Source organism: Dendroctonus ponderosae, unplaced genomic scaffold (assembly GCF_020466585.1).
Source record: "Dendroctonus ponderosae isolate FM_Combo_2020 unplaced genomic scaffold, Dpon_F_20191213v2 Dpon_F_20191213_21, whole genome shotgun sequence".
NCBI lineage: Eukaryota > Metazoa > Arthropoda > Insecta > Coleoptera > Curculionidae > Dendroctonus > Dendroctonus ponderosae.
In genome coordinates this window covers 1-144,179 of record NW_026018276.1, presented here as the reverse complement: position 1 = coordinate 144,179, position 144,179 = coordinate 1, and the positions used below count along the sequence as shown (strand labels likewise).

The 144,179-nt window shown below is 33.0% G+C and overlaps 12 protein-coding genes and 1 long non-coding RNA gene across 19 annotated transcripts in view; 7 read left to right on the top strand and 6 right to left on the bottom strand.

The window, feature by feature from the left end:
* The window catches only part of LOC125503641 (nucleoprotein TPR-like), a 15,877-nt gene extending 9,469 nt beyond the window's left edge, over positions 1 to 6,408 (bottom strand). For all 3 annotated transcript variants that reach the window (XM_048664358.1, XM_048664360.1, XM_048664359.1), the window contains exons 1-4: positions 6,068 to 6,408; positions 5,545 to 5,988; positions 119 to 450; positions 1 to 41 (exon numbers count right to left, since the gene is read on the bottom strand). The exon at positions 1 to 41 is cut by the window's left edge and continues 152 nt beyond it. In XM_048664358.1, the coding sequence (XP_048520315.1) occupies positions 1 to 41; positions 119 to 450; positions 5,545 to 5,988; positions 6,068 to 6,221 (971 nt within the window). In that variant the 5' untranslated portion in view covers positions 6,222 to 6,408. The remainder of the gene's footprint in view (positions 42 to 118; positions 451 to 5,544; positions 5,989 to 6,067) is intronic.
* Positions 6,409 to 6,657: 249 nt separating this feature from the next.
* On the top strand, positions 6,658 to 8,425 carry LOC125503643. The gene is made up of 2 exons (XM_048664363.1): positions 6,658 to 7,576; positions 7,631 to 8,425. The coding sequence occupies exons 1-2, from the start codon at positions 6,979 to 6,981 to the stop codon at positions 7,855 to 7,857; spliced, it is 825 nt and encodes a 274-aa protein (XP_048520320.1). The 5' UTR covers positions 6,658 to 6,978; the 3' UTR covers positions 7,858 to 8,425.
* Positions 8,420 to 10,821, bottom strand: LOC125503642 (phosducin-like protein). Its single transcript, XM_048664362.1, has 3 exons — positions 10,441 to 10,821; positions 9,762 to 10,010; positions 8,420 to 9,702 (listed from the first exon to the last, which is right to left on the bottom strand). Exons 1-3 carry the CDS (start codon positions 10,622 to 10,624, stop codon positions 9,290 to 9,292), a joined length of 846 nt encoding a protein of 281 aa, XP_048520319.1. The 5' UTR covers positions 10,625 to 10,821; the 3' UTR covers positions 8,420 to 9,289.
* A 1,057-nt stretch (positions 10,822 to 11,878) lies between these two features.
* LOC109534473 (heparan-alpha-glucosaminide N-acetyltransferase) lies at positions 11,879 to 16,178 on the top strand. Its single transcript, XM_019900159.2, has 9 exons — positions 11,879 to 12,373; positions 12,432 to 12,532; positions 12,589 to 12,710; positions 13,907 to 14,106; positions 14,165 to 14,423; positions 14,480 to 14,606; positions 14,661 to 14,810; positions 14,868 to 14,992; positions 15,166 to 16,178. The coding sequence occupies exons 1-9, from the start codon at positions 12,129 to 12,131 to the stop codon at positions 15,526 to 15,528; spliced, it is 1,692 nt and encodes a 563-aa protein (XP_019755718.2). The 5' UTR covers positions 11,879 to 12,128; the 3' UTR covers positions 15,529 to 16,178.
* A 31-nt stretch (positions 16,179 to 16,209) lies between these two features.
* Positions 16,210 to 20,774, bottom strand: LOC109534476. Of its 2 annotated transcripts, none has more exons than XM_019900161.2 (6): positions 20,695 to 20,774; positions 17,560 to 17,790; positions 17,315 to 17,489; positions 16,995 to 17,252; positions 16,705 to 16,936; positions 16,210 to 16,378 (listed from the first exon to the last, which is right to left on the bottom strand). In XM_019900161.2, the coding sequence occupies exons 1-6, from the start codon at positions 20,742 to 20,744 to the stop codon at positions 16,221 to 16,223; spliced, it is 1,104 nt and encodes a 367-aa protein (XP_019755720.2). In that variant the 5' UTR covers positions 20,745 to 20,774; the 3' UTR covers positions 16,210 to 16,220. The 2 variants fall into 2 exon arrangements, with proteins under 2 accessions (XP_019755720.2, XP_019755721.2); XM_019900162.2 differs by lacking the exon at positions 20,695 to 20,774 and adding an exon at positions 20,105 to 20,190.
* Positions 20,731 to 21,648, top strand: LOC125502308 (phosphopantothenoylcysteine decarboxylase-like). Its single transcript, XM_048664350.1, has 3 exons — positions 20,731 to 20,945; positions 21,078 to 21,278; positions 21,331 to 21,648. The coding sequence occupies exons 1-3, from the start codon at positions 20,838 to 20,840 to the stop codon at positions 21,586 to 21,588; spliced, it is 567 nt and encodes a 188-aa protein (XP_048520307.1). The 5' UTR covers positions 20,731 to 20,837; the 3' UTR covers positions 21,589 to 21,648.
* Positions 21,649 to 24,372: 2,724 nt separating this feature from the next.
* LOC125503640 (craniofacial development protein 2-like) lies at positions 24,373 to 24,849 on the top strand. Its single transcript, XM_048664357.1, has one exon. The coding sequence runs from the start codon at positions 24,373 to 24,375 to the stop codon at positions 24,847 to 24,849; it is 477 nt and encodes a 158-aa protein (XP_048520314.1).
* A 3,833-nt stretch (positions 24,850 to 28,682) lies between these two features.
* Positions 28,683 to 29,382, top strand: LOC109534479. Its single transcript, XR_002171638.2, has 2 exons — positions 28,683 to 28,768; positions 29,064 to 29,382. It is a non-coding gene; the product is annotated as an uncharacterized LOC109534479 (long non-coding RNA).
* A 434-nt stretch (positions 29,383 to 29,816) lies between these two features.
* LOC109534475 (cytoplasmic dynein 2 intermediate chain 2) lies at positions 29,817 to 32,099 on the bottom strand. Its single transcript, XM_019900160.2, has 9 exons — positions 31,932 to 32,099; positions 31,576 to 31,879; positions 31,403 to 31,524; positions 31,229 to 31,338; positions 30,961 to 31,165; positions 30,701 to 30,891; positions 30,485 to 30,639; positions 30,235 to 30,437; positions 29,817 to 30,036 (listed from the first exon to the last, which is right to left on the bottom strand). Exons 1-9 carry the CDS (start codon positions 31,988 to 31,990, stop codon positions 29,946 to 29,948), a joined length of 1,440 nt encoding a protein of 479 aa, XP_019755719.1. The 5' UTR covers positions 31,991 to 32,099; the 3' UTR covers positions 29,817 to 29,945.
* A 3,148-nt stretch (positions 32,100 to 35,247) lies between these two features.
* On the bottom strand, positions 35,248 to 47,425 carry LOC109534472 (lysosomal alpha-mannosidase). 2 transcript variants are annotated; one of them, XM_019900157.2, is made up of 18 exons: positions 47,289 to 47,425; positions 45,685 to 45,895; positions 45,517 to 45,619; positions 42,676 to 42,757; positions 42,408 to 42,593; positions 42,143 to 42,348; positions 41,950 to 42,086; positions 41,758 to 41,891; positions 41,470 to 41,698; positions 41,069 to 41,268; positions 39,171 to 39,388; positions 38,915 to 39,108; positions 38,531 to 38,862; positions 38,200 to 38,476; positions 38,019 to 38,148; positions 35,870 to 35,979; positions 35,664 to 35,813; positions 35,248 to 35,606 (listed from the first exon to the last, which is right to left on the bottom strand). In XM_019900157.2, exons 2-18 carry the CDS (start codon positions 45,871 to 45,873, stop codon positions 35,307 to 35,309), a joined length of 3,177 nt encoding a protein of 1,058 aa, XP_019755716.2. In that variant the 5' UTR covers positions 45,874 to 45,895; positions 47,289 to 47,425; the 3' UTR covers positions 35,248 to 35,306. The 2 variants fall into 2 exon arrangements, with proteins under 2 accessions (XP_019755716.2, XP_019755717.2); XM_019900158.2 differs by lacking the exon at positions 47,289 to 47,425 and adding an exon at positions 46,853 to 46,870.
* A 2,988-nt stretch (positions 47,426 to 50,413) lies between these two features.
* Positions 50,414 to 60,097, bottom strand: LOC125503638. 2 transcript variants are annotated; one of them, XM_048664355.1, is made up of 4 exons: positions 59,751 to 60,097; positions 54,875 to 55,138; positions 53,837 to 54,004; positions 50,414 to 51,149 (listed from the first exon to the last, which is right to left on the bottom strand). In XM_048664355.1, the coding sequence occupies exons 2-4, from the start codon at positions 55,129 to 55,131 to the stop codon at positions 50,981 to 50,983; spliced, it is 594 nt and encodes a 197-aa protein (XP_048520312.1). In that variant the 5' UTR covers positions 55,132 to 55,138; positions 59,751 to 60,097; the 3' UTR covers positions 50,414 to 50,980. The 2 variants fall into 2 exon arrangements, with proteins under 2 accessions (XP_048520312.1, XP_048520311.1); XM_048664354.1 differs by lacking the exon at positions 59,751 to 60,097 and adding an exon at positions 59,542 to 59,723.
* A 3,622-nt stretch (positions 60,098 to 63,719) lies between these two features.
* LOC125503637 (ankyrin-3-like) lies at positions 63,720 to 135,539 on the top strand. 2 transcript variants are annotated; one of them, XM_048664351.1, is made up of 31 exons: positions 63,738 to 63,874; positions 64,691 to 64,989; positions 68,688 to 68,853; positions 68,934 to 69,177; positions 97,494 to 97,595; positions 98,310 to 98,606; positions 98,678 to 98,833; positions 98,893 to 99,058; positions 99,133 to 99,293; positions 100,524 to 100,693; positions 101,028 to 101,134; positions 101,241 to 101,401; positions 101,649 to 101,852; positions 104,782 to 105,025; positions 105,339 to 105,541; positions 105,632 to 105,928; positions 106,748 to 106,934; positions 117,270 to 117,353; positions 120,033 to 120,297; positions 120,586 to 120,603; positions 120,709 to 120,933; positions 121,134 to 121,294; positions 121,353 to 121,564; positions 124,536 to 124,740; positions 131,055 to 131,214; positions 131,374 to 131,722; positions 132,361 to 132,577; positions 132,931 to 133,197; positions 134,629 to 134,873; positions 134,930 to 135,173; positions 135,322 to 135,539. In XM_048664351.1, the coding sequence occupies exons 2-31, from the start codon at positions 64,734 to 64,736 to the stop codon at positions 135,438 to 135,440; spliced, it is 5,892 nt and encodes a 1,963-aa protein (XP_048520308.1). In that variant the 5' UTR covers positions 63,738 to 63,874; positions 64,691 to 64,733; the 3' UTR covers positions 135,441 to 135,539. The 2 variants fall into 2 exon arrangements, with proteins under 2 accessions (XP_048520309.1, XP_048520308.1); XM_048664352.1 differs by lacking the exons at positions 117,270 to 117,353; positions 124,536 to 124,740; positions 131,055 to 131,214; ... (4 more) ...; positions 134,930 to 135,173; positions 135,322 to 135,539 and having other exon boundaries at positions 63,720 to 63,874; positions 121,353 to 124,038.
* Positions 135,540 to 140,234: 4,695 nt separating this feature from the next.
* On the top strand, positions 140,235 to 144,173 carry LOC125503639 (the record flags this gene model as incomplete). The annotated part of the gene is made up of 1 exon (XM_048664356.1): positions 140,235 to 144,173. A coding segment is annotated over exon 1 (3,939 nt), but the record flags the coding sequence as incomplete, so codon positions are not given.
* Positions 144,174 to 144,179: the final 6 nt, after the last annotated feature.

Genomic DNA, 144,179 nt, shown 5'->3' with positions numbered 1-144,179 from the left:
TCGCCGTATTGTTCAGTAGCTTTACGCAATAGTTCTTGAACCTAATAAAGCAAATTAGAATTAATCGATGCAATATATAATAATATATAATAATAAACAAAATGATTAATCAACGTACCTCGCTCAGACCACTCCTTAGTTCTTCTGTATGCTTCTGGCTTTCCTCATGCATTGACTTGTACGTATTTGCCATTTTAGTTTTGCCTTCAATTTCACAAACATACGATTCATTGACTTTTGCATGGGTTTCGTTTAGGTTAAATATTTTCTGAGCTAATTCCTCGTTCCTTGTCGTTAAAGTTTGGTTCATTTCTGTCAAAGATTTTACTTGTTCTGTAAATACGCCCAATTCTTGCGTTCTCTCTGCTAATTTTGCTTCCAATTGAATGCATCGTGAAGAGTTATCCCTCCTCATATTAAGAAGTTCATCAGTTCTCTCCTCGAGTTCCTCTAAAAAGAATGGAGAAAACGCGCTTTCAAAACATTGATTCATTCCGTTTCAAGCTCTGAAAATTTATTTGCACTCCCGTAAGTTTAAAACGATTATTTTACGACACTCTTCATGGTGCTTAAATACACAATAGAGAAAAAATTAAGTTATTGTATTACAAATTATTTCAGAAAAAAATTGAAGTGATGACGTTCTGGTTTTTGCACCAATAAATTGTTTTAAAAAAATCGATAAATAAGGATTTATTATCACCACCGCTTGTAAGTTCTTTACAATAATTGCATTTGTTATGTAACATGATACAACTGATAAGGTAATAAAGCGGAATGCTTACTTTAGGGTTTCGGAAATGGGCAAAATATCCTTATCAGTAATGGAACATGCAAGAGTATAAACTGCACATTTAATAAAAGGAATGATAGTAACAAACAGTGCACTTGTTGCAGTGCATTGGGATTACTAATATTTTTCAGTATACTTCCAATATCCTTGGTATAAGATTCTTCAATATAAGATCAATCCCTTAGCACCCCAACTTGCTGCCCACTTAATGATAAATAGTGGACGATTTCTCGTTGAAATATTTCTAATTCTGCTCTGTATTGTCTTTAAATGACCACAATAAGACAAAAAAAATATTTGGACAAATAAATAAATTATTTAAAATAAAACACAAATTTATACATATGTATAGGTATTCGAATTAAAAAACTGTACACCGCTGCACAAACAGACACGCTTGCAAATACTTGTGAAAAGGGTAAATTAAAAACTGAACGCTCAATAAACCAATCACATAGATTATTAATCCACCTGGTGATATATGACAAGTTTCTACATATTTTATACTGGTATCGACTACGTTTCTGAAGTACCTTTTATATTCATTTAAAATATTTGCTTTGCGCAAAAATGAAGTAGAATAGAATAGAATGAAGACTTCGGTATAAGCTAAAGAGTTGAAAAAAAGTTGACAGAAAATTAAAGCAGAGAATTAGCAGATTGATGTCATCACATATAATTGATACTCTATTCGAATTAGAACAGCTACTAGAATTTAAAACATACACTTATTTGCTCACTTTTAAATAGGCAAATTTAGTCACAAATTTATTTACTTTGATATTCTGCTCAAACAATAGAGTTGTTGAAAGAAAGGAGTTTTCTTACGTTCTTTATTATGATCTTATACTGAGTACTCTTTCTGATAAAGCACGAAATTCTGAAGAAAATGTAAAACATCAAAAAACCAAACCGTAGGATCTCACTAAATTACATAGTCGATATTACGTTTTGATAACTACATTTCGTTCTTTATAAGAAAGAAACACTTGGTACCAATTCATAATAGAAAACGAATGGAAACTCCTTCTTTATAACACGGCCAGGCCAGCGATCCAAATAAAACAAATTTAAACCTTAATTTGTAGAAATATATCCCTGGAAGCATCTGAAGAAATCAGTACTTTCAGAAATTGATTCATAAAGTAAAGAACCAATAGATAAGGTATAAAAAAATACAATCAATTGAAATAAAAAAGACGATGCTTTCCACATAGAAAAATTAATTTAAACTAAACAAAGCACCATAGATCGATGAAAATACGGAATAATTTCAAGGGCATATTTCTGCAATTGTAGAACTTTGTTATAAAAGGTGGTCGGAAAATGCGTTAGAAAAATTTGAAGGGTGATTCTAGATGTTAAAATAATGGTAGAAACTCAAGCAACAACAATTCGAAATTTGAATATTTTCGGTATATATTTATCAGCAAACTAAATATTTCTTTTAATTTTTGACCAATTCTGAACATTTATTTGCGGTTCAAATTGAAAATCGGTATAGGGTAAAGTAATGTGTGATTTGAAAGATTAGATTCACATGCCTCGAAAAACTTCTTCGTTTAGGAGCAAATCGCCAATAAAGCTTTTATTACTTCAACCTAGTGTAATTCAGTTGTTAATTGGAATTGCAACAAATCAAGTCGTCTGGTTTTAAAATGTGCCAAATTTTGCAATTTATAGTAATTATATTATTTATTTTTGTGCTCTAAAACTACTCAATTAGATAGGCAATAATACAATAGAGTGAGTAGAAAGTTATAAATATCTAGGCCTGATTTCTGATTATAGAATTAAATGGGATAATCATGTAAATTATATCTATAGCTAAAAAAAGAAATATTTAATTTTTGTTTTTGCAAAAAATAGGTATAGAATGGACCATAAAACACTACGATGTACTATGCTTTTTTCAAGGTTTGGTTAATTATTGCATAATTGCTTGGGGTGGAGCGTACAATAATTGTTTACACTTAATGCAGGGTATTCAAGGGAAATTATTGAAAATTGTAAACAATAATCAATTTCAGCAACATAACCCTCCACTTACCGTAACCCAATTATTCCAATTAGAGGCCATATCTTATCTTTATACTACGTTAAGAAATAAATAATAATAAAAAAAGCAATACTAGAAATAAGAGTCTTCAGTTGCCAATGATTCATAAATCTATAAGTAAAAAAAACAGCCACTTTGTTGCTATAAATATATACAATATAATGACGGATGATCTGAAAGTACTAGTGATTAGCAAAATCTCGATTAAGAAGAGACTAAGAATATTTATTAGAGAAAAACATGTATCGCTTAAGAAGAAATTTATCTTGTACTGTTTTTGACTTTTGCGGAAATTTCTTTCTAGTCAGTTTCCAAAACAATTGCCAACTTCTTTTTGTAAGTTTTTCTTCAAACTGGAGAAACATTTTTTATTACAAAGTTAAACATTAATATGAGAAAACTATGTACCAATTTTCAATTGGATCCGCGAAGAAATGTTCAGAATGGTTAAAAAAAGAAAAAAAAATCATGAGCTGTAACTAGAAAAATATTCAGATTGTAGAATGACCCTTTAAAATGTCCAAACGCATTTTCCGAACACCCTGTATAATACTTGTTCAACTACAAAAATGATTCAACCAACACTAATTATACTAGTGAAGAATGATAACGCATAAGAATGCAGTGTCCACTAGATTATCAACATTTTCTACCTTGTTGATATTCATATTCTGCTTAACGTATTATTATTATACTATACATATGCTACATGTTTCGTTAAACTTATTGATCAGAAGAAATTCAACAAAATATAGTGAAATACAATTCGGTCATTCGGTCAATACAATAAAATAACAAAATTTAGATACCGAGTATTTCTTGCAATATACAGGGTGTCCGTAAGCACATGACGAAATTGGTTCTGCGACATTCTTTGGCTCAAAAAAATACGATCTGATCTAACTTGTATTAAGAAAAATATCTGCCTTCTGTGCTATTGATGGTCAAAGTTCTTCAAAAGTTCCGTTTTTTAAATATCGGGAGAATTATACGATGCATTTTAATGAAACTGGTTGTCAATTTGTTCTTATAAAGGGTGTTTTTTTAGAGACATATCTTTAAATTGAAATAAAACTCATAAAATTCATTTTAAGGTCATGGTACTGGCTTTATTGAAAATACAATTGTAGGCCCTTATAGTTTAAATATTGTTTGGGGCATAAGGGCGGCGCAGCTGGTTCGAATGAAGAGCAATCCTTCGTGGATTGCCAATTTTCGACCATTTTGATTCCACCAGATCATAAAAAAGCGCACCAAACAGTAAGTTTTTCTGGAGATTACGTCGTCTCAATAATTGCTTTCGGATTTTTGTCCCACCAAATTCGGCAATTTATATCGACAATTGCTGTTCAGTTTGCCAAACTTACTGTGCGCTACTTGCATTTTACTGTGGCCATAATCGTGTTTGGCTCAATGGTTGCGTAAATAAACAAAATTGCCGGATTTGGAGCGACGAGAATCCAGAAGCCATTACTGAGACCCCGTTATATCCAGAAACTCCCTGTTTTTCTGCTTATCGTCTGAAAGAAGTTTGGAAGTGATGGAAAATTGGAGTTCCAGATAGCTCTTCATTCGAGCCAGCCGCGGCGCATTATACCCCAAATCATAGTTAAGCTATAATGGCATACAATTGCCTTTTCAATAAAGCCAGTACCATGACGTTAACAGATTTATCGAGTGTCTTGGTACAAAAACGTCCAGCTTTTCATTTGGCAACTGGAGTCAACTCAATTTTTTGCATTAATCTTTTTTAAACATTTTCGTGCTCTTTGTAAAATCTTATAGCATTCATAGTTTTTGTGCAAAAACGACATTTCTGTCTTCTTACCAACTAACATTTTTTTACCAGCAAAACTTCAAGTATTTGTTTTGTAATGTCGGGTGAGTGTTCAAATTAATTTTAATAAAGTTTCCAGTTGATTTGTGCAGAAGCGGAAAGCTCGCTTCTTTTCGACGGATTTCTGTGGAATGCATTTCGAAAGAACACGCTTCCAAAGAACGGCCCGGCTAAGATTTTGACCATGATGGTCAGCTAATAGTTATAAAACGCACAATTAATTGATTATGAAAGAACATTATCGCTTACTATATTACAAAAACAGAACTCATTGCTGGTCTTTGTATATCAGTAGTCTTACAAGTAAATTTAGGACCGAAGTATAGAAGTAAGACATCCCAATGCAGCGTTCGCATAGTTACAGTTTGTCAGAGTTGTTCACCTATACCCTAAGCGCTCACTACTAGTATTGCATGAGGTGTTCAAGACTTTAATAGTCTGGATGCCACGTGATAAAGTTAAATGACGTCTACCTATACCTTTTCGTGCACATTATAGTAAAGTTTACGCCATCATCGATTGTTTAGAAATTGAAATTCAGAAGCCGGAAGATCCTATTCTTAAATAGCAAGAAAACAGAAATTTCGGAGACGAAATAAAAAGTTCTGGAGACACCCTCTTTGAATTATCTCTTATTATGTCTGCCTTACTCATATTTATTTTTTACATTATTCTCGATCTACCTGATAGTTTAAGCATTGCTTTAAATTATTCAAGTTATTGTATGATTTTAAGTAGTTAATTCTTTGCCATAACACATAAGCGCCCTTTATTAGTTTCAATAGTCACCACAAATATCTTTATTGGTGAAAAATGAAGGTACAGAACTATGAAGAAAGGTGTGAAATAACTTACCTGTAAGACTCTGGATCTGACTATTCATCAAAGATCTTTCCTGCTCCAAGCGCTTCTCTTTATACTCCAAAGTCAATTTCATAGATTCAACTTCTTCAGCTTTAGCCAAAGCTTCACATTTGGTATTGATAGCATCTTCAAGCTGTTTGGTCAACGTTTCAATATCCAACTGAAGCATCTCAGCTTCTCCAGTGCGTCTTTGTAACATTTTGAGTTGTTCATCACGATCATCCACTGCTAGATTTCGCTCATGGCGGTACTGGGCCGCTTCGGATTCCAGTTGATTGGCCTGAGTCTGCAGTCGAATGAGTTCAGCAGAAAGGGTTGAGACTTGGTTCTCTAGTTCGGTAATAGATGACCCAGCCGCCTCCAACCTGGCCTTAAGAGCCTCGTTTTCACTCGAAATGACATCGTTTTGCTCTTTGAGTTCAGTGGAACTCTTGTCTGTTGACAAAACGTTGAACAATCAGTAAAAAGTCCTCACTTGCATGAAATCCAAATCTGTTGCTCTAATATATCATACCTGAATTGGTGCTCTTTGTTTCCAGTAGCGCTTTCGTAGTGATAAACTCATCGAACTTTTCATTGACGAATTTGGAGATTTTTTTCCCGATTTCCTTGGGAACCATCTCCCATTCCTCCAGGCTCACCACAGGCTCAAACGGAAACGACTCCATGGTGCAAACTATTACAAAAACCGACTAGCACACTTAATTAAATAAATAGAACGGGTTTGCAGCTCATTAATCTAAATTTGCGAACATTACAAATGAGAAAGCGTCGAGATATTGACCACCATGCAATTCGACAATGAACGAAACGAAAACATGCCGGCAAATGCTCAACGCCACCCGGGTTGCCACATAGAGTCTAAGTGTGGGATGCATTGTAGTCTTCATTGACTCTTTAATTTAAAAAAATTGAAACTTGTTCCTTTTCATTTTCTGTCTACCGCTAAAACTTCTTTTATAGGCTACTTGCGGAGAAATCTGTAAATATTCTAAAGGACAACTACGGATCTTTTAACAGGAAAGTCATTCAGTTCAGTTATAAAGAAATTTGGCTATTGCTGACAACGTTGAGAAAATGGCGGTTGTATCGCCACAGCACTGCCAACCCTGAGTTTATAATACCAGAGTTTTCACCCTATATACTAGCGTAATTAATAGTGCCTACAGTTTACCTTCAGCAGTGTGCTTTAGGAAAGTGGACGTAAGCCTTTCTACGCTAAAAAAATATTCAAATACTGCTTTTATTATGACATGTTGCCAGTACTCATAATTTTCTGTTATTGGTTATGCTGAATCAACAGTCAAATTCATCAATTTTTATGGCTCACCTACATTGTAGATAAATGTCAAATAACAATATGGCAGTTCCAACCTAAAAATTTAAAAGGTCAGTTATTCAAAAAATCCAATTAAATTTGAAATCATGGGCGATATAATAGGGGAGGAACAGTTGAATAGTAATAAGCTAGATCTGCTGCAGGAAGTGAAAAAGTATAGTGAACTTATAAGAATCTATAGGAAAAAATCAAATAAATACAAAATTCGCTTGGAGTGCATATTGGATTGTTTAGAAAACAAGGATATGGAGCCTCAACTGAAAAATAAAGTGAAGAAAATCATACTATCTGCCCGTGTATCTCAAATTCAGCTGTGTAGTGACCCAAACTCAGTTAAATGCGAAACTCAGAACCTCCTGGGTGTACCAGTAAATAATATCAAACTAACTTATTCAGAGCGCGAAACATTAGCTTTCTTTTTGAAATACCCAATTGACAGTAAATTGGCGAATTTAAAAGATACATATAAATTATCAGCAAGTGCAGATAATTCAAAGCAAGAATTTTTTCTTGAACTGCCTTATAATGATAAAGTTCTATTGGAGTACAGAAGCAAACTAGCCCTGAATCAACAGGAATTTATCAACAACCAAACACAGATGTTTGCGGTGCTTGAAGAAATGATGAAATTCCGACTGAAAACCGTTCCTGAACTATCCAAGATCAAATGCAAGGAATACGAAAGTAACATCCAGTTAAACTATTTGAAAATGCAATTAATAAAAACAAAATCACTAGTAGATATTTTGATGCAAGAAAAAAATTCACTGCCAGCTTTAACAGAACTAATAAAGGATATGAAAGAGCAGAAAATCGAATTTTTACGGAAAATTGATGAACTTAAGGATCTCAAAAAGACGTATGAGGATGCATCTTGTAAAGAATACGACGCTATCCTTCAGTCCTACTTACAGTATAAGGCTGTGCTGAACAGAAAGAAACAAATGGAGGCCCTGCCGATATAGAACCTCGTTAAGAAAATTAATCACACTACTTACCCGAAATTATTATTTATAAATTGCTATCGACTGAGTAGAATCAATTTGTACTTGTATTGGTAGATATTTAAGTTTCCAGTTGGGATACAAATAAAAAAAATAATTTTATAGATCTTCTATTGTACATACAATGTAAAAATAATGTATAGATAGGTATTTGTTTCTACTCCAAATCAAATTCATTCCTGGGTTTCAGTCATTTATTGTCTCTATTTATCAATCAAAATACGTTTCGGTGTATTTTCCCACCAACATCAGTTTTTATGTGTAGCGTTGTTGCTGCTTTAAGCCTTGGCATGCATTTATAAAATAAAAACTGATGATGGGAAAATACACCGAAAAAATTTTGATTGATAAATAGAGACAACAAATGACTGAATGAACTGACTGAAACTGATGAATTTGATTTGGAATTGAAACAGTCAGGAAAGTATATACAATTTGTTTCTACTAGCATATATTTTGCGCATATATATCTTTATATAAATTCCTTGGCATGGTTTAAATTATTTAAAAATAAAATCAATGATAAAAGTGAAATTGTTTTATTATAAATATTGGCACAAATATATATTTGTATAAAGTAATACTAGCTTTGTGATAAAATTAAAATGAAACATAACTATTCATATAAGTTTGAAAGATCCATCACTGACCATAGTAACAATGTTACAAGCAAAAGGATAAAGTATTGGACATATTTAATGGTTCTCAATTTTCAACTTATTTTAGCTTATTACAGAAAATCATATTTAAACGGGTTTAAAAAAAAATACTGCGTCTTGATATTAATTCATTCAAGAATCATTAAAATAAGGTTTACAGTTACATCAAAACGATTGATTTATTTTTACTTGAAAAACGTTTAATACCTTCCAACGGATTTTCTATCAAATAAGTAAAATTATTAAAGTCGAAACGTTAAAAACGATCAAATGAGTTGCAATAGATTATTTACAAACATTCGAAAAGACCATAATAAGAAAACACATACATATAACTAACTTATAATATACTTTCACTCTGGTTTGTGTAAATTTTGATTTTCTTAACACCAGAAATTTAAGTTAAAGTAACAAATATAAAAAATATGTACAGTAAATATAGAATATAGCCTCTAACGAACACAGTTAAGCTCAATACGATCCATCGGCTAAATGCGGTGAAGATTTTATTACTCAAATTCTCGCTCACTTAAGTCGGCTTCAGTCTTATGGACGTACCAGGCAGAAAAATCAACTTGCTCTTAAAACACAAATAAGAATCGACAATTTAAGGAAGTGGAGAAATTCTTCAATCTGCTAACAAATTCTGTGTTTTGTACAAAATAAAATACTCTTTCAGCGTGTGTTGAATCGTGAACTGAAAGTTATAGAACGGAATTAATATCAATATTTAATTAATCACTATCAGAGCCATCGGCAGCTGAATTTTTAACAAGCGCTGGAGTTAAACTTTTGTCCTCTAAAAGACCATGTTCAACCAAAAAGCTTTGTACATCTTCAGCTTGAAAATTATCGCCAAGATCGTTCGTCAGTTTCACAAAATTGCCGATTATATTGCCAGATTTGTAAACTAGCAGAGCAGGAAGTCCACCAGCTCTAAATTCCCTGCTTACACTCGCTAAAGGTGCAAGTATTGCAGCAAATTTTACAGTGTTATAAATTTTTGAAAGCTGTATAAGGCACTGGTTCATTAATCGACAAGGATGCACATGCTCCTCATAAATGTGTATAATTACTGTAACCGTTTTATCTTCCTTGTCGATTGCCTCTAAAAAATCCTTGGAATTTCTCAGAAACATCAGGTCACCTATATTGAAGCAAACAATTACATTTCCATTGTCCTACGATTAATTGAAGCAAACATACCGAACTTCTTACTCAGATTAGTCTGCTGAATCATTTCTTCGATTCTTTGCTTTTGATAGTGCAACAAAAAGTCGTCATCAAGCAACTCAGCAAGTTCCGGATCTTCCAGGGCAGCTTGCTCTCTTTCGTCCTCCAACGTTGTTCGAACAGTCATTGTTAACTTCTTTGCCAGTTCCACCATTTCTTTGCCACTTTCAGTGCGTTTTGCACTTTCCAGCTGCTTGAACTTTCTCCAATCCTCGATTACACCTTAATAAGTAGTAGTTTTGTTTTATTAAAGGGGGCACCTACACTATGTAATTGTCAATTAAATATGGAGATTTGTACTACTATCATAAAGTAATCTTATCAAATTCCAAAATAGTTTTTGCGTGCACTATTTTGACGACTTCCTGTACATCACAATAAACTCATTCGCTTCCACAAATTATATAAAGGACAATTTTGGCTAATTTGGCTCAATTAATACCTACCTGTGTATGGAAACGGTTTTCTGAACTCACTGTTTGTGTCTGCATTTGTATAGTCATATAAGAATTATTTTGGCATTTTTCTTTTGGCTCTCGTACATTAGACTAAGTCATAAAAGTAAGACTTTGCATGGTTATTCAAGCGTGTTATGAAGACACACACACACATACACTAAATTAATATAATTCATGAATGAAGATCATTATACCTTTGGGTCCAGTATTCGTAGATGAACCCTCCCACTTGTTAATTTCCAGGGGTAAATTAGTTTTGGCAACGGCAGCTTTTTTATCGCTGGATTCTGCTCCTGAATCTTCATTATCACTACCTTCGCTGCTACTGCAGTAATTGTGCAGTTTTTCCCCCAATATTTTATCTTCCAAAGTAGCCATTTATCTCTAGAGTCGGTGAAGCAACGACTCAACTAATTCCTCACGCAGTTTAAGGTAGTGCTTGGACAATTTAAAAATAGAATTTCTTATAAACAAAATTAAATAATTAAAGCGAATATGACCATGACGTTTCTTAACCTGAAAATTTGCAAAACAGAAACCATACAGAAACAATGGGAAGGATTGCCGACTCTCCGACGTTGCCAAAATCTTTTACTTAAGTTGATCACATCTTTCAAAAGGCAAATTTGCGCGCGCCATTAGTAACTGCTAAGTTTAAATAAATTTAAAAAATATATATAGTTGTTAGCTTTAGAAATATTTAAAAATATAGTATCATAAGGCCTTTACTTTCAATTCCTAAATTAAATTGAATAAATGCATAGGAGGAATAAAAAAATAGGAAATTCACAGTTCCAAAACCGTGGCAACTTCAAACAAAGTATATTTTTTGGGTAAATTGTTCATTTAAATTGTTAATTTTTCTATCTAATTATAGAGTATCCGAATAGATTGAATAATATTCAAGTTCAATAGAGGTCTTCAACTGCTAATATTTTGCAGCAAACATTTTTGTACATTCAATATTTTTTCGACGCTCTTCAATCTTGTCTTAATAATAAAAGTCTCCATTGCAATGACGTTGTTTTTATTTATTTCTGAATAAATTGGAATAGTGTTACCACTACTATTATTGTTTTAACTGTAATGACTAATAAACTGAAACAATTGATTTATTACTTTTCTTGTTTTTTAAAATTAACATTTAATAAATATTTTTAACTATTTTTTTTGTAATTAAAACTGACAATTTGTATGGAGTAGCAGAAAACTGAAACAAGTTCCTATTTCTTCTGAAGTACCTCTTGTGTGCAGAAATGTTAAAATAATTGCACTTTATACACATATAAGGAAGTCAATAGAAAATGCCCAAATAAAGCACTTCTTACCTTTTTTTATACAGGTGCATAAAATAATTTTCGTGTAATTTTTATCTCCTTTATCCTTCTCCTTATCAAACGTTCATTTGAAGTGTTTAAAAATACATTAACCATAAAAAAATATTGAAGCAGCTCTACTGATAAAAATAACATAATTTTAGCAAATATTTTCTACAAATCATATTCTCACGGTAAAGCATTGTCTCTGTGGTGATTATTTAAATGAACGCTCTAGAAAAAGACACCAAGGCGTCAGACAGCTTGTATCTCGCTCAGTCGCATATGGATTCTTCAATTGGTGTGTTGGGATAGCTGTCAAGTTAAAGTCAATTAGTCAAAATATTTTGTTCTCTATGTGGTTCACATGTGGTTAGCTATTTATATGAAAGTAGACGAACAATAAAAGTTTTTAAATAGTACCAAAAGTGATATCTAGCTGAATCAAAGTTTGGACATTTTTCTGATATAATCTGACACAGAAGATATTTTATATTTACTCTCCAATTTATTCAATACGCAGTTCATTGTGTGAGTGCAGGGCTCAAGTAAACTTAGCAAGCATTATGCTTTTTGCAAACAAAGAGAAGTGCCTTCAAAGCACATCTCTGTTGAGTTATGATGAGGCATGTATAGATATATTTAATACGTTCAATGATACAGTTTCCATATTCGGCCAATATCAGCAATGCCATGAATGCAATTTTCAAAATTTTACTGTTTTGAGCCCCCAGGGGAATAAATCCTTGTTAATCAGCACTAGATCACCTTTAACGTTATACTGGGACAAGGATGGAATAGACAATTGCATGTAAGTGCTGGTATTAAAAAAATCTTTGTATAGTTAGGTATTAATATAATTTTTATAGCTTTTCTAAACTGTATTATGAACATTATCGTTATGGCTGGAATATCACATCTCAGTGCGAACAAGTTCGTATTAAAAACGCAGCAGATGATGCCTATCTGCGTAAGACATGCCGTTTTCATACCACATTTTAGCCAACTTTAACATATAAATTTTAGCTATTCTTATGGCCTTTGTGTTTCTATTTTGCTTTGGAACATTGTGGTATATGGTTAAATGCATTTACAAAAATAGTGGCAGGTTGAGAAGCCTTTTGGCATGGAGCTCAGAACTTGAAGATGTAAGTAAATTACTAAATTAACAGTATAATCGATATTTTTATCATTCTTATCAAATACCTCCTTTATATCGTTGTTACATTGCTCAAGTATACATATAATTAGGAAATCGGTTGTAATTGCATTTCACGAAGTTTGGTTTAATTATTTTACAATAACAACTAATCTAAAATGTACCGAAGCTATGAATCATATCTGAATCATTAACATGTGCCTTGCTGATAAAACCTCTGCAATTAAAATATGTTTATTTTTATCAATCTATTAATGTGGGTACTATAGAAAAAGCTTATGCAACAATCCCTATATTTAGGTAAATGCGAATATATTATACATATTATCAATAGCTTAATATTTTGCCGAAGACATCATGTGCGATCAATGAGAATTTTTAATTTTTTTGCATCTTTAATTCCTGACTTCGCGGTCTATATTTCTCAGTCAGAACAGAAGACTAAGCTGCATTCTTCATTCTAGAATTGAACACGGCCAAGCAATTATGGATCTTCTTTATTAAGTATATCACGCACGAAATATTTATTCAAAAGGCGGTCATTGAGATTTACCTAAACAAACGGTACTATTTTGGGTCTCACTAAAGGGAAGATCACTCACGAGGCATGCTGTCAACATAATAGTTCTGATCAAAATTTTTAAGCATTCCCGATGTTTTACTGGTCTTGTTTTCCAAATACCTCAAATTTTAGCAAGTTTGAAAGAAAAAGGCCATCTGGCCCCAGCACATTGCATTTATCAACATTGTTTAAGCCGTGTTTATTTAAGCCACTTGCGGTTTCTTTTATTTATTTGTTTTTCTATTACATTTTTAACAGAATGGTTTTGAATATTGTCCATATTATTGAGTTTAATTAAACACTCACCACTTACATTTGCTGAATGCGAATCCACACATACAAGAATCTAGTGCTAATCGTGAATAAGATATATGATATACGCATGAATTATACCTAAGGGTCTTGTACATGACCAATTGACAGTGCTCCGGTGGCGCTAATAAAACATTCTATTTAAAAAGCAGTGCATCAAACACTAGAAATTTTGCGTTTAGTCTACCAAAAAGTTTTTGGACTTAACTAAATAAAATGCTATGTATTTTCCAATCGAACCAAAGCATATACATTTAGGTTTTTTCTTACGTGAAACGGAGAAAAGAGCAACTTGTGTTAATATTTTAAAGGATTTGACTGGATCAACGCCTCTGGTAATCGAAAGACCACCATCCATCAAAAAGCATCCACATCGAATCAAATCATTGGATGTATTTCGCGGGTTGTGCATTATATTAATGATCTTTATCAATTACGGTGGTGGACATTACTGGTTTTTCCAACATTCTCCCTGGAATGGTATTACCTTGGCGGATCTTGTTTTTCCATGGTAAGATCAAGGTGATTCCTCCTTTGTATTATGCTATTGTTTTGTATATCATTTTAAGGTTCATGTGGATAATGGGGCTGTCCTTAACGGTTTCCATGCATAAAAAGCTGCAAAGAGCAGTACCAAGACGAACGTTGGTATTCCAAGTGTTGCGCCGAAGTGCACTGCTCCTATTTTTAGGAGTGGTCGTTAACTCAAGCAAACATGTGTTGTCTATAGCAGAACTTAGATTCCCAGGAGTATTGCAAAGATTTGCCGTTACTTATTGCATTGTTGGATTGCTTGAAATTGCTTTTGCCAAAAGAATCGAAATTGATGTATGTACTACTAGATCATATTCACTTGGGCTGGAAATAGAACCTAATTATTTCAGAATATATCCTGCGTTACTGATATCGTACAAGCTTGGCCACAGTGGTTGTTTGTTCTAATGCTGGTAGCGATTCACACTTGTATCACATTTCTAGTTAATGTCCCCGGTTGCGGCAACGGGTACTTGGGTAGGATTGTACACCTGTTTACACTGTTCTCAGTCTAAGTAAATGCGTTTTTAGGACCGGGGGGTTTAGATGACATGAGCAAGCACTTTAACTGTACTGGAGGAGCTGCTGGCTACATTGACCGACAGGTTTTTGGGCATCATCTATTGAAAATACCTGATTGCAGCCGTATTTATGAAAATAAGGTCTGGTTTGATCCTGAAGGTAGTCTCTATTAAATTTTTGTCAGTCCAACAAGTGCAAATTTGTTTTTTTCTGCAGGTATTTTAGGCATTTTAACATCCGTACTTACTGTATACTTAGGAGTGCAAGCAGGAAGAACTTTAAATACATATCAAAATGTGAAAGCCAAGACCATAAGATGGGTTGTGTGGGGTTGTTCTATGGTAAGCTTTTACTGATTTCACATGCCACGAACCATATCATATACCGAAACATACATACAAACATTATATTAGCTATTGGAGTTTTAACTATTTAGAATTTAGAACATTTTTGCTGCTCTAGTTGAAATATTTTATTCTTTTTATCAGCTAACCGATAAAAAACTTTCTTCCAGTGTTTGATTGGTGAAATTCTGTGCAGTTTCAAGATAGACGATGGACCAATTCCCCTTAACAAACAACTTTGGTCACTTTCTTTTACATTGGTGACGGCTGGTATGGCTTTTATTATTCATACTTTCCTCTTCTTAATCGTGGATATATATCGAAAATGGGGTGGAAGACCATTTTTTTACCCCGGCATGAATTCAATAGTTTTGTATGTCGGCCATGAACTATTTAGAAATACGTTCCCATTTGGATGGATCCCTACAGTGGAAACGCACTCTGCTTACTTATTTATGAATCTCTGGGGTACTGGATTGTGGGTGGCAATAGCGATTTATTTGTACAAACACGATATATTTTTTACCATATGAAGAGCTGCATAAATTCTCATCTCAAATAACCAAAAATATATACACTTTTAAATACTGATTTACTGTCTGATTGCCCTAAAACTGCGTTTCATCAATCATCAATTTTCAATCAATTTTGATTCCTGATATAATTAAGCAGATTGGCAGTTTCCTCCGTGTTTAAAATTCTAAGAATACGGAAAGCAATAATTAGTTTTAAGGCATGCATTAGGAATGTTATCTGTATAGCCGCGTTTAGTAATTTTGCATGCAACATTGTGATGGAACCCAATCTCAACATGTATCTTGAGTATGCCTAATTTGATTAAATAGAAGTTTTCAACCGGATTCGAGATTTTGCAAAATATTTGAAATTTATTTTTTGTCACTGGTATTAGATTTTTGTTAGAAGGGCTGTGAAATCTTAGTGCTAGTATTTGTTTGTTTAATGTTTTTGACCAAAAGGAATATGTATGTGTTTTTTGATACCATCGATAAAATGTTAATTTCTATTCATTACCGTTCGTGTACCTATATTTTGATATGTGATTTAATAACTATTTCAAATAATTTTCTAAACTGGTTTGACTGATATTTTAACAATGAAGGAGATAGGTGTATAGGGAAATTGTTTAGGAGTTCTAATGAAATATAATGTGTTATTGGCCAAACATGTTATTATTTGTTAAATAATACATATGCAATAATCCAACTTATTTATTTGCATATCTTAAACTCCTAGTCTTCACACAGCCGACAGTTTTATAAAAGGAAAACAACAATACAGGTAGTACAACTAAAATTAAGTACACAGCTAAGTGTTCGAAACGACTAGGTGACCATAAATTAGTAAATCTCAGTTCGTTGTTCTCTGAAACAAAATTTCCACTTTATTATTAGATTCAGAAACCATATACGGTACCTGTAATTTTGTATGATTAGAAACTACCGAACATGGAAGTGCAAAGAAGTGTGTAAAAATTCCATTAAAAATATTTATATTGAAGCTCGATTAAATCAAGACGTTTTTGAGGCTCATTTTACAATTTTTCTAGGAAATAAATTTATATCGAAGGAATTTCTGAACTTTCATTTAAGCGAGTTTCAGCTTATTTTAAAGCCCAACTGATATTGCACATGCAACTACTATTAGATATTTAAATTTTGGAGTGTAATTATAGCACCAAGGATCCTTACCAATTATTGCAAATCCATATCCAATTTTATTAGTCCCCATTCGATAGCTACARGTGGGAATTAGAATCTCGTACATGTTTTGAACTCCCAACGCGTATTCATAAATCTGATCACTTTCGGGAGTAATGGGGACAATGTGATAATCTTTSTGGAGCAAAGCATCTGTGCTAATAATCATGGATTTATGCTCGTGAGCAGTAAAAAGTACATGCGGCTGCATTTTGTTGATGACCTTAAATATCGTTATTGTGTTTTAAGCGAAACGAAAACATATTTAAAGTAAAAAGTACCTTCTCTGGGAATGGGGAAGGCCGAAACATTAAGGGTATGTGGCTCAGACCTACAAATATCTTGCTAGTGTCGAAGAAGTCTCTCTCCTTTTTATATGCTGGAATGATGTGAGTTAGACGATTTATTTTGAAGAGGGTGACATTGCCGACAGTATGAAAACTAGATTGGGAAAAAGCCCGTTCGAACCTTTGCAGCTTTTTTGGTGTTACATCAGTGTCTTCTCCTCCAATGTCGTTGTCCCCAGGTAGCCAAACATGCTGAATTTTCAAACAGTCAACTGCATTGATCATTTTATACTTAATCCAAGGGCCAAAATTACCTTAACGTTATTATCAAGTCTATAAGGATTCAGGAATATATTGAATATCCTCCTTACGTAGCTATTGAAGTCATCATCATTTGCTATGTGTGCTTCATCCATTAAGTCTCCAAGAAACACAACCACATGCGGTTTAGCATAGTTATAGGCATAATAGTACGTTATTCTCAAGAACCTTCAATTTTCAAGATCAATCGCCAGTTTATATTTACCGTTATATATATATTGTATGTATTTTAGTTTACCTGTCGCTATCAAAAATAGTGAATGGGCTCAAGGGCGGGAATATTTCATTTAAATTGCCAATAATCTGGGGATCAGCTACAAGAAGAATTTTTATGCAGTCTTTTTTGTTTCGACAAGTCATGAAAGGCCATGAGCCCGTTTTCAATTTATATATTAAAAACTCTGCATAAAACGCGTACGATAATGTTAAAATTGTCCAAAAAGTCAGACATATTTTTTTCTTGGATAACCTGTAACAAATAAAGATATTCTATTATAAATTATAAACATTGAGTAATCAGTTTCTATAAATTGGGCAAATTATAAATGCATAAAACATTTAAAATAATGTAGTTATCAACCTGTAATAAAAGACGTGAGGAAATTGTGGCATTTTAAAGACAAAAATTAAAGACAAATTAAGACAAAGTTTATAAAAAAATTTAAAATAATGCAAGTTTTCTAGAAACATAAAAATATTGTCTTGGGGATTAGGTCTGGACAGTGGTAAGAAACAAAACGTTTTTAGGTACCAAGTTTACGGCAATTTATTTTTGCCTTCATCAGCAAGCATATTGTTCGGTTTCGAAGGTCTGAGAACTCTCTAGAATTTTTCCGATTACATTATTTTCATTCTAAAGGTAACTGGGATATAAAATTATTTCCCTGAGTCATATTAACAGCGTCAGTGGTAGTCAATGATTAAGATTAACATTCTGCAGAAAAAGAGAGATCAGACAAAATTTTTGAAATTGTTCTTGTATCGGTCGGGAAGATTTCTTTGAGTCTTGCAACTCACGATATTTAAGAATTATTCGGTTATTTAATTAATAATTCTACATATATATTTCTGATTATTGAACAGCAGTAGTACCGACTTGTGAGCAGGTAAACTTCAAATTAAGATCAGTTTGCATGTGTATGGATATTTAGGTCTAAAACAAGTTGATATAATGAATGACAATTGTAAAACATTTCTATTGGACGACTGATAATTTAAGTCAACTTGAGTCGTTCGAATCGAAAAGGATGATAATTTTTTACTGATTACACAGCGTATTTTTTAATGAATTAAATAAACAACAAATTTACATTTGTCTAATAAGAGTCTTTGTAATATACTGAGGTAAAATTAAGTCACTTTACGAGTAGTACCTACATACTTTCTGTTTACTGTAAATAGAATAGAACAGTATAGAATTGAATTTTTAAAGCATTAAATCTGAATTAACTCTGCATAACGATTTTTTATATCTGGTAACCAGTTTTTAAAAAGTATTCAAAATGAGCGAAAAGTACGTATTTTCTTATATTTAATTGAATAGGGAACAAAGGTGAAATATTAGTTGTTGAGGCTGATAAAGCACTCGACAATGAAATATATTGGAAATCAGATAAACTACAACCAATTAAATGAACCAACTAAAATTCAATTTAAAGATTAGTGATGATTTATCCAGATGTCCTAAAAAATTGTAATAATACTGTCTGAAAAAAGCCTTTAAAACAAGTGTCCGATACCTTTACCGTAAGAAAAATATACGCACTGCACTGAATCTATAATAGTGAAATAGGTATATAGCGTAGCAAAGTGTAGTGTACAGGATTTAAGAAAATTAAGGTGTTTGCTTAGTAAACAGGGGATATAAAGTCGCGCATTGATGTAAAAAAAATGTTTTTACTCTCAACACATTTTTTACTCTACAAGATTATACTATCAGATCTGGAATTCAAAGTGTTTTTTTTAGGTCAACATTATCAACATAGTTTTTTAATTCGCACGTGCAAAGGTTTGATATCGGTTTATGTAGTCAGTGTTTATTCATTGGTTGATGAATCATTTGTGTTTGTTGGTTTTAATGATTTTCCTATTAATACGAAACAGAAATATAATATTATTCACTAGAATTCGATCCGTCCTAACGAGATGAAATAAGCTTATTTCATTTATAGAAGGAATGTTTAACTTTAAATATTTACAATTCCGCAATTCGCAATTCGCCAACTTGAGTAATACATGGTAAAAAATTCCGCTTCGCGCGTATTAAAGAATACAGGATTTCACATTTTTAGCGCAAACCGCTTATAAAATATTCTTTCTTTCTTTAAAAGGTCTAGTGAATAGAAGTTCTTGTTTCGAAAATCAAACGACGTTATTTCTGGGCAATGAGAACTGAGATTTTATTTGATATACACATTTGCCTGATGAAGTGAAAAATGCTAATATTGATAAGATGTTTTCAAATTTTTCCAATATTGCTACTAGTTCATATTATCTAGTTTTATTGGTATCCTTTTATAACGAGCGATATGCTAAATAACATTCATTGTATTGCTAACTCTAGATAATTCGTATTTGTATAATTTTATACGATTTACATCACAGCCTAATATTTAAGGGTGAGGAAGTGAAAATCCAAGGGAGTTACATAAAAGAGTTCATCTAACTTTTAAATATTTAGTGAATTAATTTAATGAGAAAAAATGATCCCTTAAATAAGCTATATTTTAGAAATCAGTATAGTAAATGGGGCAGTCAAATTACTGAATAAATTGCATACACACCTTAACATTTTAGGCGCTATATCACTCCATCATACCTTTAGAAACTAATGAAAACTATAAATCTGTAAAAAACTACATATTTATGAAAAACTTGTTATTTATTATGAAATGTCACAACCTCAAACATTCTGTCATTTTTGGAATTAAATTTTGAAAAGAAAAGTTGGAATATTAATAAATGTTTGGGTATTCAAGCAAATTAGAGAGAAAATTGACTTTATTTAAATTAAATAATTGAATTAAAAAAGTCAAATTTTTTAAATAATGGTAAAACCGGTATGTATACTAGACACAGGCACATCATAACCTCTGAAGCCTCTAAAGCAGGTTAACCCTACTTAACTGATCATTGTTATTTGATTAGCAACATTTCAATCGCTAAAAGTGGCCCGAAATATTTCCCATGTCGTCTATGACTTTTAGCCAAAAGATCTTTAAACCTACCCCTCCAGAAAAGGGCAGTTTTCCGTTAGATCACGAAGGACTTTGCAAAACGTCTATGGTAAAGTATATGAAGTGTTTGTATAAGGAGAACAGTAAGAATTCCGAGTGCCGTTTAGAAGCTAAAGGTAAACGTAGCCAAGCCCTACCGCATAGTTGCCCTACACTGGTTGCTTGTAGAATATCTTGATTGCCGCATGAATAACAATCTGATGGCCAGAGAGGAATGGTCAAGGCTCGGCTTTCAAGATCTTGAAAGTGAAACCGTATCTGTGGACAAACAGAACTAAAAATGGTTAATATTCTAATAGGGTGTACAGGGAGTGTTGCCACCATCAAACTTCCACATTTAATTCAAGAAATTTATCAGCAATTTGAAAAGATTCATCATAATATCAAGGTATGAAAAGTCGACTTTATAGTTGTCGCATTTCACATCTTTTAAGATTCTTCTATTATGACTTGATTTTGAATAGTTAGTGTTTTTTATATCCCATTTTCTCTACTTAATGTATATTGGGTGGTTTTTAAGATTAGGGTTGTCACCACTGAACATGCAAAGCATTTCTTTGATCCCAAAGATCTTGGAAATGTAGATGTTTTTTGTGATGAGGATGAATGGAACGCGTGGAGCAAACGAGGTGATGAGGTTTTACATGTTGAACTAGGCAAATGGGCTGATATTCTGTTAATAGCTCCCCTCGATGCTAATTCTCTTGGAAAAATTGCCACTGTAAGCAGAGTGTATTCCTTTAATTTCATCACTCTGAGTATCATAATTTTAGGGAATTTGTGATAATATTTTACTCTGCACAGCCAGGGCATGGGACGTTTCAAAGCCTCTAATCTTTTGCCCAGCAATGAACACTAAAATGTTTATTCATCCAATCACAGCAGTTCAAATAACAACGTTAAAGTCATGGGGTTACATCGAAATTCCTGTTATTCAAAAAACACTTATGTGTGGTGACACTGGTTTAGGTGCAATGGCTGAAGTGTCTTCTATTGTTCAGACTGTTATCGATGTGGTAGAAAAAATGTAATTTTTTTCAATTTGTAGTTATGGTGGTTTTTTAAGTGAAATAAAAGCGTTTATAACGAAAGCTAATTTTTCGTCACTATTCCCATATTGCCGATATACCGTTTAAAATTATAGGATATATGTCGGAACTGTTATTGAAATAAGCATTTTCATTTGAAAGGGAATTGCAATTTTTTCTRTGTTCATAAATTCACAGGGTMATCTATGAATATTTTCATGTTTAGAAAATACTGTTAACGCAAATCCCAAAAAGGTTTTAGCTTTGGGTCTTCTCGGCGATACTAATAGAAAGTTAAGTTTAGTTTAAAAAAATGTTTTTTGAAAAAATGGACTTGAATTTCGGTACGTTAACAATTAATTGAATAGTAGAGGATAGCTTTTATTTTTATTTTTTTATTTTTCTCACTGCTCGTTGCATTCGTAGAAATTTGTATCATGTTCCTCTGTATATCACTAATAGTTTTAGTTTGCTCAAGCTCAGTTCCTGAATTATGAACTGTATTATTACTGGGAGTATATCAAAGAACTATTCAACTTTATCTAAAAATTTACTTTTGCTCAAAGTTGTTCGTTATTGTTTTGTTACGTTAATTATGCATATCATGAAAAACCCTGCATCTGAACAATGAGGTGCACATTTGGCCCTCATGTATGGATCTTTTGAGTCCTCGAAAGAAGCAATTGAATTCTAGAAATGTTCACAGCCAGTACAACGCTTTCAAAACAAAGTTTTTAAAACTATTTCTGTGAAAAACCTAGACTTTATTCTTGAAGGTGCCAGGTCAATCAAGTTTCTGAAAAAACAACATAAAAAATGGACATTTTGCAAAATAATGAAAACCCATATCAACTTTTTCACTATCTCGTAATAGCAACATCGCTTTACATCGAAAAGTTTCAATTTGGGATTGCATGGCATAATAGAATGGAAAGGTCAAGAAAGCACAAAAAGTATATATTTTATCAAAAATCCTCGAATAATCTTGTTTTGTAATACATCCTTTATTTTCATGATTTAATAATAAGTGTTTTCATGATATATTTCAACAGTAATAATAATCACACGTAAAAACCTTTACATAAATATAATAAATATGTTGCCGTTAAATGAGTAGAGATATACAAAAGAAAAAAACACCAACAAAATGTATAACAAAGTGTAACAACGTAGAGTAAGATCATTTCCTTAATGTTGATTTTTTCGCTCTCACGTTGGGAGGTATCATTCGCTTCCAAATTTGCAACCTTTTCTCAAATAAAGCAGCTCGCTCTTTGTCAGTTAAATACAGTTCTTCGTCTATAGCGTCAATATATAAGTCACTTAATAAACCGGATTTGTAGCGCTGAAAATTATTTACTAATTTAGTAGCATTCGATAATAAATAAAGAACGTTTACTTGTAATTTACCTTGAATTTGTTTCGTCTATAAATAATTTCTTCTTCCGACACTTCCTTCAGATGACAGTATATTTTAAAAATAACGTCTGCAATCGAATCGATATTATCGTCGATTAATATTTCACCTAAAGTAACTTTTTGAATGAGTGGACTTAAGGGTATGGGTTCCTTCTTAATCATCCATTTTCGATATAATTCCAAATAACGTAATTTGCAACAGAATATATATGTTTCGCTTATATCGTCTAAGATCAGAGATGGTTGGAAGGTAAATTTTATTCTCTTGTGCGTAAATTTTGTTATTTTCAAGCCGGGCAAATTGAAGATTGTGTCCGTTTGATTTGCTGCAATGTCTTCAAAGGCCAATTTTCTTTCTTCTTCTCTTTCTTCGGTTTCATTTGCCCGAGTGGTCATCGTTTCACTCCTCGAGCTTATATCGACTGCAATACAGGACGACATTTAATTGATGCATTTTTTTGGCTTTAGCAAATTAGATTGAACAAACTGATGTTTGCTTTTATTAACTACTTTCCACTTTAATCCCTAGTAGCTCACAAAATCCTTGAAAATATCTTAGTGAATTAATTTTATTACGTATTAGTATTACGTAGACGTATTATTTAATATTTTATTTAAGAGAATTTTATGGAAATTGTATASGAAAAATAGGAAATTTCTGACTAACTCGTCGTTTYTAAACGAACGAAYAGTAGGTAATCAATTTTATTTCCTMGATAATTTTTAGTGTGTAGTTTTATGAGTTAATTTACACTTTTTCCATTTAGAGGCCAGCACAAAAATGGGAAATATTGAAAAACTCTTCCGTTTGACACTCTTCCTGCTTACTATACAGGGAGTTTTCAAATTCAATTAAAACTCAGCAAGTGTATTTAAGACAATACAACCTATGTTTTTAACAGATAGGGTTTAGAAAGGCACACTTTGAATSTACAGATCCTAAGTTSCGTAATTTCGTTCATTACGATCGTAGTTTTGCGTTAAATTATTTTTATTATACCTGTTTGCACAAWAAATTTTGATTTTCAAAAGCTAATGATGGTCGYAATATCAGCASACAGCCAAAATGTTCAAAATTTTTTGCGATCTAATTAGTAAAGAAAAAATCATAAATTTCAATTCTCTGAATTTCCTTGGTACARAAAACTGTTTGGGAGAAACATGGTTTTTGGCAAAATACACGAAACACGCGCGCACAAAAGRAATAATTACTTTTACTTACATCGTTTATATTCAATTTATAATATATTTAAAGCTTGAAATCTGCCGTTTAAAATAACTACTTAAATATTAGAWTAGTTTGCTGCRTRTCGAAAAAACTGAATAACAATAGAATATATAAACATAAAATAAAAAGTKTTATAGCTTATGACACCAACGGAAGACAAAGATGAGGGTAAAAAAGATCTGTTTTACGACACTTTGGACAGGAAACTAGCCCAACTTSCCAAACAAKACATGTCACTCATCTTGGGAGGTTTCAWTGCGAAAATTGGACAASAAAAGGCGCTAAGACCTCTTGTGGGCATGCACAGCCTGCACGATGCTTCCCACCACAATGGTCTGAGAGTGGCAGATCTTGCAGCAAGTAGTATGTTAATAAAGTCCACCACTATGTTTGAACACCAAGATATACGCAAAATGACATGGGTATCTAATGATGGCSTAACCAGGAACCAAATAAATCACGTTATAATTGATACAAGGCAGGGAMGTAATATACTAGACGTGAAAAGCTGCAGGGGAGCAGATGCCGATTCAGATCATTTTCTGGTCAAAGCCAAGATCAAAGCTAGAATATATACAGTTMAGAACAAGCGAACCAGTCGTCTCTCTCCTGAGTAGGATACAGAAAAGCTTCAACAGACAGAGATAAGACAGTATAAGAAAGAACTAGAGCGACTTATCAGAGAAAACACTAACACCACGTACAATACTAATATGGACCGTTATATCTGGAACAATTACAGAAGCAGCTAGAAATGTGGTAGGGAAGAAACCCAGTAGGCAACAGAAAAACCACTGGCATGATGAAGATTGCGAAGATCCTATGGAGCCGAGAAATACTGCTAGACTTTGACTGCCTAAGAAAAAAAGAGCCTTAAGAAAGACTGTTAGGAAGAAAAAACCGAGAATGACAAGACAGAGAATTGAGTGCACTAGAAGAAGGAAAAAATATCACGAACATTCTACCAAAAATTACGTTCTATAAAAGCAGGATTCAGACCCAGGACCGACAATATCTTAAAGAAGGAAAATGCATATGTATGTATGTATAACCGACAAAGTAGAAATGTTGCAAACGTGGAAAAACGCCTTCTATCATCTGATCAATGGAGGAACTGATGATGAAGGGGAAGCACTGTATCTGCCGACTGCAGAACAACCCAATGAGATCACTTCAACAGAGGAAATTACAAAAGCAATAAAGAAATTAAAAAATAATAAAGTCCCTGGAGGAGACTTAATTACAGCCGAACTTCTTAAATATGGTGGCAATAGTATCATAACACCGCCTGCAGCGCAACGACTCTCGTGACTACGGCCTCGAGATAGGTACTGTAGGGGGCGCGGGGATCTTGGTTTTACTACCCGGATCGCGTGACGAGGTCACTATAACACCTCCCAATGCTCACGGTATAGTGCGCGCCAAGAGATGCAAGGCTGGGGGGAAGCTTAGCCAAAGGCGACTAACCTTGGGGCAACAGGCGCACCTCATTGTATCAGCCTTACCCACACATGCGGGGCTCTGTGTGGATGGACCTAACCCTTCCCTAGCTACTCGTGGGAATGATGGGGTGGAAAACACCACCATCATACACCACAAAATACCGGCGGGACCTCCTCAGAAGAACCGTCAGGATCCGCAGCTGGCAAAGTACCGAAGGGTGGTAAAAAACTCTCGGGGGCCGGCAGGCGGAAAAACCACCAAAACTATGCTAGGTAGACCCTCAGGGGAACCAGCACACACCAAAAAAGCTGCCATGACCGGGACGCAAAGCGACACCGGTCGGATGGCAGCACACCCAACAAATCAGCAACTGGGCGGCTGTATGTGGGAACTTCCGTATAGAGAGGAACCACACACAAGTCGTGCAAGATTGCGGTTTCCGGGATTAAGATGGCCATAGCGGCGGTCGGATACCCCGAGAAACTCATAAAGAGGCACCTGCTTGGGAAAATCAACGAGCTGCAGCCAGAGATGACTACCAGACCAGGTCATGTGTCGTACCTCCCCCCCTCAAGATTCTTCTGGAGTTCATTGAATACACAGGGATAATGAGGGAGTAAAATACGAGGGCACAATAGGGCAGAAATGACCGCGGTGCAAGGCCAAACACCACCTCGGCGGTGAGGAAAGGGTTTTAGTGGGTAAACAGCTTAGCTGGAGTCCCACACAACCCAGAGTGACAGACCACCAGCTCTGGGAGTGCATAAAAGAGCATTTCCCAATCCTCACCGAAAAAAGAAGCTATCCCTGATGACTGGAAGGTATCATCATACCGATCCACAAAATAGGCGATATGTCGGTCTGCAAAAATTACGTACACTAATCAATGTAGCCTATAAAGTCGTAACGAACCTACCAGTGCGGTTTCCTATCGAACCTACCACCATCACCCATGCTTTTTAATATCGCATTGGAGAATGTAGTAAGAGAAGCCAAAATCGAAACTCATGGGGGCTTAAAGTCAACGAGACAAAAACAAAATACATGTATGTCTCAAGACCAGGCAGAGCTAAGATAGGACAAAATGTGACCATGGACACATAAAACTTTGAAAATGTAAAACAATTTAATTGCTTAGGGTACACATCGGCCAACGACATGAGTGAAGAAATCAGCGAACGCCTAAAATCAGCCAACAGCTGCTTACACGCCCTATAGGATATACTAAAGTCCAAATACGTGACTAAGAGAACGAAAATCAAAACGTCTAAGACCATGATAAGACCCGTGGTAATCTACGGCTGCGAAACCTGGACTCTTACGGTGCCAAATGAGTAACTCATTCGAAGATTTGAGAGAAGAGTGCCGAGGAAATACAACCAGCCAGAACTGATTAACCTCATAAAGACACAAATGTTGAGATGAGCAGGGCACGTACGAAGACAGCCAGAGGATAGAATGGTCGGCTAAATATGGGCAGAGCAGCAGAAGGAAGAAAACCACTTGGAAGACCGAGATTAAGGTGGCGTGATAATATAGCATCGGACTTCCGGAAAATGGGCATCGAGAATGGTCTAGACGTTATGGAAGACCGAGACAGATGGAGCCAAATTGTAGCCTCAGCCAAGGCCCACCAGGGGCTGTAGCGCTCGGAGTAAATTATAGCTGCCAAATGAAACATCTGACCCAATTTTTACGATTGAATCTGTAATCTTATGTTATAAATTTGGACATGAACACTGCGTTTTTAGAAAGATTCGTTTTGGATGTTTTGCATAAATCGGGAGATAAATTTAAAGGAATAATTCACATTATCGAGAAGCTTCAGCCCGACCGTCCAAGCTATGTTTCAGAATTCACATTATTCCTGAATATTTCATCCGATAGGTTGAAAGATTAGCGCATTGCTAATGGAAAAATGAATAATTTATGTTAAATATTAAATTCAACATCCGACGGCATTTTTCTGTAATCTTGAAACGATTCTTCTATAAACATTACTTTTAAAGTTTTAAGAGTTAATAGTTAATTATAATTTTATAAATTGATGAGTTACTTCCTAGATGAAATGTCCTTGTCCGAATTATGTTGCAAAATATGCCTTGAAACGGGTATAATTTTGCATGTTTACACGATTATACGACTTGCTTCTGCATTAAAAATCCGCTATTAAAATTTTGCTTCTAATTTAGATGTATCCGACCTCTGACACCTAAAAAATAAGGTAGGTATGTTACTTTCTCTCAGAAAAAGCTGTATGTATATTCAAAATGAATATTTGGAAATACCAATTTGCATTGAAAAATAATACGTTAAATATATTATACAGATGTGAATTTTGAATATTTTATTCATTCATTCATAATAGGTAGTACCTACATACCGGGTGTCAATTTGAAAACTTCCCACCCTTAATCTCTTTCTTGTAGTTGAAAATATGAAAAATCGGAAACTCGTCAATTTTATTTGTAAGGGGGACACTTTAAATTAATATTTTTAGCCTCCTTGTTTAAACCCCCTAGGACGGGTAGATGTCACCCTTAAAATTTTAATGAGAAGGGGGTCAAGTGGCACTTCGTTTTAAAGGGTGTTCAATTGTCTTGTCATTAATTACTACTTTGTTGCTTTTTAGTCAGAGGTTTTCGAATAATCGCGTTTCAAAGCTGTAGAAACAATTAAACTTGCGTACACTCAGATATTGGTATACTGTTATTGGAAACTTAAACAGAAAAAATAATAATAAAATCCTCTTTCCACAACCTTGGTACGTTTCGGGGTATTAGGACAAGATAGTTTTTTTCCACTTCAAGTAATAACAATTTTTATAATTAAATAGTTTAAATGTAATTTTTCATGGCGGATCAAGTAATCTAGGTAAGAAGTACGATATTATCAAAATCTATAACTCTAACTCTTTACTTACGAAATGTGAATTCATCAGAATCTGACCATGAACTCATCTCGAATCAATCGTTTTTCAAACGTTTTATGCTGCTCGAACTGTTCACTTTACTTTCACGTTCACCTTTAAAATAATAAATGGCGCATCAACCAAAAGTAATCTGAATACCCATGAGTAAAAACGAAGAATAGGTATGTATTTTGTTAACATCGCTGCTTCATCGACTCGTAAATTTCAACCATGGGCATGCCATAAACATTTGCTTATTATTGCAAGTTTTATTCCGTTGTGGATTTTGTACAAAACTATTCATAACCGGCCATCGGTCATATGAAATTAAGTTATCTTGTGTGGAGTTAACTAAAACGTTTTGGTTTTACTAAAGTTTCTGGCTCGTGTTCAGTTTTGTTCCGGAGTTTTAAAGAGGCCTAATTTGACTGAAAAAAAATTAATTCAATTGACTAATAGATCCAGTTTTGCTCTTAGGTAAGGTGACTCGCTCCCTTCATTCACGAACTTTCGCAACTGACAAAGCGTTTGAGAAGTTCGAAATAAACCAGCTGCTTAAACCACCTTGTGACCGAATGGTCGTTTCTCCAATGGGCAAAAAATCGGATACAATTATGCGCAGGTATTTAAACGGCACATTTGTTTCAATACCTGCAAGTCTATGCATGTTTAAACACCAGCGATTTTTTGATAACTACGGAAATATAATATCTAAATAATAAATAAATAGATGTATGTAAAATAATACTATTGAAAATCACTGTTAAACAAGAACAAGACATTTTACCGTCTCTTTCGTACGCAGTATCATTCTCTTACCGGGCATGATTCAATTTTAAAAATAGAAAATTTTTCTGGAAAAGAAAAGGCTTTATATTTCATATACCTACGTGAATCGACAGATTAACGAAACTATATCAAAGTAAACAAACATTTTGATACAGCCAAGAAAGTATTAAATAAAAAGTATAAATTACATATTTGTACGTTGAAATTTGTTAAATAGGACAATAAAAAATTATATTTCATATGAATCGGCAATGTTACTATCTTAAATTAGACTGTCTTCAGGCTGTTATGTTCGAAACAATGTCAATAAATAAATAAAAAATTGCAGCATGGAGCAAATAAATAAGAAAAGTGCAATTTCAATATTTACACTCAATTCGAAAACATAGCAAACCTATGTGTGTTTTGATAATCCAACAAAAATAACACTAACTTAGCAAACACTTTTGTAAAAAGTATATTGTTGAATAAAATTCATTTAAATAACATGATTCTCTTATTTTTCATTTAGTTAATTCAAGCTATAAAATAAGCTCTTCGGAACTCGAACGCTTTTCAAACTGATCAGTTTTATTTTCTGTTTTGAAACTCAATACTCTGCCATGGAACGCTCCATAACTGTAATTGTCCATTCTTGTTGCCAAGAACTACGAATTTTGTGCTGAAAGTATAAAAAGTATTCTTACTTAATTCAACTTTATGCACAAGGTAGCCATTTTCCGACTGTCCGCATTCTCTTATGTGCCTAAAGATCAAGTGAAAATGTACATTAAATCCTTGCACGATTTCGGAAACTGGCCACAATGTGTATACACAACAAACAAAGTTATTAAGTAAGTAACTAAATTCACAAACATACTTTCCACTGTTCACAGCCAAGCTCGTTAAATTGCTTCGTGTGATTTTTGCATTAAATGATAGTGGAACGGATTTGCCACTGATTAAGTGATAAACTTCCATAGTCCCGTGTTGCCCACAAGCTGCCACCAATTTTTCCTCATGAGGGATATAAGAAATATCGTTTAAAGGGGATTTCGTAAAAATTACTTGAGCGGGTTCGTCCTAAAGTATTTAAATTAGTTTGTTACATGTTAAATTTTTTTACTTGCCTGATCGATTCTGTAAATTCGTATCTGTCCATCAGTGCCGCTTGTAAGAAACAGGTCTTTTCGATCGGGCGAAAATTTGATGGCGACAATTTCCCCCTTGTGGGGTTCGTAGTATTTGAAAACAGGATCATAAAAATACGTTTCCGTCGCTGTTCCTTCAACCATCAGAGCAAACGTATTTTTTTCTTACGTCTTTTATGCATATCTATTACCTACCTTTTAATTGAGTTGTTCCCAACATGGTACATCGTACTATTAAGCCTCCTTCTAAAGCTACAATAAATAAATCGGGGATGTTCTTAGAAAAATCGAATCCAACAAGACCAAGTTGTCCTTTGTCTAGCAGTGCCTCGGAAACCTCAGTGGTTTGGTTCATCTTTGCCAAAACCGGGGTTTTAATTTTATATCTGAAAATAAAATAAATAAGTCGATATGACGAGCAAACGCATTTTGTGGCTTATGACTGGAAACCGTACGTAATTTTTATTTTTAATATGTTATTTGTTATGTCGAAGTTCCATAGTTTGAGTAACCCATCCGTACTGGAACTAGCTAAACACACACTGTTAGTGGCATCGATATAATTCATCCAGGATATTTGAGTAATGTACTCATCATGGGCTAAGATGTTGCAGATCAGTGGATCTACATCGTTTTCTACATTCCAAATGTAAATTTGACCTGCAAAATGAATCCAAACTTCCTTTAAAATCTTATTTTCTTAACAAGTCAAGTTATTTCGACCTGTGAAGGTTCCAGCTGCCAGTATTCCACTGTGAATGGGGTGGTATTTTATACTAGTTACACAAGATTCTGTCGAGAGCCTTTTCTTTGGAGTATCTGATAAACAATCTCTAAAAATATTAGTTCAATTTTTGAGTTAGTCTAGTTTAGATAAACAATTTTCAAATATCCTGCCTGTTTAATGTGTATATGCAGATTATTCCTGCATGGTGACACCATGTTCTGTGCTTGTAATTGTAGGGAACCGCTAAACTTTTTCCTGAGTTATTCCATTGTAAGGAAGCAATAATCGGTATCTAAAATTCCGTTTACAGACTTTTTTCTGGTCATCAGATTGTTTTACTTACGGCTTTACTTCCAGTCTCTCCTTTCGACGCCACTTGCAACGTCTGCACCAACTTGCAAGTAGCATCAATCGGATCATCCAGTAGACGATAATTCTGGAAAATTCTGGAGTTATTTGAGTTGTCGATTTGCTCCTTGACCTGGGGGTAAATTTTGCTAAGCCATTTGCCTAATTTCTCCATGTCGACATCGGTTTGAGTCGGTTCGGTTTTTTCCGTTTGTACTTCTTGGGACTTTCTTTCGGAAGTATTACTGCCAGTTTCCGTTGTTCGAAATTCTGTTTGGCAGGAATTGTTGGCAGATACTCTAAAGTTAATTAGTAATAGTGTCGGGAGTTTTCTCCATACGCTTCACTTACTTTTTCACTTTCCACTTCGATTCGAAACCCACACATTCGTGATGTTTCACTGTAAACATTGTATTATTATTATGAAAACGTGCAGCTCAATGCATGAGCTTCACTGAGTTGACGAACTAATCAATTCTTTGCTGGAGTTGTTTGTATTTTACATCAATTCGTATCTATGGGAATAACGAATATCTTCGTTTAATGGATTTTTAAATGTTTTTACCATATAAATTCCACATGAGATCTGCATGTTATTGAGAATCATTCTTGCATCTTTTATATAATGAATTACACAAGAGTATATCAATATTATTATGGAATTTTTTGCATTTTAAGAGTGAAATTACCCACATTTTGCCTTAAAGAAAAGTATGATGAATAAATCAGAAACACCAATAAGCCAACATTTATATACTAATAATAACTCAAACTATCTAGCAATCTGCCCTGAATGTTTTTAGTCTACGCTCTATTCTTTGGCGGATTTTTTTCGATTTTTTTTAACATTTTTCATTCATTGATTTCACAAAACCAATCATTGCAAAATATCTATACAACAAGTTCTGAGATCTACAACTAAGTATATTGGGTAAAATATATTTTGTCGTTGTTTCGAAAAAAAAGGAACTCCTAGTTTGAGTTACGAAGTGACTTACATACTTTAAATTAGATTAAAAAATGGTTGACTAAAGACAGCGCTTTTAAGAAAATCTAAAATTACAAATTTCTACAAAACACGAATATTTTACAGAAACTTTATAAAAAATTTGTTTTTTTACTTTCGGCATTTTAGCAAGTTTGAGGTTGTTATTTTTCTCATGAGGTAGATTTTTCAAAATAAATAAAATTTCAAAGTAAATTGTCTCTTAGTTTATATTTCAGTTCTGAAGCATCCAAGACACTTGGGCTTTAGTCGTGCGAATTTCTGTTTTTTACTTTTCCCGTTTTTAACATGGAGTTTTTTTCCTTGATGGTGTAAAAACATACAGACGAGAAATTCGAGGAGAAATTCATCTTCATCTTCTTATTCTTTGTAAAGACCTTTGGTTTGTTTATTTCGTCTGGTCAATGTTCTTGATTCTCCTGTGATATGGATGTCCAACTATTCTTTCATCTTTTCGGTGGTCTTCCGATGGGTATTTTACCAGCTGGATTTCCATTCGACACAATCTTGCCTATTCTTTCTACATGGTCCCGCCAGCATCTTCTGCGCTTTCGTCCCCATCTGATTACATTCTCCACCTTGCAGGTCTGTTTTATTGTTGCGTGTTTTTCGCGCTATTGACCTTAGAGTCTTCATCTCTGCCGTTCTTAACATACATTTTCTTTTGTTTGTGTTTGCTCAGGTCTCGATGCCGTAGGTGAGTGCAAGGTGAGGAGACATTAATTTTCAAAAAACCAAAATAAATTAGTTCTCAATTTATTTTTCTTCTGACGCGTTGAAAACACTTGGGCTTTAGACGTTCGTTATTCCATTTTTTTCTCCAGTTTTCAACATACATTATTTTAGAGGTTTTCTTTTGGGCGATCGTGCAAAAACATGGAAACGAGAAATTCGAGTTGGAAGTTATTTTCAAAAAGAAATATAAATTAGATCGCAGTTTGCCTTTGAATTCTGAGCCGTCGAGTACACTTGGGCTTGGGGAAAAATAACCACTAAAGTCGTTATTTTTCCAATATTCAACTTAATTATTTTTTAGTTTTTTTGACCGATCGTGTAAAAACATACACCGAGAAATTATAGTCGAAACTTATTATTCAATTCTGAAGCATCAGAAATACGTGGGCTTTATTGTGGCTTATTCGCGTGATTTTTATTCAAACTTTTTGAGTTTTCAAAATAAAGTTTTTCTGATGTTGTGTAGTTTTCATGGGCCAATGAAAAAATAGTGTTTTATTTTTGCCACCATGTATTAACCGAAAACCCACAGACCTAAATAGGTGCTTTTACTGAAGATGATGAAGTTTTTCTGCTCAAGAAAAACATATGAGCGAAAATTATTCGAGTCAAGTTATTTAAAAAAAATAAATATAAATTAGTCCCTCTTTTGGGCTTTCGTCGTGCCTTTTTTACTTTTCCAGTTATTGACATTATTGTTTTAGAGTTTTTTTGCTCGATGGTGTAAAAACATACAATAAAGATTTTTTACATATTCTTCTTGAAATGCCAATATTTATTCCAAATATTGGCGATGATCCTGGATATCATGACTTTGTTCACGACTGCTTTAAACAGCTCAATAGTAGTTTTTGAGAACCACGTTCTTAAGTTTTTAAGCCATGATATTCTCCTTCTTTCTGGTGGTTTTCTGCCAGAAACTTTCCCTTGGAGGACGGACTTTAAAAGTTGATATTTGCTTTTGTTCCTCATAATATGTCGGAGGTACTCAAGCTTTCACTTAATGGTGTTGATTACTTCCAATTCCTTTTTCATTCTCTCCATCACTGCTCTGTGGGTGACTCTGTCCACCCATGATATTCTCAACCTCCTCCTGTAAAGCCACATTTCGAAGGATTCGAGTTTTTTTGTGTTGCCTCGGTTAATGTCCATGACTCCGTCCCATAGAAAAGAATCGAGAAAATACAGCATCGGAGGAGTCTGATTTTGATGTCGATGTTGAGGTCGTGACTTGTAAACAGTTTGCCAAAGGTGGCCCTTGTTTTCTTTATTCTGCACCTGATCTGTGTGTGGTCCCAATTATCATTGATTATCTCTCTTAGGAATAGGTGAACTGTGTTACTCTGTCTATTGGTGTGTTGTTGATCGTTAAGTCGTATCTTTCTCCAGTTTCTCTACTGATTACGATTAATTTGGTTTTGCTAATGTTAATTTCTAAGCCATAGTTACTGCTGACGTCCTTTATTCTGTTCATTCGTTCTTGTAAGTTGTTTATGTTGTCAGTGAAAACCACAGTTACATCTGCGTACCGGATGTTGTTCATTCGTCATCCGTTCAGCAGAATTCCTATTTCGGCATTCTCAAGGGCCTCTTTAAAGTTTTCCTCGGACTAGACTAAATATGAGCGGTGACAAGATAACTCCTCAAAGAATGTTTACTGTGTCGATTTGCTCTTCCATATTAATTTTAATAGTAGCTAACTGATTCCAATAGTGAAGGTTTCGGATGATGCTTAGATATTTATCATCCATGCCCACATTCCTTTATCCTATCGAACGCCTTCTGGTAGTCCATAAAACATGCAAAAATATTACAGTTTATATTCCATTTACTGCTAAAATTGCCAAAAATGTTTCTTCGAAAAAAAAAACGATTGATATCAAAGGAATGAAACTATTTCCTGAAAACGAAGTTTAACAAGAAATATTCTGAGTTCGCAATATTTATTCAATACATTATATAAAATTGTAAATCACAATCAGTTATCATTTGTTATTTACTTGTATAATAAAAGTTCGTGTTTGCCCAGCTGACAAGGTAATGTTCAACGGATCGTCAAAAGCATTTATAACGGTGCTTCTTGTTAGGCGATTGTTGATATTTTCTTCTGTCCAGAGTTTTGGAACTGCTGAATTGAAGTCTGTAACAATGTTGTAGTCTTCATAACGCAAGTCTTCTAGACTCCCATTGGTAGCAAAATGGAGACGGTTGCTATCTTTCAACCATTGGTTAGCTCCTAATGTTGTTTCTTCCGCTGATAGTATTTCGAATGGAGTGAACAGGTTCTGAAAGGAAGTCAATCAATTTTTTTGTGGCAAACCGGTTGGTAAAGCAGATCTTACTGCAAGTGGTACAACTACAGGCTGTGATAATTCCGCGTCCTCATTGCTCTCGAATACATGTTCGAGCCTCAACAGGAAACTGAACCCAATCCAAGGCTCTAAAGTCAAAATCTGCACGTTGCGTGGAAGAGATTGTGTAAGTCCTGAAAACTGGACGAATCTTGTTAGTAATATTTGTATTATTTTAATGCAATTGGGTTTCATACTTGCGAATAATTAGAAATTTCATCATTATTAGTGAATGGTGTAATAAAGGTCCATGTATCCAAAAGTCGTCTTTGGGCAATATCTTTTGTAATAGCTGCAATTCCTTCACCTAAAAATAAAAATGACTATATTTTTTTGCATGTAAGGTTAAACGCTTTATGCTACACAGAACACTAAACTTAAGCTGATTTAGTTCAAAAACTATTATTTACAGCATAAGCAGAGTTAATTTTCTTGTTACATGGTTTCCGAATAATAAACTACAGAGTGATTCACAATCTTATGGACACCGAGCAGGTGCTTGTAGAGAACTTCAAAACAAGTCAAGTCTCCATTTAATTTTTTTTCTCAGGCTCGTGGTTCACGAGATGCAAGGTGTTAAAGTTTAAATTTTTTTTAAATTTTCTCTTTGGCTCCTACAGTTTATGAGATATTTTGCTCACATTTTTAACGTAGGCTAATGTTTGGACCCTTTACCCGTAAGCAGGGCGACTGGTTGTGAAAATCGACAGGGTGTTTTTTTTTCTACAGGCGTACCCCTTTTACCCCCCTGAACTTTTTTGTGGTGTGCCACTGACTTCGACCGAACAAATTTTTGAATTGGCTGTTCAATTTAAAAATTTTCTGATCTCTTGTATGTCTGATCACAAATATAAGTCCATGTAAAAATTTATTTCATAATAAATTGAAATATTTGTTACATTTTCGTTTATTTTTATTTGTATTAGCTTACAGCCGATAAACCCCAATTATTGTAAATTAAATTAACTCGTCAGCCATCCCTATTTTAACTTCAACTTGCAGTTGAAGCTTTCACAAAAAAATATGAACAAAAAGACAAAAACATTTATAAAAAAATCATAGAAAATCACCCGGAAACCTTACATGGACTTATGTTTGTGCAAATAACTCGAAAACGAAGACAGATACGAAAAAACTGCAAGGGAACAGAAAATTCTTAAATTGAACAGGTAATGCAAAAATGTGTTCGATTGAAATCAGTGGCGCACCATCAAAAAGTTGGTTGGGGTAAAAGGGGGTATGTCTCTAGAAAAAACAACACCCTGTAGATTTTCACAACCACTCGCCTTAGCTACGGATAAATTTTAAGACCCTGTATCATGTGAACCATGGACCTGAGAAAATAATCTTAAATGGAAACTCGATTTGTTTTAACAAACCATAAGGTTGTGAATCACCCTGTATAATAACTTTCTTTCGCATATTTCCATAAAATTCAAATCTTTTAATGTTAGAGGAGGTTTAGTGGAACGCTTTCAGTTATTATTATTCTCTTCTTCTTTCTGTTATTATACAGGAAATTGAAAATTTAGGGTTTCTGCGGTGTATTTTTGCCTCACTTAAATAAGTGTTTATTTAAATGAGGATTAGTTGACTTAACAACACTACTAAAAGGAATAGTTGGCTTTATTCGATGACTTTAATGATGCTAAATATAATTGAACTTACTTATAGTGTATGAAGAAACTTTCCGATTAGCATAACGCAACTTTGATTATGATTTCGTTCAAAGATACAGAGTGTGCTGTTCAGAGACTCTCTGTACATTATACATATTATATAAATACTATATATTTTGTAAAATGTCAGTTCATAAATAAATAAATTTGCAAGTAATTTAGTTTTAATTAATAAAAAGTTTGCGGTTAATCTTTTATCTTGCATAGTTTGAATGATCCTCTACAATTCTAGTTTTCTGGATTATGCGATTCTTAAATCAATGCTTAGGATTATCTTATAGTTTTGATTCTCAACTTTATTTTGAATTTGCTTAAAAAAATTACTGTTACCTAATTTTTATTTTGCCAATAACTGTAACCTTGTTTGGACTACTAAGAATTTAACTTTTGTTACCGACTCGTCTTAACTGTTTGGGATCGTGTACGCCATTTGTTTACACTATATTCATGCTTATTATATAAAAAACACTTTTTAACGATCTCATTGTTATAAAAAATTTGGCTTTACGGCATTGGAAGACGCAAGTAACTGAAAAAACATTTTTCCGTTCAAATCGAATTAAGTCCAAACCAATCCACTCAAGTAGGTTTGTTCAGAATAAATTGTGTGAGTAATTCAAACACTAAAAGTGTATCATTTGTTGAATAAATTAATAAGAAAACTAACTGTTGTTGGTTTGCCTGTGTCCTACGGTGACATAATGCGACCCTCTTACTACCAGGCCTTTACCAAAGGCGGTTTCGTTTAGTGCTTCACCCACTCCAAAGGCATCATCGTGCAAACAGACTCTATGAAGCTGCAAGATTCAATGAAACAAGAGACTTCTTTGATTTGGAGGGATTTTTACCATAACTTCAATTTCCCCATCTTTAAGACTTGAGCCTCCTTGCGCTCTATCCACAAGAACAACCAAATCCATATCTGCATCCTCATCTCGAATGGAAATTTGTGAAGTAATGGGATAGTAGTTGCCTGCAATTGGTTCTGACACGTTCAGCTCCCATGTTGGTCGAAAGTTTCTAACTCTCTTAAGATTTTCTTTTCCATTTGAGTCGGTGTAGAAAATCGAGTCTGATTTGAGGGTGGAAGTATATTTGGTGACCACTTCAATGCCTCGTTGTTGACTATCCAATAATAAAACTATTAATGACAGACATTAATACTTAAGATGATCTTACTTTTGTGGCAGCGGCCCGATGACCCAATCAAACTCCACATAGTTATCAATAGCATTCACTCGGATAACTTGACTAACATATTCGTTAAACACTTGATGCACTTCAGAAACAATTTTTCCTGAATATATTTTATAACTTGCTTTCTCAGATATTTTCACGATTGGTCCATCAGGTCTGAAGATGTACGCTCCGGAAGATCGGTTTTGAAAGTCGTCGTTATCTCCAACAAATCCGTTGTAATAGTAAAAGTTCTGACTTACTGGTACGCTCACATCGTTCACCACAATCGATGTAATCAGGCCGGTTTTTGGATCTATGAAAACTTCGCTTTCCTGAAAACATCATTTAAGAAAAGTTTTGATTTTGACTGGAAATAATCCCTACTGAGTCGCTGTTTTCGTAAGGCATTTCTCGCTGGTCTTGAAGATGAGAAATATCAGTTACAACGTAAGAGCTCCATCCAAGCGGAGGTAAGGCTCTGGCTATGAAGAGGAGTTCATAATCCGCTTTACTTGTACGCCCAGGAATTTTTTTTACAAACTCTGGTATTGGTACAATTTGAGTAGTGATATTTTCACCTAAAAAGTAAAATACAATTTTGGTAACCTCAACTACCGTGAATATTTTGCAGTTATTTTACCAACACGATCGTGTACAGAATAGCCAGTTCCTAGAATGGGCAGTCGTACGATCTTGTCTACATTTCTACTTAGCGGGTTGTAGACAGTAACAATGAATTGCTTGTTGGTAGTTTCGCTTTCTGCACATTGGCTGATGTTTAATAATGGACAAGTGTTGACTTTCAGTAAATCGAGCGTACTCTCATTAAAAAGAGGATTTGTTTTGCTTACAAGTTTGCTATAAAACATAAAAAGTTAATAAAATTTTTAAAAAAATTTGGAAAGTCGTTCCGTTTTCAACAACGACTTTGAATCGTTAAATTTCCTAAATGCGGCCATATGTATGCTTTAAAATATGTTTGGTACTTCAGAAGGTACAAATATTGCATAAAACAGTATTAAATTCTAAGTATTTCTTTTTTGGCTTTCGTATGGACAATTCAAAATTCAGCAAATCTATATTATGCAAGCAATTAAATGATTAGATACGTACAATGTTTCATTCATTTTAAATTGCTTGTAACGTTTTCAATTCATGAATTACGGAATTCATTTTTAAACATTAATCGATTTTTTCTTAATTTTTCGGATGGGTCACTTTTACCCCAATTCTTTCTTTAAAGTTTTAAATTGTATTGTTCTAATTTATTTGTATTTCATAGCTTATCAGTTATTACGTTTTGAGTAGCCGCGTCTAATTCGCAGCTTCTGATATTTTTTTAACGTTGGAAAAATCTGATTAGAAAAATTAAAGCTTAAAAAAGAAAATTAGGAAAGGCAGAAAGAGAAAAATATGGATGGAATTCAAAAGTTTCTTCAATTCGGGTTTTCAACTGTAAATACATATTTTGATTCCTAAATGTCTTGAAAATTTTTCTTAAAAAAATTAAAATTTATCTGTACTAAAAATCATGTGTAGACTGTGGAATATATAAAGCATGTCTAGAATTATTTTAACTGTGTTCAAATATTCATTCTTGATAAAGCTTGTTAATATTTGAAAGTTTTTACTTGGAATTGAACCTTATAGATCATAAAGTATTTTCAATTTCTTCAGAACACTCAACCCGTGTTTGATATTTCATATGAACATTTAATTTGCCGTTAATGTTGTTTTAATTGAATTTGTTCTCTATCTATTATTTATGCGTAGTCGGATATTAGAAAATAAAAAATATGTTTCAGCCTTCTGAAAATGTTAAATTAATTAGTCACATTAGCAATATTGTTTCAAATAGGAGACAAATATACCAAACAGGTAAAAATTAAAACTTTATAAATTGCGGATACAACAGATCAGATCAGATACATGCATGTATCAACATACAGCGGATGCAAAATAGTTGTACAATAAACTGTAGACACTCGCGGGAAAATATCAGTTGTAAGTAATTATTAATTATTAGATACTGATTCAAAATTACACATAGAAAGTTTATTCCCTGTAGATATCAAAAGCATTCTTCTGAATTTCTGAAGACTGCTGTCCTAATTAAACATTTGAAGAAAAATTCTCAGAACTTTTAGATTTTCGACTAAGTAACATTGTGATTCAACGGATTTTTTTTTTGTAAAAATAACATGCAATAGTCACAATTGTATTTGAAAAACTCCAAAAATGTAGATATTTATATTCTAAGGACAAAGCGCATTGCAAGCAATAAACTATTAATTAAATTAATCACCCAATTTAGGGGTAGCAGGAGCAACAACGCAACAATACAAACACAAAGCATTTGTCTGGTTACCGGGTGTTAAACTTTGTAAAGAAGTAATTTTTTTTGTTTTTTACAAACGCTGATGTTGATTTTAATTAAAGGTTCACACCATGTTTATTACCAGGCATGTTAATTTCTGTAAATCTCGAAATTTTTCAGCCAAACTGTATTGATTCTGCTTTTAATTATGTCAGCCTTACCTAATAGCAGCGGTAGTAATAATTTCGCATTCGTCGATACCCTTTTGCAAGTGGCGAGCATAATCGAAGGCCACATGTTGCTTTTCAGTTCCTGTAATAGCATCATGATGTTGCATTACACCCATCGCTTCTCGTAAAGCATTTAAATCAATTCGATCTTCAGGCCCCAGGTCAGCTAATGCATATAATTGTTTACACACCTGAAACGACCAATTTAATATATCCTCAATGTTTTCTGGTTCAATAACACAATTTATTATAACCAGTATAATACGCGAGAGGGCATAACTCATTTGAATAACTAGATAATAGTAATTAGTGAAGAGTAAAATGAAGGTACTTAAGTACTTCGTATATTAATGAGAAAAACTAAATTTAGATTATTTATTCCTGATACGTACTTGTAAGAAGTTGTTTCCATATCGTTCAAATCTCTTAATAGCGGGCCTTGACGTGAAATACCCGGTCCAAAAAGCGTGCGGATCAGAAGCATATGGGAAAAAGTCGTCCTGCTTCAGACGCCAAGCGTTTTTCCCTTCAGTTTCATCATAAATCGCTTTTACGTAGCAAGATGGTGTGGAGTAGATGAGGTTGTATTTAGAACCATTCGCTTGGCGCTGATTTCCATAACTGAAATAATTGCAATCTCACATCTCTTTGTTACACTTATGGGTGTTAACAATTCTTACTAGATCAGCTTGTCTAAGTTAACAAACCAAGATTCGGCATCTTGATAATTAAAGTCTTCTCCCATTGTAATTATAACATTGTTAGTGCTGTAGACCTTGGTGACGTTATCCAGATATCTGAAGAAGTCATTCACCTAAAAATTGTTTCAAATCAAAACATGTGGGGAAAGAAGCCGATTGTTTTTTATTTACTCGGCTGTCAACATTGTATTCGAAGCTGTTTTTATCATCAATTAAAGGTTCATCACTGCAAAGAAGATCGAAGCAAAATCCGGGAGGCGGTCCATATGTGTTATACATCACGCCAGTAAATATTTCGCTGGCTTCACCTACATTTTTTTTAAATATCATTACAAGTTGCGAAAATAAACGGGAGTAGAATTACCTAAACTTTCGCTTCCTCTCCATACCATTTCGGGGGTTTTAGTTTGCCATCTATACTGTTTGTCTTGGTAGTCAATGCGCCCTAATAGCACGCCATCGAACCCGAGTTGAGCAAATATATTGGCCATTTCCTTGCTGTGACCAAACGGATCGATTTGCCAGCCTAGTTTAGGTCTTCCACACTCACCAAATGTGTCGTTTAATTTTCTGCAGCATTAATTAAGTGGACAAATGCTTATCGAGCAAGTCTTCAGAAGAATATTCACCGTAAGCCCCAAGTCATTTGATCGATAATCGAATGATAATGCGTGGTTGCTTCGTCATTCATGCTCCAACCTCCACTGATGAATTCTAATTGGCCATTGTTGACCAGATTGCGCACCCTCGATTTTACGATGTCATGTTGCTTGATCCACCATTTCCAGAAGAATGCTGTTTCAACGTAAATAAATCTGAAATATACCGGATAGTAATTAGCGACCAGTCGAAACTAGGCCTGGTTATTTTTTATTTTTTTTTTGAATGGATACATACCGCCTGTTCTTGTCTTTACGAAGTGAGTCGACAACAGTATTTAGAATGTACTGAACTCCTGCATTCTGATTTCTGGTATTACCTGAAAAGAGACGTTTCATAGGAGACATTAACATTATTTGCATAAATCGTGGCGTGTATTAAGAAAAAATTGCAAGAATGGTATGAAATTATATTTCTATAAATCGTTTAGCTAGAACGTGCGGAAAAGCTTCTCCGGAGCGCTGTAATTGCGTACTTCGTATAGAACAAGCTCACCATAATGACTACTATGTCATCTGAAAATGTATGTAATTACTCAAAGGAAAATGGCATTAATCATTCGCCTTCATTCATTTTAAATGATTTTGGTTGGTGGTGTCTGTTTTTATTCTGCCTGTTTCTTTATTCATATCTATATCATCATTTTGTCGCTATATGTTCATATCATTCATATCATAATTCTTGTTCTTTTGCAGCCAGTCCGTACTGGGGTTGTTTGATTATTTAATCGTGTTTCTCTTTATCGTTTTCATTGTCGTTCGTATGTCAGTGACTTCGTTTTCCGATACCATTCATCTATGTATTTTTATGTTAAATTTTTTGGTTTCATTTATTCTGCATAAGTATGACTCTACTTAATCATATGGTAAATGCGCATATACGATCTTTCATTCATCTTCAGTTCGCCATCAGGTCGTTTCATGGCAGTTTTCAGTCTCCATGTAATTTATCTGATTTAATATCTGGGATTTGCTTTTTTCTAATAACTTTCTACGCTTTAATCACTCCGTTTTCTTGACCACTTCAATCAAGATCTTTCTTCTGTCTGTTATTATATTCTTTTAGTGTCAGCTTCTATTCCGCCTGCTTGTTTATTCTTTTATTTACCAACATATTGTATTTTATTTATCATCATATGTTTATCCTGTTTATTTGCGTCCAACTCTTGTTCTGTTATTTTGCTGCTCGTCCCTACATTTCTCATGATAAATCTGTCTGTTTACTTATAATTTATGGTTTTCAAAATCACGTGTTCACTCATTATTTTACGGGCTTTATTTATTTTATTATATTTTAATCGTCATCTTATTCATTTTAAATCAATCATTTCCATATTTATGGTTTTATTTAATATCTATCATCATATGCCGCGTATATATATGTATGAATTTCATTCATGTTTAATTCGTCATCAGGTTTTTAATACAAATTTTCAGTCTTCATGTACTTTATCTGATTTTATATCTCGAATTGGCGATTTTCTCAAAACTTTCTTGATTTTTTCATTATTTTGTTCTTCTACTAATAGTGTTCATTTATTAACAGATATGCTCTTTTTATTCCTTTTTAGCTGCAATATTTTTCAGCTTTTTTCATCAGAAATTTCACTGATCGACTGCTTTGTATGATTGTGATTTTACTTCTGTTTGACCACCTTAAAATCTAATGGATTTCTATTTGTCAATTTTTGTAGGTATTGTAAGGTTTACATGGATGCTCAGTCTTTTTATCTCTGTATTTTTCTGTATTCTTCGTATCTTCAATAATGCTCTCCTTTATCGTTGTCTTTCTGTTTTTGTTCATTGTGGAATTATCATTCGACGATAAGACATACATGCTCCATTTAGTTCTGGTGATCTTATGTAGGTAAGAAACCGCCAACCATTTAAATTTATCGGATTTATTTATCCTGATGTTCGGAAAACATTTTATGAAAAATGAATGACAATATTTTGTCCACTTTTGGGTTTCTGTTAAATAATTTTATATTTCTCATGTCTGTATGAATTCATCCAAATATAATTATTTCTTTAATTTTCAAATTGGGCATTAAGCAGAAAATGCAAATCACCTTATTCGCATTTGCCATTTACATAATTTTTTACGAAACTGTTTGAAATTCTCCAAATGTGCAGTCATGAATTTGTTTAAAACGAATTGCTCAATTTTGAGATTTAACCGATTATCTATAGGGTGTGTTAACTAATTTTAATTTTAATTAATACATTCAATAATCAGTACAGAATTGTATCCATCCTGTACATACTTCCACTACATTCTTTCCTGTGCAATTTCTTGTGCTTGAATCATTTGATTATTGGGATTTGTCATATTTTTCAATTTCGATTATATTTCGTTTCTGATCTAATATTATCCAAAACATTTTTATTTTTTCCAAAATTTCATAAGAAAAACAAAAGTAGCCAAGTAGTATTTTCTCTATTCTTATTGCAGTTCTCTTGTCGAAGAAATTTGTTGCAGTTCTAAAATGTTTTTTTTTGTAGAAAATAACGCGTCTTATATAAACGCTTCTTCGCGTACTTTTGCTGAAAACGCTCTTCAATCTTATTCATTATAAAAAACTTTTCAATGTAGCGATTTTTTACTTCTAAAAAAATTCAAGAAAAATATTCGAATTTATTGTCTGAGAATTACATAGTCGATTTTCTTTACTTTGCTATTGGCTTATGACATTCAAAAGGTGTTTTCAAAAATTTCCAATAGAAATCAAAGTCTACCATTTGCCAATAACACCTAATTAATTAAATTTGAATTGATCTGTTGCGAATATGTAAGTAACATACAAGAAAAATGATTTTGATATCTGTATCAACAATAGTAATAAGATACAGTTAATAAACCATATTGTTTGCATATCTCATGGGCTATTGATCTATAATCAAATAAGAGAACAGTATGTTAATAATAACTGTTATCAAACTTGGAGCTTGGCTTGTTGGCAAGAGATTAGGCACAATTTAAATTTCTGGCTTTTTATCCTGTACTTTGTGCTCTAGCATTCAATTATTTTCCGATTTAATTTATTGACAATTTACATCAAATTAATATTTTACTTACTCCCATAGAAGTACTGGTCAACAGTCTTTAACCACCCGACATCGTCATGGGTATGTGGTACAATATGTACATTTATCATTCCTTTAGTAATTGGATGGCACGACTAGAACATGTTAATATTACCGAATCTTAGAAGGTTAAGGTTTCTTTTTAAGTAACATTTCTTGCCTCATATCCACAGCGTTTTTTTGGAGGCGGAGGTGTTGTTGGAGTCGGAGGTGTTGTTGGAGTCGGAGGTGTTGTTGGAGTCGGAGGTGTTGTTATAGGCCAAGATGTTGATGTAGTGGTAGAGGTTGGAGCAACACAGGCTATCATACCAATGAAACTGGTGCTCCAAGCAATGAGAGTAAAATGCATGGTTTATGTCTTCCTTAGTTACCTAAGCCGATAAAGAATTAAAAGTAACATTAAACCATTTGATTCGTTACTACACAATTATGTCTCAAACCAGATTCTAAGTCGCAAAAAATCTGATCTGACCAGAATCTGTCGCAAAAGTTCATTATTCTATGAAATATGTATTGTGGTATGAACTGGGTATGATGGTGGAAATTAGTTTACTCATATCAGTATATTTTGACTCTTATTTAGTTAACATTTATTACTTTACAATGTTGCAAAAAATTGCAACGTTAATTAATAAACTATTAATTAATATTATGTATGTGTCATTTAGTGTCGTGCAAATTTGAGAAATCCTTGAATGGAATGCGATTGATTTAATTTTGATTAAGTAGAAATTTTAATTTGAGCTACTAGCCATAAATTCCTGCCAGAGGGAAATAGTGTTTAAAAATTCACATATTTTTAATAATATTTACATTTGTGATTAATTCAAAACAACGATTAACAGTTTTTTATCGAACTTAATTTTCAATAATTCTAGAACTTTTAAATTGTGTACAAAACCGATTTTTAATATTTTTCAATGATAGAAGTTGCCTTTTTCCCAAGTCTTACATAAATAAATATTCTTGAAATTTCCCTAAACTCTAAACATGTGTGTCACAAGTGTCTTTAGATTTTGAAAAGAATTAAATAATTTGCGATACCGTTAAGGTAATGCGTTTATTATGCATTTTAATTAATTTTTATTTTACGTTCTGTTTTAACTTTTTATTACAAATTTTTATTTTACTTTCTGTAAAACTTCAAGACCACAACTATTATCTTTCTCTTTCAAGTTGCCGCTGGTTGTAAATCAAATTAGTGCTCAAATTATTGCTAATTGTTGGAGTTTATCGAAACGTCTAGTTTGGAAAAACTCACGCCATTAATTTTTGTCCAACTTTACTACAACTGGAAATATAATAAGTACAACTAATTAAATATTTACCAGTTAGCGTGGAAATTATAACTTTGGTTGTACTGAACGTGCACTTATTTGTTAGGCATAAAACCGGCATCAATTAATATTACAAATATAATATTACAAATCTATACCTAAAATAGTTGCTTAAAACGAAAGTTTACTGAGAACGTTTACACAACAACAAAATTAATTAAAGACAGTGTCAAAGGGTTAAACCATTTCGAGTAAGAAGGTCATAATAATAAACAAAGATAGTTTACGGATATTTAATTCGGACTATGAATATACGTTTTTGGTGCATTTTATTCAAGGACTAATGTATTTTATTTTTCACTTATTATTATTATTTTATCGTTCAATTTCTCTAGGAATTAATTACAGAACTTCTGTAATTAGGCTAGTGATAATTTTTTTATGATTGTCGACTGCTCATTTCCATGTATTACTAATGAATACTTACATTTAAAATTCCCACGGAACCAATTTTCTTTTCGATCGGCAACTTCACATAAACTATTGACGAACTGGAATGACCATGTCCAATGCCGCAGACTCAAATCGGCATTATGTGCGTCGATTAGCGAAGCACTTCTGATAAATTGCGCTACTTTCATTGGTGAATTATATCTCAGTATTTGTGGTCATTATCGTTGATACTTTATTTTATGTTTATGTTTCAGTTTAATCAATTGTTTTTTACCAAATAGGTTTCGGTCGAAACATGATGTTGTTTTACATGTCCCAGTTTAGTACACCGGGTGTCAATTTAAAAACTTCCCACTCTTAATAACTTTCTTGCAGTTTAAAATATGAAAAATCTCGGAAAGACCCGTAAATTTTATTTGTAAGGGGGACACTTTAAATTAATATTTTCAGCCTCCTTGTTTCAACCCCTTAGAAGGGGTAGATGTCACCCTGAGAATCTTAAATGGGAAAATGGCACTTTTCTAGTTACTACTTTGTTGCTTTTGGTTCAAGGATTTTCGAATAATCGCGTTTCAAAATTACAGAAACAATTAAACCAGATTTTGGTTTTCAAAATTTTGTCAAGCAAGTATTTTCATAATAGGACTATGACTAAGGACTAGGACTGTTGCTAAGAGTAATTCGAAAATAATGAGAAAATTAAGAATGTTTACAATACACTATTTTAATTTGGGAATTGCCATGTAACCATTAATAATAATATAACGGCTATGCATGTTGAAATTTTAAATATCAATTAACAGTCGTACTGATAAGGACTTAAAATTACAGACCTTTATTACAACACGTCCCAGATATACATTGCCCTTTCGCCCTAGTTCATTCTAGATTGTTTTCCCCATTGCATTAGATTATTGTTTTCCGAACAACATGAACGTCGGCGAATTCTGTGGCAAAAACAATTACGATTGAAATAAACGATCTTGAGATTCCTTTAAAGCATATTGCGGTCCGTCGTTGATACGGGACTTAAGCCTATATTTTTTCCCCGTAAATCGGCCTATATATAGCTAGTTCGCAAAAAAATAATTAATACACGTTGTTTAAAGTTGTAATTTTCTTAGTATGTTTTAATAATGAAGGTCACATTCTGCATAATTAAAATTAAAAAAAAACTACAAACACGAAATTCATGGGTGCGAGGAAATTAATTATAATTCATAATTATTTGAAACCCTTTTCATTTGCAGATAATTTTTCTGTTGCTGGCCTCTAACCAAACTTGCAATAAAAAACAAATTATTCATTATATTTATTACTAAAATAACAGGGTGTAGAGTAAAAGGACTCTACTTTCAAGTTTTTTAAAGGTAGGATATTTTCACAGACTTATTTTTCGTTTGTGATCTTCGTGTGTTAAAACTAAATTAATTTTTACTTATCTCAAAATGTTTCATACAGGCAGTAGTAATGAAAACAATCATTGGAAAATTTTGTATTTTTATTGTTATATAAGTCAGTAGAGTAGTGTAGACAAATTGAGACTTTTTTCTTCCGAAATTCAATCAACAATCCGAAACTGAATTTCAGTTTACTAAAAATCAGAGCCGAGCTGAGTTTTTCGTCGGTCGAAGTGAAAATGTTTTGTACATTATGTGGAAGTTCGGATTTCCAAAATTTGTCAATCAAGTGTTCATTCATTAAATATTTCAAAAACGAAAACGACATACGTAATTCAAGTAGGTTAACACAGACAAAACTAAAATTGCTGTTTCAAAACCGTTAAATAATCAGAACAAGCGAAATATTAGCACTTAACTGTGTGGATGACCACGTGAAAAAGCAATTTTAGTTTAGTCTGTTTTATTCCATCTCAATTATTTCTACTTATTTATATTATATACTTTTAATTTCCTTTTTAAAATATCAAGGGGGTTTGGGTTTATTTTTCATTCGCGGGTATTTTTCGACCTTTATGAATTACCTACACACTTAATACCAGATAGCAGTTTTATAGAATTTTATCTAGTGTGTATGTGCATACACGTACTTGTTTTCAATTAATATTATTTTTAACATTTTGGTCAATCTTTAATACCCTGTATTTAATGGGGAAAGCATTTTTTTAATATGATTTATAAAGTAAACTCATTCGATTTTTTGATCTGTAAAACTCCCGTTTTAAGAAGTTGGCCGCCTATGTAGGATTAAATTGAGAATACCGTTTGTTGTAGTGTTTTGTTGAGTCAAAATTACCTGTTTTTTGTTTCCTTTATTTATTGATCTTTGCAACTTTTACTTTAGAACATTTTTCGCCGTTTTGATAATCATGGCATACTTGTATAGAAAATGGCACCTAATTATTGACAAAAAATACCAGAACGTTGATCATGAATGGCTAAAATTGCGGGCAAAAATCGAAAAAAATCACATTGACCTTTTCGTCTCTCATTAACCACTGAAACCATATGTTCACTATTTTTTTTTAAATCATTTACTTTATTCAAACAAGAAATTTGCGATAAAGCATTATCCAGAATTATAGCTCAGTTGGGCGATTATTAAACATACTCTTTTACATGCCCAGTTAATTTCAAAAAATTCAGAAATACACATTTTCTTCTAACATACATGTTATTAAATTAAGTCGTCAATCAGCCCAGTTCAGTCTACAGAATTCCATGAAGCTGCTGTTCTGCATACATTTCCACCAGAAAACAGACCAAAAAATCTGCTGTAGCGGAGCACGCACTTAGAGGAAGCGATTAAATTCTCTCAATAGAAGCAGTCGTTTTGGACCAAATACATCACTTATTTCCAAGATTGACCAGGGAAGCCACTGAGATTTTCAAACCTCCAGTTAACTTCAGCAGAAAAGAAGAAGGTAGTGCGCAAAACAAGAACTGCAGGCGAGCATTGCGTTGCTCCCCGCGCGTTCCTGTTCCCCACTCTATCCCTACCACCGTTTTACGGACACAATATAGTATAAATACAGCAACAGTTCCGGCCGAAGAACCATTGGAACGCGGAAGACAACTTCGACCGTTTAATCATTTATCAATTAATCAGATCAATTTTTCAAGAAGATAAGTTTTTTAACCAAGGTTCTACTAGTTGATAAAATGTTTTTCCTGACCAAAAAAGGAAAATACCAGATTGTTAAAGTTGTAGGTTACCTTTAATAAACCATACCTACACATTGTTTAACATTCTATAAAATACATACAAAACTGTTTTGTCACTTATACTTATACATATTTGTACACAGTACAAAACAAATCCAAGCCAGTCCAAATCCCATCCCACACCCCAAATTATTTAAAGTTTTGTAATTTTATGCGTTGCTTTTAGTAATGATACTAATACATTTTTTATAGTTCAATTTTTTTAAGTGGGAAAAATTGAAGTAAATATCACGAAGGTCAAATGCTTTGTTTAGCAGATGCTGCTGTCCAAAGCATAGAAATATAAATGAGTCAATCGACTTTCATCAAATTTTATAAATTTGCTTGCTAGTAGCTTATTGAAATATTGTTTGCTTCCAATGGACTCTGCCAACATGCCCCTCAATTGATTTATATATGTATTAATTCCAATATTGATGCAAAGACACATTTCCCTTTTTTGGAGAGTTCTTCGAGTGGCATAAGAAACTATAAAGGTATCAATTAGTTGAAGCCCTTTACAAGATTTTATCAACAATTATTCGTCAATTCTTGCTCGGCTTCATCTATTTGCTACGCTGAAGAGTTGATGCAACTGCTTGTTTGAAGCTAGCACTGCTATAACTATGACAAGAACTATTATTATAATTATTAATACGGTTACAGTGACTAGTAGAGATTTTTCGCATTTCGATCTTCTTGCGCAGCAACAGTACTGTTCTCTGTAGATCCTGAAAAAAATATTTATAAATGTCTGTTAATAGCGCAAAAAATGTGCCCACAAATCAAGAAAATAAATAAAATAAAAAATATATAAATGCTTCAATAATCAAATCGCAAAACATGTTTGAGAACCGGGACTTTTGAATTAAAAAATAGCAAATTTGTTAGTTTTTAGGCTTCTAACCAAGCATTCGATAATGGGTATAGAATTTACGAGTTGTTCTTACTTTACAAGCTATACAAGTGAAAGTCTGGGATTTTTCAACATGTTCTGTTAAAATTTACAAAGTATATAAAAATTTTATTCAGGACTTTTCAGTGTTATACTCATTATGAGTGTGTTTAGTTGAGAGACAGGGTGTTCAGTTTAGAGGTTTAAAGGCAAAGTGATGGTCACTAATCACCAGGGATTAATTATGGTTGTCGCAGTGGGTCAAATAAGGTAAGTACGTTGACAAATTATTTCGAGTTGTTTGCAATTTGTTTTGATTGGAATACCAATAGTGATTCCTAGTTTGTCAAAATTTCAAAGATTAACGCACTATTAAAATGAACAAAAATCAATTTAAATTGCCGCTTTTCAAAATATTTTACTTAGAAAAATATTAAATTTGGTGTGACGTCCTTTTCTTGCACGTACAAATCATTTACGGGTCAGAAGCTAATGAAAAATGTGAAATAATTTTCGGGATCATTAATTCTGTATATTTCGATGAGATATCTTTAAAATACGAGCCATTTTCGCTTTGAGTATATTACTCAGGGGTATGAAGTACGCTATAAAAAATAATCGTTTTATTATGAACACTATAGCAAATTATATCCCTTTTTGAAACGTACATACGAATTTCGTTCTACAAAATCTACCACTTTCACTCCAGGCAATATAAATGTAACTCTTCATGGAGCTCCTGGAGCAATATTTCTTTTATCTTGCAACAAAGATAAGCAATACGATTTAACTTCAAATAGCCAAATTAATTTATATACAGGGTGATTCAAAATTTGCGTAATTCCTTTTAAGGCGTAATAGGGGTTCACTTATAGAGTACGAGAATAATATTGAAACATTTATTTTCAATAATTTCTAGAAGATATTAACTGTTTGGAACTGAAAATCCAATTTCAACTTTCTTATTAAGCATTACTTCTAAATGGTCCCATGATTGATTGGCATTATTGAATATTTCAGTATTCAGAAAGAACAATTACGATCTTTGCTTCAAATTACGAAAATTTTTGATATTAAAAAGTTCTCTTCTACAACTTTTTGATGTAAAGTCAAAGCGTCAAAGATGTTTTTGTAATTAACAGATAGTTACAGGTAGATAGCCTTTGTCAATAATTATGATATTCTTATCTTTCGCGGGTCTCAGTCAAAGTGTGAAGTAAACATTTTGAACATCGTTTATTTCATTGCGTTTCGGCGAGACTACGGCGCCATCTCGCCTAAACGTAATGAAATAAACGATGTTCAAAATTTGTACTTCACACTTTGACTGAGACCCGGGAAAGATAAGAATATCATAACAAGTACACGAAGTCAGGATAATAAATCAGAATAAATTTGTCAATAATTTGTCAAACTGCGACTTACTTTGAAGCTCCTTTCACGAATTAGCGGATATGCGATAAGTTCTCGGGAAATGCCACAGTAACATAGCAGAAGCTGTAAGAACTCACGCCAAAAAAGGGCAAGAGACACTGGAGATTTGCTACAGGAAGCTAGTGGTCGACAATATATGTTTGGGTTCCAGGCACAAAGCAACAAGTATTGACATAATTGCAGCAGAGCATTTCAGGGGTACTCAGAGCACAACAACTGACACTTTCCCGGGCACCAAACAAATACCGAGGAAGGGCTGCATTCCTACCACGTATGTAAGATACACACAGCACAAGGACACATTAAAACAATGGATTACTAAACTCCGGTACAAATTGAGCAGGAGTTAATTATCCGAGGACGAGAAGCTGCTCGATAAGAGTGGATAATAAGGAGATTACACAGGCACTAACTTGTTTGGCGTTAATGACTCAATTGTATGTTTATTTGTAAACATCAATTAGAGGTTATGAGGACAATAATTGACATTTTGAAAAAGTACGTTCCACAGTCACCGAATCCTGTTGAATTTACCGTTTATCCTTGTCTATTTTATTCTCGCTTTCTGTATTTTTACGGTTATCGGAGTTTTTAATAACTACGAAGCAACAGGTTTTAGATAATGTTAATTAGGCAGATTACCTTGAAAAAACATTGTTGCCGTCTTTCTGATATAAGTTTTTGCAAATTTCTCAGTTTTTAATTGCAATTAATTTTTTTACTGTTTTTCTGTACTTCTAAAACACCGCCAGACAACACCTCGAGAGGAATTAGGCCAATTATGAACCACCCTGTATTTATGTCACTTGTTTAAAATATTTGTTCCGATTAGTATTAGATAAAGTACAATGTAACACTCGGTTCTTATGGAAATTACTCCCTCAGGAGGTTGATCACCTCACCTATCACCAATTGAGTGATCTCTTTCGAATGATTTCTGTGAAAATGATATAATTTATTGTATTATTTAAAGAACCACCAAGCATTTAGAAGAAGCGTGTTGGTTTTACCAACGCTAAAATTGTATTTGCAAACGGTTTAACCTTTTAAATGCCCTTACAATCGGCTTATAATATCCTTGGTACTTACTCTAAACTTCTAACACTAGGAGCTCGAGAATCAGTTCTGATGCTATTATTCGCAGACTCATTTCTAATCAAATTTCCTTCTTTTCCATCGAAAGCTTTGTTGTCGAAACTGTGGGATATTTTGCTTCTGCTGCTAGCCGCACTCAATCTTGAAGCATCCGATGTTTTCCTATAATAAATAAATCGTCATTATCTTATGTGTCATTTCATAAACATTGCTACAATGTACTAATATTTATGAATGCCATGCGTAATTTAGATCGCTCATGCGATGAAATATGATGAATTAAGCGCTAAAGTAGACAATTAAATTTGTACTAGATTGCGATTAATCATGAATTTGCGTTAGGTGCTTAGAAAATTAGAACATCGCAGCTAGCTTAGTTTCTGAGCGGTTAAACAAATTTTATATTCAAATAGGCATTTCTGTTGCTAATCAGCAAATTACTTTAAGAAGATGAGACGCATCTAAAGAAAGTCATAATTATATGAAATGACTGGATATGAAATCTAGAAATTATTTCGCTGAAATCAAGATTTTTTTTCCACATCATTATCCGTTTATGTAGTGATCTCTCAGCTGGTATATGATGTTTGAAAAAACATATATCAACTATCAGATTATAGTCAGTCAACTGAAAATCTAGCCAAAATACAATACAGAGTGTGTTTCCGCTGTCTAGAATTTAAAGCTTCTTAATCCCTTTGCAATTTTCTATTTTACAAAGAATTTTGCGTAAAAATGTTTATGTTGTCATAAATAATTGATTGACATTATACATGTAACAATGTAACAATGTAGAAATGTTCACTTTCACCTTGCTTAAAAGAAAAATCACTCTTCTACATAAAAATTTCGAAAATATACATTTTCCAAAAATATTAGAACTACACCGTGACAATGAAGAAAAAAAAAAACAAATAATCCAAAGAATAAAACGTCTCAAATTTACTTACTTATGTTTATGGGAAATATTTGCCTTTATAAGTTCATGACTATTTACATATTTGTGAGTTCGCATATATTTTTTTACTATACCTGCTTACGCCTTTCGTTTCCTTTTCCACCGTAAACGAAATGCTTTTGTCATCAGTCACTTCATATTCTGGAATACTGGGCGTAACAGGTGCTTTGACTTTTTTCCGAACTTTTGAGCCATTTCCTTCTGTAATCGTGTTTCTTCTTGATGTAGTCGGTAAAGCTTCCAGAGGCGTTGCGCGTTCAGGAAGAGAAACGTTTGATCTCCTTATTCTTTGGTTCGATGAGGTGAACGGTTCTACATTTGGAGCTGGCATTGCGGAACTGAGAGATATTTGCATTTACCAAATAATAGTAAATTTAGCAGACAATACTGACAGTGGTTTAGTAAATAATGTTTCTAGGAGTTCCTGCTAGTTATAAAGTTCAAATTTCAAATCTTGTGTGTCGCCGGTTTTTCCAGATAGTGCGATTGACAAAATGAAAGATAAATCCGGTTGTGTTCTTTCCGGTTGCAGATCACTATTGTTTTAATAATCGATTTGATAAGAACGTATTAGTTTAAACATAATATGAATTACGTTTGCAGAAATTGCAAAGTATGCATGCATGTTTATAGTTCACAGGTAACAATAAGCATCAGGCAAGATAAGAGGTACAACAATATATTTAATTTACTCTGACTAAATGAGTCACTGTTCTGCTTGAAAGCACGTACATTTTAATTTGTAACATATAATTAAAAAAAAACATTTCAAACTTCTGTTAATGACTTCGCTTTATCCCTGATTAAATAATTTTGTGCTGCGTGAGCATGATATTTTCGCTTCAAGTGTTTTTCCTTTAAATGATACGAATCACATTAAAATTCTCATACATTTAAAGAAGAAATCTCCGAATGTTCTTAGGACACCGAAGAATTTGTATGCTGTCGATGTTCGATTACAATGAACTTCAACAGCAAATTGATCAGTGCCACATCGTAACACTCTAAGGACTAAAAACCAAACATTTTAGTGGTGCGAAAGAAAAGGTTTTATAAGAAACCATAAATCTGAGCTGCAAGTGCCCAGAAGAGCCAAAGCCAATCTCGGACTCTAGAAAAGTTTCCAGACTCTAAAAACTGAAAAAAAATCTGCAGTCTGTGACCACCAGTTTTATAAAAGTTTCCTAGAAGATGAAAAGTTCTATAGCGTCAGAAGCGACAAAAAATTCAGCATTAGAACTGCAAAACTTCCTTCAACTTTCGTATGAAAATATTCGTTGTTGCTAAACGACTAAATATATTTGAATTATTGAATGAAATGAACGTTAATTGCCACTGGACCAAAATGTTTTACAATAAAACACTATTTTTTGTACTATTGGCGCCCGTATAGACACAGAACAGGATATTTTTGTAGAAAAAGCCTGCCTGCCATTGATTTTTCACAAAGTGGAAAGTATTTATGGATTTTTCTCTAAAAATTGAATGACTAAGATTTTCAGTAAGAACAAAGCTCTGAAACTTCCGGTTCAAGACAATGTTTTTGAGCGAAAAATAAAATAGTTATTGAGGGCTGGTCAAAATGCTGAATTTTTGGATGCAAAGTAGATTTTTACTAATAAATGTATGCAATGTATTGATTACTAAAAGTACGTATTTCAAAATGGAAATAGTAAATAGGAAACAATTATGGAATGGATCAACATTTTGCACGCGTAAAGAATTTCAACTGTTGCGCTTTTACTCGAAATTACGCCGTCCTAAACCACAAAACTTCCCATATAATACGAAAATTGCTGTAGTAACTCTCATTTTAAAATAGGTGAAAAAACGGCCGATCCGGCCTATTATTCCTATTAAGTAGGTACGCTCGAAAAAATTATGAAATTGAATTATTTGTTGAATAAGTTGACATGAAAAAAATCTAGCTGCATGGACACCCCTGAAAATTTACTTCTTTTTATGAAAATGGAACAGTTTTCAGCTTTGTTTTTATGCTTTTTTTGCTGCTAGATACAAGTTTAAAACATCACAAGATCACAAAACTCAGGCGCAGAGTTTAAGAAGAGGCTTGGAAACTCAAAACGTATTCTAACAGAAGCAGATACAGTTTCCGAATCACCATTGAAAACTAAGGAAAACGAAAACTTGAATTTACGTAGCACATTTTCTATTATATTAAAATATAATTGAAAAACTAAAACTCAATAGCGTCAGAATAATCGATTTAAGCGATTCAAGTCTAATGACGAGCCAGGAAATGCAAAACTTCGGAAGAATTAGAAATCATCCACATAACCAAGAGCAAATAAATATTCTATCGCATCACTTTTAAAAGTGTTAACGTTCGGCGCCTAAGGGAAAGTACAAAGTTTCCTTGCCATGAAGAACTTGCGGGTTAAATAAAAAAAATACAACCAGATTTTTCCGCCGTTTTTAAACTCGAAAATCAGACGGAATATTTTATCTTTAGATTATTGCGACGATTTACTCCATTTTTGCAAAAAAATCGATTAATTGACCAAATTTTAAAAATAAACTTAACAAGTCTCTCATTGCGATAAGTTGTGCAGTGTGTACTCTCTTTAAGAAATTTAATATAAAAATTGTTACCAAATTTAGCGTCAAATTTGAGTATAGTTTTTATATTGAGTTTCATGACACTATTTTGATTTTATCAGTTTCTTGGACATGACTTAAAAAAAAGCGTTATCTTGACCTAAATTTACTATTTTTGTTGTAAAAAACCTTGAAACCTTGAAAATATATTCAGTATGAGTGATTATTTTGATATTATTTGATATCAGTGATTATTAAAATCTTTTCAATGCACTTCTTCAAAAATTACGAATTCTAGTCAGTTGAAACACAAACTAAGTAATCATTTCTATTTTGGTTGAGAGATAGTTTCAGAAGTCAATTTACTGAGAAAATTATTCATGAACGAATTGTTCGATTACTATTTGAGTGAAAAAATTGGTTTACCGATTAGGGTATTCCCGATTAAAACTTTACTGCATTGACAACGGCTAGTTATTTGACCGATGGTACGGTATGTATTTATTTATTTATTATCAGTTTATTAGTATTATTTTATTTGCAATTATTGAATTGTTCTTTAACAAAGTGAAACAGTTTGAAATTTTCCTATTTGAAAAGGTTATCAATTATTAACGTTTTTTTTAAAGCGGTGCTTGATTGCACAGTTTTTAATAAAATAAAACATAAAAAGCTTTTTGTTAACATTTTCTTCGTTTTGAGAAATGAATGAAATTCTTGCAAATATGGGCAGACATTGCAAGCCAATGGGGGAGTTTGAACATTATTTTAAACAGGGATCGCAATTTTAACGTCGCCACACATTGTTGTTTTATTTGTAACCTTTTGGATCATATAGTTAATATAATATAAAAAATATTTAATTAGATTTAGTGGTAAGTGCTCTAGTGATTTAGTTAAAGAGCTTGTAATGCTTACAGTTTTAATACATTAGACACTTCTGAGGATTTCACGAAAAAGTTGTAAAAGTATGTGAATCTCATTCCAAACGTTTGAATTGAAGATGGTCAATAGTTGATAGTATCATTCGGCAGAGCATATAACATTTTAATCAACTTCAGTTTCAAGCTAAAAACATTCGGCCATAAATAATGTGAATATTAATATTTTACAAAGCGAATCCTAATTTATTTACAAGAAAGAACACCTGTAAATTCAGCAATATAGCAATTAGGTATTGATGATATTGGATTTCTCATGGAATAATACCATTTGTATGGTATTAAATTTTTTTTATTCAGAAAACATTATACATTAATACAGTTTTTGATGGGATTGTGGGCACGTTAATATTACCCGTATTTTTAAATTTACAAACAATGGCTTCATGTAAAAGCGGTAGATTATCTCTCATTTAGTTTCCGAGTGTGTCGTTTCGTGGAAGTCTAAACTTTTTCTTCAAACATGCTTTTATCATGGTATTAAATCTTAGGTAAAATGTGTTTCATATTTGTATATAAACGCCACTGCCACCTGAACCACTTCAGTTTCAATTGCTTATATTTTTGCGGCATGGTCTGACACAAATCCTCAAGATCGTTCTGCAGTTGCTTTCTAACAATCAATCAGTATTAACTGCATTATAATCAACTTTGTTTCCTGATGGGCAATGTATAGGCGCCTGCATCTAGGTTTCTTTTATATACCTAGCTTAATACAAGACAGAATTTAAAGAGAAAGATCAAACTTAGATTCTCCAAATTCAATTTTGATACCTACAAACTTCAATAAATGGCCCGATGCATAAAATCGTGTGAATAAGATTAAATTAATTGCAATTAAATCAACAACAGAAAGTATTTCCAGATAAGGAAACAACAACAAATAAACATACTGGGTTAGGAAATAATTGCGAAACATATCTCTGGAATGAGGCGCTGGGGCTGGTATGATGCTTGAAAGATAGTCGCTTCGCGGTTTAAAATTTTACTAATTAGTTAATTATCGACAATTTACTCATATCAACATTTCGAATCCTCTTGAATCTCAATCAGAAGTCATATTCTTGAAAGTTTTTGAATATTGCCAATCTTTATCAGCAACTGATATTTATAAAATTAGCGTCTGAGTTAACAGAACAAAACTGGAAACATTGCCTAGAACGATTTTCAATTTAAATGTCTAATTATGTTAAATGCGGCATGATTTATGTAAATGTAAACAGCAACAGATTTGCATTCACCTGCTAACCATCACGTTCACATTTTCCCGCTGATCAATCAGGTATCAGGCAAATTTTCCGTGTTTGATTGTTTTGTAATTTTGCGTTATTTCAATAATAGTTTTCAGTACACTTTGCTGTTGCTCCCGACCTTCTAAACTGTTTGGAAATGTGCGACAAACTAATCGATTTCAAAGCGAAAAATCTATCAAAATAATAAACAAACTTACTTCAAGCTCCAACTTGCTCCATTCAGCAACTGATCCAATGGCTTATTATATTTAAAGATTTTTGTACATCACCACGGTTAAATAAATTTGCACAAATTTCGGATCCAGATATGTAAAAAATCTGAAATAAATGCTATATGGTAGTGAAGTGTTAATCAATTTTTATCCGGCACTTGTTGAGAGAAAAGCAAACGCAACGTCGATAAGATAAGGGAACAAGCGTCAAGTAGGAGTCAGCTCGCGGGGATAACAATATAGACTTGTACATTACCGTGAACTGCTAATAAAGATTTCGATGGGTTATTTATTGATTTGGTCCGTTCGATATTCATTTTCTATACAATCCGTAGTAAAATTGCTTTTATTGTGGCAAAACCGAGACAAACAAGGGAGGTCTGAAAGAAAGGAAGCTTGAAAGTCGGCGAAAAGGATCAAATTTATTCCTTTTAACATTTTAGATTTTGTTGAAAAGTACACAACCTATGGAAGTTTTTGCAAGTTTGCAGCGTCACATTAGTTTAAGGCTGAAAAAATGAAGCTACTTTTGTAAGCATCTCGTTAAGGCGAGAGGAATCGGCGTTGTTAGAGCATTCACGATCTTTAAGCGACGATTTCTTCCTGATTATTGCATATCATACTTGCACTTCTGTGAGTTTCTTAAGGCGAGAGGAATCGATTGAGCGCAAAATCCGCGCATGTAAAATTTTGATTTTTTGTCAAAAATGTTCTAAGGGTCGATTTTTTGAAAAAATATAAATTTAAAAATGCATTCAAATCTGCATCATTGTGATCAAAAGGAAGGGGGGAATTCAACGCACTAGTTAAAAAATACACCAGAAGATTCAGTTCCGAAATAATCGATATTTTCGGTACACTTTAGGCGTTGTTTTTCACGAGCATTCACGATTTTTAAGCGACGATTTCTTCCTCATTATTTATCCAAACACTATAAATGCACTTTTGTGAGCTTCTTGAAGCGAAATGAATCGATTGAGCGCAAAAAACACACAAGCTAAAATTTCACTTTTTGCCGAAAATTTTCTAAGGGTGGGGGTCGATTTTTTCTATCGAATCTACATCACTGTGATCTGAAGGAAGCTAGGAATGCAACGAAACTAATGGAAAAACACGCTAAAAGTTTCAGCTTCGAAATAAGCGATATTTTCAGTTCATTTTATGCGTTTTCTGAGCGTTCACGATCTTTAACCGACGACTTCTCCTTATTCTACCTATCAAGTTCATTACTATTAACTGAATTAATCGAAAGTCTCGTTTTTGGTAGAGTAGAGTAGAATAAAAGATGTAAAAGTCTACTACGCAAAACTTGATGCTCTAGATCAATTCTACTAAGTATCTATTCCTTTATGAACTTGAAAAATAAGAACAAAGTGAAAGAAAGCAGCAGACAGATCAATTAATTAATTAATATATTCGTTATTTAACTTTGTCCACTAAAATCTTCAACAATTACCGTAAATTTACACCTTACTTGTTGATATTTTTACCAAATCTCAATAGTAAGTGTATATAAATTAAATGTTAAATTAATTTGAGTGATTAAGAAATTATTTGGACCCCTGAAAAATATCCGATTGTCGGCAATGTGTCAGTTGCAATAGTTGCGTCTGGAGGAGATAATATAGGAATTTTTGGGGAATTGTAAAACGGCAATTAATTTTCATTATCCTCCAATAAATCATAGAGATAGTAGAGTTAATGGAATGTAAATATTTACGACACTATTTTTGACGCATATTTTGTGGTCTTTGAATTTAAAAAAGCGACAATCTTTTTGTTTTTCAACACATTTGCACAATGGTCGTCAGAAATTGCAATTGTTGTAATCCTGCAAATTGGCTGAACTGAACAATTTGATTAAATTGCAAGCATATCGTAATGTAATTCGCTATTTAACAACCTATCTGCCTGTATCATTTAAATTTTCAGTTACAATGACTAATAATTTTGTTCAAGTGATTCATATTTTTGTTTGACAAGTGCGAGGATTAAGATAAAATTAAAAAAAAGCAGTTAGTATTAAGGATTGTGAAATTCTGTTATTTATTTATATAAATCTAAAGGTCACGTTGCCACTTTATCGAATTGAAAGCTTAGTGCACTAATTCCATTAGGCTGAAGCAAAACAACACATGGAAACAGTGAACAGACTTTAGGGAATGCGGAATAGTTGGGCGTATCAAAATTTAAATGTGATTATTAAATTTCTTCTCACAGTATTATATTTTTGTTCAGTGAATGGATTGCTGTATTTATTCAATTTAATTAATGTAGCATCGTATAAAACTAATGTACGGAATTATGCAAAAAATGCGCTAAAAATGACGATTTTGTTGAAATACTGATTTCACTGGTGTTTTAGCTGTGTGGCATCAGTCACCTTTATAGCGTGAATCGTCAATTTAAAATTTGCAAAACTATCTGTTTCACGAACAATTATTGTGCAATCTATATTCAAGTCTTGGCTTTCCGATTTTCACTCGGGTTTTCCATGTTTTAGTGCAAAGTAACACGCATGCTAAAACCCCAGGAAACAAATGTATCCAGAAAGAACTATCGAATCGTTTCCACCAAATCCAGGGGTTCAACCCTTAGACACGATTTGGCGATTACCAAAATTGTTTTCCCCCCGTTTCGGATTTGCCAAACTTTGTATTGATTAACTGGAAAATGACTGTGAAAATACAGGCTTGCCTTACTAAACGCCCCGGTGTGTTTTAAAGTTTTTTGCATCTTAATTATGCATTTAAAGGTAACGAGTTGTATCCAACCGTAAGAAGCCGAATGTAAAATGAGTGGAAAAATCTATGGAACTGATCATAGTTGATCGTTTACTTAACCGAACCGTCTATTATTAATTTAATGAACACTTTCGAAGGGAACTGGATATATCGTTAACTTTATCGAGAAAATCATTAAAGTTTCAAAACGTTTTTTGCCTTTTTAGCAGCCTTGATAATTAATAGTTTCGATATTGTTCAAATACTTTCTAAATAAATTGATACGTATGAACCAAAAAAACAACAATAGACTAAATTGCATTTTTAATAGAATTAAAAGGAACGAAAACACTTTTAGGAATAATTTCACACAACTGTATGAGATTTCGTTAAATCGCTTTTACCGATTATTTTAGCTTTGTCATGGCGATCAAACTACTGTCGTTAGCTTTGTGAAATAAACAATATTACCTTCATATACATTTTAATTTTACGTATATTCATATCATATTAAATTGCTATCTAGAAACAACACAATTTCTTCTATAGTTTTAACTATTTTTTTCAATGTGATGATTGGTTTAATGAAACTTTTCAATATCACTAAAATAAAAATATTAATTATTATTAGTATTACGACCTACACGACATTTTTGTGCAATTATGTATTATTTGTCATTATACATATTACAGGTAAATTATTGAATAATTAAGAAGTTCAGCAAAATGAAACGATTAATTTAACTTTCTAATCTAACCGGAAACGCAACTAAAATATTCAGGTCTATACCAATTTGGAAACGATTTATCTACGATTTTCCTAATGTTGCTTAATAAAATATTGATCTCCAAACTGATGTAACGGAACAAGGAAAATAGTACATTATTTATCCCAGATATTTTGATATGAATTGCAAAAAATTCAATTTATCTTCAGATTTTTCGAATATCAATTATCTTTGTCGATGTCTAATGTATTAGTTAAAATATGGCATATGCATTCTACTTAACTATCATTAGAATATATTTTTTAATATCGGTTGAAGACAATGTTAAAAATAATGAAATTTATTCAGTTATTTTTGAATCCAAGACCAGTAAAGCAAAATTTCCATATTGAGCCTCTAAAAGCCACTAGTCCTTGGGAAATCGCTGGGCGGGAAACTCATTTTCCGGATCTCTGTTTTGTCCGCCCACAGCTTCTGAGCAGAGCAACTCGAGCCGTCGATTGCTGAGCTTTAGAAAGGCATTCACACTCTCAATTCTAGACAATCAAGAGGTTTTTTGAGTTGAGCGTATTGAACTTATTTATTGGCTTAGAAAATTCGGAGTCGGTTTGTGTTATAAAACGTATTTTACGGCGAAAGGGTGGGTTGTATAAAAGCGGTAAGTGCGTTAGTTGATGTTAAGCTCAATAGTGACTTTAATCTGGTTAAAAAGCTCAATATTAATAATTTTTGAAAAGCATTTCGATGTAGTGGAAACTTACTTCTTGTGTAATTGTTATGCGTGCGAAAAATTATTGTATTAACTTATCGCTTCTGTTGTAGTAAAGGTGTACAGTAGTAATAGGCAGATACACTTTTAAACATATTTTTGAAATTCAATTAGGCAGTTCCGGATAAAATATTGTTTGCAGATGTTTTTTTTAAGGCGCAATAAAAATTAATTATCTCTGCCAGATTGGACCGTAGGTTAATAGTACTTTGACTTGAGATATTTTTGTTTCAATTTTTACCAGTTGAAGTTTTTCACTTGGATAAAAATAAACATAAAAATATTTTTCCAACTCGACTGACTCGCTCACATTTAATTTGTTAATCATAAATCATCAACGTCGTTCAGTTTGGATTTTCCAGCCTAAAAATATCATGTCGCGTACAATAATTAAATTTAGTAATGTGTAGTGTCCGTCAACAATTAAAACGGCTGAAATATATCTAAGTATAATTGTGTAGCGCAATAACATTTATCCAATGTGAGAGGCAAAATTTGCACTCACTTATGTTCAAATGTTCATTTAAAAAAATGCGGAAGTTGCAAATTTTTAGCAGCCTTTTCTCTCAAAAATGAATGACAAAAATTAACAGAATGGAAATGAAACTTCAGTTCGTGATCAAATTCTAATTTAAGCAATAAATAAACTTTAAAACCAATGATTACTATTAAACAATAATAATATAACTACATTTTTTGTTTCAGGTTTATAATGTGACATTTCAAATAACGTTCAGATTTTGCAACTATGGCCCAATTTGTCACCCACATTCAGCCCACGCTGATAGAAGCGTCTCATCATCATATTCCTCATCCTCATCACCATAAGGAGCACCATGAAAAACATGATAAGCATCACAAAGAGCACGAGAAGCAACATAAAGAATATGATAAACATCACAAAGAACTCGAAAAATATAAGGAAGTTATTGAACATCAACAATGCAGTAAGGATCATTCGTTGAAAGAGAAACTTTCCAGCAAGATATATTTGCCTGTTGTGGGTGAGTTATTAGTGGTTTTAGACCCGTTCATTGAAAAAAGCATGGGTGCAAAACCATGCAGAGCAGAAGAACCGATCTTTTAATGGGTTTTGGTTTACTTTGCTTTTATAAAACATAAACTAAATAGTTTACTTTCCATTATCAGTTGCCAGCTTTCGGATTGGCAAGCTCAATGGCTCTAAAGTGCTGCTCTCAAATAAACTGTCTGCAGGAGGGAATAAATCCTCGTTAAGACATTTTATCGATTTCCTCGCATAATAGGGTGCATCTGACACAGCAGAGCCAGACTAAACATTCTGTATCTTGTAGCTTTTAGAATTCATTGGCTTTATCTGTTTTTTTGTACAAACTTCCCATAGTAGACTTCGGACGTTATAAAGAGCGCGTCATTTTCTCTCAAATAATCCTGGTTTTGCCAATTTCATTTTAGATTTAATTCTGTTCGAATGAGTTTCTATTTAATAGGTTTTCTTTTGCTGTTTTCATTTATTGGATTCGGTTGGATCGTTAAATTTCTTTGCTATGATTTACTGCTGCTTATTCCGTTTGAGTCTCTTTGTGGTCAGGTTTTTGTTGGCTCCATGAGAATAAGCTTGAAAGCGTTTGACTTTTTGTTTGTCTCCATATATTGTTTTTATTCCATTTATATCTTCTTGCCTGTTTTTGCTAAATCAAGACTTTGAAGCTGACTTTTCATGTCAGAGTCTTCTAATTTGGATCTGTCTATTTGTTTTCCAATAACTTTTCACTCTTCCAAACAAGTTTTTAGGCATTATAGCATTATAGCATTAGAATTAGAACACATTAGACTAGCATAGATTTAAGTGAATGGTTGTAGCCGTCTTTATTTTCTAGATTTTGTTCAATCTATTCAGTTTCTTACTGCTATTGTCTTCTTATTATTGGAATTTCTGATACCATAGCGAAATCTCATGATAATGGACTGTTTGTAAACACATTTGGAGCCCTCATCTCTGATTTATGACGGCGAAACACATCATTTAGTAAACTGACCTAGCGCTTTATCGATGGCTCTGATAGTTATTTTTGTAGTATTTTTGTTCGTGTCTGAGAACTGGATTCTTTACACCTTTTTGGTTTTCTTTGAGGTACACTATACAAATCTCAGAGCTTTTCCTCTTCTAAATTTATATTTCTTAATGCTTATTTCATAATCAACGCGCTCTGCTGGTATGTCTTAAGTTCCGAGAAATTTATTAATGAGACTGATTGAAATAATCAGTTGCTGGTTCTCAAGATATTTTATTGAAATGGTCTTCATCGAGACTAAATCCGTGCATAAAATTATAATTTTCGTCAAATATGAAGCTTTTTGTGACCCTTTGAAACGGCAAAATGGTTATTACGACTAGTGAGTTACTTTCGACTGCTTCGGAAAAGCCTTTTCCGAAAATATTTTTCGAACTCTTAAATTAAAATAAATCGGTCGCCGCCTTCTGGTTCAAGATATTAATTATTTAAAAATGTTCTTACCTTTACGAAGCTGCGGATAAATTGTTTTTACCAAGACCCAGTTATTTTTAACCGGTTTTATAATATATAATTTTAAAAATTTTGATCGAACTTTCCAACTGAGGTTCCAAGCACTTCTGCATCAGCGAACAAATCGCAGTGCCCGAGCGTTTACGTTTTGAAAAATTAAATCATATGTAGTGTTTTTACACCATACAATAGTTTTTAGCGGGTTTCATTAGAAGACGGAAGTCTTTCTTCTAGTTTCTAGGGGCATCACTAAAATTTGTGAATAATTTCGCTAAAACTTACCTCTCGACTAGCTGAGTCCGAAAAACTGTAAATTGTTAAAAGTCGGATTCAGTCACACTGCTCTTATACAGGGTATTCGGAAATGGTGGATCCAACACTTATCGAGATTCTATAGCAAAAATGAGTGTGATAAATGAATATAACACTTGAATAAAAGCTTTAAAATTTAATAATAACTGATCTACAGGGCGTTAAAGTTAGTCTAAAAAAGTTTTCAAATAACATTTTTGTTGGTTATTCGACTATTTTAAAATTTAATACCCCTGTTACTGGTGTTCATTGCTAAGGGGTTGAACTCGGCCTTGTAGAGGTGTGCTAAAAGGTTAATTTTCTGGAACAGGTTACAACGTTGCCGTATCCCTTTGATATTTGGTTTCGAAATGCGGTTCCAAAAATAACATGTTACTTTTCAAATTTTTCCTTAAAAATTCGCAATGATGATGATGATGATGGTAGAAAAAGTGATAATAAATAATGATTTAGTTTATTAAAAAAATAATTGTTAGCATTAGTAAACTAAAAATAATATACTCTTTAAAGAAAAACAAAACATGGGTCAAAAGAAACTACCGAAAGGAAAAAAACTAATAATAAAATCGAATGGTTTAAATAAAATATACGCTGTGCATGTGAAAATGTTTAAAAAGCTAATTTTTATTTAAATATGAAGTAACATTTAAGAATAATTTCTTGTGAATGCTTTTCACTAGTCTTTTTTTTTAGTCTAGTTTTCAAGTCCAGTTCTTCGCTCGTTTATGATTTACGCACCCACTTTGGAAAATAATCTCTCGCATGGAACAGAAGTACTAATATACCTGTGTTTTTTGTTATGAAACAAGTTTATCAAATTCTTGAAAAATTGAATAGTCTTGTTCTTGTCTATATTTTAACTAGACTTCCTCTGATTGATAACGCACCACAGTTTTTGTGATAGCATTTGAATTATTTACGCGTGTTATTAAGTCAACAATCAAATAATCCACATAAACAGTGATACTGATAGACTAAAAATGCTTAATTATATCATCACCGCATATTTTGCTGAACTGACCGATTATGGTTTCTGTAGAACTGAACAGTATTCCTTACAGACAAAAGGTGATATACATAATCACCAACGCAACCAGCAACTAAACATATTTTCCATTCACCAATGGGTACTCAAACTGCCGCAACGGTTCTGTGCTGGTGCGAACTACTTTTTCGGGTTTACGAGACGGTTCCAAAAACAACCGGTTAAATTGGAAAAGTGTAACTGCGGTTCCGGGTTACACGTCTGGAACACTGATATTTTAGCGGCTACGTTAAATCTCGACCATCCCTACAGCCTTGCAATCTACTTAATAAAGCAAACTTTTTTATTTTGCGCTTTTTCTAGTATACCATTTCAAAAAACTAAATAGAATTCAAAATTACGTACAAAAAATTTACTTGCCACATCTCTCTAGGATGTGCGCCTTTCGAAGAAATCTGCTTTTAAAATTGTCTTGTACAGTCTGGAGTAACGCATGTTAAATTATTTTCAACATTTTAACAGGAGATAAATATCAACTTTTCAACAGTAATATCACTAGCAAAAACGCAATGTTGAAAATTTAACTTTAAGGCTCTGTAGTTCCGTTATTATTGAGTTTTGTATGAGTAATATATGAACTTTCCACATTCCTTTTTAATGTACCACTACCTCGTCACCAACGTAAATTCGAAAACTTTTACCTTCCTTTGGCACCCTTATGCATCATTTCTATCAATAAATCAACAGAAAAAACGTGTTCTACTGTTATTTGGCACACACTTTAAACCTCAAAGCTGTATATTCATGAGAAAACGCGTTTGAGTTTCCATTTTAATTCGGTATAATAAAAATTCATAACTTATGCATTGAATATAGTAACATTGTAACATATTTGTAGGACATTCTACCCAACATTATCCCATCCTTCCCGCAACTCCCAGTCATCATCATTTCGATGAGCATGCTGAACAGGAACATAAGAGGGATTCCGGACAGTATTTGGATTCTCATGGCATTCCTCACACGTATCAATTGCACTTTATTGATTCCCAGGGAATTCACAGGTAAATAGCTCAGATACCTATCGAACAAATTAAGTCGACATATGTTTAGATTTTTGGATTAAACATTCTTTAAATTGCAGAGATTTCCATGGTCATGTGGAGGACTCCCAAGAGCGCCCTTGTGAACAGTATCTTCAGGATCATCAGGAGAAAGAGTCTCATTACGAAAAACTGGAATACAATATGGATACTGAAGAAGTGTTTATACGAAAAGCAGTGCCAGAAGATCGATCCCCATACGATAAATCACCATTTCGAGATGACAAGAAGCCAATTCCTCCGCGGTTTATCAACTTGAATGCCCCCGAGAATAAATACCAAACTGTAAGTAATTAATTTTATTCACCTAATGAAAAGATAATTCTTTAGACGTAAAAAGGTCAAAAATGGTATCCTCAAGAGGATGTTAACAGTTTAAAATGTCAGGAGCTAATGTGTAAAGCAATTAGGAAAGGTGTTTCATACTCTAAAAGGTTATGCACGAACTAATAAAATCGATTGGCTTTCTTAAGTGATTCGACTACCTTTTCTCCGGGAAAAGGGGTGAAAATGCGTGAACGAAGTTTACGCGGTGAATGCTATGAGAGAATTGAGAAAATGTAAATGGAAAAAGTACATTTGAAGGGCAAGTTAAAATGGTGTAAACAACATTGCGTATATATTTATGGATTCAGGGAATGGCAAGGACATCATTTTTTATGCTTGTTTTGGACAAGTGAATTTGAAATTATATTCAAATTCAGCCTTAAAGTCAGCCTTAAGAGCGGTTGATTGGTGTATTTGGATTAAGTGTTTGTTCTATATTGCTGCTTTTGTCCATATCATTATTTAATGAATTATCATTATAAAACACATTAATTTGGTGTCGACGTTTGTCGATTTTACATCGATTATGACGAATTATTTAAAACACGATTTGAATGTTAATACATATGGCAAGTCATAATATTTCAATCTAAATAGTCAAAAAGGAAATTTGACTGCAAGAGATTATATTGTATGACGACTAAAATTGAGCTGATATAAATCGACCTTAAATGTTACAAATTCGTTTGGAATGTAAATGTGTACATAGTTAACTGTGTTTTATTAGATGTTAATTGGCAAAATTCACATTAATGCTGCTGCTTCAAACACGTGAGGCCACATTAAAATATACTATAAATGAGAGTGTATGTCAATGAAGGAAATGTTTGTCTATTAAAGCAAATTTACAACTAATATTAGTTTAGTTAGAAGAATGAAGGTTTTTGATTGACCGGAACCGAGGAAAAACTTTTTGATTGACCGGAACCAACTTTTACTGCCACTTTTACTTTTTATAGGCTATAGCACTTTAATATTCGATTTTTCCTTATTGAAGAATTTTAATTCGATTAACTGTTTTTCTTTGAAACATTTTTCTAATGTGCTTTGGAGCTTGCCTGTTTTTAAATAAGCCTGCCGGGAAAACTAACGAACTGCTAATCTCGAAGAAAAATTGCTTACTGGGTTGTACAAGGTGTCGTTACGTCAATTAATTCTGTTTATAAGTCTGTGTCTGGCTCCAGAACTCCTATACAAGCAAAAGGAGCCGTCGCGTCGCGTCCGCTGACTAGACTTTCGAGTTTCCGCTATGCTTTTCACGTTGTTATCGGAAAAACCGCGGAAAATGTCAACATAGGTCTGGCCGTTATTATTGGCCTGACATTTTTTAGGATATGAAAATACATTATCACGATGTTAAAACATTTTTACTCAGACATTTAGCGTTTAACACAAGCAGAATTGTATTTTTTTAGAAAAGTTCGTTTAGCAGCGTTAGATTGAAGCTGCAAAAACATAGTAATATGCTTCTGCAGCTTTATTTTTGAAATTTATCAATTCAATCAAGGTAAACAAACTAGCAATTAACTGCAATATTGGAGACGGAGCTTTTATGACACAACTTCTAATTGGAGATGTGAAAAGAATCAAAGTCAATTATATATAAGTAAACACCAAATTCTGCAAATTATTTACCGATACAGTTTCTTGGCCAATAAAGCACTAAATTGGGTTAACTATTGTTTGTATGTGAGAGTGCATTCAAATGATTGTAAGTAAACGTTTTTGAAAAAAGAGGGCATATTTCATTCAAATAATTCATATTTCGATCAGAGCTTTTTAATAAAAATATGCATGGTTAATTTTATAACTGGTAACTCTTGAGGATGGAAGAAAATATGCAACATGATTTTCAACTGAGCAAAACTACTTATATAGGTTCAAACAAATTGTGTCAATTTTCTTCAATTAGTTGCGCAGTTTGAAATAAACTTGAACACAGTCACACTTAAGATGTTTTGTCTGCTTAAATTCGTTTACAAAATGCGACATAAAGATGTTGAAATATAGTAGAGTTTTAACTCTACTAACTAAGGAGTGAACATATAATTTATATAAACATTAATTTTTTATTTTAATTGTCTATATTTTTTGGTATGGATTATTTATCTAATGGGCCCTATATTATCTATTTCTATATTTGGTTATATTATCTATTTCTATATAACATTTTAGGGGATATAATACAATATGTCAATAGCCATTTAGGACCGAATGGGGTGCAAGCCCTATCTTTARWATAAGCAATTTTTTACAAAAAACAATATATCATATAAAYACATATMATTTTTTATGTATTATTTTTCCTTCTGTTTCACTATCACATTAAGTATATTTTCATAATAGCGKTTTTTTCTAAAACGGTTCATTTTATTAAGGAATTTAACGAGATCAAAATTGAAGATTTTGGTTGCACTGACTAGATGGTGCACGKTAACTTTTTCGCTATGCTAAAATGGACCGCTCAATATTCATTCAAAGCAATGAAAAAATATTTTTCATTTATTWGTATGYYTTTTATATGATAAAATGGTAKCTGAATTGMTTAAAATTTTGATTTTTCTATTTTTATTWATGAAACACTGACYAGSCGGACATTGSCGATAGAATAATATAAAWAAAATGAGAARAWAAATTTAGCTACTTTCTACGCCCGAGAGACTACAGCTGTTAAAAAAGCCTTCGCCATTGCYTCGTAGATTGTTATTGAATTTCTATATACCTCGAATATAAAATCCAAAATATCAATGAAAGAGTATGGATAGAAGAGAGTTGACTGTTTCCAGCTTTATGGGCAGATGTCGCGGCTCAACACAATTTCATTTAAGCTTTTGTAATCGATGTTAGTGGTGCCAAAGCGGCTGGAAAATCTCATAAAATGCCTTTATGATTGCGTACAACATTTAATACAACCGAGCAACTTCTTCTAAGCAATAAAATTCAATTTTATAGGCTATTTAAAGGACGATGTTTATAACGCTATTCGTTTGGGACCATAACTGAAATTGTTAGCTTGTGACTGACCTATTAGGAAATTGGGTTACATGCATATAAATATGAGGAAATTAGTTAAATTGGGGGTTTTCAGCTGTTTATTAGTTTACATTAGAGGAACGGTTCCAGAAGAAGCAAAAATTAAATTGCATTTTCCGCTTACTCATGGATTTTGAAATATTGTAATATCAACACCACTATTGGATGTATTCCATATTAATGATGCAGTTTAGCTAGAATTAGCAACATTATTTTTCAAAATGAGAATTATCTGGGGTAAGGCTTTTTTAGAGTCTGTTCTTTAAAGCGAAAGTTAGTTATACAAAATATATGTTCAACGAGTTTACGATTACGTAATTTAATTTCTCCCAAATGGCATTTATATCTGCGGTGATCAGTAAATAAAGTCTTTAAATCCCTTGAATCTGATGAATGGTCTGGATAAAACTAGGCTAATATTTGTACCATTTGCTTGATTCCATACAGTTGGTTTCTTGATTTGCGTATACGTTGTATACATAAATATTTCATAGCGTTATACAATCTGCCAACGTTCGGCCCGAAAACGTAACGATTAATTATTTAGTTTAAAGTTAGTTAAAATTGTATAAATGCAGACAATCTCCTCCACATTGTTATATAATACTGAAGAATAATGGTCAGCTAACTTCTATTCTCATATGTTAATATTCAGTATTTTCGCTGAATAATCTTATCTATAAGAACAAATGAGAAGTATGCATCGCTCTGTTGATTAATATGGCAATGACAATATTATTATATAAGACCAAAAAATAGCATTTTCAAAAATATTAAATAATTTGCGTAAAATAAGAGCTATGATGATCGAGAAAGGTAAAATAGAATAAAAATATGATAGAAGTATTTTTGTTTTTGCTGTCTTTGTTGTGCGCTTTTATGTCGGCCTTTGATTTTAGAATCAATGGAAATTTCATATTTTAGGTAGTTAGTACCCGTTTGACCATGATTTCTTGGAGGCTATTCCTATTTTAATTGATTATCAATTAACGGTGATTTTAAATTTGCAAGTTTCTACCAGAGAGAAAACTTTTTATTTGATTTTTTTATTCAACTAATTCAACTAATGTCTTGAATTAAAGATTTTCAACATAGTAAAGGCGAAAACAAAATCTTTCAAATATTTAGTTGAATTAATTTGATTATTATAGACTATGAGGATAAAGAACAAAGGGGCGAACGACGTCAAGAGTTTTAGTTGCATTTTGTCAAAAAGGGGTAGATCTATAGAAATAACTCACATTTAAGAGCAAACGTATAATTTTTTAAATTATACACTCTGTATATTAAAGGCCCGGATAATTTGCACTTTTTACTTCAAACATACAAATGTAGCATCCAGATGTATTTCATTAAAACTTTCATACATGCAACATAGACAAAAACATTATTAATTTTATAAGTCTTTTTTTGAATCAACTAGAAAGTCGGAGCTTTGTGTATCCGATCGAGACCTTGAAACCCATTGGGGTTATGACCATTAAATTTTAATCGCAATTTAAAAATTAAACGTAGCAAACATTCACAAAAACTCAACCTATAATTACATATATTTATTTAAAACAATCATTACGTTTATTTGTTGTATGCATGTATTGGATTTTTGTGAAAAAATTCACCATTTTTCGTTAATTTCGTATCGGAAAAAAGTGAGAAGAGATCTTTTTTTGCTTAACTTTATGTTAAAGGGTCTACTGCCTTTTATAGGGGCCAAGGAAAAATCACGTATAACAGAGTGAAAGAAATAAGCGAGTGAGACATTTTATTCTGTTGTACTTTTGTATTGCTGGTGTACCGGTGGTAAATTCCATGTGTTCTGAAGATCCTGCAAACATGTTCTAACCCGAACCCCTAACAATACTTTCTACTACAATAGGCTCTGATGACGTCAATACCCATTATTCCATATTGTTATTCGTTCTAGCTTTATTCGAACCAGAAATTGAATGCTTTTATTGATTGCTCTAACTATAGCTTTTGCAAATAACGGGACAACAATATTTCATCTTGACCCCGATATTTTGTAAATAGAAGTGGACTGTTCGGATAAAGTGCGTGGATGCATATACAATGTCTGGATCCTTGGAGATTGATCGAAATAGAACCGACAGACAAGCCTATCATTACTTTCTATTGTTGACCCGRGTGGAATCTGAAATGTTTATTTAATTACTTTGTTTTAATCGGCTTAATTTATTAGCGAGATWCTCTAACCTTTTAGTCTGATAATTATAACTTTSTCTTTTTAGCTCTTGTTATCCTCTATAAGTCAGTGACTCAAGACTCAAGTCAAAGCTGAAAAGGCTCTTGCTTTGTTACCTTACCTTAAAAGCRWTRTATAATATTTTGAGCTATTAAAAAATCATTTAGAAATCGTATTGTTTAAGTWAAAATCTCATCATAGGGAATTAARAAATAATKACTTTTTCGGTTAAATTAAAATCTCATAATTTTCATTAAATATTTACCGACAGGTAAAATAAATGAGTAAATCAGGACAAGTTTAATGGCGAAAATTTTATTTTTTATATTCAGATAAATTATGGTGCATGGGGTTACTAAAATATTCCGGTTAATGTTGTCCTGCATCTTTGGAAAACCGTCCACAAATAGTACATATTTTATGCAGGACATTTGAATAACTCTAATGATCTGCTAGTCAATGACATTTAAATTTACTGAGCTACATCATTTCCAAATTGGAAAAAAACTTATTATTTCGTCGAAATATCGCAATCTACTTCTTTAGTTTTTCACCTTTTTAATAGTTAATATGAAACGTATTCTTCTTTGTAAAAAATGGATTTATTGGAGATGTTTCAGTTTCTTCGATACCGCGACTAATGGAGCGCAATAAAAAGTATATTGGGAGTTTTATAATGAAAATRTATACAACATGAAAGGATCCGATCGTTATACTGCCTCTAGGTCGAATGTAATAATCAATAAATTTAYTTCTTTTTGTSCGAACMATTTTATGTRGTAGCGAGTGGAGCACATTTCTCTCTGCTGAAACCTGACTATAAATTAGAGCGGGAAATTGCAACTCGYAAGCACTTAAAATCAGACTAATTKTCTCAATAACTTAATCCCTGAATCGAACTAAGTTTCCYCGGGCTAGAGCTGGTGGGTTTGAACATTTTYCGGGAATGAATCTGAAAACAAACTTAACTAGTAGAGAATAAATTAGTTAATAATTTTTAATAATTAATTTTAATTCGATTTACTGAGAAGACAGCACTAGTCTTTATTTCGCTTTTACAAAAATTTTCAAAATATCTTGCGATCTTGATCAGTTTGCCTGTAAAACCATGAGTTAAAATAACCTCGCAATTTAGGATGAAAGATTATATAATTCGTGTATGAACATGCATTGAAATAAAAGTCGTTACTTTCCAACAAAATTAGGCACCTTAGTGTCAATCATTGCTAAGTATATTTCTTTTCTTCGCATTTAAACTAAGAGCTAGAAATCAAAATTCAGATGCGGTGACTATTTTTGGCCAGGAACTAGTTCTGTTATCTATCTAATGGATGCGATTCCTGAAAAATCCACAACTTTATGAATAATTCACGATCCAGATTGGCGACAATTTTCGGTCGATTGCCAGACTGGAATCGATTTCTGGAAAATTTGGCAAGAGCCTTGAATCTTTCTAGGCGGAGTTTGGCATGTGATTTGACCAATGAGCACAGAAGCAACATTAGTGCCCCAAGAAAAGAAATGTTCGAGAATTCAGTCTTTGCCGCATTGCATATCCGTTCACGATTCAAGCGGTTTCCTGTTTTATTCCATTCGAAGGAATCTTCCAGGCTAAAGGCATGTTCCAGATTTTACGAAAGCAAATATGTTTTGCAATTCGGTTCGTTGAATTTCAAAGATGAGTCTTTCTGATAGTAATCGAAGTCCTGGTTCTATTGGGGTAAGATATGTTTCTTAGAGCTTGTCAGTATGTAGATAACTGCATTTAAAATCATACAGTAACTTTCAATTCTCATCGTCATTCAATAAATTCCGTAGAGAAGTAACTTACTCTTAATTAAAGTGTTTGCAAACATCTAGTCCTTGACCATTACCTTAAAAATAACGCCACAACACACAATAGCTCGCGGTTATAGACAATAGTTTGAAGTCTATCGACCGATTGATTATTGCATAAGGAAGCAAGGTGCATGTTAAATTAGCCATCAATCGCTTTGGGCATGAGAATGAGATGAAATCATCAGCTAGCAATATCCTTTCAAAGGGCAATTGGATACATTTCTCGAAAGGTTAATGCCGCAAGTTAAATAGCGACTTTGTCGAAAGTCAGAACAATTAAAAATTACTGGGCCTCTAGTTCTAATGGTGAAGTTCAAATTAGATTTGATTGAAATCGCTAAATGACTGTACCTTTGTTAACTTTTAATACCCGCGATGATGTCATTACAGTTTAAATTGAAGCCATTGCTCAATGTGCAGTAGGCATATCTAACTAGATCCAAACCTATTAAAACGGTACACGCATTACATAAAAGGAAGTGAGATTTTTTGTCATCCTGCTGCGTTTTAGTTTATTCTTGCCGGCTTCACTTATTCCGGATAGAAAATTAAAAAATTGACGAACTCTTTTATTTATTTTACTTTGCCGCACCTATGCAAAGACTATATTTCAAATCCAATAATTCAGACTTTTTTCAAAAACTTTTAGTGAACTTTACAACAAATACTCTTTTTATAATGCAAAATTAGTGTTTAAATCGATATTTCCAAAATGACACTCAGTAACTATAAGGAGTAAGAAAATACGATAAGACCTCCATACGAAAACCCAAACTGACTATTATGATTATAGTAGTTTCCTTTTGAATTAAAGAAAATCTTTACTTCTACTTAATTATTTTTACTTAGTATTCTTCAATTGGAAATTGTCTCATTTATTTTTTAGTTAGTTCATCCTAAACTTCAGTTTCAACATGCAATCCTCCCACAAACCATTATCAGTCCTTAGATCCTTCCACGCTTAGTGTAAATGTTGGAAAATATTCATAACATTTTGAAGAAACTATAACTTATTATTCGGTTCCTTGTAATTGTTATTGTAATTAATATTTAGTTGAGTCGCAAAATTACATATAAAGCTATGATTTATATTCAGAAAAACTAAAAATTTAATGCAAATATTTAATATTGTAGATATTAAATGTTATTTCACATTAAAAAACATTATTTCACCAACTATTAAAACCCACAGACTGACCATCGATGAACTTAAAATATGTGTTTTTTTCACTCGTAACTGTTTTCTGAGATTACGGTGTGCAAAACTCCTATGTAATGCAAAATCTAACTTAAAACTATTTCTTTTCATGAATTAACGAAGTGTTGCCGCCTGGGCGCTTTTATTACATTGGCGTTCTCCTCGCTGTGCAATTGAGTGAAGGCATCTATTACTAATAGCCGGGTATTTCTTTTAACGATTATGACGACGCCTTATTGAAGAAAAAAAAAAAGTGAAGTCAGTTGTTTCTATTACAAATATTCAATGATTAAATGAAAAAGCTTTTTTTCTGTGTGCATTAGATGTAATGAATGTGAAAATCGTAATAGAAACTCTCGCTTTAAATGAGCTGTAGGGTTCGAATCTTCACTGTTCTCACATTCCAAAAACTGTTTTTATTGTACTAAAAAAGTATACTTTTTCGATTTAAAATATTTTTGTTGCGACTTAATAATTGAAAAATTGTTGGTATTTTTGCTACTTTTAAATACCTTCCAAAGAAGTCTGTTTTTTAAGTTTAAAACTGTGGAAAATTGCTATTTTACATCAAATAATAATTAAGAATATGAGTGCATATTAATTATTAATATGCATGTATTTTGAAACTTTAAAGATAAAACTGGACTCCTCACTTTTCTATGAATGAGGTGCAGTATTAGCACTAAATCTCTCTGTATGTACCTCGCTCCTTCATACTACAACCGAATTCGAGTCTGTTTCACGTAATTATTTTTAATCGAACGTAGCATACCTGAAACGTCTGATGAGTGATTAATGCGGATATATGTATTATGTTATGGGAGAAAAATTATTGATCTGCTTCAGTACGAATGCAGTTGCCGCGAGCTTGAATATTTTCACTCCATTCTAGATTTATATGCGCACAATACAAATAAATAGTATTTACAACCACCGTAAAACAAAATGAACAAGCTCTATCCAAAACTGAGTATTGTTACTAGAGTATACTTCAAACATACAAAAACACTTTGAGTGTTGCGGTTAGTTTCTAGACAAAATAAGCAAGAGAACTAGTGAAATTTAGTGCCTTAGCTATAAAATGGAACTAAAACAAATAATAAAGTCTGAAAGAAAGCTGTGCGGAAAATGTCTCTCATTATTCAAGCGATCTAGGAAAACTCCGTTAATAGACTGAGAAAAAAGAAAAATTTGCATCTTGACATATTCACTAAGCAAAAAAAGACGTAAAGTATGGCCTCAATTTTATCTAGTTATGTTGTAAATCCAGTAATTCTCCAAAATGTGTCTCATCTATCAACGGTATGATCTCACATTGAGTTATAGGCTACGTGATGTAGGTCACATGAGTTTATTAGTATTTATAACTTTGTATACAACCATTGTTCCATAGCTTTTCTCAAACTTATCTTTTACTTTTTTCCGCAATCTTGTACAACGGGATTTTGTAATTTATAAACTTAAGCTCTACAAAATAACCAACCGAGCTGCTGGCGAAACAACGATCTTATTCATAAATTATATGGATCATTGTTAATTATTGATGTTGATACTGTTGCTCAATTTTTTAAAGCTTTTACAGTTTCGAAAAGAGAGTAAAGTACAAAGGCAAACAGTATGGGTTTAATGCAGCTTTTACTATTTAGGGCAAATATCAATTATTCCAATGTAATAGTTCACATTTGTTTGATGAACATTCACTTGGAAATAGTAGTGCCATTTAATGGAAACATCTGAAAACTCCAAAGTGAATGGCATCTACTTCTGGAATTTTTTCTCCGCATAATTGCACATAGCTTAGGCATGCGACAAAATTTTAAGCAGTATAAAAAAATACGATCGAATTAACCTTTACACAACTTTGGGTTAATTAGCACTAGTAGAGCAAAAATAATGACATGGCGCTCGTATCTGGACAGTATTATGTCAATAGTTCCCACTTCAGGCCAGGACTAAAATAACCTATCCGAAACGCACAGCTAAAAATACGAACTTACTGAAATTTGCTAGTATTCCTTCGCTTGCATTGCGGCTTTACTCTTTCGCGGTCGGTTTCAAAAAAAGTGTCTTTAGTTAAGTAACGAACAGTGCGTAAAAAGTCAAAATTGCGCACGACTGATCGAGGAAGTGTTCACCCGCGCTATAAATCTGTATAGTTCGATAAGTTGTTAAAATTTTTATACTGTGTATGTTGGTTCTTGCGAGATTGATATCTTTGATGCATCTGCACGTTCAGGGTACACTTTCTCGTGTTTAAGAACAAATAACCATAAAACAGCTTTAGCTGGGGATAGACTACCTGTATATTGATACCTAAGTTGTCATTGTTGAATGTGTGCCTAAAATGTTTTAATTAAGGCCAGTTGCAAGTTAAACATATTTCTATTTGGCATTGAATTTCAGCGTAAATGAAACGGAAATTTTACATGGCTTTTCACACATCAAGGCAAATATTATAATGAAAAACCATTTGGTAGTTTCTGATTTCTCTGTCTATTAACCATTAAACTTTTATCTGCCAATAAACATAAATTCATCTCAATTAAAGCGACCCAAATGTAAAAATAGGCAATTTGTATAAACGTTCCGTAACCAGATTGGCGTGAATCAAGATTTTGCGAAAATAAAGCTTTCAGTCTTGACGAAAAACATTTTTTTCTCCAGGCTGCTATCTTAAGTGGCCTAATGGATAGTAGTACTATATTTAATTCAAGTTCAACACTAAACACATCAAAATCGACTATTTATTTAAGTGTGCAGATTTATAAGGCACATGTGTGAAAACATTTCGTAGACCGGTCCTTATATAAGTAGGTGCCAGATAGTTTCCACGAAACTTTTAATTTGTATAGTAGACGTAGTAAACAAATAACTGCGATAATTTAAATTCCGATTTTATAGTATTTGAAATAATTTTCTGAGATTTAATTAACAGGTAATGAAAGGCGATTTAGAGAACCATTTCATTATTTTAAACCTTCGGTATACTTTAGATCAATCTAAATTAGCAAAAGGCGAAAAAGCTGAAAAATTGGGAAATTTTAGGTGAATGGAGAAAACGCACAGACGCTGTTATTATATTTGGAAAAAACAAGTTATTTTGGAAGATTTTGGTAGCATTTGTGACAGTTTTTACATTAGTTTTACACATATGCGACATACAATTTTGTTGGAGTCATTTTAAAATGTGCAAATTCCAGTTTCAATGAGATAAACTTGTGGTCAATCTTTTCAAATGCAGCAGGCTGCTTTTTTAGAAATTAACGTCTGCACTGTGCTTTTAAGATTAATTAATTGTTTTTTTAATCGAAAAAGGGTTAGACCAAAGAAACTGTATTTAAATTTTGATCCAACAGATCTGATATAAAGTGCAGTAAATTCATTATAAATCAGGAAATTGTTTGAAAACTTAAAGCTTAAGCTCAAAAGCTCAAGTCCATTCAACACGGTTAGTAATTGTTTAATTCAGAAGTTGTTAGTGAGGGAAGCTTGAATGTAAAACGACGGGTTAGTTAAAAAATTGACAATCTTTTAAAGTTATATGGTGTGAAATCGTTAAACTTATCAATATTATTTTATCAATTAAAATGTTTGTTAACTAAATTTTTTTTTCAACTGGAATGTTAATATTACAACTATCCTCAACTAAGTAATTTATTTATAAGTAGTACATTCTAAAAATTCACATAGCTGTTGAGTTCCCATCGTCCACCAATGCTGAACAAATTCAATCTTTAAGTCTAAATTAAAATTAAAAAGTCTCATATTTAAATCAAAAAATTAGATATCGTCAATGTAAAGTCATCGTGAAAGCATTTTTCTTCCAAAGTCCATTTTCCATGAATTAACTCAATACTCTTTAGAACTTATCACCGAGAATCTAGTTAATTTTTGATGTAGACCAGTTGAAGCCTCAAATTGTTTGGGTTGTTTATTTGAATTATTCAACACCCTTTTATGAGCGAGAAAAATACATCTGCAATTTATCTATCTGCAACTAATTTTACATTTTTTTTAAATGCCAATTTAGACTATATAAAATGATGAACCACAGCGACCTGCTGATATTGACTAGGCGCCAACCGAAACAAAAAAAAACAACATTGACCACAAATGTGCCAACATTAACTGGTTTTATCAATTGGTGTGTGTCTGTCTCATTGCTATTGTTAGAACTTACCTGTAAGCGACATAAAGCCCAAGTGTATTACATTAATAAAATTAAAAAAAAAAAGCAAAAATATCAAGCCCAGTTATTATGGATGCTATTTTTCTTTAAGTTTAGGGAAAGCTTTACTATACTTGTTATTTCAGCTATTGAATTTCTAAAGTAGATATGTTTTTGTGTAACCTGTACGTGCCTGCATCAAAAATATTACCCCTTCGCTTTTCGAGAGATTTCAACAATAAATACTTTAATAATTTTCAAGCAAAAACTCACTAAACGCTTATATTGACGGAACTTTTGATTTTATTTTCCAGATATACTTACTAGTTGGGTGTTTGGTATTTTTGTACTTTGTTATAAAAATTTAGTAGTTCTAAGTGTGTTATGATCACCTAGTACAAGATGTCGCAGTCGATGAAAAAGCGATTTCCTTCCCTTACGAGTATCGATATGGAGGTGAGTCAATATGGAGGTCAAGTCACATTGTTTTCACACTGTCTGAACGTTAATAAATAAGATCGAAAGGTCATATTTGAGTTAGTTGGATTGATGTGACTGGCAGTTTTTACCCCATTTCACCCTGATAGTTTAACCGACACAAAATCGCTGGACTAGTTTGGAATCCCTGAGCTATGACGCAATTCATTTTTCCAAACCAACTGTCTTTTATGTTCTTATCAGCTTTACATATTCACTTTTATTGATTCGAAATGGGAGCCGAATTCGGAAGACACTTAGCAAAAATAACCTTAATAGAAATGCAATTTCCATGAAGTGGCCTGCGAACAACCAACTTGTAGCTTGGAAAGCTAATTGCTTGGTAACTTGAGAAGCATGCTGACATTACGCAAAATAACGACCGAAACTCCTTGATATGATCACGTAGCAAATTCCAGAATTTTAATTGAATTCCATTGGAATTTCAATTTTATTTTAATGTCCTGTTGTTTTGCCATGCTAAAGTTCAAGGATGCATTTCGATTGAAAGTTCCTATATTTAGCAAAGTTGCGACCCTAAGCCCTGTTTTAACTTGTTACCATCCGCTATGAAGGGGGTGGGATACTAACAACTTGTTTTCAGAACACCGGTTTTTCCAGTAAAATTTATGGTATTTTATGCTGTAATTTAAATACTAAATTACATGCAAAAATATGTAAATTGTTTGATAAAGAGTTCAATTATGGGCTTCTGCTTGTTTTATTTGGTGTTATTCTCCAAAAACATTTCGTGTTCTCTCTTGCTACTTTTATTTCGCTGTTGTTAGAAATTCAAATGCCATTTAAACAGACAACTGAGTCTCATTTTAATATCGGTAATCAATTTTTGAAGCTTTAAAACCAAGCCTCGGATTTTCAATTTGGAAACATCGAAATCTGATAATTCTTTGAAAATGTTGCATTTTAATAAAATACTTACATATAAATTTGTCTTGCAAACTGGAACTCTGTAACATATTTTAACTGGGTGAAATTGGGAAATTAAAATATAGTTTTCTAACTGGAAACAGTTATGCAATTTTATACATTATTTGTTTATAGAATTCTCCGAATAACATGAAAAGCTCAAAGCAAAACAGTTTACTATTCTTTCATTTAAACGCCAGATTTCTTGTTGCCAAACATTTTTCTTTCTATCATGAATGCGGAACGTATTCTCGAGAGTGACCAGACTAAATGTTGTTTTGGAATCCAACAGTGGACTATTTTTAAGACACACTGAGGCGATTTTTCAAACTAGTGTTTGAATACCGGCAGATAAATGTTGTAGTGATTTTTCAGAACAGGATTGTGTTATTTTCAATGGAATTAACCGGTTCATTGTGAAATTAAATTTTCTTGTATATGATTTCCATCATACAATTCATTTTTAAGTTGCTCTTCATTTCGCTATGTGGTTTACTCAAAGTTACTCAATTTAGTTTTAAATGTATACATTTATAATGCTTCTTGCATAATCTCAGTTATTTCAATCAAAGTAAGCATTATTAAACTCATTTCAATCTATTTAGAGTGTTGTAAACGATAAAATTATGGTCTTTCCCAATCGGATATTTGATGATTTAGCAATTTCTTAAAAAAGAAATGATCGTATGCTGTTTGGATATGTCGAGAACGGTTGGAAGCAGTCCAAAATGGCAAGCTGGAGACTCACGGGCCAATAAAATACATAATACGAATACTAAACTCGAGTTTGTTTTCCTTTCTTCCAAGCTCTTGACACAGTTATGTTTTGCTGCTATAGCTTTTCAGATTCATCTAATAAGTAATGGAAGGTCATTTCGTTCTTTATTATGTTGGATTGTCTTAACTTCTTTGACACCGAATGATCTATTGCAGGTTGTTGTAAACACAATGGACTTTATTTATGGCTTTTTACGACCGATGTAGAGTACTAACGAGATTTAAATTCAAAGTGTGCAAGTGATTAGTTTCGTTAATTTGGAATATGCGGTAAAATCTAAATTTAAACTTTTAAAGTGCGAAAATATGGTTGCTGCTAGAATGTGTTTCTGATTTTTTTCAGAAAATTCTATAAATTATATTTTGATTTAGCTTTTATCCATACTGTATCGATTTTCCCCAGCTGCTCGTTAATTTGTCTTAAACTTTGAAAATCATGAAGTGATCTTAAAAAATCGTATTTGCAAATGTTAATATTAGAATAAAAAAATATTTTTATCTCACGTTCTTTACGTTAGTTTGATCTCAAAGCAATTTTTGGTTATAAATTTTAACAAAATCTCTGAATTATTCACAAATTTCTTTAAAGATTATTTGTTCCATGTCTAGATTGCATTATTGTCACGTTAAACTGAGCAAAAAATGCCTTATAATAGTCCCTAAAGAGAAAAAATATTGTAAGTTAACTAAAATCAAGATGATGTATATTTGAAGATACTACAAGCTTCCATTGACTACGAAAAAATACTTTCAGTGCTCTGAACTCAAATATCGTATATATTTTTTTTATCTGGTCTTTTAAATTTTTTTATGATGAGATTAATTTCTTAATTACTTTCATATTTCCATACTTCATTAGTAAATGTTAGATTTTCGGATATGCGAAGCAAATAGAGCCACGTTGCAACAGCTTATGTTTTACATATTTTTTTCCTCCGTAATTCCTATTAATTTCAATTAGTTCCTTAGCAATTACAACTTTTACAGATATCTCAAACAAATACAATCTCCTTTTGTTCTATTCAATGTGAACTATTTAATCACAAAAAAAGTTTGTAATGAAAAAGTGCCAACCGGTAAATGCAAGCAAGAACTCCGTTTGAGACGCCTCAAATAAATTGTATTTTTTGATTATTTTTTCTAATATAGCAGGAATTTAATTTGATTTAACTGGATTCAATAAAATAGCATTTGTTATTGAAATATTTGTGATTTAATTAATTTTTATTAAATAATGTTTTTACGTTATAATAGGGAAAGCTTTAAAATATAAAGAAGAAAATAAAAATAAACGCTAAATGTTGACGAAAATTTTAATACGATTTGTTTTAATGACTTTTTTCCACAACTCTTAATGTGTGTGTCATTCTATAAATAATTAAAAATAATTTAATATTGCTTTTTCGTCAATTTACATGTGTAAAAATCCAAGAGAACTAGTTTTAATCAATTTCACAAATGCGAAGAGAGTTGAGTAATTAAAATAGGAAAGTGGGATTTCCTTACCTTTTCACTTTAAATCACTTTCAGGTTTAATTTTGAAGGATGCCTAATAAGCTTAATAGGTATTAGTTAACAGAAGTAGGTATATGAATATTACATTTTTTTTGTTGTACTATTTAAGTATTATTTTATGTTTGAATGTTTGAGATGAAAACGGCCACTGATTTTAGAGCTGCATCTTAAGAGGCTTTTTCCACTGCAGTATTCGCACTTTCCATTTTTATAATACAAAGCGCACTTATGCCTAGCAGTAATTCACTGAAAACTCCATTCATGACACTTTACCGTCTCAACTGAAATCTATTAAAACACAAAGCCTTTTCAAAAAACACAGTTACACCCATATTTCTGTCGTTTCAAAGCGCATCTTCTAATTAAACCTAAAACATTATACTTTTAAATTAATCGCGGAAATGGAATATTTTACAGGTGTCAAACAACGCTTTCCTGCATTCTATAAATAAAAAATCGGGACTGTTTTTTGAGTCGTGTTAAAAGCTATTTGAAATATTTCCTGCAGTCCACTACTATTCGGAATGCTGGAAAGTAAATAAACAGTAGGTTGATTTTTAGTTTTGTTTGTTATTTTATTGCTGTGTTTTACCTCCGCAGAAGCGATAATGTCGAACTTTATCAGTTAATTAAATTCCTCTGGAAAGTACATTGTTTACGGTTTAGTGCCGTGTTTCGGTTCCGGGATAGAGCTTAAAGATGTAAAATTATTACAAACACTTACAAGCAATTTTTTATTTTAAAAGTGCGAGAACGAGGAATTTGCAATAAAGCAGTTTCAGTGAAAGAGCATTACGTTAGAGCTGCAAAATCAGCCAAGGTTCATCCACTTAACAAACAACCATTTAAGACTTGGTACTAGAAATTAAAATTACTACGGCCCTTAAAACGTTAAAAGTATGACCGTTTTTGCAAAGTTTTAAGGCGAATACAGGATGTTTTGTACTGATGCCATCTGGATATTAATTAAATTGCAATTTTCCGCTGAAATTAGTTATTTTTATTATAGACGTTATTAAGCATTTTAAATTTCCTGGTGCTAGCGCTACCTAGTACGAGGTGAGGCCTTGTTTTATACACATTTCATGGCAAATGAGGCAATTTTTCACCAAATATTTCCAACCTTTAAAATATTCATGCATAATTTCGGCAAATGTGCATGCAGTCGTCGGCCCGTCTACTTACTCATACATGTAGTTGGCCAATCTGAAAGGCAAATTTCCAATGCCATTTTGGCAAAGAAATGTTGAGGCCACCCTATGTTGGCGCCCTCTTTCATCGCTCCTAAACTCATTTTCCGCTCAATATTGGGGTTGTCGGAGCCGGCTTTCCAGTTCTAAAGCGATGTTCGTACTTTGAGCATGCAGGTTTCCTGCGAAATGAGTTTTCGATGATGAATTTGCTCAAAAGTTGCAGATTTTTCATATAATAGTGCGATAGGGAGGTCAATATGGTGACGGAAAATGGCCAGGTAAGAAATCTGATATATCATTTCAGCGGATACGCGTTTTCAGTTCTCTGGGTCTTCAGGGCATATCCGCATAGTTGCTATGCGGTTTTCGATTAGGGTGACCGAAGTAAGCGGCATTGGCGGATTGGGGGTAGTTTTTTACAGGTTAGCTCTAAAGGGGTTGAGGGTGAGCAGGTGTAGTTGGGAATAACTTTACTGTTGCACCCTGGTTTCCTAATACTTATCAAACTGTCCGTCTTCAATTACAAAGTTATCGGTAGAATCGATGCGTCTTAAATTTATTTTACAATGCACCAAGACCACGGAAGTCCGACAAAAATAAAGTTATTGCTTAAATTCGGTAATAATTCCAATTACGTTTTATAGAACATTTTAGTGCTGATGGAAGAAATGCTTTCAGCATATTTCAATGCAGTACTTAATGCGTAATGTTTAGGTGACATCTGGAAGAAATTTTATGAAAGCACGGTTTTCTATTAAAAATATTTTTGTCTATTGAATAATTCAATTTTGTAGCTAAAAGTTTTATGTTCGCATATAAATTTACATCTTAATTGCTAAATGTAGTCTACATAAAAATTTTCATAATCCATTCCATCCTATGAAAAATAAGTATTATTTCTGTCCAAAGTTCTCTAAAGTCTACACATTGCAGCTTTGATTGAAAACGTATTGTATAATGTTTTAGAATTAATTTTTATTGAAATTATTTTGAAATATTTGCCTATTAAACTAAAACTATAGCTCATTTTAAAAATAACACCTAAAGCACTTTTGCATTATACACGCTACTACTAAAGTCGAGTGTTAAGTAACTCTGATATTCGTGTCCATTGAAAGGCACTTAAGCTCAAATAACAAAATTCCGCTTTTCCACTCGGACTACACACATTTATTATGGTTTTGTCCGAAATACCAGGATTTTCCGACGATTTTCCGTCTTCCTACATAAATCGTTTGCTATTAATATTTTCACAATTTAGTGCTGTTAATGTTGACATATTAAATATTGATTTCGTCAGGTGTTTTTCAACTTTTGTTCTTGGTTTCTTGACTGTCAACTATTTAATAAGTATTAAATTTGTACAATATTCCATGGTATTTTACATCAGTAAACATCTACGTTTAAATCCAGTATTTTGGCAGAGCCATAATCATATTAAACCATAACAAATTATTACTTTACGGTATTACTTTTTTAAGAAACTCTAAAGTAGCATGTTTGAACCAGCTACGTATCGCAACCATATGATGTTCAATGTTCTGTTTCATAAAGTAAAAATTACAAAATAACTAAAATTCACTTCCCAACTCATCAACCGTTAATAATCGATCGTTGCTACATGTCCCTTTCGCAAAAGCTAATATAATTTCAGTAACTATGTTCTCCTTTCTGCCGATAAAAATCATAGATAAAAAATTCATTTCTTTTTGCAAATGTTTCTGTGTTATATTATTATCTCGAATAACTATCAATTTTTACTTTTAAACTTTTAAGCGGCATGCTATGACCTCACCGGATGAATTTTAAAAATTTGTAAAATTAATTTTATGAGTGATTTCTGAAATTGCAAGAAACAAAATGTTTTTATAAACATATTTTGTAGTGCAAAATTCTGGTAATTCAGTGCGTTAATCAAGTTAAGTAGAGCAATTATGCAACTATAATATGCGATGTTATGCGACATTTGGACGACTTGTTACTGGCCAGGAAACATATATGATGATATGATGATGATGATATATGATGATATAACATGATCAACTTGGGTAGCAAGTTTTGCCTTTTATTAAAAATATTTCTGACAAGAACATATATGATTGTTGCTGCAAGGTCTAAATTCTATATTTGGACAGATAAACTATTTGCCAGAAAATTGAAAAATATATTTTATAAACATAAGGGCTATTGAGTAGCATTAGCACAGCTGAATATATCCAAGTTGGTAAATTTATACAAAACCTTATTCGGCTTTTTATGGCATTTAATAAATTCACTTTACATTACAAGGAAAGGTTAATGTAGAATCTGAACCTTTCTGAGTTAAACTTTTCCTTTCACAATTTTTCACGGTACACCTAAATTTTGAGCTGATCTGTGGAAATGTCCTTCATTTACATAAATTAGAAGGGGTTATTTTTATTTTAGGCATAGTAGGGTGAGTTGATATGAAACTAAGAGGGTTTTTAACTAATTTGTCAATGTGTTAACCTGTTAATACCCTGCTAAAATACGTATTTGTTCGGGTGTTGCAAACATTTTCCATATTGTGTTTTGGTTAAATTTGTCTTTATGGGCCAAGAGTTTTCATTTATGAGAACGTCGTCATAAACCTTTCTGGGTTCTAAAGTCAAAACACAATTAATACTTTATAATTTAAGACTGAATAAATGGTGTACGTGCTAAAGCTTTTGGTTGCTTTATGTAGATACCATTTAGAGTGAGATGTAGATACCATTTAGAGAGAGTGTTTTGTAGGTCATTTGTGGTCAGTCTAAATTTGATTGCGATATTTCGATGATAAAAAATCTAAGTATATAATTATCACCGACGATTCATGATCAATTTTTTTATACTTGCAATTTAAAAATATGTTGATATTTACACATTTATTTTTTCCTCAGGCAAAATTTCCCAATTCAGTAATTTTTTTTTGATTGAGTCAAAAAGTGATTATCGACATGAAAAAGTTACTTTTCTCGTCCTATTTAGTAAAGATACAATTTTCCTCTATTATATATAACTACACAATCTATTTTTCTTTTATAAGATGAAATTCTGATCTCTTGATTTAAAATTAAAATAATGATAAATAAATTTATTATTCTTTTGATTTCCTGATACGCCATAAAGCGACGATATTTAGTACTGATAGATTTCCAATTCGATAAGATCTTGCCAACACCAAAAAAATAATTTTTATCGTCATTGCATGCACAACAAATTCTTCTGTCAAGAGGATCAATTTGTCTTTAGGAGGCAAAAATTGCGAAACAACTTTTCCTCACCCAATAGCACCACATTATCTAAGCTCGCGGATGTCGATATTTATTCAAATTTCTGCTCAAAATTTCAAATCCTCATCATTCATAAAACAATGAAAACCATTTCAACAACTTGGCATCAGACGTAGAAAATTCATTTTGATTTATTAATTTTTCTGCTGTTCCTGAAAGTGGACCATGTACTTAACTGGAAAGTCAAGCATCGGATTTTTAAGCTAAGCATAGTTTTTCTCGTCAGACTCTTTCCATGTAGGATAAGCCACTTTCCATACAGGAAAAAAATCGAAACATGTTAAGATCAGAGGAATGCAGCGTGAATTGGCTGTAGTCCAAATTGCGTAAGAGGAAACATACACTTTTATATAATATCCGGTCAAAACATATTTTGCAGTTGGCTATTTGAATCAGTAGGATAACATCTACTAATTTCTAATTTCATTTTCTCAAATTGTTGGGAATTTGTTTTCGTCCTTTCAGGAGATATATTTCCACTCAAACACATAATTCATGGAGGAGTTCGACTTATTTATATTAACATTCTCCATTACTATTATGACTATATGAACATTTATTTTGGAAAAATACCCACTTTCTCGAATAAAAATATATTAAATTGGGTCAAACAGTTTAATTGGGTTAGTAGGCTTCCTGTCCCAACGGAACATTGATTTCATTAGATCTTGAAAGGGATACTTCTCTCGAGTATCCCTTCAATCACTTGAGGGGCTTGACAACACAAAAATGCGCATTCTTTTATAGGCAAGTAACTGAACTGCTGGATCGGAATTATTTTAATTTGATATTGTGCAAGTGCTAGTAAAGCAACTATCCCAGGTATAGGACGGACTAGTTTATTTGACTTTTCAACTCTGACCTTAAAATAAATGAATCCTGGACATGAGACGGTTCGATGTGCTAATTCAATGCGGAAAAATGCCGGCGTTTTGGTATTTTTAATTTATCGGGAACAGTTGATACAAATATTGATGCCCAGCAGTTCTAGTCTGCTGATATATTCAGGATTTGACTCAATTACATGAGCATTGTAGACTGGAATCTAAAATATGCAGGGTGGTTTTTTAAAATCTTGAAAAACTTAAATATTTCGGAAACGAGTAATCCGAGGAAAAATCCGTCAAAAAGTGAGAATAATTTATCTAAAATATTTTCTTCGATTTTGACCGGTGGCAGGTGCTTTTTTTAAATCTTGTATCGCTAAAATATTGCGAAAACGAGTGATCCGAGGAAAAAATGTTTCAAAAAAGAAGTTAATATCTGGGAGGGGGAAGTTTTTTTGAGTCACAAAAAAAACGCATACTTTGATGATGTTCTGTGTTGCGTAATTCATTTCTAAGAGCTATTTTCTCTATTTTTTATCTAAATTTTTTTATTTGGGCCCATAGTGCGCCATCTGTCAAAATCGAATAAAAGGGTTTAGATAAATTATTATCACTTTTCGACGTGCTATTCGAATCTCCAATAAAATGTTGTGGTTCCATTTGAAATTCTCAAGTTGGGCCCTGCCTAGCCAACAAGGTTAAAGTAGGCGTTGTTTTTCTGACACGAATAAACTCCCCCTCCCAGAAATTAACTTCTTACTCGAAACATTTTTTCCTCGGATCATCCGTTTCCGAAATATCTAAGTGTTTCAAGATAAAAAACCACCCTGTATAGGGGAAATTATTTACGTCATTAATAAATTATTTTCCATGTATTTGTAGTACCTACGTCGCGTTTATTATTATTTATTCTGGTTTTAACTGATTTTGGAAATTTTGGTTCATTTGTTTTGTTAATGTTTTACAGTTAATATGAACTTTAAGCGACATGGCAAACGCTATATGTGTTATAATAAGCAATTTAGACATTTATTTTTATATAGTTCTTTTTGGCAACAGCTCTAAAACTGAATATTGGATTTTGGATGCAAATGAATATTGATCACTTGATTTGAAATCTATATCGATCCATCTTTTCCCTTTCACAGAAATATCATATTGAAACAAGAACATTTTTGGTTACCAAAAATTGTCTCGTATGTAGGTTACATTCGAAGAATAAAAATTTTGAAAATGTTTAATACTTCTAGACATTAGGGATATCGGGAAAAGTCGGGATAATTAGTAAACTAGATTTCTAAGGAGCCACCAGAGAACCGATTTTGATTTTTTTAAAATGACTTTTAGACTACTTCATGCAATTTAATTATTTTTTCATACAATAAAAGTACATCATTGCTTTTAAAAATGACCCATGAAAACATTTTTAGCGTTTCGGTTTGCCTCGGATGGACTAGGTGGATCACAATAATAGTAAATTTAACCTTTTTTTAAACCTTAAACTAAAAAAAAACACGCTTGATTCATATCGATAAACAGAACGGTTTTCGAAGAAAACATATTTTAAATGTTTTTTAACGTCCTCTGTACAAATTTGAGATCATGCTCACATATTCCGGGACACCCTGCATAGGTGATTCATTAAAAATGGGAAATCCGGAAACTGAAAATCCTACACGTACAGCAGACAAATAGTAGCAATTGGCGCAATGATGCCTTATCCAAGGTTGATATTTTGGGAAAAACAGGGTGTTAAAATTCGTAGTTTTATTCGATTTTTTGCCATTATTTTCAAGATATCTTGGAATTTTAAATTTTGTGACGATAGGATTTTTCAGATGATGAATTTGATGCGTAGATGGTAGTAATATCTTTTCACCCCGTAAGTCTCACATCACATTCAGTTTAAAAATCATTTCATCATTATCAAATCATTTTTACACAAATTGAAAATTCTTGTTTCGTATCTAGATTTCGGCACGTTTTTGAGATAATGGATTCAACGAACACTAGGTTTTAATAACACGCGATTGTCTATGTAAAATATTAGAACATGTAAAATTCTTTACAATTGCTTAAAGTGATTGTTGAAAGTGACCATCATTGAAACTGATACACTTTACTCAGTGTTTTTTTACGAGACTTATTGGGATTGGTTCTGATTCCGTTGACAATGACTTGAATTTTTCCACAATTCATCACTCTAACCAATAGAATATTTGTAAGCTATATCTTTCATGTGAGGCCAAATTGAAAACTCCAGAGGATTGAAGTCCGGACTTTTGGGTGGCCAAGTATCCAAGTAGGCACGCACCAGCCGAGGAAAATGTGGTGGAGCTGCATCTTGCATAAACCACATTTATATTCGTAAATGAAGTGGAACATCCTCAAGCAACTCGGTCAAGTTTAGTTGAAGAAATTGAAAATGCAATTGGCTATTTAATTTGGAAGAAAGATCAAATGGTCCAACAAAAATTTTCAATTTCAAATTCAAGAAACTCTTAAAACTTCTGTTTTAAAGATTCATATTTTCATCTTATACATAGATGCATTTTCATGCGTTTTTTTTTGTCTATTTGAAGTTTGGCGTATTAATTTAGTAATTCAAAATAGAATGCGAAGTGTGCGAAGAACGTGAAGTTTTACATACGCGCTAATAAAATAATACCCAATCCATGCTGATGCTCCGATGACAATTTCCTAATATAGGACAAGGTAACGCGGAATGGATTAATTGAATTTAATGGAAAGTTCTCAACTAGCAATTTATTTCCAATCGGGAAAAAACCATCCGAAGTGCTCTATGGTAGACGCGCCGTCGCGACGCCGTTATTGACCGGTGACGTCGGAAGGTGTCGGCGAGCGCGTCGATTCAAACCATCTTACTACCCCCTAAACTTCATCTGGCTGTATCGGGTGAAAACGCGCGTCGTGTTGATTTGCCAGAAAATTTGTTGATTCTGATCTGTGATTTTTGGATGTCTCCAGACCAACTAGTTTAGTAGTCGAAAATTCGCGTGATCTAATCTTGTAGTGGCCTACGAGCTGACCTATTTTTGTGCATATAACGAAAAAATCTAGCTTTAATATTTTTGAGCCCTCTTCAAGACACTGTGAAAGGCATTTATAATTCATAAATCGTCACCCTGGAACTGCTTTAACCAGGGAAAAATGTGCTGGCGAGAATGACAGGTTGCTTTAAGCTTTTTCGAATGGTGAGTCCAGCTTCTTTTTTTAAACTAAATTCTTAAATTCAACACAGTTGTTACACTGAATTGAACCAAGATAATTCCAGAACACAATGTAATAAATGAAATAATACTAATAAATCAATCTGATATAAGGTCCCTAGTAATTCTATCCTGAGGCTGCCATGAGCAACTAGTAAAATCTGTCCCACTTCTTCTTCTTATATTCTAACTAATCTATATTTTTTTGTTCTTGCGGATGTTTTTGAAAGGTGAATGCGGTTTTCGAAAGTTAATTCAAGTTGGCCATTGGAGATTTTAAATTATCGTTCAATTTAATCTTCTAGAGCATTTCCTGATTACATTTTAGGAATTACCCATACCTTGACCAGTAACATTTTAATTTGTAAAAAATACATTTTCATTATAATATTTTAATAAACAGTCCAAATACTTCAATATGAAATTTTACTGAACGAAACTATGATGCTCCTTTTAGTTACATTCATATTGAATTTGGCATTTTGTACTGAATAACAATTATAGCGTTTCACAACATTTTTAACTGCATAAGACAGATACAAATTAGTATGAAAACTCGAAAGTTGCATTTGAAATAAAGACCATTATCTACAACAGAAATTACTAATAATTCCCTAAGATAACTTGAGGGAACTGATCCCATTCCTGTTTCTTCGATTTCGATGTAAATAACATTATTAATGCTAAGTTTCTGAATCTCTCGCAAATGAGATTATAATTAAGAAGTGTTTCTCGAATTTTAAGCTAATTATAATAAGAAGTCATTATCTTTGCCAACCTGCAATTTATCAATGTACAGGATTATTTTACTGATGAATTCAATGGCCAGTTTTACGCTTTCTTACCTATTTTGCACACTTAAAATCTGTTGTTTTTCAATATTAATTTTTGTCTCTTTCGTTGTCGGATCTTAGGAGCGATATAAGCTTTTAGGTCTCCAATCCATGCAACTTGTTACGTTTCACTTATTCAAAATATCTTGGTAAGAATTCAGAACTCGAAATATTTTATCGCTAAACTTTGTATATTTCAATTTGACCCATTGAATTATCCAGACCGGACGTCAATGGCCTTTTAATGGCTGGTGCATCTCGAACTGCAAGTGCATGGGGTGCATTTCGTATGAGACGAGGGTAACCAGTGCATGTGAAAAGAATATTATAAAGTGACACTATTGCGGCCCGATTTGTTGGTGATTCATATTATTTCACCCTATTGCTTAGGTTTTAATAAGGACATTTATATGCAGTTTCGTCTGGCAGGATTTATTGCAGTGAAGGCGTTTTCACTACAGTTCCTGATCTGTTTCGGTTATAATAGGATTTTTAATTCGATGCCGAAATAATAATTAAAGCATGTCGGTAATATTCTGCAACAATGCAACCGCTTTAAATAATTTACGTTCTTGAGTTACTTTACTCACAGTTTATGTTTTATTTCAATATCCTTATGCTTTAATGTGGGATAAAATAAAAAAGGAAATAAATGTGGGTTAGTGAAATTTATAACAAATCGACGATTCTTAACATGAGAATTCTACTACGCCACTGATAAATTGTAGGGATTGTCCACCCTTCGATGAATTTCAACCCTCAGGAAACTTCGTCAAAAGACAAGTGAATTTCGGTGTCTCCCCTATTATAAAAGTACCAGGTTGCCCTATATGTTTGTTTGTTGTTCAGCTGTAAATTAACATGTTGGATATTTAATATTTTGCTGTATAGGCCTTTTAGTAATTAGTCACTTAAATATTTTCATATAGTTTAATGAGAGGCCATAGCACCAAATTTTAGAAGGTATCTCAATTTCAACCATAGATTAAAGAGGTTTTCAGACGGTTACAACTTACTCAGCACTTATATACATTTTCTATAAATAACAAAAATTCTTCAATGAGTTTAGTAGTTGTTACACAACTAAATAATGAAGAAATTAGATGATAATGAAATTTGACGTTGGAGGGAAAAGAGAATATAAAAAAATTATAGCTGGCTGAATGAACAAGAGTTGAGCTTCTTATGCGATATACTTCACGGTGATAAAAGTTATAATTCATTTTGTATAAGCCATGTATAATAAACATCAGTGGTTAGTGATGAAGACATTTTGTAGGAAAGGATTAGAAATTGTCTCTTATTGCAAATGCAAAAACCAAATTTAATAGATTTTTATAATTAAACGTATAAAACATATCTAAGTGAAAATTTCTTGACCGATACAGAAATAGTTAAAAAAATATTTAAATTAAGGAAAAATTCAAGTATACAAATGTCTCATTTTCTAAATCTTGCGAAATAGATATTTCAAACGAACTGAAAAGTTTTGATAATTGCAAGAAAATAATATGTTAAAGTTTGTTAAGCGGTGTTGATTAAGTTAGATCTATTATACCTTTTTATAAGTGTCATAAGTATATTACTTTCGCTCAAGGTGCTCACTTATTCCCTAAAAATGTAAAAATATAACCCCACACCATCACATACAACACCCTGTATATCTGTAACATGACATAGTCATATTAAATGAAAACTTTACAGAATCAGGTGACTAAGTAATTATTTGAAGTAACCAAACCCTATTTATGCACTAATTTTAGACAGGTCGGCGCCCTTCGTGTTGTCCCAGGAAGGGTAGTCACGGAAAATAAAACCGATATAATTGTGGTCAGCTAAAACGCGATTGAACTATTAATTCGTTTATAAATAGTTATTGTATAATATGAGGTATGCGGTGGAATTATTAAGGTATTTGGATTATTAACGTCTAGACCCAGAAAATTAATTAGTTAAATAACACTGCCAGCAACGCGATAAGGCAACACTAGCAATTTTTGAGTATCAGTATTACTGACCTATTCTACTACATGATTTATTGCATATTTTTGAGTTTCTCTATATTATTTTAAATATTTTCTGTCTCTAACATTAATTATACGTGGACAATAATGTGTAATTTACCCCCTCTGGAATTATGAATCAAGTTCTCAATTTATTGATTTAAAGGCAACATCTAAATGGCATATTGTTTGTCCATTCGGCGAATTATCTGCTATTTTCATTTTCTAAATATATTGAAGTTCTATTCTAGGATAACCTTTGCCATTTCAATGCTTTTAATATAAAAGCATATCAATGCCCTTTGATGGAATTAAATCCAGAATTCTTTTATTCAAATTTTGTGCGCAAATTTTGCGTTTTATCAGCACTGCTGCTTTAAAAAAGTGTAGGCAAAGAGAAGCTTTCAATTTATGTGAGATATTTTTGCTAAAAGAAGTTTTCAAACACAGAAAAATCCGTTTGTTCTGATGTTGTTTACTGCATTTTATCTGATTCTTTTATGCAGTTACTAAGAATCGAAATATTTTTAGTTTCGCAAAGTTATCTATGGTACTATACCTATAGTTCACATCATTTAATCGGAAAATTTTTGGTTGTTTCCTAACTTTACAGCCAGCCAGTTATTCCATTTCTACGTTTATTTTCGATTGTAATTTAATCTGATGGTTGGGCCGAATATTCGCTTTGGGTATATGGACGCAATTGATCAAAGTGTATAATTCATTATTAACAAATACTTTTTTTATACTTTCAGTCTGACGGAAATACGTCTTTCCTGCGCGCCGCGCGCAATGGTCAACTGGACAAAGTTCTAGAGCATCTAAAATCAAATATCGACATTAACACCAGCAATGCAGTAAGTTTAAACTATTTTTAGATAAATCAGAACATTTCTAATACAATAGTTGAATGAAAAAAACGTAATCAACATTGTTCAGAGGTCGCCTCATTTTGTTTGGAACTAAACTGCTCAACAAATTGAACGCGGCACTGCCAATTTTTCCCTAATTTTGGAACCGGATAAATTTTGATTGCTTCTAGCGAAGCGTTGTTTAGCAGCATTTGTGTTCTGCTAGTCCATGTTGTGGTAAAAATGAAGCATCTCACATAAATATTCCACATGGTGACAAATAGAAAAAGTTCGACATGCTCTTATTTGACCACAAATAAACTTTTTTGGATCTCAACGACAAAAGATTAAAGATAAATCAAATACCTCGAAACGGTTTTTGAATTTTTCGGCCATCTCTTCTATTTATAGGGTGGTCTCAAAAAATTAACTTTTTGGTCTTGGCAGAGAAAGAGAGCTTGTGGAATTTTCAGCAATAGTGCACTTTCATTTGCCACCCTGTAGGAACTTTATTTGAAACACATTTTTCCATCAAAAACACGCACTAACTGAAAAAAAGTTGCACCAAATAGCGCTTCAAACAGAATTCAAATCGCTCTAAGCAGGCAGAACTTATACAGTTCCAAATAAGTCAAATTTTTGCGCGTAACGTCTATTTTGTTGAGCAGTTTACATCTAATTTCAAAAATTAAAATATTATATCAAACCCCTGTTCTTTAGAATGGCTTAAACGCGCTTCATCTTGCTTCAAAAGATGGCCACGTAGAAATAGTCAAAGAGCTACTGAAAAGAGGTGCGCTAGTCGATTCAGCAACCAAAAAAGGAAATACAGCGCTTCACATAGCTTCGCTAGCTGGCCAGGAGGAAGTCGTTAAGCTCTTGGTTCAGAACGGGGCAACTGTTAATGTACAAAGTCAAAATGGCTTTACTCCGCTTTACATGGCCGCTCAAGAAAACCACGATAACGTTGTTCGGTACTTGTTGGCAAATGGAGCCAATCAAAGCTTATCCACAGAGGTAAAGGTTTTTCAAGAGGAACAAGCAAAGATCAATTTTTACTTAGATGGTATGATTTGTTGTTCATATAGGATGGATTTACACCTCTTGCGGTCGCTATGCAGCAAGGGCATGATAAGGTAGTGACTGTGCTCTTAGAAAATGATACCAGAGGAAAAGTGCGACTTCCAGCTTTGCATATAGCAGCCAAGAAGGACGATGTGAAGGCAGCTAAGTTACTCTTGGAAGTAAGGAATTGATCATACTTGAGAAAATTGAGTGGACAAAACTATTTTTATTGTTACAGAACGAGCACAATCCAGATGTAACATCAAAATCCGGATTCACACCACTGCACATAGCTTCGCACTATGGCAATCAGAAAATAGCCAAACTCCTCGTTCAAAAAGGAGCCGATGTTAACTATGCAGCCAAACACAATATCACTCCTTTACATGTGGCCGCCAAGTGGGGTAAGTTTTTGCATGTCATAACACTTTCTTAATTGGTTCCGTAATTGAATATCCCATTTGTGTGTTTGCTTTAGGTAAATCAAATATGGTGGCACTCCTACTTGAAAATGGAGCAACAATTGAGGCGAAGACAAGGGACGGATTGACACCATTACATTGTGCAGCAAGGAGTGGACATGAGCAAGTTGTTGATATGTTGCTGGAGAAGGAGGCGCCTATTAGCTCGAAGACAAAGGTAAACTTTATATGCTTTTAATTATTTAGTATGTGATATTAAATACAAATGCCCATGGAAAACGTGTTTCAATTGGCTAGTGAAGTAAATATTTACTGTCATGTGAGGTAGAAGGAGGGCAAACGCATTTAAGGGGCAGGTGAATATTTGAGTTTAAATATCATTCTCTCCTCACAATTATATCTGATCAAAATTCAAAGGGCATAGACATTTATCAACAAACTACAACTTTGAATATCATTGTGCAATTCAAATAGCAAATTAACGATAATTCAATCAATCGTTAATGTAGACTTAACTACAGAACAGGTCCCGATGTTTACACGTACCTACAGCTGGGCAACAGTAAAACTTCGTTAGAAGCGCAAGCAAAAATTCAATACTAAGTAAACAAACCCGAACGATATCAAAACGCTAATGAATACAAAATGATAAGTACAGTTTAAAAAGTCACCAGATTCTGTGTCTTTCACCTACAGTAAGAGTTAGGGCAAGTGCTATTTTCACTACGTAGAATAGCAAAAAAATAAATAAGAAAAAATTAATATGCAAATTATAAAAAACACTGATATGTGTGCCTTTCACCTAGCGCCCTACTAAACTTTCAGCTGTTGTTATCTATTTTGGACGTAATGAAGGAATGGTCAAAATGACCTTAAACTTGCCACTGTTTGCTGATTTGGCAAATTTTCTAGTTTTTAAAGTTTACCTTCTAAGTTCCATCCTTCAGCTTCTGTGACTTATTTGACGGAAGTAATCGAAAAGAAAACTAATATGCAATGGCTGCTTTGGCCTAAAAATTCCGAATTTTAGTTAAATGTGTATTTAAAACTGCTCTATGTATGTGGTAGAAAAAAAAATCAGAGCACTGTTAAATTAAATTATAAAACTACTTCCGCCGTTATCTGAAAGTGTGAATCAAAGTGCTATCAATTGTACTGATAACATCCAGAATAAAAAAAATTACACACTTAAATCTGATAATGGATAGTCTGAGTATATTTGTTCCTCCGCAGAATCAGTTAAAAATCATTATTTTATACTTGAAATTCAATACTCATTACTATGCCGTTGAGATACAAATATGTATGATAGATTCTGATTAATTTAAATGAGTTCAAACCTTTATATCTTATCCTTACTTAATTACTTATTTTGGATGAAAATTAGTATTACATTTTGTGAAATAGCATGGAAAACTTTTTTAAATGGATCTTTTCTTTGGTTCAGAATGGTCTCGCGCCTCTTCACATGGCAGCTCAAGGTGATCATGTTGATGCGGCCCGGATTCTACTATATCATCGAGCTCCTGTTGATGAAGTTACTGTTGATTACCTGACGGCTCTTCACGTTGCTGCACATTGCGGTCACGTGAGAGTTGCTAAACTGCTTTTAGATAGGTAAGAAACTTCTAAATATTTTTTGTGTATTTCAAGGGTTTTTCCAACAATCGGCTTTTTGAGATATCAGAGTTTTCAATAGAAACCTAGGTAATTTTTGGATCCACAATGGGACACTATCTATTCCAAATTAGCGGGTTTGGGCCTATAGGCCCTAGTCAGTGGTTATTTTAAATAATTAGCTGAACTTTTCTAGTGTAGTAAAGTGTACAATATTCCTTTTTCAACAGATTATACGATTAGAGCTTTGTTACCTTTGTGTATTTTATCAACGTTTATTTGCAAACATTATTTTTTGAAATGTAATTTCTGATTTATGATAATGATATTACAGACAAGCTGACGCAAATGCAAGAGCTTTAAACGGTTTTACGCCCCTTCACATAGCATGTAAGAAGAATCGGATAAAGGTGGTGGAGTTACTATTGAAGCATGGGGCAAGTAAGTGAATACTCTGTTTCTTAGAGTATGAAAAAATAACTATTTATATATGATTTTGGAACATTTTTTGGTAACTTATTATTGTAACCAATTCGCGTATTTTCAGGCATTGGTGCAACTACCGAATCAGGTTTGACGCCTCTGCATGTAGCCAGTTTTATGGGGTGTATGAATATAGTTATATATCTACTTCAACATGACGCTAATCCTGATGCACCTACCATCAGAGGAGAAACTCCTTTGCATTTGGCAGCAAGAGCAAATCAGGTAGCTAATTTATAACAGTTAATTCTAAATGTGTGAGTGGGAAGGTAACTTTCTAAACTGTTCACATGGATCGCGCAATTTCTGTTTAGTTTTTAATAATGCAATTCTTTGCTGATTATACAGTTTAAAGCAAGAATTTCAAAAACACAGCACCATAGTCTGATGAAGTTATGCACTTTACGTGCTGACGACAGATCGTTAGATAATGTAACTCTTAAACCGGCTTAAAATGTTATATTTGTTTCAGACTGATATAATTAGAATCCTTCTCCGGAATGGAGCTCAAGTAGACGCAAGAGCTCGAGAACAACAAACACCGCTACACATTGCATCGCGGCTTGGAAACGTGGACATTGTTATGCTACTTCTGCAGCATGGTTCCAAAGTGGACAACGCCACCAAAGACATGTACACAGCGTTGCACATAGCGGCAAAAGAGGGCCAAGACGAGGTAAAGGGTGTTTTAGATGAAAAAAGTGTAAAGCATATTCGTTGGGGGAACGTTGTAGAGTACTGGGAGGCTAGGAGTAAAGAATATCTAATCTAGCTAACGTTTTAGTTTTATGATGGAGTGCATGACTGGGCGTGTCTTAGAGTCTTTAACGTTCAACATTCCATATGCATATAGTAACAGATGTCAATACTTCATGTAGTTTTTAAAAATATAGCCAAACAAAATTAGAATGTGATGGAATTTGAATAATCAAGATGCATTGAAGTGGTTCTAGCATTCTGTTATACATCCGAGTGCGATCTGTGTTGGTCAAAGATCTTAGGAGGCGGTGCAGATTTAAACTTTTCAAATCTTAAAATATGCGAAAAAACACATTATTTGTTCTATGAACGATGAAAACATTTGTAATTATTTACAGCGTGCTGAAAATGCTATTTTCATAATAATAAATCTCAATTTTTAATATCTATTGCTTTTTCAAGTTTAAAGATTTACAAAAGACAACCGAATTATATTTTGTACACAATAAAAAATAATTTTTAAGCACGTATTATTATCCTTTTAAAATACAAACCTTTGAAATAAGGTTTTTAAACTTAGACTATTGTTTCTCATTGATCGCACACCCATTGATTCGACACCAAAGGAACTGAATCTTACTCCTTTACTGAAAAGAATTATGCATTTTATATGCACAAAACGGAAAAATAACAAAATATATTTACACCTCAAAAACGCATTTGCATTGCCTGTTTGTATGGAATTTCTTGGAGACAAATGTATGTATGTAATGATAGAAAAATACTGTAAGAAATTAGATATAATAAGAGATGAAAGGAGCATTGAGTCACAGTGAGAAGAAAAAGTAACTGAATCATATGCAACATAAACAGACGTGAAAGCAAAGCAAGCAAAAGTTAATTATTAAAAAACACGGAGCTTGTTTGTTTTTGTCAAAAGACATCTGGCTTAAGTGTTAACGTTTCTCAATGCTAAATATTGAAGTATTATTACAAATACTCAATAATAAGATTACGACTGGTAACTAAACATATTCAGATAAATTGAGAAACAGGAACAATCATTAGCAAAAGTTCATGTCGCAATTACATTTTCATTTTCAACAATTAATCACGATTCTTGTACCATAAAATGTACCTAATTTTGAAATGGTTGATTAGTGTTCATGTTTTGCGCAAATACTGTCTATTTTATGTGAACCGGAATAGATAGGAAAAGGTTTTTGGCGCCGTTGATGTTTCCGTAATTGGATTCGGGTTAAGCGCAATATTACAAGAGGAGTAAAAATTGTGTAAAATGTTTAGATTTTATTAAAAAAGTTATTTCGTTCGGAGTTAACTTTAAATTTTTCAGAAAAAATTGTCCTGATTGATTAATGATTAACATCAATGTTGTTTGTTGATTAAATAAAGTTTATTTGGCATATTAAAAATGTTATTCAACTTTTTTGCAAACTTACCAAATAAAAAAGATCTGCATAGGAAAATCGAACAAGTGTTCTTGCATTTTTTGTAATTTTTATTCCTGGATTATTTTGCGTTTCTCTTCCAACTTTCATCGGTGGGAAAATGGTTACCATGTTATGTTAATTCGTCACTCATATAAATATCATTATGACAATAAATGTTATTGCAGATACTCTTTTGCAAATAGGACTTCTTTGTTTATAAAATGCGTTAACAAGCAATTATTTACGTAATTTCATGCTTTATTGGTTTTTATGTTTGGCAGCGGAAGTGTGTTACACTTTGAAAAAAATATTATAATAAAGAAGACATATACAACGTTAATAGCTACTAAAACGCAGATAATCTGATTTGATGATTAGAAAGTCGCATATTAGTTAGGCAAAAACGTTTCCCCTAAATGCAACATAAAAATGTTCAGGATCATCTCATTAAAAGGTTCGCGTTTTACGCCATTTCTGTACCTTGTTTGGAACTTCTGCGTCGCATTACCAACAAATGTTTTACTTATTTACATATTTTAAAGCAATACATGCCACTTTTTGCAGGAGAGTTATAGTAAAAGTTAATTATTTGATAATTCTTACATTAGCTGAATTTTTGATTAGACTTTTCACATAGAACAGCAGCGAAATAAATGAATACATATTTAAGAAAAATTGTTAAATCATGCTCCACAAAATTTAGCCACTTTATAATATAGCATTACTTTTGTCTTATTAATAAATCCCTGACAAATACCTAATCAGTAGCACCTCAAACAAATTGATACAATGCAAAGTTTCAAAAGGTATATGCTTACAGTTCGTTGAGAAAAATCAGTTTAAGTGGATGAAAGCTTATTAGCTAGGCAAAAGTATGTGCCATACAAGAATATAGGATCTATTACAATTCCTTGTTGCTGTTAATACCATAAATATTAATAAATTTGTAACTTTTTCCAATTTCGCATCTTTTTTACTTCTGCACCTGTCTGTTCACACAATACAGAAACGCGTGAATTTTTTCGAGTAGGCGCAAAGTTTGGCTACACAAAATGATGATAATATTTTGATTAAGCCTACTTTCGAACCAGTTGGGAACGTAGGGGTTAATGGTAATGTATGATTGTTTTACGTAGAGTTTCGATCACTACCACAAATTTGCTGTTTTATTTCTCATTCAGTGTTGATATTCATTTTAAATACCAAAACTCGCCATCTGCATAACGTCCCCAACTCATTCTAGTGAACTTTATTTTAACTTTCAATAGTTCGTGAAAGCGTGGTTTATTAAGAATAGAAATTATTTAAAATGTATTTTTTTCCTGTTTGTGGCATGCGTTTCTCCAATTTATAGTTCCGCAGGTTCATGTTTCTTTTCTTAATTAACCCACCTACATTACAACGTTCTTTCCTATAGTATTAACTTATCTACTATTTAAGATTCATCTGTTCAAGGTTGCCAGTGTTCTAATCGACAATGGTGCCTCAATAAACTCCACCACGAAAAAAGGCTTCACACCTCTGCACTTGGCGTCAAAGTATGGACACCTCAAGGTAGCAAAACTGCTTTTGCAAAAAGAAGCTCCAGTTGACGCTCAGGGCAAAAATGGTGTTACACCACTGCATGTCGCATCCCATTATGACCATCAAAATGTTGCATTGCTTTTATTGGATAAAGGGGCATCTCCACATGCTACAGGTGAGAAAACATGGAACAACAGTAAATCCTGATTTTCCTGTACGCGTGTGGCCAATGAAGCTATGAAAAAAACACAACAAACTCTAAGAATTGTTATCATTCTTATACGAATTGCAACTCGAACCTTTTGATTATTTTCGACATGTACTCAACCCGAGATACTTGATATCAGTATATTAGCGTTTATATTCTAACATGGTAGATTATTAAGCAATTTCAAACAGCGGGATTCCTATTAAAGTGCAGACATGCAAAGTATTCACTTTATTTTCACACAAACATTCATCGACTATAGAAACTCATATTGCTTTAGCTAAAAATGGTCATACCCCGTTGCATATTGCGGCGCGAAAAAACCAAATGGATATCGCTAATACTCTCTTGGAGTATGGAGCTCAACCGAATGCAGAATCGAAGGCGGGTTTCACTCCTTTACATCTCAGCTCCCAGGAAGGACATGTGGATATTTCGTCACTGCTTTTGGAACACAAAGCTGATCCAAATCATGAAGCAAAGGTGGGAATTTCTCATTAGTTAAGTCTGCTTTTATTTCCATTCGTTGCATTAATTCTCCAGTTTTCATAACAATATTTTTCGATCTTCCAGAATGGGCTAGCGCCTCTCCATCTCTGTGCCCAAGAAGACAAAGTTCCAGTAGCGGAAGTCTTGGTGAAAAATGGTGCTCATGTTGATGCCGCAACTAAGGCCGGATACACACCGTTGCATATCGCTTGCCATTATGGACAGACGAATATGGTTCGGTTCCTGTTACGAAATGGAGCAGAAGTGAAGAGTTCCACTTCTTTGGGGTACACTCCATTACATCAAGCTGCACAACAAGGACACACGAACATCGTCAATATTTTGCTCGAGAGTGATGCTGATCCCAATGCTATGACATCGGTAAGGAAATTTAAAAATCATAGAGTTTTTGTATCATTACGGGATATTTTTCAATAGTTTCATATTCATCGGAAACTACTTAGTCTTGAACAATATTTATCCAATATCGAGCTCAACTTGAATTAACTGTGGATGGTTTACTTCCTCCTAGATGCTTTTACGTGTCCCAAATTACTTTTGGTTTGTAACTTAATGTATCCAAAACTTCCCAAAAAGTGTGTCTTTTTTTTGTTTTGCCTTACTATGTTTCTGTGCATTATATCACTATTGTTTTCACTGTCGATTTTACACTCCAGTTTTGTTACAAATGTCTAATTTAGACTCCACTTTTTCAAGGGCTTGTAACGAACTTTCTGGATCTTTGATAATTAACCTCCTTGTCCAGTTTGGGTTTAGATTGCTACTTCTGGTGTTGCAATCGCATTTTAATTTCCATGTAAAAGATGAACTTAACAATGGCAAGCTTTCCTTTGTAAGTTTAAAGTTTACCACTTTGCGTTTTTATTTTCTCCCAGTAATCCTGATTTTGTTTGCTTGACTTGCTCTATTACTTCAACTTCAGCGAATTGAACTGCTACAGAATTAAATACTTAATACTACAGATAAAATGAAGCCACTTTGAACATTTAGGGCCAGTAGATGTTGGATGGATAAAATTGGGCGCAGCGATGGCCGGATGAATACATTTTATTTAAAGAACCTGTGAACACGCTGCAATTCTTTCAAATGGGATATTAATAAACACATTAAGTTCAACTTTATTTCACCGAAGACAATAGACTAATGTTTCATATTTATGATCTATGATTTTCATTGCAGACTGGTCAAACTCCCCTTAACATCGCCCAAAAACTCGGCTACATTACTGTAATAGAATCGCTGAAACTGGTCACTACCATAACAAACATAACTACGTCTACCACAACCACCATAGAAGAAAAGTATAGAGTTCAGGCTCCTGAAGCCATGCAGGAAACCTTCATGTCTGATTCAGAGGAAGAAGGAGGTAGGTGCTGTTTGTAGAGTAGTGAAGAATTTCTTTTAATGAATGTAGGTGATTCTGCGAGAAATTAAGGGGTGTTTCTCAAGAGTGTACTTAATACAGAAATAAAACCGACTGCAGAACCGCACGTAAATTTATTTTGCATGACCAAATCCGCAGCAATTTGCTGTCAGTTTTAATAAAGACTAGTGTAAAATGACGCACGTTCATATATATCACTCAATGACTTTAGATCAATTACTTCCTTAGTCATTAAATTATAAATGCTTGTTATTCATTACACACTACAAGTAATAATATTACTGAGAAATCACTAGTAAAATATGCCTATAATTCATTCGTGTAAAATTTCGGTTTCGTTTAAACTGTGACGCCATATGCTAAATAAAAGCACCGCGCATATTTGCAGTGTTAAATCTCCTCGACACAATTCCGAAAGCGACTGAATTACCCATAAACATCAACAATAATACCGTCAATTAATGATGATATAATAATGATTTAACGATTAAACTACCTACATTCATTAAAGGTTTTCCGAGTAGAACGCTTTTGGTTCGCTTTGCATGTCTGGCTTTCGCTCACAAATATATTCTTTTTGATAACAATTAAAAAACATTGCTCATTACGGATTCTTACGAGTCGAAAATATTTACTTTATATCTGAATTTGCGTTCGTTATAATGAATAAAGTGTGAATTGAACAATACACATATTTCAAATACGACTGTACCTTGACAAAATGTGTGAGAATCATACTACCGTTAATCCTTTACATAAATAAACAATATGGAGCAAATCTTTTCGGTTTTTTAAATTTCCTTTACTACAAGTGTAGGTACTGGCTAATTAATTGCTCCGCATATTTAATTATTACGAGATTTGTTCAATTTATTGAAATTTATGTGAATGGCTGCTCTCCTCATACGCCGTTCAAAAATAGAGCTTATAATCAACTGGTGCTCAAAGATTTGATTATTTACAGTTGTGCTTAAAAAGCTAAATTTGTAACTTGTAGAAGTTGCACTGACAAGTCATTGGTATTACCTAAATCCTCAGTATTATCTAAAATTTTAAAACAAAATCTAAAACTGGGTGACTAAAAGAATATTTAGGGCACCGCAACCAAACAGAAACTCTTACGTTTTTTGTTCACGAATTTAGGTGAAAATATGAACCCAAAAAATTTAACAGTGTGGAATAAATAATCACTTTCACATGCTGTGTGAGTGAGTGTGAGAGTAAAATCCTAATTTTCCTACTCAAATTATAGTATATTAAGAAGCCCAAATAGTAAATTAATGATAAGTAACCGGCCAGTTTCTATTAAAGAAGGAAAATTCATATTTTAAGAAGGAATGTAATAGGAGTGGGCGGCATTATAGCCAGATCTCGCGCCGTTAGACTTTTATAGATAAGGTGATTTAGAAACTATCATGTATGAATTCTCTACTTTAGCCTTCTTTTGTCACTTGCTCGTAAACGAAACATATTTTGTATGGAGGTGTTAAAGGGGATGTTACTAACATATTTTTAACCGAACTTTGGGTTCCATACTACAATCACCCTAACCACCACAGTATATACTTAGCTTTGGAATCGCTCATTTTACCTCATAATTTTCTTCAAACAATTCGTTTTATTCTGCTCTCAAGTTACAAGTTCTGGAAAACCGTTTTCACTTAAACTTGGATGAAAAAAAAATCTTTCTAGAACATGACGAAGATCCACACCAGTGCACTCTCAGCACTGACGATGGAATTTTCGATCGTGTTTATGCAATTATTATTAGTTGCTCTATGAAGCTTTCCGTATAACAACTACGCAAAGATGTGCGTACCTCTAGCGCACCGATATACAGTCCACAGAGCCCACTAGTTGTGCGTCCACCATGTAAATAGATAGACCTTCAATAGAATTTTTAGACCCACTATGTTCTGGTGAATGTATGAATCACCGCCAATTTTTACTCCCGGTTTTATAAATATTTATTCGCTAATAGATTACATGGAGAACGTCCGAGCGGAGCTGAAACAATTTGAAAAACACTTTATTTGCGGGAAAATCGCAACGCGAAACGAACGAACGATTTTTTTCTTAAACCCTGTGTGCGCGTACGGTGTGTTAGAGTGTGGCTTGTTTTGATTTATTGTGCGTCGAATTTTTGTTTTTAAACTGTTGATGAAAATCATCTGATTTGTGTCGAAAATATGGTGAAACAGAAGAAATATAAAGTGGTTACAGTTGTACGAACTGGTGGGTATTCAAGTTTTTTGAAGATTCGTTTTTTTTTTAATTCCCAACTCCGAAAAAGTCCTCGCTATCAACTTTCGTAACACTGTAAATTTCCCAAATTTAATTTTTTAATGTACTTATTATAACATTTCTGAAATTGTCTGCGGGTTGCACCAATTTCGTTTGACATGAATGCAAAGAAGTGATTTATCACTGAACTGATCCAATTTTATTTCTATTATAAATTTTGCCCGGTTTCTGAAAATCCTGATATCTCTAAATAACTCTTGCATCAAATAATTCTACAGCACCAAATCCCTAAGGACTTTTCAAGATTATGGAAGTTTAAAGTTTTGTTTTGCAAATATGTAAACTAGTGAAATTATTAAACGCTTACAACTTAAACACATTAAACACAGTGAAATTTTGCTTGCATTACGTTAACTAGAATTTTTCAATTCTCATTATCAAACCATTTCTAATTTTTTTTGAAACTTGCTTTCAAACTGAACAGGATCGAAGAGATACTTTTTTTGTAACACGTCAATGTCTATCAGTAATGAAACTGGAACGAAGCAAAACGATTGAATTTTACGTAATACCTTGCTTTTAATTGTCTTATGTTTAGCGGGTTTTCCAGGATTAGGAACATTATCCAATGTAATTAAAAATTATTAAGTTTCTTAATCATCATATGTTCATATCGTGTTCCACAATTTTTTGAATCAAATGTTCTCACATTTATAAGTAATCTTGTGTTTGAGCAACTTCACAATTTCCAGGTATTATTGCCTTAATGTTCCACAATTCAGCTAAAGTGGGAATATGTAAATATACATTTTTCTAAATATATGTATATAGATCATTGTTTATTGTAGCTCTTAAATAACTGATGCTTCAAAATTCTAAATAAATTAAAATTAAAATTAACTGTGCAATTTTACCACCACCGGCCAATTTGTGTCAATAAACTCTCAATTTCCTAATTTGGTTACTTGTTTTATTGATGTATGTTTTGTCCCTATATTATCTTGGGGTTAAATTATTACTCGAACACGACACAAAAGTTTCTCATCAATACTGTCAGGAAATGAAAGGCTAAAAATAAACCTCAGAAAATGCAGGCGCATTCTTATATACGTTTTGAAGAACGCTATTTAAGCACAGAAAACATGAATGATCGATTGGTTCTATTTAATTAAAACTTTTATTGTAGTCCTTGTGAGAATATAAAATCGGGTTCAGAATTAGTTCAGGCAAAATAATTTTTTAACTACCAAATTGATTGCAGGCCAGGATCTGCTGCGTCAAAAGGAATGATTTAAAGTGATGCCAAACTGAATACTAAATATGGTTGCAATAAACATAAGAATAAAATGCGCATTTGCAACACAACTAAACAGCACATTTTTTAAATTCTTTCGTATATACCTCAGTGACATCATCTGTTATTGTGCACAGTTTATGTTTAATGGTTACCCATTAATCTCGAGGTTGGAACTGTCACGGCTACTAAAACTGCTAAGATCAAATATAGGCCACCACACGAAACTATTCATCTTGGTGTGGTAGATCTAAATGGTATGCATTTTTTGCCGAAAATAGAATCATAACATACTTTTGGTCAGTTTTTCAACTAAATTATATTTGCTTTGATTCATAATTTGGCAGACGTCTACTAATTGTTACCTACATCTGCGTTTACTGCTTGTTTAATATTTAAGTCCTGAGTAGAGACTAAAACATAACGTAACTTATAAAACAGTAAGAAAAATGTATATAAGTGAACGAATGCCTGTAAACATGAACTCTGCGTTAATTTTATTTTATGTTATGTATTATATTTGTTTGAATATCATTCAGTTTCTTTTGAAATTTTTTGTAAATAAAATTGTGTACACTCGGCTTCAAGTCGCTGCTTTCTGTAAACCCGTTATATTTGGAATACCTTGAATGGTTGGAACTTTTATACTATATTAGCCTTGCATTCATATCACGTTGGTATTCGGCAAAAATTACATAATCATATTGCTTGATGTTGCATATTTTTTAAGTGTAAAACACCTTCAACTTTTCTTTGAACATCAGTATCTTCGTTTTAAGTTTTTCACTCACACGCCTTTGTACGTAAAATAACTTTATAATTCTTTTTGAAAATTGTTTTACAATAGTATCAGATATTTAACGGATCTCGATTATAAAGCATCTCTGCAATAAATAGTGATAAATTCAAACAGTATTTCTAGAACTTTTTCCTTAAGAAAAAAAAGTTGGCATTTGGGGAATTACAAAGACGCTTTATTTTGAAATCATTATATTAGATAAGGATATACTGAAAAGGTATTTGCTTTTTGAAATATAACGCAACAAAGATGGTCATCGAATTAAAATATAAACCCCCAAAAGTAAACGGTTTCGACTTAAAAAAAACATCTAATTGCTAATGAATGTACTAAAAAAAAAAGTGGATGAATAAGTCGCAAAAATCTCCAATACAGAAAAAAAAACTGTTGAGTTAACAATCACAATTTGATATATCGGTTATCACCAAAAATATATAAAAAATGATTGATTGTTGAAGTCCTGTTCTCTACAAGTCTACCCAGCTAGAGCAGTGAGCTATTTTGGACTATTGTTAATTTTTAATCGTTTTTAATAGCTTAAACACAAGTCGGTTTTTAATTCCATAAATTAGCAAATATGGCAATTGTTAATGAATGATTCATGAAATTAAGACGCAATAATTAATCAACAACTAAGGACATTTCTTCATTAAGTCGTAGGAATTCGAATGGAAATTTAATGAATGCGCGAAAAAAATAGGAAAACATGTCTTTCCTCTAGCACTTTTCAAGTAGGTTACTGATACTTTTGACGTAGGAGACATTCACGAAGATGCGAAAAGCCACATGTTTTGCCGAAATAAAAATGCATTCATTTTTTAAAAGGTACGTGGTGCATTCACTAAAGTAGCTGATACATAAAGTTTTCTAATGCAACATTTTGCAAATAATTTAATACAAACGCCTTTGTGAATTCGGTTATTATATTTGTACAATAGTTGTCATTTTAAAATTCTACATAGATCTAGAAGACGATTTGCTTATTGTTTCTGAAACCTTGCATAATTCGAGCGTTAAGCTTTTGTGTTAAATAATTTAAATATTTTCATTATTTTTTTCCAAAAACTACTGTGTCAGTTTGATTTGTAACTGAGCCACAGTTTTTCATATATGGATAAAGTATTGAAAACTCTTTGCTAGATTATACAAATATTGATATAAAGAGGATCTAACTATATATTTCATTGACGGATTTCTGGCTCTCATGTTCACACGGAAAATAATCAACGCTAATTCGGATACATTTAATTTTCGAGACTAGAAAATAAATATAAAATATAACATAAATATCGGTCAAACATTAATGTTTAACTTTATTATATTTCTGGAAAGTTACTGATATACATTTTTCGTAGCGACGTTAAACAGGAACGTTCTTTTAGATTGCATAGTCATCATGTTTCTCCCACTCTCAGTTAAAGTTTAAACAACCTTTTGCAAAAGGAAATCCAGTATTGAAGTTAATGTATATTTACGTGTATTTACGGGAATTATTAATGTGTTTGTTTCTGAAAAAACTTTATTTACAACCATGCATTAAAAAAATATATCACTTTGGACAATATTTAGATTCACCATTAAAAATTAAGTTAGCTTTCAATCGCAAACCAAGCTATATGTAATTTATATTTAAGTCATGCCGACATTCATGCAATGATTCTTAGTCCTAAATACCTCTTAATTTTATGTGCAATTCGACATAACTAGCCGTATATTTTTTACGATGTTAGCTTGGAAGGCAAACACTTTGGAAATGCTTCCTTAATTTTAGGTCGTTGAAAGGCTTGGCTATTATTTGTTAATAAGTATGGGAAAAATTCAACTAACAAGTTTTGTTTGCTGGAAAAGTTACCCATTTTGTAAAAAACGAATATTGCTTTAAAGGCTATCACCAGTTAGTCTGTTTCAAGCTAAACTTGTCACCTAATTTGCTTTGTAATTTTTCCTGCTTTTAGTAAATTGCACTGTTTATTTCATCTATATTTTCGTAAAGCAACTATAATCTGGCTTCTTTTACATCGTCATAATTGTATGTATATAAATCCAATTTACCTCGCACACAGCAGGTCCAAAAAATTTCAAGCAATAATTCAAATAGTTGTCCAAGACTGTTCCTGTAATAAAACGCAATTACCATCCAAATGATTTGCCGCCATTCATCATACGTTATAAAATCTACACAAGAGCTCTCACGTTCCTGTATACCCAAATTATGGCAGTCAAGGCTGTTTCAGAGATGTCTAGGCTGAGAATTAAGCAATCGTGATCAAAAATAATATACAAAGAACCCACCATAAACAATGGAGTGATATTTATGTTTTCACACGCGTTTTTTTTAGATAGCATACCTGTGGGCGTTTGAAAAGAAGTGCGAATGTTCTTGAAGGATTTTTCGCTGATTTGTTACCGATTTACTTTTTGCTAATTGCTAAAATCAATTGAGTGTTTTCTACTTTCTTAAAAGGTTTTTTTGAGGATTAAGGCAACAAAATTCTATCGAAAACCATGAGCTCAGTTCGGATTTTGCGTTTAAAGTTAACAAAATATGATGGAATGTAGTAAATAAAACGATCCGCAGTTCTCAGTTTCAACACCCAACCAATTACCATCCAATAAATATTTGATGTACCAGTGGAAATGTTCAATATTTGTACAGCTTCCTAGAATATCTCCGGTGTTATATCGAAGTCAAGTGCTTTTGTAAAAAGCATTTCTGATTTAAATCGTCATTGATAACCTCTGTAGTGGATTTACCTAGTTTGAAATGTTGTTTTTTTCTGCGTCTTGAATTGCAATGGCTAATTTTAAATCTGACCCATCAAGGCAACAATTACGTGTGTTGGAAGTGACATCATATCTGTTACTTTATGCAAATTGAATTGATTACGATTGCTTCAGGCCAATTGGATAATTCTATTATAATGAGATCTTTGGAGGTGTAGGCTTTGATTAGTTAGGGCGTAATTCACTTGAATTAAATAACTTAACAGTCGATCTTTTTGCTTCGTGCTTTGAGCTAGCATTAACATAATAAAACATTAGTTAAACGGAGTCGACCTTTAAAAATCTTTGCAGTATAAAATATATCTCATGTCTGCATAAGTTTCGAAATGATCTTGAAAGTTCAGTGAATGTCATTAATAGCGAAAAGAAAACAAGATGAATTAGCGGAAAAAGCTTTTATTGAAATATATTAGCCTTAATGATAGGATAACAAATGGTACTCTGCCTAGGCTTCTAAATTGACCTTTCAGCTATCATTTTCTATTAATAGAAGCTACTTTAATAACATTTTTGATTTAAACATGCTTTACTTAGCTAAGTTATGATATCTACCAGTTCTGATCTAGTTCAAGAGCATTTTTGATTGTTTTAATGAAATACTCTTTTTGATGCGTTTTTTTATTTCGACTATTACTTATTCGTAAACAACTTGAGCATTATATTTTTAGAATCAGACTTTTTGTAAAACGTTGCATATCGAAGTTTTCGTCAGTTCATAAAATTAAATATTTTGTTATCATCTTAAAGCCTTGCCTTGTCTTAAACTTTCCTATCATTAAAAAAAATTATATCTTTAATCTTTATATATTCAGTATTTTGTATATTAGTTTAACCATTCTATTTAAATTTTTTTGGCGTTTGAGATTCATCGAGAAAACGATGAATTTTTATGATGGATGTGATACAATTAATTTTATTTTTTATGCAAACAATATACATATAATTAAATTTTTTATATTCAAAAATATATTTCCTACAAACCCTTTTTATTGAATAAAATGCAATACAGTCCATCAAATCTGGGCTCTCCTAAATAAGGTGAAAGATCATGTAAAATATTGTAAGATTGCTTCAGTAAATCATTCTCCACAATTGGAAACATCGTTTATACGCTTTTTACTATCATTATTGCAATATTATTTAAATTTAAACTTATACTGGATGCGCAAAGAAATGTGTCGGAAAATTCAGTTCTGAGCAAGCAAATTAACGTTTGAAAAACCAATAACCATTTTTATTCCAAAGTGTTTTTTTTGCTATTTTGAAAACATTGCAGCAGCAAGATCTAAAGCTATTTCTAAGCTTCGACCTATTTGCTACTTTTCCATGCGCTCTTCTAAAACGTTCAATACATTTTGCTCTGAATCAGTATTAAAATGTTTGTAATCTGGTAAATCTGTTATAACACATATGAGAAAATGATCGAATGAGGATTACGGAATTTACCACCATCTATAGTCGATAGAATAATTAATATATTTTTTTATAAAATTATTGCGCAAAAACATGTTTTATAACTTTTGCGTATCGTTTATGCAAATATAAATTTTTGATTTCCGGGTGTATTTCAAATAATAAATGTGTTTTTTTTGTAGTTTAAGCGATTCCATTGGCGGCTTAATTCCGCATAAAATTCGAGCTTGTAATAAGATTTTTTAAAATTTTTCATTACTATACTATTACTACTTATATTATATTAAAATTTGGTTCACTGCAAAAACATAATGTATGGATCCTGAATCATTATTCTGTGAACTTAGCTTGTAAAAGCACTGCAATATGTTTTCAGTGTGAGCGATAGTTTCCCGGAAAAAATATTAATAAAACTGATTGTTGAATGAACAATCAGAATGATCAGAAGAATTTTGAACATTCTGACTCAGAATTACAACAATAATTTTTACATAAAAATGCAAAATTATTCGAGGAGATGAAGAAGTGAAACAATCCAAAAAGTTGGATTAGGTTTTCCATTTCTTTTCAATCAATTTTTTATGTTTAACATCATTGGGTGGAACTAACAACAGCCGTAGTTCCATACATCAATTGCCCTTCTATTTTCTTGTTCGATATATTGAAAAGACCAGAAAACACTAGACATTTAATGAGAAAACGAAACTTATATAACCTCTCCCTTATAGAATGGATGGCGCAAACATTGTGTAGTGGATGCGTTTGCAAGGGTTGAGAACGGCATTCTGAAAGGGTGAAATAAATACGGAGTTGCACACATAAGTTTTCTAATTAGGTATCTATATCGCATTCCAAATCCAATATATGTATCAGTTTAGTCTGAAGCTTTCTTGTTAGTTGTTTGCTCGTCGCTCTTCCAAGTTTTGCAAAATACCTGTGTTAACATGAAAATTGTGACTAGTTTAGAGAGATTTGGTAAATAAATACACTTTAGCTTAGTTTAGCTGTTTTCGATACTAGAAAGCGGATTCATACTATGAGAATAGGAACTCGTTGAAACCTTGAAATCTCGAAACAAGAAACAAATCGCCTGCTTATCGAAATGACGTTGTCGTGAATCATTGGCGAGACATTAGTGAAAATTTATGGAAATATATTAAAATGCAATGACGGGTTTAGACGTTTATAAACTGTAACCTCCATTTTTTGGACTTTTAAAAAAGGCCGCACATAACTAAATGTTTTTAAATATGCTCGTTTTTGCGAATTGCTTAAAATTTGTTGTTGGAAATGTATGCATTGTGACGGTAGGTACACAACGGGTTTATTCAGAAATTTAAAAATGAAGTGCTCTAAAGTTCGTCTTATGAAGGTCTGTACTTGAACATTTTTAAACTCCAGTGTTCTTCTGATATTTTAATCCAACAACTCATAGGAAATTGGATTTTTTGGAAGTTAACAAAATATATAATTTGCATCAGATATCCACTGTTTGATTGTATTTTCGTAGACCTATTTCATCGTGAATTCAAAACTAGTTTAATCACATTGCTACGAATTACTACTTAGAAAATACTACTTCATCAACTTTTCAAAGTTATAGCAAAAACGAGGTCAGAGAAACAAGCATGATCTTCCAACATATTCACTATTACTCTATTTCTGCATCTTTCGAGTTTATTAGATTCAAATGTTCGTTTATGGATGCTTAGCTTATTGTGCTGCTTTCAATTTTAAACGTACTAACAAAAGCAAACGCCTAACGAAAATATCCCTGAAACAGGGGAGGACATTGAGGGATTCGGCACTGCACTACACGAGCGTCACGTTTACCTCCCATATTTCAATGGCAGCACTTTGCAATTGCGTAAGTTGTGTCTTTTTATTCACATTGTTTGTTTTTCACAAAACATACACTATCCAGGTTAGTTCAGGTTAATTGTCGTTTGATTTTTCTTAACTTTCATTTGCCAACTCACACGCCAATGGATTTATTTTTATTGCCGTATTTTTAGATTTTTTTCACGTTAAAAATAAAAATCTGCAATATTTCGACTCGAGTGCATGTTATACGCGATTCGCAAGTGAAGGTTAAAAATTGTTAGTGAAATGAAGAGCTGGCTTCGTTATAAGCAGCTTTATTAAATTACAAATTTCGTGTTTGGACAAACATGCAGGCAAGGTTTGGCATAGCTGATCAACTAAAGGGTTATGAGTGCTGCAAGCGGCCAAAATCTCCCTGTCTTTTCACAAATTTTCATAAAACATCAGGTTAGCATTTGCTCCCAAATATGTGATGAATATCAACTGATTGAAATATTCTCAAATTGATTTAAAATGAAGTTGAAAAACACATTTAAATATAAAAAGAACTGACGTTCAAAATCATGAATATCTACTTACCAGTCAGCTGAAACATAATACGAGTTTTTAGTTTTGAAAAATATTAAAAAATCTATCTGAAATTTATTTTCTTTTAAATGATGATATGATGAATTAAAATAATAAACTTTTGTTTTATTCTTTTAACATTGTTCATTTCTAGAAATTTCCCTTTCTATTCCTGCCGACTGCTTAATGTTTCGTTTAGAGGATTTAACCAGAAAAATCACACACTTCAATCCACTGGAGGAATATATTGACATATTGGATTTCGTCCGGATTGTTTCAAATTATTCCATCTATTATTTGACAAATTTATTAATCACTCACCGATTTCTCGACTAACTTCCAAGACAAAAGTACGTTAGAGCCTATATTATTTAATCTATCAATGGGGTTTTAGATCGTCTGCTTTAACTATCTGCAGAATTAAGGCCAATCGATGGGTAATTTGCCAAAACATTCCTTTGTAGCATTTAGTTAAACAAATTGTCAGCTTCCTCGCTGCACAGGATATATGCTTATTTCACGGTTACTTGTCAATTATTTCAAAAATAACAACCTTGTATATTAATGGTTTATAGTTCCACATTTGTGCTATTAGCCATTTCATACCTAGCTGAATTAATCCAATTTATTTCGGTGTTTATTAGGTCCGCACCTCGAAATTAACTGAGTCACTTGTGACTTCATGTGCCCTACATTCCTTTATGCGCCAAAAAGTTGTTTATATTTGTAATACGGACTAACTAGTTTAAGTATACTAAGTAAAAATATATGATCTGTTAATTTGCAGAAACAGCTTCCGCTATCTTTGCCTAAAAAAATGTTGGTTCTTTCAAAATGTTTTTGGAATGGAATTTCCAAAATAATTGTTGATTGATTACAGTTCAAATTAAAATGAATAAACCTGGTCGACTAATTTTTTTAGCTGTTGGCACGTTGTGCATAAGTAATTAGCTTAATATGCAGATTTAATTTAATTATTCCAAGGTTAGTTCTAATGCAATCTTATCAGATATTTTTTTACAGTAGAATGGAGACGTGCTTCTATTTTTTGTAAGCATCTTATTATTAGTCGAAATGCCTTCTCTTCTTGGCCCTTGTGTGCTTGGTTCAATATAGATTTGGCTGCCTAATTATGACATTTTCCGACAACAATAGTAGGACTTCTAGCTTAGCATGTTTCAGCTTTTCTTATTGTGATTGCAAATAATTGATGAACTGCAGCTTGAAGTAAACGGTTTAAAACCTTCAAATTTGTATCTTTTTTAGATATACTTTCATCAGTTTTATTACAGACATTAGATCTCGTTTCTGCGTTGATTGAATCAGGATTCAAAGCTATATATTTTCGTACTCCAACTCCATATTTAGCATTTATCTTCTTTTTTTAAGTTACTTTTCACATTTTTTGCTGTTCTCTGTCCCTCCCGATATAGACCTGAATATATTTCGTGTCTGGTTCAAGTGCAAAACATGTTTTGTAAATAAGATTCTTATAATTTAATTCCCATTGATGATCAAGGTCGAAGAAAGAGAAGGCAGCAGTAAAGCTATTTTAATAAATCGCCCTTCAAAATATCCTATTAAAATTTGCAGATGTGGTACGATGTTTTGCCCAAGTTTTGCCCGATCAGTGTAAACATGTTACGCGAATCAATAAACCGGTATTTTTAGCTTTGCATTTTATGCATACTCGGAATAGAAGCGGCAATTTTTGAGTTGCAGTTTTGAGCAAGTTTGCAAAATTTTTCGTGTTAATAAATAAATCGCACGATGTTGAAACAGAAAATATCAAATAAATAATCAAAATATATTCTTATAGCACAACTGCAACTAATTTAGGATTATGCATTTGGAACATTTCATTTCCAAAGCTATGACTTATTGTGGAGGCGAATGTAGAGAGTTCTCAACATTAGTTGAATTTTTCCAAACTTGCTTTTGAGCGCGATTTTTTTATTACGCTGATATCCACTTCCTGAGTACCATACATAAAGCATTCGATCTATAGCGATCGAGAATTTTTGATAAATAAATTAAATGAAAAAAATACAGATTTCCAACTTTACTAGTTGCGAAAAAATTAGACGCAAGCAGACCAACAAAAACCTCCTGTTGGTGAATCTGCAAGTGTATTAAATTCTTACGTTTATTTCAGGGGAAGATGCAGCATTGGGCGACCAAACCTACCGGTATTTAACAGCAGACGAAATGAAGTCGTTAGGAGACGATTCTTTGCCCATTGATGTGACACGCGATGAACGAATGGATTCCAACAAAATGATCATCGATAGCAACATGCTGCCTCCTCAACATATTGAGGATTCAATCAGCCCGGAACATATTTCCGGGAACTATACCGAGTACATTAAGAAGTATACGTCTGATAATATTGATATTAACAGACATCCAATAAATATAGGGTAAGAGTTCCGCGTCTTGATACTCAGTCGGATCATTCAATTTGCATTAAAATACCTACAAACTGACTTTAGTAGTGCATTTTTTAAATAACAATTTTAAGAGAAACTCTGGCTATTAACCAAATTTCATTGATTTCCCTGTATAGATGTTTATGTTGGTTTTAAGAACAAATCAATTCAAAAATATAATCCTCAAACTTGTATCCATCTGTTCCATGCACTAATCATTTTATAAGTGAGTTTTTCTACAGATTATAAACATTTTTCTTTTGTTCATGCTTTCCTTAGGAAACTGCATTGGAAGAAGTAAGTAACCTTCACCGACATTTCATATTAGCTGTGTACCTTCATTTGAGCAGCATTTAAACTAAATTTCGTACTGTTTTTCAATGTATTATATTTTCCTTCCAGTTTCCTAGTATCATTCCTAGTCGACGCCAGAGGAGGTGCGATGAGAGGATGCAGACATTCCGGAGTGAGAGTAATTGTGCCTCCAAGGTGCGCTCCCAGTCCCACCAGAATTACATGCCGATACGTTAGACCTCAACGGACACCACATCCTCCTCCACTAATGGAAGGTGAAGCATTAGCAAGTCGCGTTTTGGAGTTGGGACCTGTTGGTGCACAGTTTTTAGGGTAAAACTACATTTTTTACTTAACCGTTGTTTCAGAACCGATACTGTTTATCATAAGTAACTATCCATTTAATATCCAAAAGGTGCATATTCAAATTGAACAACTTGGGTCATTTTAGTTCAATAGAACATCTTTTCCTGGCAATTCGGGTTCCATTGCAACATTTTTCCGCAAGGGATTATGGTTTGACATCTTTTCAGACCCGTAATAATCGAAGTCCCACATTTTGCTGCCCTTCGAGGTAAAGAACGCGAAATCGTGATCTTGCGCTCTGATAATGGAGAATCGTGGAAAGAACACACCGTCAAAGCCGCAGAGGATATTTTGAACGAAGTCCTGCATGAAAGCTTTGAAGCAGAAGGTACTAAACTGCTTTGATTTAAAAAGAAATCAATTACTTAGCCTTGGTTTCATTCCAGATCTAAATCAAATGGAAGATGTTGCATCCGGCCGAATAACTCGGATAGTTACGCAAGACTTTCCTCAATACTTTGCTGTGGTATCCAGAATACGCCAAGAAGTGCACGCTATCGGACCGGAAGGTGGAATGGTATCCAGCAGCGTGGTTCCTCAAGTTCAGGCCATTTTCCCAGAAGGAGCCCTTACCAAGAAGATCAAAGTCGGCCTACAGGTAAATTTGTTTAAGCCCCGTAAGGGTGTTTCATTCGATAAGTTGCGTAAAATCACGGTTAATCATATTCCGAAGAAGAAACGATGGTCGTTGATCTGGTAATCAAAATGTTGATTTGAGAGACAAGTATTTTGCACGTAGGCAGGCACTATCAGAAATAAACCTTTCAACATTTGCGTAACGAAAAGTTGAGGAGAATTTCCAGCCAACTTTTGTATTTTTTTTATTTTAAGTAATTTTTCTTGCGGAAAAACTGCATTAATTTTTGCAATATTTTCCAAAAGTCTACACAAATCAACTAATTACTCAAATGCTAATTCTAATAATAATAACAATAATAATCAAGTAATCATTTCTGAAGGTGTCTGTCTTTTCCTCAGTCAAATAGTATGAAAAATTTGAACGGAATTCGGATTTCAAGCGCTAAAAATTACAAAAATGGCATCATTAATAACAAACTTTGTCTATCTAACTTTAATTTTGGTTGTTTCTAACTATTTGGATTCTGAATTGACTTTCCATTTTCAAGCATGATAATTTACTTGCCTTGTAAAGTAGATTTGACTATTTTGCAAGTATGAGTTTAGTTAAATACGTCGTTTGTCAAATGAACTGCATCAGAGCATTGATAATTCTAAAACTGTTTCATCTTCAAACTAACCCAAACTAACTAACGAAATGTGTAAAAATAACGCATTTATTGTACAATGATATCGACAAAATCGAGAAAAGAAAATTTTACGGAGGCAATCAATTTAAAAAATGCATTTTAAATTGGGTATCGGTTATAAGTAATTTTTCTCATTAAACGATAAAGTCTACTATCCGAAACCGAATTTTGCAATGCTTCTCACATACTTCGCAAATTACCTAAAACAAATTTTGTAAAATTACTGAAAAACTGGAGCCAAATTGTTAACAAGTCTTCCAGCGATCTACATCGTTAGCCTGAGAAGAACGTCTATGAAAATTTGGCTAAAAGGGCTTTTATGTATTGTTGGTTAATTAGCAGAAGGTGGTAAAATACTGCAAAAAAGCGTTGCCATAGTGTGAGTAAGTCTTGATGCAATATTAAGGTGTTTGTTTAAGGGCAACGTTTAAATTGTGAATTTAAAAGTACAAATTGTCTGGTATTTGCCTAGTTAAAATTTTAACTAATTTATTTATTTATTTGTACAGTTATTAAACATTTGTTTATAGATGAACAGAAAATTTAAATGAAAATATACTTAAAATCTTCTTGAAGGTCTTTTATACAAACATTTACTCGTAGCTTATTCACATTTCATATTTATTGGCCGGTTAATGTAAATAGTTTTTGACATGTACAAAAAAATAAAATATGATTAAACGACATATTTTATAGCAATTTTGCTGTGTATTTAAAATGTACTTTATCGCATTATACAGATATCAATTTACTGATTTTTTAAGTGGTATTAGACATTTATTTAGAAACTTGAAGTAAATAAGAACATGTAGAAACAAAACAAAGTATCAAATAATATTTTTGGTACATATATTTTTACTTAAAACAGTAGACAATATTTAACAAAATAGAATCTGTGAAATATGGTGTTCAAGTTTTATTGTTAAGCCAAGAAATCACATTGTGTGTATTAACTGGGAAAAGAGGAAAGCTATTACAAGACAATAAAATTATCCACAATCATGATTATTCGCACCAAAAGATAATTTAAATTAAATTTTAGAATGGGGATATGGAATTCTTGAGAAACCCTGCAGTTTTTTTCTATTTTAAATTCCTTAAAACAGAAAAAATTTAACAATTGTTAAAAAAACAGTTAGAATCATCAGAATCATTTCTAACCAGGCGAACGTGCAGATGAGAGACCAAAATTAGTATGTCTAATGAGCAGTATTGAAAAGTTTATCAGATAAAAAGGGTGAAATAGCCGAAAACATAGAAAATTGTAATAAATCTTTTAAAGTACCTAATTCAGTATGTTAGAAAAATAGGTGCTTAAATTTGAAAAGTGTATCGAATTTGAAGCAAAATACTTGAAACTGAAGGCGATGTTGAAATTGTGAAGATTCCGTAAATGAGAAAAGGCTATATTTGAGGCGAAACATTTAAAAGCCTGATTATTAGTCTGTTATTACTTTCATTATACTTTATTTTACCATCTTTTTCACCCATTTCCTAAAAAAACGAACCAGCAGAAAAAGTAGAAGCATACTTGCATAGTAGAAGTAATTTTTACTTTGAAAAGTGGCATACTACTGACTATTTAAATTCCATATGGTGAAATACAAAGTGCTTTCGCGAGTCTCTTTAATGCTTTGCAAATACTTGTTTGAACAGCTTTCCTTTTTTCATTATTTAGTAAAATTAGCTCATGCAATCATCACCCATTCTGTACTAATCTGCTCATCGGTATAACACTGGTTTTTCTGCACTAATTTTAAGTATGTAATATTAATGAGTGCCCAATAAAACTGATAAAATTACACTACTAACGTTTTATTGTTATTCCATAATATTTGGCTACAGTAACACTATTTTTTGGACACAATTTGTACGTAGCTGGAATGATAAAATGCCGACAACAATTTGTGACCAAAAACCATTATTGTATCCAAATAACAACCAAAGCACGGTTCAGGATCAATTTGGCAGTTCACAAGCGATTTTTATTGGGCTCTCATAGCTCAAGCATACATAAGATAGTGCTTTTCTTCATTCTTATGCTTTGTTTTTATTGGTTGCACTCCAATGTCGTTTTATTTTATCTTATTTTTCTGGTTGTTGAACCTTGCTTTGTGTTGTCTCAACCTGCATTTTCCTCTTTTAATTTCTTCCTCTCAATTGCCTTGCTTTGGTGTTGGTAAGTATCGCTCACTTACTAATCATTAAATTAAATTATGTTCACCAGCAGCTGATGGAATATTGAATGAGCAATTCCAGTGTAAATGCTTTTAATAAATAGTTTCCATATTTGCTCTTTAGGCTCAACCCATCGATCCAGAACTTACAGCCAAATTATTGGGTCATGGAGTGGCAGTTTCGCCAGTGGTGACTGTAGAGCCACGAAGAAGAAAATTCCACAGAGCCATTCAGTTGAACATGCCGGCACCAACGGCACATTCTCAGGGCATGATCAATCAATACAGTGGATCAGCACCCACGCTCAGACTGTTATGTTCCATAACAGGTAAGTTTGTCGCTTCGTTTTCCGTTAATTTGTTCAGATTATGTGGGATACATGTGAAATGTTTGGTGGCAAAACTTCGATTTTTACAAAAGTATGTTTTTTGATCAATTTTTTGGGGTAGAACGGTGGAGTCTTATTACTAAAAAAATAAGTTTCTTTACCAGCCTTTTTGGAATATAAATGTTTGGATGTCCTGGTGTGAGAACATTAATTTTAAGAGATGAGGCAGTTAAATTTTGAAATTATTTAACGTTCCCATAAATTCGGCTAGCGGCTAGACATAAGGCGTAAGTTTTTTAATATCATAAAACTCGTTTCAATTGAGATTATTGGACCCATTAAAAACTTACTGCCTATTAGTAGGCCTGAGTAACACTGTATTGAGTTGCGCTATTGAGTTCTTGCCGCTCTCTGAGTTAACGAGTTATAACTCATCGGTTAATGAGTTATAAGTCATTCATTAAAGCGGATTGAAGCCTTGCGAGACGAGATTTGAATTTTCACATCCAAAAAAAAGGCCATCAATATTTTTTCTGAGTAACGTTTTACTACTTTGCTCAAACAACTACAAAAAAGTAATCTAGATTTTTAGACAAAAAGTCGGTAAATTTTCTTGAAAAGTCGATCTCTTAATTTTTTCCGTTAAACGATTCAATTTGCCAGTATTTTACAGCAGAGCGTTAGGGAAAACGCGGTTTTTCTGTTCAGAGACTGTGTTGTTAAGAAATATTGATCTAAAAGTGAAGAAATCCCAGTTTCTAAAACTTTTCCAAAAAAATTATTATAAACTTTCGCTTTTTCAGGAAATTATTATAAACTTTAACATACACATTTTACATAAACTAGGAAATATTTTTGGAAAAATACCCAGAAATAATTATTACAAAGTTGCAAAAAGTTTTCCAAAAATTTTAATTTTGCCATTTTTGGCTGAAAAGGCCACATTATTGTCAGAAAATAAGAACATCATCAGAAAATAATGTTGTTTTGCGTTTTCGATTAAAAACTTCTAGTTTTGGGATCCGTTTTGGAGAAAACCTTTTTTTTCGTTTTTGTCACGAATTTGACTCTGAAAGAAGTTTTTGTAAAAGGTTTACAAAGCTATAAATAATATAAATTTATCCGGTAAAAGACCTCCAGATCGTCAGTATTTTTAAGTGAAACAACAAAATAGAACAAACTTTACAGTCTTCAGAGATATAGCGGTGATAAGATTTCCAAATAATCTGTTATAAACTTTCGCTTATTCTGTTCGTTTTTTATTACGATTGTATACGAAAAAAAATTGATTTTTGTACCAAATTCGAAGCTGGAAAGGGCTTTGAAAACTTTTAACAAAGCGACGAAATATTCGAAATTTATTTCATAATTTTTCGCGAAAAATACCTTAAGATTTTCAGCATTTTTAAGTGAAACTTTAGAAAATTGAGCATTTGGAAGAAAGAGTAACTTGGCTAAAACTGGATAATTATGACATTTTGAAGACATTTAAAAAATATTATTAATAAATGGCCCTTAATATAAATCTAAAAACAACTAAAAAGTCATCAACAATTTCCCAGCAACGGAACTGAATTACTACGCCGGTGCGTTGGGTTGGCGCACCAAGCCATTTGCGTAGCACTGCGCCAACTAGTAAAGTTACCCAGGTCTACATATTAGAAACAACATTGAACTTTTAACCATTTCTCCGAAAGCTCTACAATAGGATCTTTCTCACTTGCGCTTGATCCTCAAATTTGGCATTTATTTGCACAGATACTACAATAATTTAACCTGAATATTTGATTCGTTTTATCTAATAGTTTTGACTGCCGCTAGGTTTCGAAAATATTAATTTTTATAAATATTTCTTCGGCTTATCTTATTTGGTTTCTTGGTGTATTTTGTAGACAGTCAAATAATCTGAAACTATGTTTTGTTGGGTCATCAACGGTGTGGAAAAGAAAGACAACTTCGTTATTTGTCTAATTATTTAACTCAATATTTTGGTAAATGTTTTCCCTGTAATATGTTAAATTATATTTATTTTTTTCTTTATAGGACAAACAGAAGGCGCTATTCGGTAATTTTTTTGTCATTTCAGAGCCTAAAAGATTTCTTTCATTTTCAGTTAAAATTGTTCGGTTGCAACATGTTGCCCTAGCTTTGTCAGAATTTTAAATACTTAAAAAAAATTATAAATGTTTAGTAAATTTATATGAAAATATTTCCGGTGCTTGTGCAATTAATTGTTAGGTATACTGACTACAACGCGGAAAAGTTGCATTCATTTTATCTGAATGAAAAGATCAGAATAATAACATTTCAAGCAAAAATAAGAAGAAATAAGAATAGAACAAATAAAAATTGCTGTTCTTTTATCAATTGCAGGATTAATAAATGCATTTAAATCTATTTAAGCTTTCTTAATAACTCGCGATTCTAAATTACTTCAGCTGCTGCTTTTCGCTTGCACTTTCAATCACTTTTAAATCAAATTCATCTTTTCACATTTTCATATTGGGATAAAGTCAAACAGTTTGAAGTACTCGTATATTCAGTGGCTGATTTGGAAAACTACTAACTAATTGGTTAATTTTTTATGCTTTTTAAAAACTGCTGTAAAACAATTTTCTTTCCCTGAATAAATTTTAACGAAACTTTTAATAAAGATGTTTCACTAGAAGAAAATAAAATATAGTTTTTCAATGACAAACAGACCAAGTTGATTGATTTTTTTTAGGCAATTAGCACATGATCAAACGGCAATAACAGTAACCTTGATTTTATTTTTCGTAGACTTTGCGCCCCCCAACGGTCGCTATACGTCCAATAAATAATTCGTACTGTTTCTATTGGTCGACTTTATGTTTACTTTCTTTTATTTCAAAGCTTCTGATCTTTGCCTAGAATATGAGCTGAACACTCTGTATTTATTTGGCTATCCCGGATTAATCGTATCGAAAATTTTCGTAACAATCCGATTTTTCAAGTAACATAACAGTTTTATTTATCAAAAATTGTCAGTCCAACCTTCAGTTATTTCACCGTGTATGAAGTATTCGAATTTAAAAAGTGAATCGCTTTTCCAATTATACTTGTTTCTGTTTACAATAAAAAGACCTTAAATGAAGAGTAACGTTTTGAAGTAAGTCCATGAGATCCAAGTTAAGGATAAACTCTCCTTGTCCACGTTTGCCATCTTATTTCACAATATATCCCACAAAATCGCAGTGTAATTGTTGAAAGTTAACAAGAAATTTACCGCAACCTTAGAGACCATTAAGTGTAACTCTACAACTTTCCACACAAAAAGAAATGTCTTGACGTACTTTATTTGTTTTTATTTTTCTGAACCCGTTTCGTCTCGATGTTGTGTTGTGTCCTTGTATTATTTTGTAAATTGTTTTTGTTGTTAAGGGGTTGGCAAGCTTTTAGAGGATTTTGATGCAGTTTGAAGACTTTTTAGACTTTCGACTTTCTGTTTGAATTATTCAATATACCGGCCCCTTAAAGTTTAGATGGCCTTAGAGCGTAGATGTAGCATAGTAGATTAAAACGAAAATAGCTAGATAAATGGTAATTATTTTGTTTTAGAATAGATATCTGTATATATATGCTACACGGTGTTAAAGTTTGCTCTTTCCGGGACGATTTCAATTGAAGTCTTGCTTAGAAAGTTTGCCAGCCTCGCGCTTATTGTTTTTGAGCGACGTCATTGTGCTAAATTTCACTCAGAACTCACTCAAGATGGTTTTTTGTAATGGCGTCGATCAGGGTAGTTCTTAAAAGTGATTTCCAGCCATAATATTAGTTAACAATTCAGTTAATAAAATATTGTTGTGTTTTTCGTTAAAACAGTTTAAGTTATTTAAATATCTGCTGTTTTGAATTTCAAACAAAATTAAATTAAATTTTTTTTGCATTGGCTTGTTATAGGGCAACTAAATGTAAGATACATACAATTTTCACTTTTACGGATTACTGAATTCTAATACATCAATATCCTAGAAAAAACTAATGCGCTATTATTTAACAATTTTCACGCGGGGACCTATCAGGGGTGTTTCGGAAAAGATCTCTCAAAGGTAACTAACTAAAACTATTTTGGGCTGCCCCTTAGTATGTACATCTTTACTTTTTTTTTGGTTTGTTATGTTTTAATTTACATCTTTTTATATATATTTTATTAGGAATGTGAGAGATGGGCGTACGCAGTTTTGTATTGTTTCATCCCCCAAATATCCCGACTTTCATTTGGAACCGGTGTAGCTTCAAATTTAGATTTATTTATCGGATTTGCGTGTGTTTCCTTGAATCGGATTGTGGAATTCATTATGGTTTGTACTTACGCTTCTTCAAAGTTACAGTTTGTGTTAAATAGCAACGAATTAATATTTTTATTGCGCCAAAACTATTTAAATAAGCAGAAAGCCACTTCTGCTCATTTAAAACGACTTTTGTTGATTTGCAAAATTCTATGTAGGAATTCAAAAATAAGAAGAAATAGTTAAAATATTGCTAAACTCAAACGGGTTGATTTTATATATGGAACTTAAGAAACTGAATGTAACTTTGAAAGTAACGACCGTCAACCATCCTGAACGGCACAGAATAAATCTAAATAATAGTGTATGAAAGCATTTAGCTGTGTATATTATACTCAACTTTTTCATCTAATTTTGCCTTTTAGTCGTACTATTATTTCAGTTTTACTTTATTTATATTTACATTATTTTATTAAAAAATCACGAAAACACAAATACTGCAATTTTATTCACCTTAACATAGATTTGCTGCATACGTTATCCTTATGTTGTTAATTCGTTTTCATTTACTTTATGGTTTTTTTTCGATCTCTTTATGTCGTCAGATCAGTCGTACTCTTACACCGTCTCAATTTTATATGAAATATGATATGCAGAAAACAAATCGGAAGTTAGTTGCCACGCGACTGGTCTTTTCTGAAACCGTTCAAAGGACTGCTTGGCTTTTTGTATGCTTGGCACTTGCATCGCTTCACTGTGAAATTATGTATCTGATTTAGCTTAAGACATTTACAGGTTATTCCTGCAAACATGGTCAATTACTTCAGAAAAGGGAAATATATAAATAAAGCTCAAAGGAATGGGTTTAAACTGGCTTACAAAATATATCTTCATTTATTATTTGTTATGCAAATGGGACGGAAATATACTTAAATATTATTAGTATATTATTATATACTTAAACATGCTTATTATATTCATTCGTACACACATTTAGTAACTGTCTGGGTTACTGTGGCACATGGTGATTTTCTCTGATATATTTTTAAATTATACAAATCCACTGTGTGTGATCACTGTAGATTTGCATGTGAAATTACTTATAAATTACGTTATTGTGATCACTGATGATTTGAATTACTGATAATGTGAAATAACGTAATTTATAAGTAATTTCACATGCAAATCTACAGTGATCTACACAGTGGATTTGTATAATTTAAAAATATATCAGAGAAAATCACCATGTGCCACTGTAATAAATATATGGGAGTACAATTTGTATTCGCATGCTTAAATTTTTGCGTAATTACAATTGATACAACAATAAAAAAATAAAGTATACATTTTTAAGCACAAATAAATAGAAATGGTAAGAGAAAAATATGGAAAAATTAACAAGATAGTATTGCTTTGATCATGCATTTTTCCTCGATTTTATGTTATTTTAAATGTATAGGTAATATAATATATTAATGTAGTAGTTAAATAATTCTGACTATTTGCGATTTTTTGGGTAGTTGTGATACGAGTATATTGGGTTTTGAAATGATTGAAATCTGCTGATGACGGACACATAATTATCAAAAAAGTTTCTTGGATTTAAAATATTCGAGAGCTAGCAAATCATATTCTTCTATCTGCTCTGAAAAGCAGATGCATTAGGACGATACGAAAGCAACATAATATAATACAAATGTTGAAAACATACGCTATTAAAACATGGTGAATCTTAGGCTAAATCTGCATAATTTCTGCATGTTTTTTGATGCACCATAAAGCCACAGGCAATATTGCCATGTAATTCAATGGGAACAAAAGTAATTATAGTGATGTGTTATAAATTTCGAGTATTGTTCATTTAATGGAGCTTCACGTACCACTTGCTTAGCATGTTCTTCTAAGTATGTCTTGTTCAAAACTGGATTATTCCTTTTATTGTTTTTGAAATGGTCGATTTCAGAAATATTTTCGAAAATTTACTAAAGTTGACAATCAAAACATTGTACAGAACTATTATATTTGGCTGTTTTATTGTCCATTTATTTCGGTTTCTTCGAACAGGTGGAACCTCAAGAGCGCAATGGGAAGACGTTACTGGATCCACGCCATTGACTTTCGTCAACGACGTCGTTTCCTTCACCACTACCGTTTCAGCCAGATTTTGGCTAATCGATTGTCGAAATATTTCTGATGCTACTAAAATGGCCACTGAACTCTACAAGTAAGAACCTCTAATCGATGTTAAATCAAAATATTGCATACATTTATACAACTGAATAGCGCAGGTCGAATTTTAATGGGAATATTTCTCAGATAGTTAAGCACAGATTTGAACATTAAGTGGATTTTGTCTCAAAGCGGATTTTTTGGTAACTCTTAGGGAGGCCATCCATGTACCCTTCATGGCAAAATTCGTTGTATTCGCAAAGCGAGTGGATCCACTGGAGGCAAGACTGAGAGTATTCTGTATGACTGATGACAAAGAGGACAAAACATTAGAACACCAGGAGCATTTTACGGAAGTGGCCAAAAGTCGAGATGTGGAAGTGCTTGAGGGCAAATCCCAATATATTGAATTTGCTGGAAACTTGGTGCCTATAACGAAAAGTGGCGAACAACTGCAGTTTTCCTTCAGAGCCTTTAGGGAGAATAGACTGCCATTCTCGGTACGGGTGAAGGATCAGCATGCTGAGGCTGTTGGGAGATGTTTGTTTATGAGAGAAGCTAAGGTAAGAAGACAAGTTTTTACAGATTATCATTAGCAAAATAAGTATTATTTTGAATAGTTTTAAACTAATTTTTTAATCTAGTAACCTCCAGCAAATCGTGCATTTTGCCATCAACACAACTTACATATTAGCGATATAAAATAATTATTTTGGCGTACTGGCGTACTTTTATTTGGCGTAATCGATTCCATCCAAAGATGTCATGTAGTTGCTAATTTAATGATGCAACGAACCGGTATTAGCATACAAAGTAGCCGGATGACCACTATGTCTCACTTTATATTTCACACCTTAAATATTCCAATGTTTAAATTTTAAAAAGCTTCCTGCAGTTTGTTCCCGTGATATGGGAGATCGATAAGCATTAGCTTGATAGGATTAAATAATAGTGACGACAGAATTGGAGGTGCCATTGGGGATACGTGAGTGTAAACATGTGTCTTGCAATTCACAGAAGGTATATAAAATTATTCAATTTTCGAATTATTAATGATGCGATTAATATTCGTATTTCGGGTGTTGAGTTCTTCAAATTCTAGGAGATTTAGACGATTTTTGGCTGTACCATATGAATATTTTTCCGTAGTTATTTAGTTAATTTGAAATATTATGTAAAGTAATAATTTTTTTTTTTATAGATACTTAAAGGTGAACCACCCCAACAGCCAATCTGCATTTTGAACATAGTGCTACCAGATGATATAGTAACGGACACCATATCCTTAACCGATTCAGAATCGGGAAAACGACACATGTATCTCTCAGAATTCCAGGATTACTATCGACCAGATCCGCGGTTAGCAGATATGAGCAATTTACTGGGAGATGATTGGGTGGAACTGGCCTATCAATTAGGTAAGCGATTAAAGAATGTCCCCTCATCGGAAGTAGTTATTTAAATTAGCTGCTTTACAAATTAAATTTCCAAACAAATTATATTCTAAGCAAATTTGTATGTATTTGTCAACATTTTTGAGCAACTAAACTTTTGTAAAAGTTTGTAACATTGCAGATATTAGAATAATCGATTCCTTTATAATTTAAAAAAATTAATGGTCTTAATTAACTGTTTTAATTTGACTACATCTTGAATAATTTTTTGGTAAACTGAAATTCCATCGATGTGGTTCCTATTAAATTCTATTTAGCGAGAGGCTAAGTTTTCAAAAATCTGCTACATATCGTATAATGTTGCTGCTTGTTCTCAGGTTTGACTTCATCAGAAATAAATGTGATAAAATCCGAATATCCGGAAAGTATCGCCAAACAGGCCCAGTCCATGCTGAGAATGTGGCTGTCGCAATCTGGAAACAAAGCGCAAACAAACACGCTGGAGAACGCTCTCCGACGAATAGGACGAGAAGATATTATACCGCAGTGCCTCAACGTAGAACAACCTACTCATACGTTTACTAGAATTAAAGAACAGGAGATTGGTTACAGACTGAAAAAGAAGGACGAGAATGACTTGCCAGGTGAGCACTTTGAACCTAATATTGTTAGGTTTTTGTCACATACCCGAGATGTTTAAAAGCTTAAAAAAATTGAGTTTAGAAGTGGAAATCTTGAAGGTGGTGAAATTTGACCACCAAAAAAAATTTACTATTTACTATTGCGCATCATTCTTCATAATAAAAAGATTCAATTTGATTTTTGGTAGAAGAACAGTCTTAAAGTAATACATATTTGAAATAATAGCCTCCTTTGGTTTTCGCGCTAAACATCGACAAATTCAATAAATAAATTACACATTTACATGTTTTGGTGCATAAATATTTTTTGCGATATTCGATGTTCTTTCAATTTTCGCCCGAAAATGGTCTTTAAGCTTGCAATTTTTAATATGTTTAGGTTGAAAATTATCTTTTGCTCTTAATGAAATACACGAAACTCGACCGACTCCTTGATTTTTGAGTGAGTCAGATTTTCTGAGAATAGATAAATAATTAAAAGGGTGAAAAATGAAAATGAAATAACAACTACACATAAAAAGTTGTAGATATTAACATCTAGTGTATTTTAAGATAACACTAATTGATACAGGGTGTCTCAAATTCAAGCGGCATACCAAACTTACTTTTTTTCAAATGGAATGCCGTACTTGATTTGTATTGATTGAACATTGACCACGTCGTTTTTGCAACTAATGTCAAATTTAGACCAAAATATTATATAAAAAAGTTGTAGATATTGACATCTAGTTTATTTTAAGATAATAACAATTGCTACAAGGTGTCTCAAATTCAAGTGGCTGACCAAACTCAAATTTTTATAAATGGAATTCCCGAATATTTAAATGGTTATTAACTCAAAAACAGCTGAAGATCAATATAGAAAATGTACACCCAAGATGACTGGAATTTTGTGTATAGTTCGAATATGAAATAAAAAAAATGCGCAATTCCTTTTTAAAAAATGTAATTTTGTACCGCCCCTTGAGTTTCAGACACCCTGTATCAATTGGTATTATCTTACAATAAACTAGACCTTAATATCTAAAACTTTTGTATTTAATGATTTTCTTTAAATTTCAAATTAGATGTTAAAACGGCATGGCCAAAATTCAATCAATATTGGTTATTAACTCAAAAAGAGTTGAGAATCAATATAGAACATTTATATCGAATAGGCCTAGAATTTTACAAACATTTCGACGATGCAATAAAAAGTAGGGCATTCCATTTTAAAAAAATGTAATTTTGGACCGCCACTTGAGTTTGAGACACCCTGTATCAATTGGTGCTAGCTTAAAATAAACTAAACGTTAATATCTACAACTTTTATATTTAACATTTTTTCTAAATTTCAAATTAGATGCAAAAAGAGGGTGGTCAGAGATCAATCAATAATCCTGCACTGTATACATATTTGAATTTAGTCAGCTGACAAAGTTGAAACATTTTCAGATAAAAAGAAAATTGAGCACTTTGATAAGTACTCAGCCGAGGAAAAAGTCGTTGTAAAATCAGAGTCGGAAGAAGAGGACAATTTTGACAAGACCGTAACAGAAAGGCGTGAACAAATACAAAAACGTCTCTCAGCCGAAAGAGCAATTCCGGCGTCTTCACAGCGACGTGAAATCGTTCAGGAAATATGCGACATTAAGCGACAGAGCTTAGTGGAAGACAAAATTGCAGAAGTTTTGCAAAAGGTACCAACTGCGAACCATACAGATAGATGTATCAGTGTACTAGCTTATTCTCTTAGGTTGAACCAGAGACACAAACCAAAGCGGTACGGACACAGATTTCGGAAACGACGGAGCTAAAAACCACATTACCATCGAACTCTGTCGCTTCTGAAACTACCACCACAATTGTGGAATCGCACAGAATCGTAGAAGATACTGCAGCGCACAAACCGGGAGAAGATGCGAGATTTTTGGAGGAAGTCAGTTCGCGGTTCGAAGGACCGCAAGTGAAAATCGAACAGCGAGTTTCATCGAACGACGGTAAGCATACATGCTATTTTTGACAAAAATGCCATTATCTGATTCAATTGAATAACACAAATACAATTTCTAAAAAAAAACTTAAATTTTTAAGAGTCTAAGTTGTATTTGTAGAAGTGTATTTGAGAAGTGGGGGGGTGTGTTTTAGATCCAAAATCTCCCAACTTCTCCAAGACACCGCCACCAAGTCCAGCTGACTTTTTGAATCAACGACAAGTCGCCTCAGCCCAAGGTGAGTTTGTTTGTTTTTCACTTGTGTGTAGTTGAGTAAATCAGCAACAAGCTTAGTAGAAAGACAATATTTGAAATATTCATGTATATTCATAGCCATATAGTTTCTTCAATTATATTTGACCGGCATGAAAATGAATATTTTGGGTATTAAATATGGCATATCAATACAAGACATTGTATATTTTTGTGTGTGTTTCATCAATTTTATTTTAAGATTTGCGTAATGAATTTAAAACGTTTCTCCGTATCACTTCAAGACCATTTCTATGACCTAATTTGCTACAACTTCATAATACGCTTAACTTCAAACACGTATGAGTCTCCTAGACGGTAAATATTGATTTTCGCAAGCGAGGATATTCTTTAAAAGGCTTCCTAATTATATTCAATTAAATTAGACAAAGTCTAAACTTGACAACTTAGTAGTTCGGAAACTTTCGTTCAATCGGTTTACGTGTTAACTTTTCAGCTACTACAAGTAGGTAAGTGAATTTGTGGTATTTATTGTGGGTCTGTAACTAACTCTGTCATGTACCCCGTCGATATTGATATGCCATATTCCATGGAGTTTGCAGGCGGATAAAGATATTTTTGTTTAGTAATTTTTTATAAAATTTCACCATGGTCTACAACTTCGAGTATTTTTGACTACATTGTGTTGTAGATCTGTTTCTTGCTTTTACTCTGATATTATATTACCTAATCTTTATTGACACCCTTATTGTATTTCACTCAAAACCGTTACGAAATCACTCAATTACAAATCCGGTTTTGAATGAAAACCAATAGTTTTAGAACTAACACATATTTTCCCTTAAACACTTAATGTGCAACATTATGCTTTGGTGCAATTGCTTTTGCCATAAGAGCCGTTACTAAACAACCAATAACAGCCATTATAACAGAAATCTTAACAGAAAATAAATCATGTTTGGTGAAAATGTTAGAGTTAATTGCTTTGCGCTGGTATCTCAATACTTTCGCTCTTCTCACCCGTTTTTTATTATAATTTTTGCCTTTCTGCTTTACTGTCATGTTTGTTACTTCACTTGGAACTTCTTGTTCTTTCTAACAAAACGAATCGAAATTTAATTTATCAACTGAAGCTAAATGCGCAGATAATTTTTTACTGTATGACAAACCAGTAACTTACCGTGTAAGTTGAATTGAATTGAAACGTTTGATCTACTTTTTCTTCAACTTTTCAATTATTTTTGGATTTTTTATTTTTCGTAACATTTTATTTTCTGTGATCTGTTCTATATTTTTATCCGGTATTCAGCAGTATTGGTGCTCAACTAAAATTCACTGACATTTTTTTGGGATAAATATTGCGTTTCAGGAAACAATGTCTTATATAAAAGGTAATAGTTCCCGAGGCACAGGGTAACACCCTGTGTCTGTATTCTGATAAAGTAAAATGTGAACAAAATTTTTCTTTATTAAATAAATTCTTAATCATTTTTATTATTACCAAAAACTATGTTTTCTTAAATGGAGCTGGCCAAATTTGCTATTATTTGTTGGGTTTTAAATATAGCTTTCTTTGTAGGCAATATTTTGCCGCCTGATATTTTTTAAGCAACAAATGTGTACGTGGTTCCAGTCTACATTTCTCACGGATTTCCAAATTCAATAAATATATTGAAGTCAAAAATTCATTTTGAACAACTTTTATGAAATAATAACTTTCTAAATTTTTACTGAGTTGGAAAAGTATTTCTAAACGTGCTTGTATAAATACTATTTCATGTTTCTTATTTAGAGATCCAATTGGAGTTATTTAGATCAAAAAATCATTAGAGGTTTCAATGTGAAATATTTTGAAACCGGTGAGATATCGGCTTGAACAAAAAACGTATTTTTTTATTAAGAAATATCGGAGAACGAGATATTGGCAACGAAAGCCATATTATAGATTGCCAAACTTGTACTTACAAGCTACCTAATAGGAATTTAAATTCTTCGCTCTAAAGAAACACGCAAACGATTTTTTTTTTGTTTAAAAAATATATCAGTGAATTTTGTCACATTAGTTGAATACCACGCTGTAAAAGCCGATAAGTTGACGCCCTTTTTATGTTTTTGCCTGTATATTTTTGAGCGATGTGGTTGACAAGGCGACCGATCCTATTCGCACCTACACTAAGGATAAATATCCTTACTTGAATTTGCTTTTTCCAATATTTTTTTTATGGAACTTAACAATCGGACTAGAATTAATTATAGAAGTTTTTAATTTGAGTCACCACAATTTGTATATTCATGTCTTGAACATTTGACGATCTATTTTGTTCAAGGCACGATTAGTATTTTAATTCCATTTTTACATTTTTTGGTTAAATATAAAAAAATTGGGAATTTGTAAAAAAACTGCTGCACATTTATTTAATGTTCTGTATTATATTGCATGGGCTTTTTATAATTCCTTCATTCCTTTGCAAGATTGTTTGGTTTCTTTATCGTGTGAACTGTGGAATGATGTGTGATTTACACCTAGCTTATTAATGAAAATAAATAATTTAAAACGTCCACATGTAAAAATTATTTCCGTTTGCTTTGAAAAACTTGTAAAGTTTTAAATTGTTTATTTGACAAGGAATAGGTAAGGTCAAGCCTTACCTATTTCTCAACATGCACAAGCCATCCCATTCACACCTCAACTTAAATATGTAAAACACAACTTGTTTTGTAAAATTTAATAATTTCTTGCATTTTGTCTCATGTTTTTTAAAAATGTCCTTTTTCAATGATGAGCCGTTTTTGCAAACTCCAGGAAATCAGAATCTTGGTCAAACAGGTTATTTCAATCTATTGTGTTTTGTGTGTGCATGAGAACATATTTTGTTCATTTTTAATGTTCATTATCAGTTGGTGTGCTTCATGGACATGCTCAGAATGTAAAAATGAGCAAAGTATGTATCTTCAATAGAATAAGCCATGCCTAGTTCTTCTAGTAGGGAAGGCTGCATTAAAGGTCAGTAATGATATACCTACTTTGCAATCAAAATAATTTTTTTTGATAATGGAGAGCCTTTACACATATGTTATGTTGCTTTGTCTCTCTGCTAGTTGAGCATAATATGAAAAAGTACTAGTACGTTATTAGCTTATCGGGATCGTAAAACAGTAGTCGCTTTAAACAACATGCGGAATGTTATTGCCGGCTTTATAAATATTCTGAATAGCTGTCGTATCCACTTCACTTTCTATATCCCACCTAAAAAGTGTACACATTTTGTCCTTTTCTCATATTTCATACCTGTATGCTCGAAGGATGTTTGAGCAGGAGAGTTAATGATTTATTTTCTGACATTTCGGTTACTGAAACAGTTGCACATAAACCTTAAACCATGTTCTTTATAACCATTGTTAATATACACATTTTATACATAGCAACCAAATATTTCTGCTGTTTTTCACAAACAGGTGTTTTCAGCAATCCTTTTTAAATCTCTAGGACGAGCTCTGACAAATTTAATCCTTATGGAAGGTTTATTGTAGGATATTCGAATAATCGAAGGCGGATAATAAAGGAGTGCACTTATTAGACAAAATGACTGAATGGACTAGTTACGAACTGATTTCCAACTATTAAATGGCTCGAAGTGTTTATATTTGGAAAGATTTAGGGATGTTAATTTTTTCTCAGTCTCATCCTTCAGTTTGGATTATTGGGGATGTTTCCTTCGCTGAATGGAGACATTGAATATGTAGCGCAATTTAAAGTTGACGCTGTATTCATTTAGGGTTTTAAAGGGATCTCGGGTTTAGCTGTTCTTTGTATTTGGGAACTGCAGTTATTAAAGCAAAGTAATTGAAACTTATTTTTCTAGGTAAAAAATTAATCGTTCAATGGGATTGCGAAGTTTCAGGTACATTTCAACTAATGAAAACAAGTCTGCCTCTATTTAAGTTATTTCGTATTTTTCCCCTTTTCGTAGATAATGCCAATTACGTTAAATTTGCACAATTTTTTTGCCGACAACAATGAAACTGGAAAAAGTTCTAATTCCATATCTCAAGCCTTTTTTCAGGAAGGCAGGTGATAGCTGGGTTTTCCTACGATAAACATTCCAAAGTATTGTTAATTTGTACAGGGCAACTGGTTCAAACCTACTATTCCTTTGTTCTGAGAAACACGTTTTTTAACTATTGGGTGGTTAAGATTTGATCTTCACTTTTTATATTATTTTACATATATACATATATTATTATTTTATAATAATTATACAGCATTTTTTAAATCGAAAGATTTTTTTTGCTTAATCCGTTATGTTGTGGACCGTAAAAAGACTTTGCTTGGTTACTTTTCACCTACGAATTCTGTTTATTTTGTTATGATGTTTTACAAAAGATAATAATTGTTCATACTTTTCTAAACCTGGAAATCGGAGAATTTGAGCAGGTCTTGGAAAATGGCTTGGTTTCTCAAATTTAACGCATGAAGTAATTGAAAACAATTTTCGTAAACTTGTCGAAAATCCCAAATTCAAAATTTGTCGATTCGCTGTAATGGCAGTGCGTCGAATGGTCCCATCAGAATTAACGAAAATTGCAAAACGAAAATATTCTTGAATCCTGAGAAGGATGTGTTTTATTTAAAATGGTCGCTAAAAACTTAATATGACAAAAAAGGGCAAAAATGAAATTGTTTGTTCCTTTTTAAGTGAATTAAAAAAACTGGTACATAACAGATCCAAGGAATAGTTGGTCTGAATTGGTTATTAAACGGCTTCGTCGAGTTCGGGTCATGTTAAATTAAATATCTTTGTGTAAAACGCAGACGTATTTTGGTACAACTTTGAAAATTCCTCTTCCAACCCAATGTTTCTCCTTGCGATAGCGTCGAGTGCGTCGCCGCAAGATGACGATGACTCTTTGGATACTGACGGCTTCCGTGAAGATCAATATCTTCTACAAACGCCTACGCCGGGTGACAGCTCACCAGAATCTAAGTCAAAATACCTCGATAAGTACGAGTTTTATCGCGAAGAAATTCACGACATTGATGCGGAAGAAGTGACCGCCTATGAAGACGTAACTCGGTACTACGAGCACCAGGCTAAACTTTTTATCGGACAACGGAAGCGCCTCGCCTCCACTGAAGATTTAGATAATGCCGATGTGATAGATACGCTTAATTCTACCTCAGAATTACTGCCTTCCAATAGAGATAATGATTATACTGGAATTGTTAAAATAGGTTTAGATAGCTTTAAGATTGCAAGCAAAGATTTGGTAAGGCCCGATGCGCTTCTGGTGAAATGCTATACGTCGCCAGAAGAAAAGGGCGCAAAAGACTCGAAGAGACCTGAAGACTGGGAACGGAAAGAGAGAAAGACTGTTGAGAGATTGCACGGAGGTGCTGGTAAAGATAAAGTTGTCCCAACTGAGGAACATGTGTATTTAAAAACGACAACAGAAAAAGTTACTCTTAACTATACAGACAAGATTGCATCCACTAGTTGTGAGACGGATGAAAGCTCAGTAAAAATCACAGCGAGCGCTTCGGAAAAAATAAAGCACGATTATTCTGAAGATGCTAACTCGGACAAGCAAAAAGGCAAAACACCAGGACTACCAAAACTAGACAAACATATTATCCAAGTCCACCAGAGCACTTCTCCCCCTTCCAAACATGACCTAGATCCTACTCCTGACGTGTCTCCCATTGACCAGGCTAACAAGCCCACATTGGAACTTATAATTGGTCGTAAAGAGGTCAAAACGAAAGATGCATCTGCCACAGCAGAAAGTCGGTTGACACTTTATGGTCGCAAGGACGTAGAAATTTCAATTAAATCTCAGTCACACATTTCTGTAACTACTATTAGACGCGATAACAATGCGGGAACTGAAACTTCCGAGAAATTTGATGTCGGTTTTTGCACTACGGCGGGTACTGATAAAGTAGAACCTTTAACTTCAGATAAAACGATTCAAATGGATGATTACATTATTTCCCCCACAAAAAAGCGCGAAGAAAGTGTTAACTTTAGTGGCACTAAACAAGTCTACACATATGAGACTACAAACGATTTATCAGAAATTGCTTCTTCTGCTAGTGAGGGCAGTGCTTCACACCATGTAACCGATACAGGCATTTCGTTAACCAGAGGCACAACAACCGAAACATTAAGCATTGGAAGAAACATTCAAGGCCCAGGCATTCAAACGACTGGCTTCATATCTGATACTGTTGAGGTCGAAGAAGGTGAGTGCACGGATGCCGGCCTCAGCCCCATTCAAGCCGATGAAACTCTTCATCAGGAAATTGACGACTTAACTCTGCTGATTGAAACTGGAACTAGTCCCATTGAATTTGGGGATTCGATTTCTTTGGTTACTTCTCATATAGACACATCGGATGCAGGCACAATAACTGATCACGTTGACACCAAAGACGCTTCAAATAGTCCCATTAAAATAGAAGAAAGTCCCATTTTGTCTGCTGCGGATATATTAAAAGACGAAGAAATTTTGGCGAAGAGGCGAGGATCGGGAGATGTGAAAGCCAAAATTAAACAACTCGAGGAGCATGCGTTTAGACATGCTATAAAAAGTGAGTTTAGGAAACCAAAACGAGACATTGTAGACTCGGAAGATGAAATCTCGAGTATGAAGGAAGAAGAAGCGTTGAGAGCTTCCACAGAGACCCTGGCTCAAGTGGATGATGAAGAATATAAAATGGAATCTATAAGTGAACATATTGTTAAAGAGCAAGTTGAGGACTTTAGTGAAAAATCGTTGAGCGTAAGCAAAACTGCTACTCCAACACACACGAAGCATGTAGGCAAGAAAATTGCCGAGCTGCAAAAAATGTTCACTTCAGAAAATTTAGAAACTCAGGTAAAAATAGTTCCCAACGAATCGCCAATCTCAATCCCTTCCGAACAAAAGCAGTATCAATTAATTAAATCTGAAGAAACGATGCCCATCCAAGAACCGCATGTAGGAGATGTAGATGAGGATGAAAATGAAGTATTTCGATCGGTACGTGATAAAAGAAACTTATTCGAAGAGCTAATATCTAAATCACAAGAAGGAACACCAGTGAAGAAGCCTTCGCCTAAAAAGAAGGATATTCCAGCGCCGGAGTATACTGAGCAAGAGATACTGGTTTGCCTGAAATCGTTGGAAGAACAAGTGCTGGAAGAAAAGCAAAGAGAGATGGAATATCAGCTACAAGTGCAGGAAGAACGAAAAAAATGGGAGAAAAAAGAGACCTCTCCTACCGAGCCATGCGTAGAACCTGAGTGTGTGAAGATTCGCATTGAACCTAAACTTGACTTTTCAGGAGAAACGACTGACAATGGCTCACAGTTGCCGGTCTCTAAACTAAAACATTTATACGAACAACGTGGAATTGCAACGCTTTCCGATAATATTGGAACAGATATTAAAACATCTTATTCACCTAGTGAAGCTTTCGGCGAAGCAAAATTGGTATCACCTATTGATTCTGCAACAGGAAAGGCCAAATCAGAGCAGAGTGTTTGCATTTCAACTCTCGAAGAATCGATAATTAGAAAATCGTCTCCTCAAACTCTAGACTTTTCAATAACGGAGCGGTATCCAAGCATGAATACAGAAGTAAAAAAAATTATGTCGGAAGTTTTAGAAGCTTCAAAGCAGATAAGAGAAGATGTTAAAGAACTAAAGCCTGACTTAACTCCAACCCCGGATGGCCAGTTGGTCCAACTGATTCCTTCAGAGTCGTTGGAAAAAATCAAGGATTTAAAAACTTTTGAAGTCACAATTAAACCCGGGCAGATTTCCTACGAAACGGAGAAAATTACCATAAAATTACACTCTGTTAACAAACTTGATGACATGAAAGAGGCAGTTACATACCCATCGCTAAAGCCGCTCGACTCACCTATTGGTGAGAAGATCGATGACGTGCAAATCGCTACTAAACCACATTCCCCCATATCTTCCGACCCAATTGCAGACTTGAAATTGCCAGTTCATAGCAAGGTACATTATGTGAAAACTGAGAGTGACGCCAAAAAGTTCGTTGAAGTGGAAGAAGATCTTAAATTTCAGTCGCCTATATGTCACAAAGTTACTAGAGAGGCAAAATTGTCCATTACCGCGAAGTCGGCTGACGTGGAAGAGGATCTTAAGTCTCCGTTACTAAAATCTTCTGCATTTATGGCAGACGCAACATTGCCCAATCTCGAGAAGCTAGTAGATATGAAAATGACTCCTTTGGATCATAAAGCACCGAAATCTATAGACGCAGAATCCCCGATTGCTGGAAATGAAAATGACGTGAATGAGAGTCCTACTTCTCTATTACTTACGCCTGTCGAAATTAAAAAAGATGACGTAAACGAGTCTCATTCATTGCTAATGCTTAAATCTGTTGATTCTATAAGAGCCGCGAAATTGCCGATTGTTGTCGAAGAAGAACATGATCAGAGAGAGGCTCTCAAATCTCCATTGTCTAAATCTCCCGAACTTGTTAAAGACGCGAAACTACCAATTGTTGAGAAAGTAGATGATCAGAAAGAGGCTCTCACATCTCCATTGCCTAAATCTCCCGGGTCCATTAAAGACGCGAAGCTACCAATTGTCGAGAAACTAGATGATCAGAAAGTCGCTCTCACATCTCCATTACCTAAATCTTCCGAACTTGTTAAAGACGCGAAACTACAAATTGTCGAGAACGCAGATGATCAGAAAGAGGCTCTCACATCTACAATGCCTAAATCTCCCGAATCCATTAAAGACGCGAAACTCCAAATTGACGAGAAAGTGGAT

What these genes read in the sequence shown, in the direction of transcription:
- LOC125502308 (XM_048664350.1), top strand. Translation starts at nt 20,838, where the DNA reads ATGGTTAATATTCTAATAGGGTGTACAGGGAGTGTTGCCACCATCAAA. An exon ending in AGATTCATCATAATATCAAG is followed by an intron (nt 20,946 to 21,077) that starts GTATGAAAAGTC and finishes GTGGTTTTTAAG; the next exon opens with ATTAGGGTTGTCACCACTGA. An exon ending in CTCTTGGAAAAATTGCCACT is followed by an intron (nt 21,279 to 21,330) that starts GTAAGCAGAGTG and finishes TCATAATTTTAG; the next exon opens with GGAATTTGTGATAATATTTT.
- LOC109534475 (XM_019900160.2), bottom strand. Translation starts at nt 31,990, where the DNA reads ATGTTTACAGTGAAACATCACGAATGTGTGGGTTTCGAATCGAAGTGG. An exon ending in GAGAGACTGGAAGTAAAGCC is followed by an intron (nt 31,525 to 31,575) that starts GTAAGTAAAACA and finishes ACGGAATTTTAG; the next exon opens with ATACCGATTATTGCTTCCTT. An exon ending in GGGAACAACTCAATTAAAAG is followed by an intron (nt 30,640 to 30,700) that starts GTAGGTAATAGA and finishes TGATGGTTGAAG; the next exon opens with GAACAGCGACGGAAACGTAT.
- LOC125503638 (XM_048664354.1), bottom strand. An exon ending in GAAACGAAAGGCGTAAGCAG is followed by an intron (nt 54,005 to 54,874) that starts GTATAGTAAAAA and finishes TATTTATTATAG; the next exon opens with GAAAACATCGGATGCTTCAA. An exon ending in CCTAGTGTTAGAAGTTTAGA is followed by an intron (nt 51,150 to 53,836) that starts GTAAGTACCAAG and finishes TATTTTTTTCAG; the next exon opens with GATCTACAGAGAACAGTACT.
- LOC109534472 (XM_019900157.2), bottom strand. Translation starts at nt 45,873, where the DNA reads ATGCATTTTACTCTCATTGCTTGGAGCACCAGTTTCATTGGTATGATA. An exon ending in AAAAACGCTGTGGATATGAG is followed by an intron (nt 45,620 to 45,684) that starts GCAAGAAATGTT and finishes AACATGTTCTAG; the next exon opens with TCGTGCCATCCAATTACTAA. An exon ending in AACTTAGACAAGCTGATCTA is followed by an intron (nt 41,699 to 41,757) that starts GTAAGAATTGTT and finishes CAATTATTTCAG; the next exon opens with TTATGGAAATCAGCGCCAAG.
- LOC125503643 (XM_048664363.1), top strand. Translation starts at nt 6,979, where the DNA reads ATGGGCGATATAATAGGGGAGGAACAGTTGAATAGTAATAAGCTAGAT. An exon ending in CAAATGCAAGGAATACGAAA is followed by an intron (nt 7,577 to 7,630) that starts GTAACATCCAGT and finishes CAAAATCACTAG; the next exon opens with TAGATATTTTGATGCAAGAA.
- LOC125503637 (XM_048664351.1), top strand. Translation starts at nt 64,734, where the DNA reads ATGGCCCAATTTGTCACCCACATTCAGCCCACGCTGATAGAAGCGTCT. An exon ending in TGGCAGCACTTTGCAATTGC is followed by an intron (nt 117,354 to 120,032) that starts GTAAGTTGTGTC and finishes CGTTTATTTCAG; the next exon opens with GGGAAGATGCAGCATTGGGC. An exon ending in GCGAGTTTCATCGAACGACG is followed by an intron (nt 135,174 to 135,321) that starts GTAAGCATACAT and finishes GGTGTGTTTTAG; the next exon opens with ATCCAAAATCTCCCAACTTC.
- LOC109534473 (XM_019900159.2), top strand. Translation starts at nt 12,129, where the DNA reads ATGCTTTTTGCAAACAAAGAGAAGTGCCTTCAAAGCACATCTCTGTTG. An exon ending in GATGGAATAGACAATTGCAT is followed by an intron (nt 12,374 to 12,431) that starts GTAAGTGCTGGT and finishes TAATTTTTATAG; the next exon opens with CTTTTCTAAACTGTATTATG. An exon ending in GGTCTGGTTTGATCCTGAAG is followed by an intron (nt 14,811 to 14,867) that starts GTAGTCTCTATT and finishes TTTTTTCTGCAG; the next exon opens with GTATTTTAGGCATTTTAACA.
- LOC125503642 (XM_048664362.1), bottom strand. Translation starts at nt 10,624, where the DNA reads ATGGCTACTTTGGAAGATAAAATATTGGGGGAAAAACTGCACAATTAC. An exon ending in TACGAATACTGGACCCAAAG is followed by an intron (nt 10,011 to 10,440) that starts GTATAATGATCT and finishes CTACTTATTAAG; the next exon opens with GTGTAATCGAGGATTGGAGA. An exon ending in TAATCTGAGTAAGAAGTTCG is followed by an intron (nt 9,703 to 9,761) that starts GTATGTTTGCTT and finishes GCTTCAATATAG; the next exon opens with GTGACCTGATGTTTCTGAGA.